Source organism: Rhinoderma darwinii, chromosome 4, assembly GCF_050947455.1.
Source record: "Rhinoderma darwinii isolate aRhiDar2 chromosome 4, aRhiDar2.hap1, whole genome shotgun sequence".
Taxonomy (NCBI): domain Eukaryota; kingdom Metazoa; phylum Chordata; class Amphibia; order Anura; family Rhinodermatidae; genus Rhinoderma; species Rhinoderma darwinii.
Genome location: NC_134690.1, coordinates 103,212,504 through 103,356,682, shown reverse-complemented (window position 1 = coordinate 103,356,682; position 144,179 = coordinate 103,212,504). Strand labels below are relative to the sequence as shown.

At 42.7% G+C, this 144,179-nt stretch overlaps 1 protein-coding gene and 1 long non-coding RNA gene across 2 annotated transcripts; one reads left to right on the top strand and one right to left on the bottom strand.

The window, feature by feature from the left end:
- Nucleotides 1-23,365: 23,365 nt before the first annotated feature.
- Nucleotides 23,366-112,391, bottom strand: WWTR1 (WW domain containing transcription regulator 1). The gene is made up of 6 exons (XM_075861437.1): nucleotides 111,642-112,391; nucleotides 58,030-58,166; nucleotides 43,392-43,597; nucleotides 35,234-35,367; nucleotides 35,013-35,125; nucleotides 23,366-29,875 (listed from the first exon to the last, which is right to left on the bottom strand). The coding sequence occupies exons 1-6, from the start codon at nucleotides 112,049-112,051 to the stop codon at nucleotides 29,694-29,696; spliced, it is 1,182 nt and encodes a 393-aa protein (XP_075717552.1). The 5' UTR covers nucleotides 112,052-112,391; the 3' UTR covers nucleotides 23,366-29,693.
- On the top strand, nucleotides 112,236-129,836 carry LOC142759351 (uncharacterized). The gene is made up of 4 exons (XR_012883125.1): nucleotides 112,236-112,391; nucleotides 128,626-128,859; nucleotides 129,033-129,419; nucleotides 129,546-129,836. It is a non-coding gene; the product is annotated as an uncharacterized LOC142759351 (long non-coding RNA).
- Nucleotides 129,837-144,179: the final 14,343 nt, after the last annotated feature.

Below are 144,179 nucleotides of genomic sequence, written 5' to 3'. Positions count from 1 at the left end.
CCTTTAACTTGCTGCTCCAAACCATATATCTATTGTCCTCGATCTAATTTTCTGTGATTCCAGACTCTGTATCTTATATCATCTTGCGCATTATTTTGTCATGTTGTTCACTTACCTTATGCATTACATCGGGTTCCCTGTGTCGCTCTCCCATTGGTGGTTCGGGTCCGGCCCCCGTCTCTGTCATCCACGGCGAGCCTCTGCTTGATCCACGTGACCGAGCCTCCCTGACTCGGTCGCGTGTTTCCGGTCCGGGTTCTCCGTCGCTGGCACTGACGCGGGTGCTTCACCGCGACCACAGTGAGACAGCGACCTGTAATTACACAGGGTCAAATAAAACATGAGATGCAATCATGCTGCAGCTGCGTACCTTCCAGCCTATTGGCCCAAATTCAAATAAAGGACTTCTGACCTCAACCCTACACCACCCCCAGACGAAGGCATTTGCGCCGAAACGCGTGTTGGGGTGGACTTTGGCTGCATTCACTGTGCTCAATTACCATGGGTATGTGAGATTTTATTGATTTTTGTGAAACTTTCATGTATTTTGGTTTGCATGTTTTCGATCTTTCATATGTCATTATGTCATTATGTCAATTGGTGTGCTGTTATATCTGTTGTCTGAGAACAACCATACTATTTTCACATAGTTATATAGTCTGAAACACTTCATGATATTATTGTACTATTTTCTGTACAGACTACCATTTACTGGATGGTGGCACATATTACTTTAGGGACGTACATGCTCTCTATTTATTCATTTTCTTGCCTCTCACATAGTTGCATGGTCTGACTCCATTCACCAGCCAATGATCCCTGTTTTTACTGTGGTTTTTTTGGATTCTCTTTTATATTGTGTTATTATTGTCAATAAAGTTTTTGTACCTTTACTACTTCTTAGTTTTCCAGTGTCAATCCTTCTTTTTTGGTTCTCAACCACACCCAACGGGGAGACAACAAGATCCAGCACCGGTGGTTCCACAAAAGGTCCCGCCATGCGGCCCAAAGTCAACTCCTTACGCAGCTTATCCGACACCACCACAGAGTGTTGATAAGCAGACCGAAGATTCCGACGAGTGACCGGAACAACATAAGGGGGGGGGGGGAATCACAAAACCCACACTAAAACCATCCGCAAAGCAACTGCGCCCCAGCCCTATCCGGATACCTACTTAGAAAGGGGGCCATCTTTTCCAACTTCACCGGCGTCACCCCCTTGACCAGCTGTACCCCCTGTTCCACTTCCCTTTTTGCCTTTTCGCATACATTTTGACGCGCCATGCGACGACCCGCTGCAATGGGAACACACGTGTTTAAACTTGCACGTTGCCCCAAATTTACATTGGCCGTCGATGAACTGCCAGCAAAACCCGAGCTTAGAACCAGCCCCTTGACCTGACTGGCCGACCTGCCCTGCAGACCCCCCACTCCCTGGAAAGTACTGTCCCATCTTAACTGGAGCCGTCACCCTTAACCACAACGCAATGTCTTTTTGATCCCATCTAATGCTGGGCCGCACCGCCTTCCTCTGCCGAAATTGCTCATCATACCGCAGCCAAGCCACCCCGCCGTACACCCGATGCGCCTCACCGATGGCATCCATATAGCAAAAAAGAGCAGAACAATGCTCCGGAGCCTTCTCCCCCACGACGCTAGCCAATATCGCAAAAGCTTGCAACCAGTTCACAAACGTTTGCGGAATGAGCCGATATCGCCGCCGTTCCTCCTCCTCTTTCTTACTCTCATCCCTTTTTCCTTTATCCAAATTAAATTTTGCCAAAGGAAGAGAAAATATCTCCACATACTCATCCTTCCATATACGCTCGCGCACCTCCTGTTTCAAATGCGCCCCCAACGGGCCCTCAAAACATACATAAACCTCCCCCCTTGCTCTATCATCCAACCGCACCCTGTCACCCTCCTGCGCCCCATCCGTCTGCACCGACACCGCCACAGCCCCCCCGGAATTTCCTACCGGCACCCTATCTTGGGGCTGTCCGACCACCGCCGGTGCCGCCACCCCCCCCAAACCGCAACCGGAGCCACTCCCGCCGACCCCGTGGCCCGCGACCCGTCCAATTTGTTGACCAGCTCGTGCAAGCAACCCACTAGATCCCCGAAACAACTACCACTTACCCCGGACAACCCGCCGCCATCCGTATTGCCCGACGCAACCCCCGCCATGTAAGTATTAGCGAAAGAGACAGAAGAGAAACACCCACCTGGCTGCTCAGGCACTGTGATCCCGCCAGCCGGATGAACTTGAACACGCTGAGGCTCCTCCACCGCTCCTTCTTCAAACGCAACCCCCGTCTGTGACCGCTGCCCACATCCACAATGCAAGCACGGAGATCCTTGCACCGATTGTCCTGAAGAGCCGTCCTACCTAGAGGCCCTGTTGCTGAAAGGGCCAGCCGCCTGCTGCCCGGTCCGCGGTATCCAGACTTCGGACTGCACGCCACGGCCCACGGGACTCACCGTCCCCCTTGAAGAAGACCCAGCAGCAGCCAGCCCCCTGATTGGCGCATCACCAGGCGGGGCTGCCGACATCCCAGTTTCCTGCACTACACCAGACGGCAGGGGGGTATTTGGGAAGCCAGGAGCCAACCCCCCCTTACCGCCAAGCACCACCACGGCTGGGGATTTCTGCCAGACCGGGGGCCCCCGAGGGGATGCAGCTCTCCCTGGAGACCGGCCTGCAGCGACCCTGGAGGGGCTTCCCCTGCGGCGCCGTGCCCGCGGGATTTCCTCACGGCTTAGTCTAGCTGGAGGGCGGGCACGCTGTGACCTGCGAGCAGGCACGGCATCAGACTGACCTGCATCAGGGATAATCCCCCCACTAGCCAGGGGGCTGAGCAGCAGAGGGCTGCCTAGTGCTAAATCGATCACAGCAGGGGACGACAGTGCAGAAGCCACCCCTCCCCCTCCCTGGACACTGCGCGATGTAAGCGCCGGGGCCCCGATGTCGGCGGCACAGCCATCCCTACCAAGCTCATCACTGCCGCTTCAAACCACCCTGCCTCCTGACCCTCAGCCGCCGCCCGGAGCCGCTCCACAAGTACTTCAAAGGAAGACATCAGAACGGTAAGATGCAGCCGACTTCTGATGCTGTTACTTCCTACGCTGTCTCCCTCGATCTGAGGAAAACAGCGGGAAGCCATGCTACTCACTCCCCCCTCCCCTCCCAGTCACTCCCCTTCACTCCCCTAACAACCGCTTACCAACCACTATTAACTCCTTCCTAACACTCCCTCCTATCCGGTCATGGCGGCCTCCTCTTATTCTTTCAGGGCGGCAGTGCGGCCGCTCCTGGACAACTGATCCACATATCCACAGGATAGGTCATCAGTATATAATCGGTGGGGTCCGACACCACTGCTCCAGCTGCCTCCGTGCGCCAGATGTTTTAAAGGGTAGGCAGTAGTTGGAGCTAGAAGAAGATGGCTCCAGTCACGGACTAGCGGCCGAGCTGCAGTACTGCAACTCTTCTCCTATTCAAGTGAATAGAAGCAGTGCTGCAGTTCCGCAGAACGGCCGTTATGCAGTGGTCGGAGCCATGTGCTTTGGCGCCTGGAGGAAGCCGGAGCAGCTGATCGGTGCGGGGTCCGGTGGACAGGTCATCAGTTGTCCGATCGTGAACAACCCCTTTACGTCTAGGATCACACACACAGTTTTGATGCAATTTTTGTGGCAGTTTTTGGCTGTTTTTTGAGCCCAACACAGAAATGCATCCAAAAAAAAGGAGTTGCATCAGTCTTTTATATATACTTTTTTCCCTTTTGGATTCACTTCTGGCTTTGGTTAAAAAAACTGAGCCACAAACGGCCACAAAAACTGCATCAAAACTGTGTGTGATCCTGGCCTAAGTGTTTTGAAACAGTGGAAGCTTTGTTAGTAGTTTGACATTTATTTTGCTTTTCTCTGATTGAAACTATACAAGAGCAATATACTAACAATCTGAACATGTTTGCAACAACAAAGAATTTAAGAATTGTTCACGTATTATTGTCCTCCATCTAAGGGCCTGTTCACTTCAGCTTCTGGTTCCGTTTAGGGTTTCCGTTCATTTATTCCGTCAGAGGAACAGATGAACGGAAAGCCGAACGAAAACTATAGCTCCTGTTTGCATTACCATTGATTTCAATGGTAATTCTTCCATTTCAGTTGGTTTCCGTTTGTTGGCGTTCCTTAAATTCTCAATTTTTTTTCACAGAGACAATAGCGTAGTCGACTACACTATTGTTTCTGTTTAAAAAACTGAAACTTTATGGAACGGAAACAAACAGAAACCAACTGAAACAGAAGCATTATCATTGAAATCAGTGGTAATTCAAACAGGAGCTATAGTTTCCATTCGGATTTCCATTCATCTGTTCCTCTGATGGAAAGGTTGAACCGAAACCCCAAACGGAACCTGACGCTGATGTGAACAGGCCCTTAAAAAAACTATACATATTTAGTATCACTATAATCTACACTTCACTTCAGAAGTTTTAGGAAACCGGATGTACATTTTAAGAAAGCATTCACAAAGGTTTGCGGTGCCCCCTTCTGTTTGCAGTACAAATGGCAATTCAAATAGGGCTATTGACGATGTTTAATGGTTACCCAAAATTAATTTAGACCCCCAAAATGTATTTAGACTCTAGAATCAGACCAGTAAAATTATTCTCAGACCCCAGATTCAGATTCCAGATGGACCATCACCTTGCTGTACAGTACATAGCCTGGAAAGGAAGAGGAGAGCATAGACAGGAAGCTCGGCAGCGCCAGCTGTGAAGTGAGAGGCAGTCAGACTATGTCTCCCCGGGCAAAAGTGACAGGGCCTGAGACGAGTAGATGTAGTCTGTCTGTAGGTCTGTCCTTTTAATAGGAGACTCCCGGGCCGATGGCATAGATAAAGGAGATGGGCCCCATAGCAAAGATCAAGATGGCCACTTTTTTTGTCAGACTTGGGTACATTGGGCTTACCAGATGAATTATTATGAGGGCCCACTTTCCAACTATAGAAAAAACAGAGCACGTTGAGTTCCATATATATATATATATATATATATATATATATATATATATATATATATATATATATATATATATATATATATATATATATAAATATATTGCTCACAGCTCTTATATGTGTGTCCTGTTAACTGTTATAAAATGTTTGTGCAGCTGAAAGGCAGCAGGAAGAGAATGGGGACCTGCTGGAGATAAGACATTGATGTAGATACCCGGAATTTATATAGTTCATAGTTCAATTTCTAATATAAAAGAAAATATTGCACAAATATTCTAAATGTATGTGTACAATAGAGTATCATATTCCACCATGATAACACATATTCCACCATGATAACACATATTCCACTGTGAAGCGTCCTAATTAGTTTGTTTAGTAGGAATTAATGGGATATTGGAATGGATGAAAATAATATTTCAGTAATCCTTTTTGCCCAAATTCATCATATAATTTATAATATTGCGTTATCCTATACACATAAACAAAGCTGGCATGTACTGTATACAATAATGCTGCCATATAACGTGCAAATCATTAACCCCTAAGCGCTCAGCGACGTACTATTCTGTCGCGCTAAGTACATCGTTCACGCTCAGTGCCGGAATAGTACGTCCAGGGGAAAATGCATCGCCATTTTCCCCCGGCGTTTCATCCAGCTGTGATGCCTGCTGTTTCCGACAGCAGGCTATCACAGCTCAGTGTGCAGGGACCAATCATAGTGGTCCCACCTTCGCGATCGCTGCTATTGGTTAGTTAGTGACAACCGACCAATAGCAGCGATCGCATACGTAATTTCCTGCTCTGACCTCAGATCCTGCAGCACCCGCTCTCTGTTGGAGTTAGTTAGTTGAAGAGAGCGGTTGTGGAGAGTCAGAGCAGAGCAGTTAAAAAATAACAAATATATCATTTCTTTTTTTGCTTTTACCAACTTGTATCCACTTCCCACTCCTGTCCTTGTGTTCCCCTTGTCACCCACATTTTTGGTCAGTGATCTATATCACTGACCACTTTTGAGTCATCAGTGCCACATTTCCCTGGTAACAGAGTATTATTATTTTTTTCTTTCTTTATAAAATATAATAAAAACAAAAAAAAAGTCAGTTTAGAAAGTCAGCAGATAGTTTAGTATTAGGGTTAGTTAGTGTCAGGGAACCGTCAGGTATAGCGTCATGGAATTTAGCATCAGGAATCAGTCACAGTTAGTTAGGTTTAGCGTCAGGAATCTGTCACCGTAGTCAGGTTTAGCGTTAGGGATCCATCACTGTAGTTAGGTTTAGCGTCAGGGAAGTTCACATAAAATCAGTTGTTAGCGCCAGGAAAGCTCGGAATAATCTAGATAGGTTTAGTGTCAGGCACCCATCGCCGTAGTTAGGTTTAGCGTCAGGAAAGCTCAGAATAATCTAGGTAGGTTTAGTGTCAGTGAATCGTCGCCGTAGTTAGGTTTAGTATTAGGGATCCATCACTGTAGTTAGGTTTAGCGTCAGGAAAGCTCAGAATAATCTACGTAGGTTTAGTGTCAGGGAAGTTCACATAAAATCTAGTTAGGCTTAGTGTCAGGGAAATCCACTCGTTCTATAAAATATATATATATATATATATATATATATATATATATATATATATATATATATATATATATATATATATATATATATATATATATATATATATATATAAAAGTTCTCAGCCACTATTAGGGTTTGTTAGTGTCAGGGAATCGTTCTATAAATATAAAAAAAATGTTTTAGGTAGCAGTCTATTGCTTCTACTAGTGCTAATAAAAGTACTGTTCAAGAGAATACATTGCTGTATACACGTGTCTAAGCACACAATTTACACGTGTGACACATAAATAATGAAATATGTCCCAAAGGTAATTTTCTCTTGAAGAGGCCTATGCGTTTCTTGCCTCTGACACGGACTCGTCAGATGGCGAGACTCTCTTTTATTTATCAACCTCCTCAGCCAGTGATGAAGAGGAGGGACCCCCTAGGAGACGCCCCAGGACTTCCACCACAGTTGAAACCCCTGAGAGAAGTGACCCCGCAACAGTTGAAACCTCCAAGCGAAGTGACCCCATTTCGACCACCACACCAGACAATTACGAGCCCCAAATCTCTGAGTACACGGGCAGCCCAGGGATAAAATTTAATACGGCAGGGCTCAGTAAGATGGAGTTTTTCAAGTTCTTTTTCACGGCTGAATTTATAGAGCTTATGGTGTCCCAGACAAATTTATATGGCCAACAGTATATAACAAAGAACCCCACATAATTTTATGCCCAATCCCACAGGTGGACAAGTTGGGCAAGTTCTACGGACTGCTCTTGAACATGGAGCTTCTGAAAAAGCCGTCCATTAGGACCTACTGGAGTACAGACATGTTATACCACACCCGATGTACTGCATGGCCATGTCCAGGATGCGTTATGAGGCAATACTTCGCTTCTTACATTATGCTGATAATGAGCAGTGCCCACCCCAAGATGACCCCAGGTTTGACCGTTTTATAACCCCTATTAGACCATTTCAGTGCCCGGTTTGCCCAAGCATACACCCCCAAGAAGTGTAGTTCTGTTGACGAGTCGCTGGTACATTTTAAAGGGAGGATTCAATTCCGCCAGTACCTGCCGAGTAAGAGCAAGGTATGGCGTGAAAATGTATAATCTGTGCGAGAGTGCATCAGGGTATACGTACAAATTTCGAATATATGAAGGGAAGGACACCAGTATTCAGCCCCCAGAATGCCCCCCCCCCTACTGGGAATTACAGCAAAAATTGTGTGGGATTTGGTGCACCCACTGCTGGACCAGGGTTACCACCTCTACCTGGATAATTTTTATACTAGCGTCCCACTCTTCAAGTGCCTTGCTTCCAGAAGTACTGCGGCATGCGGCACTGCTAGAAAAAACCTGAGAGGCCTCCCTAAGACTCTGCTTGGGCAAACACTCAGAAGGGGTGAGAGCAGGGCACAATCTAGCAGCAACATATTGTATGTCAAGTACAAGGACAAGAGAGAAGTCCTTGTATTGACAACAATACATGGCCACGCCAGTACCCATGTACCTGTACAAGGTACCAGTACAGAGACCCCATACCAGATTGCATCCTGGACTACAATAGGTACATGGGAGGGGTCGACTTGTCAGATCAAGTCCTGAAGCCCTACAGTGCCATACGGAAATCGAGGGTGTGGTATAAGAAGCTGGCCATGCACATCATACAGATGGCATTGTACAATGTGTACGTGCTACGGTCGATGTACAGGCCAGAGGGGAACGTTCCTGGAATTTCAAGAGGTGGTTATCAAGAACCTAATCTTTAGCGACCAGGAAGGGGGGGCACCCAGTACTTCTGGAAGCGAGCCCACACGCATAGTACCAGGGCAACATTTTTCAGGAGAAGTTCCCCAAACTGGCAAGAAGAGAAAAAGTCAAAAGAGGTGCAGAGTCTGCTCAAAGAGGGGGATAGGGAAGGACAGAATATACCAATGCGACACGTGTCCCGAAAAACCAGGGCTCTGTATGAAAGATTGTTTTAGAGTTTATCATACATCCCTTGATTTTTTCATTTACCCTGATGCACTCCGCACAGCTTATCCCCCTCATCTTTTCCTTTCTGAGCCCTGCCGTGGGCCCAGGCAGCAGATAACAGCCACATGTAGGGTATTGCCGTACCCGGGAGAACCCACATTACAGTTTATGGGGTGTATATCTCTGGTGGCACATGCTGGGCACAATATATCGGACACTGACATGGCATATATATATATATATATATATATATAAAATTGCAAATCTCACTCTGCACCATCTGCTGCGCATTATCTTTTACACAGTACCTGTGGGGTCAAAATGCTCACTACACCTCTAGATGAATGTCTTAAGGGGTGTAGTTTTTAAAATGGGGTCACTTCTCGGGGGTTTCAACTGTACTGGTACCTCAGGGGCTTCTGCATACATGACTTAGCACCAGAAAAGCTCCAGTAGGCCAAATTGTGGTCCTTTCCTTCTGAGCCCTCCCATGGGCCAAAACAGCAGGTTATCACCACAAATGGAGTATTGCCACACTCAGGACAAATTGGGCAACAAAATGGGGTATTTTATTTTTTGTGAAAATAAGACATTTTGACCCAAAACTACATCTTATTGAAAAAAAATATATATTTTTTAATTCACAGCCCAATTCAAATAAATTCTGTGAATAAACTGTGGGGTCTAAATGGTCACAAAACCCATAAATTAATTCGTTGAGGGGTGTAGTTTCCAAAATGGGGTCACTTTTGGGGGATTCCTACTGTTTTGGCACTTCAAGACCTCTTCAAACCTGGCATGCTGCCTAAAATATATTCTAATAAAAAAAGAGGCCCCAAAATGCACTAGGTGCTTCTTTGCTTCTGGGGCTTGTGTTTTAGTCCACGAGCGCACTAGAGACACATGTGGGACATTTCTTAAAACAGCAGAATCTGGACAATACATATTTAGTAGTGTTTCTCTGGTAAAACCTTCTGTGTTACAGAAAAAAAATTAATAAATTTGAAATTCATCAAGAAAAATGAAATTTGCAAATTTCACCTCCACTTTGCTTTAATTCCTATGAAATGCCTAAAGGGTTAAAAAAAACTTTCTAAATGCTGTTCTGAATACTTTGAGGGGTCTAGTTTTTAAAATGGGTTGTTTTATGAGGGTTTCTAATACATAGGCCCCTCAAAGCCACTTCAGAACTGAACAGGTACCTTAAAAAAAAGGCTTTTGAAATTTTCTTAAAAATATGAGAAATTGCTGTTTATGTTCTAAGCCTTGTAACGTCCAAGAAAAATAAAAGAATGTTCAAAAAACAATGCAAATCTAAAGTAGACATATGGGAAATGCTAATTTGTAACTATTTTGTGTGGTATAACCATCTGCCTTACAAGCAGATGCATTTAAATTCAGAAAAATGCTATTTTTTCTACATTTTCTCAAAATTTTGCCATTTTTGACAAATAAACACTGAATATATCGACCAAATTTTACCACTAACATATGTCTCACGAGAAAACAATCCCAGAATTGCTTGGATAGGTTTAAGCATTCCGAAGTTATTACCACATAAAGTGAAATATGTCAGATTTAAAAAATGGGCTCTGAGCCTTAAGGCCAAAACAAGGCTGCATCCTTAAGGGGTTAGGCCTCATTCACATGACAGGGTTTCCCGGCCAGGTGCCGGCCGTTCATAAATCGGCCGGCACCCGGCTGCATTAGGGATAATAGACCCCTAATGGGGCTATTCACACGACCGATTTTTTGACGCCCGGCAAAACCGGCCGTCAAAAAATAGGACATGCTCTATTTTCGGCAGGGTACCCGGCCACCCGCCTCCCATAGAAGTCTATGGGGCCGGGTAATACACGGCCATCACCGGAATGTGTCTCGAGTGATGGCCGGGTTTTCCGTGGCTTGCGCTCTATCTCCTCCTCCTCACAGCGCAGAGTGCATGTGAGGAGGAGGAGTTGATGCTATTCGGACAAATGGCTGTGCGCTGTACACTGTGTGGCAGGGCCGGGGTGTACAGCAGGCGGAAGGGAGCGCTGCGCTGGCTCCCTTCCCCTACTTGTTAAAAGTGCCCTGGCCCGGCGACACATTCCATGGCGCCGCTAGCAGCTGCTGCTGCTGCGGCTGCTGTAGCGACGCCACTATAGCAGAGCAGGGAGGTATCTCCCCGCTCTGCTATGTGCTAGCTCCATTTTAGCTCCCTGAAGGAGCGGAATCCTCGTGTGTTCGGGGATTCCGCTCCTGGATAGAGCGCTTGATGTCTCTGTCCATATCTGGGCAGTGACATCAGGGGAAACTCCTGAAACGGAATCCCCGAACACATGGGGATTCCCCTTCAGGAGTTGCTGCTGATGTCACTGTCCAGATCTGCCCGGCCCGGAACGGATGCAAAACTTTATGCAAACCGGCCGGGCAAAATGGCCGATTTTACCGGCCGACACTCGGGCTCGGGCGGGACCCGGTCGTGTGAATCCCGCCTAAAGGATGTCATAACACTGTACCCTTTATGTGCCACAACCTGATGTGGTATCCTGGTGGGGTGCATGAGGGTATCTGGAGAGAAGCCGATTGTTCAGGTGAGTACATTCTTAAAAGGCTTGCATAATTTAATCTAAGAATATATATATATATATATATATATATATATATATATATATATATATATATATATACATGTCAAAGTATGATTTATTTATTGTGCACTGTGCATTTAAGTGCTATGATAACTGTATGCTGTTATGCTGTTTTACCCACTAGGTGGCGTACCACATGAGTGGCTCATTGGGCCTGTGTATTTACGTTATTGCACTATAATGTTTTTTCTCTTTTGTTATTAGGGTAAATGATGGTTGGCTCGCTGCCATTTTAAATTGAATTAACCCCTTAATGACCAGGCCATTTTGCACATTAATGACCAAGGATTATTTTTAGTTTTTTCACGGTCGCATTCCAAGAGTCGTAACTTTTTTTTTATTTCGTCAACATAGCCGTATAAGGGCTTGTTTTTTGCGGGACGAGTTGTATTTTGTAATTGTACCATTTTTAGATGCTTATAATATATTGATTAACTTTTATTAACTTTAATCTAAAAGAGAATTGAAAATAAGCAGCTATTCCAGCATTAATTTTCACGTTATAAATTTACGCCGTTTACTATGAAGCGTAAATAACATTTTAACTTTATTCTATGGGTTGGCACGATTACGGGGATACCAAATATGTAAAGGTTTTATATGTTTTCCTATGTTTGCACAATAAAAAGCCTTTTAAATTAAAAATTAAAAATTACTTGTTTTTGCATCGCCGCATTCCAAGAGACGTCATTTTTTTATTTTTCCGTCGATGTAGCTGTATGTGGGCTTGATTTTTGCGGGCCAATGTGTAGTTTTCATTAGTACTATTTTGGGGTACATAGGACTTATAGATTCAATTTTATTTAATTTTTTATGGGGGGAATGGGAGAAAAGAGAGAAATTTGCCGTTGTTTTTTTTGGATGCCGTTCATCCGGCGGTTTAATTAATGTGTTCATGTTATTGTTCAAGTTGTTACGATTGCGGGGATACCATATATGTGTATGTGTTATTTGTTTTGACACTTTTACTAAATAAAACCACTTTTTGGGCAAAAAAAGTAGTTTTATTTGATTTTCACTGTCATTTTTTATATTTTTTTCACCAACTTTATTTAACTGATTTACATTTTTTTTTTTTTGTCCCACCAGGGGACTTCACTATGCAATCTGCTGATCGCATATATAATGCTTTGGTATACTTAGAATACCAAAGCATTATTGCCTGTCAGTGTAAAACTGACAGGCAATCTATTAGGCCATGCTGAAGACAGACCTGGGGGTCTTTGTTAGGCCCCCAGCTGCCATGGAAACCCGACGGCGACCCGCGATTTCTTTGCGGGGGCGACGATGGGGTGACAGAGGGAGCTCCCTCCCTCTGTCAAACACATTAGATGCCGCTGTCACTATTGACAGCGGCATTTAATGGGTTAAACTGCTGGAATCAGAGCGCGCTTCGATTCCGGCAGTTGAAGCAGGAGGCAGGCTGTGTATAACAGCCGTGCTCCTGCCGCTGATCGCGTGGGTACAGTGGCAGTACCCGCGCCATCACAGGACGGATATATCCGTCCTCCTGCGCGAACTAGCAGCTGCAGAGGACGGATATATCCGTTCTTCGGCGTTAACAGGTTAAACGAACAGCCCAGGCACTATCTTGGCTGATTTTCTGCTGTTCTATAAGGGTATGTTCACACGCAAACTCAAAAACGTCTGAAAATATGGAGCGGTTTTCAAGGGAAAACAGCTCCTGATTTTCAGACGTTCTTTAAGCCACTCGCGATTTTTGCTACGTTTTTCGCTGCGTTTTTTACGGATGTTTTTGGAGCTGTTTTCTATAGAGTCTATGAAAAACAGCTCCAAAAACGTCCCAAAAAGTGACCTGCACTTCTTTTTTGCGGCCGTTCTTTTACGCGCCCGTTTTTCTAAACGGCCGCGCAAAAAAACGGCCTGTCGGAACAGAACGCCGTTGTTCCCATTGCAATCAATGGGCAGATGTTTGGAGGCATTCTGTTTCCAATTTTTCTGCCGTTTGCGGCCCGAAAAAACGGCCAAAAATAGGCCGTGTGAACATACCCTAACAGTAAAGGAATGTGCAGCATGGCTACGCCATAACCTTATACTGGGGGTGGTGCTTGGATTATTTGAGAAGGCTTTTCCCACCCAATGGGTTTCTATGTGTGGGCTACGGCCCATGGAAAGGTGGTGCTGCTGTAGCGCCAGTGTGGCGCAAGTAGTGCATAGTTCCTGAAGAGCATGTGTTAGCTGTGGAAGCCATGGAGAGTCCATGGAGATTGACGATTGACAGGCCTGGAGGATTTGTCATGGACAGAGGGTCCACTACACGTGTTGTGCTGGAGGGAGCACAAGATGTGTCCAGTATTCAGGTGCAAGTGGAGGAACCGGGGCAGTGTCACTGTTGAAAGAAAGAGCTGCAGGAGCGGGGGAACTGCTGTGAGAAAAAGCTATTGAGAGAGAGCTGCTGAGGAAGAATCGGCTCTGATGCTGGGCCTGAGAGTGTGGTCCTAGAATGTTCTGCAGGAGTCTCCCTCTGGTTGTGTGTGGAGTCGTGTGAGTGTGGTGGGTGGGGGCAGGAGTCTTCCCACAAGACAGAATGCAGCCAGCTGCAGCCTACTAGGCCTGAATTAATGCCAGAACAATTCCTGCCTCAGGGAGGAGCGTTTTGGCTCTTGTCCATGACAGTAAGTAGCCAGCCACCTGCCTTAGTCGTGTAACAAGAACTCTGCCTCTACATGAAGGGAAAGAATGGTGTTTCAAGTTGAGGTCTAGTAATGTTGTTGCCATTCAAAACCTCTTAGTCTTCTTACCGTCTTTACCGCAACAACCCTGCGGGGTTATCCACCATCTTGCCCCTTTTCTGACCCTCTTACAAGCTACCACCCCACACAAAACCTCTGCTCTTTAAATGACCTTCTCTCCATTGACATATAAACGATTGTATATAATCTTTTCACCATCCTACCTTCTGTCTCTTTCTCTTTTACCTTGTAGGTTGTAGCTTTTATCGTCAGGGCCCGCTATATTTCTGTATCGGATTTTGTTATTCAGCAAGTTTTGACATCTATCTTATATGCTTGCATGACCGTTTGTATGTGTTTGTATACTCTATGTAGTAAGCCCCTTGTATTTTAAAACAGAAGACATACATATACACGCATACATATATACAGTGGAGGAAATAAGTATTTGATCCCTTGCTGATTTTGTAAGTTTGCCCACTGTCAAAGTCATGAACAGTCTAGAATTTTTAGGCTAGGTTAATTTTACCAGTGAGAGATAGATTATATTTAAAAAAAAATAAGAAAATCACATTGTCAAAATTATATATATTTATTTGCATTGTGCACAGAGAAATAAGTATTTGATCCCCTACCAACCATTAAGAGTTCAGCCTCCTCCAGACCAGTTACACGCTCCAAATCAACTTGGTGCCTGCATTAAAGACAGCTGTCTTACATGGTCACCTGTATAAAAGACTCCTGTCCACAGACTCAATTAATCAGTCTGACTCTAACCTCTACAACATGGGTAAGACCAAAGAGCTTTCTAAGGATGTCAGGGACAAGATCATAGACCTGCACAAGGCTGGAATGGGCTACAAAACCATAAGTAAGACGCTGGGTGAGAAGGAGACAACTGTTGGTGCAATAGTAAGAAAATGGAAGACATACAAAATGACTGTCAATCGACATCGATCTGGGGCTCCATGCAAAATCTCACCTCGTGGGGTATCCTTAATCCTGAGGAAGGTGAGAGCTCAGCCGAAAACTACACGGGGGGAACTTGTTAATGATCTCAAGGCAGCTGGGACCACAGTCACCAAGAAAACCATTGGTAACACATTACGCCGTAATGGATTAAAATCCTGCAGTGCCCGCAAGTCCCCCTGCTCAAGAAGGCACATGTACAGGCCCGTCTGAAGTTTGCAAATGAACATCTGGATGATTCTGAGAGTGATTGGGACAAGGTGCTGTGTTCAGATGAGACTAAAATTGAGCTCTTTGGCATTAACTCAACTCGCCGTTTTTGGAGGAAGAGAAATGCTGCCTATGACCCAAAGAACACCGTACCCACTGTCAAGCATGGAGGTGGAAACATTATGTTTTGGGGGTGTTTCCTCTGCTAAGGGCACAGGACTACTTCACCGCATCAATGGGAGAATGGATGGAGCCATGTACTGTCAAATCCTGAGTGACAACCTCCTTCCCTCCACCAGGACATTAAAAATGGCTCGTGGCTGGGTCTTCCAGCACGACAATTACCCGAAACATATAGCCAAGGCAACAAAGGAGTGGCTCAAAAAGAAGCACATTAAGGTCATGGAGTGGCCTAGCCAGTCTCCAGACCTTAATCCCATCGAAAACTTATGGAGGGAGCTGAAGATCCGAGTTGCTAAGCGACAGCCTCGAAATCTTAAAGGGAATGTGTTACCAGCAAAACATGTTGTTTTTTTTTAGTTAAACAATTAGTGTGTAGGTGATTAAACATTGTTCTAATTTTTTTTATTTTTTTCACGAGTCAGGAAATATTATAAATTGGATTCAATTTATAATATTTCCCAGCACTGGTCACTAGATGGAGCAATTCCCAAAATTGCAGCATTGCATGTGGTAAAGCAACCACATTGCTTTATGCTGCAAAATTGGGAAAAAATCCCTCGCTCTAGTGAGCTCTCAGAATCCCCCCCTCCTTTATCCTGGCTAGTGCCGGGAGAAACGAGGGGTTTGAACGGTCTAACCTCCTACACTGTGTGTCGCCATTTTTTGAGCTAACCCACAGTGTAGAAGGTTTACATACACTAGTAAAACACACTGAAACACGAACATACATAGAAATCACTTACCTGCTCCAGTCGCCGCCGCTCCCTCCGGTCCGTTCGCTCCGTCTGCTGCCGCTGCTCCATGTGCACAAGTCCGGAAGCCGCGACCGGAAGTAGTAATCTTACTGCCCGGCCGCGACTTCCGGTCCACAGGAAAATGGCGCCGGACGGCGCGCATTTCAAATCAGACTGTGTGGGAGCGGCGCATGCGCCGTTCCCACACACACGGCGTACACCATAGTGGATGGAATGGGCCCCGTTCGCAGTCCCTATGGGACTGGAGCTGCCGTATTCCATGTCTGTATGTGTCGTTAATCGACACGTACAGAAATGGAAAAAAAAATGGCAGCCCCCATAGGGAAGAAAAAGTGTAAAAATAGAAAAAAGTAACACACAAACACACAAATAAATATAAACGTTTTTAATAAAACCCTAACATAAAACTGATATTAAAAAAAAAATGTTGGTGACACTGTTCCTTTAATGATTTACAGATGATCTGCAAAGAGGAGTGGGCCAAAATTCCATCTAACATGTGTGCAAACCTCATCATCAACTACTAAAAATGTCTGACTGCTGTGCGTGCCAACAAGGGTTTTGCCACCAAGTATTAAGTCTTGTTTGCCAAAGGGATCAAATACTTATTTCTCTGTGCACAATGCAAATAAATATATATAATTTTGACAATGTTATTTTTTTTATTTTTTTTTATATAATCTATCTCTCACTGGTAAAATTAACCTAGCCTAAAAATTCTAGACTGTTCATGTCTTTGACAGTGGGCAAACTTACAAAATCAGCAAGGGATCAAATACTTATTTCCTCCACTGTATATACACACCTATATATCAACTTATATAACATTTATGGAGTTAATATCCATTTAAGAAATTGTGCGCAAACATGCAAATTATTCATAAACTCAGACAAGAATTTATTTAGAATATATTTTCCTGTTTTTCCATGAATGTCCTGTCTGTGACTTTAGGTTTGGTCTTTGGCTTCTTTAGATTTACAGTTTATAGAAGTCCATCCTGTCCTGTGGTTTCTGTGGATGTAACATATTCCAGGACTGTAAATGACAATTTTTGTTTGTCTGGGATCAAAATATTCATTTCTAAGAAACTTGTCTGGGTCTACTGGGTTGTGGTAAAGGGATGTCTGCAATGAATTACCGAAGGTAGACTCCACTGTTCAGAAGTTACTGTATATACATTTGTGAAGAGCGGACACTGCAGTTGACAGTAGTCGTATTAAATTAACTGCATGATTACCAATGCCATCACTTTATGATAACATATGTCATGTTATGTCCATGTAGTGCATCCACTGTGGGGTATGACTATAGACCTATGTATGCTTATGTCATCCATGGATGCACTGGATCTAAACAAACAGTGTTGTCCTGCCATGGTCCCTGAGATCTGCTATCAGAAACTGAATTGCCACAGCACAAACATTACAAAGTTTGAGCACATTGCCTGCTAAGGTCAATTCATTATCTTGAAGAATAGTCACCTTCACACTGTGGTGAAAACTCTTTTTGTGGTTTGAATTACTGTTTATAAGATTGTATCTAATCTGTTCATTTGGAGACAGCACATATTAAAAATTAGGACATACTGTATAGTGCGCTATGAATATCAGTATAAGCTCACACAGTGTTAAAATGTGTAGGGTACTGTCTAAGAACCTGTTCACATACCATACAATACGTTAACCCCTTAACCCCTTCCATCTTTGGCCACTTTTGAACTTTAGCAGCAATTTCTCACATTTTCAAGAAAATTTCAAAAGGCTATTTTTACAGGGGGCAGTTCAGTTGTGAAGTGGCTTTGAGGGCCTTATATATTAGAAACCCCCAAAAAGTCTCCTCATTTTAAAAACTTCACCCCTCAAAGTATTCAAAACAGCATTTAGAAAATGTATTAACCCTTTAGACGTTTCACAGGAATTAAAGCAAAGTAGAGGTGAAATTGACAAATTTCATATTTTATTGCAGAAATTAATTTTTAATCCATTTTGTTTTATAACACAGAAAGTTTTACAGAGTAATGCAACTCAATATTTATTGCCCAGGTTCTGCAGTTTTAGGAAATATCCCACATGTGGCCCTAGCGAGCTACTGGACTGAAGCACCGGCCTCAGAAGCAAAGGAGCACCTAGTGGATATTGGGGCCTTATTTTTATTAGAATATATTTTAGGCACCATGTCAGGTTTGAAGGGTTCTTGCGGTGCCAAAACAGTGGAAACCCCCCAAAATTGACCCTATTTGGGAAACTACACACCTCAAGGAAATTATCTAGGGGCATAGTGAGAATTTTGACCGCACAGGTTTTTTACAGAAATTATTGGAAGTAGGCCATGAAAATGAAAATCTACATTTTTTTCAAAGAAAATGTAGGTTTAGCGATTTTTTTTTTCTAAAGGAGAAAAAGCACTGCACAATTTGTAAAGCTATTTCTCTCGAATAAAACAATACTCCACATGTGGTCATAAACGGCTGTTTGGATACACGGCAGGGCTCAGAAGGGAAAGAGCGCTATTTGGCTTTGGACATCACATTTAGCAGGAATGATTTGCGGAGGCCATGTCGCATTTGCAAAGCCCCTGAGGGGACAAAACAATGAAAACGCCCAAAAAGTGACTCCATTTAGGAAACTACACCCCTTGAGGAATTCATCTAGGGGTGTAGTAAGCATTTTGACCCCACAGATGTTTTATAGAATTTATTAGAATTGGGCACTAAAAATAAAAACAATCCTTTTTCTTCAATAAGACGTAGCTTTAGTGCAAAATTTTTCATTTTCTCAACAAATAAAGGAAAAAAAGAACCCAACATTTGTAAAGTAATTTCTCCCGAGTACTGCAATACCCCATATGTGGTCATAAACTGCTGTTTGGGCACACGGCAGAGCTCAGAAGGGAAGGAGCGCCATTTGGAGTGCAGATTTTGCTGGATTGGTTTCTGGGCGCCTGTGGGACCAAAAGAGTGGAAACCCCCCAGTAGTGACCCCATTTTGGAAACTACACCCCTCAATGCATTTACCTAGGGCTGTAGTAAGCATGTTAACCCTGCAGGTGTTTTGTAGAAATTAGTGTGCACTCAATGTTGCAGAGTGAAAATGGGATTTTTTTCCATAGATATGCCAATATGTGGTGCCCAGCTTGTGTCACCATAACAAGACAGCTCTCTAATTATTATGCAGTGTTTCCGGGTTTTAGAAATAACCTACATGTGGCCCTAATCTTTTGCCCGGACATTCGACCAGGCTCAGGAGTGAAAGAGTACCATGTAAAATTGAGGCCTAATTTGGCGATTTACAAAGTATTGGTTCACAATTGCAGAGGCTCAGATGTGAAATAATAAAAAAAAAGTGACCCAATAGGAAACTACACCCCTCAAGGCATTTATTAAGGGGTGTAGTGAGCATTCTCACCCCACAGGTCTAAATGAATGCGCTGCGCATGGTGCAAATTAAAAAATAATATTTTTCCCTAGATATGCCATTTCAGTGGCAAATATGTCATGCCCAGCTTATGCCACTGGAGACACACACCCCAAAAATTGTTGAAGGGGTTCTCCCGGGTATGGCGATGCCATATGTGGAAGGAAACTGCTGTTTGGACACGCTCTAGGGTTCAGAGCGGAGGGAGCGCCATTTGGCTTTTGGAGAGCGGATTTTGCTTGGTAGTAGATTTGTTTGAATATTGCTGGTGTTTCCATTTATAATGTGGGGGTACATGTAAGCTGGGCAGAGTACATCAGGGGCATAGTCAGGTGGTATAATAATGGGGTAAAAAAACAATAAAATGATCCATAGATGTGTGTTACGCTGTGATACATATTTTATAGCACTTTTTTATGTTTTACAACATTTTGCACAATAAAATTACTTTTGTAAAAAGAATGTATTTTTTCTGTTGCCAAGTTGTGAGAACCATAACTTTTTAACTTTTTTGTCGACAGAGCTGTATGAGGGCTTGTTTTTTGCGAGACGAGCTATAGTTTTTGTACCATTTTTGGATACGTGCGACTTTTTGATCACTTTTTATTCCAATATTTGTAGGGCATAGTGACCAAAAAACAGAAACTCTGGTATAGTTTTTTACGTTTTTTTTACGCTGTTCACCGCGTGCAATAAATAATATTATATTTTTTATACCTCAAGTCGTTACGGTAGCGGCAATACCAAATACGTATGGTTTATTATTTTTTTTCAGTAGTAAAGGACTTGATAAAGGAACAGGGCGATTGTGTTTTATTTTATTACTTGAAACTTTTATTATGTTTCCAAACTTTTATTTTTTTCACTTTTTTGTACACATTTTTTATACTTTTTTTCAAGTTCCACGAGAGGACTTGAAGGTCCACCTGTCAGATTTTAATTTTTTTTCTAATACATTGCACTACCTACGTACAGTAGTGCAATGTATTAGATCTGTCAGTTATTCACTGACAGCAAGCCGATTAGGCTTCGCCTCCTGGCGGGGCTTAATCTGCTTCCGTAATGGCAGAGCAGGAGGCCATTGTGTCTCCTTTTGCCATAGCAGCAGTCGCCAGTCCTGATTGCCTGTCAGGGCTGGCGATCTGCTAGCAACTGCTAAGATGTAGCGATTGCTTTCGATCGCTGCAACGAAGGGGTTAATGGCAGGGATCGGAGCTAGCTCCGGTTCCTGCCGTTACAGGTGGATGTCAGCTGTAACATACAGCTGACTTCCACCGCTGATGACGCCGGATCAGCTCCCGAGCCGGCGCCATCTTGCCGGCGACTTCGGATGCCGATCAGGCTCCGCCGCCGGGCGGGTCTTGACCGGCTTCCATGCTAGGCAGACTGGGAGGCCAGTATTAGGCCTCCGGTTGCCATTGCAGCCACCGGAACCCCGGAAATTTCATTGTTGGGGTTCCGATGATATGCAAACACCTTAATGACAGCGATCGCGTTTGAGTGCTGTATTTAAGTGGTTAATGGCGGGGATCGACGATAATTTCGGTCCCCGCCATTACAGCCGGATGTCAGCTGTAAGATACCGCTGAGATTCGGCGATGATGGCACTGGCTCAGCTTCTGAGCCGGTGCCAAGTATTTGGAAGTATTTGACGTCTGGATACGGCAAAATGCGGGAAGCACTGGCTTTCCATGACGTATCCATACGGCAAATGTCGGGAAGGGGTTAAGGACGTGGCCAATTTCAGTTTTTTCATTTTTGTTTTTTCCTCCCCACCTTCCAAAAGCCATAACTTTTTTATTTCCACGTCGACATAGCCATATGAGAGCTTGTTTTTTGCGGGACAAGTTGTTGTTTTTCATGGCATCATTTATTGTACTGCATAATGTACTGGGAAGCTGAAAAATATATATTTGTGGCGTGATATCGGCAAAAAACAGCGATTTTGTTTTTACGGCGATAAAAATGACATATTCACCTTATTCTAGAGGTTGATAATATTACGGCGATACCAAATTTGTATGTTTTGTTTTATGTTTTACCACTTTTAAAGAAATAAAACTATTTGCTGAAAAAAAATAAATGTTTTGTGTCGCCATATTCTGAGAGCCATAACTATTTTAATCTTCCATCATTTTACAGGGCGAGCTGTAGTTTTCACCGATACCATTTTGGGGTACATGTGACTCTTTGATCACTTTTTATTCCATTTTTTTGGAGCGCTAAGGTGACCAAAAAACAGCAATTAGCATTTTTTTATTTTTTTTTACGGCGCTCACCGAGCGGGTTAAACAACACTATATTGTGATAGTTTACACTTTAACTGTTTTCTACTTTTTTTATTAGTCCCCCTAGGGGACCTGAAGCAGCAATCTTTGGATCGCTTGCATGATATAGTGAAATACTAATGTAATTGCAGTATATCGTGATTCTAACAGTCTTCTTTGAAGCCCTGCCTTCATTAGGCCCCCTGGTTCTAACAATTTAAATTCTGCAATCGCAATTGACCGCGGCATATAACACAGCCGTCACCCGCTGAGTATGGAGCGAGCTCAGCTCTTGAGCACGCTCCATACTTCCCCTTAACGGCTGTCACGTACCAGTATGTGACTAGACGTTAAGGGGATAAAGGTCATTTTGCATGGACATATTTCCTGGCTCATAACGAGTACCAATCGATGATAACAACATGCCGATCGCGCTTGTTTGCTCCATTTATATCGAGCAATGATTGTGAGTATGGGGACGAACGATTGTTAATATGAATGTTCATCTCCATAAAGGTTGTATCCTGTATACACGGGGAGATGTGCTGCCGACAAACGATTATTTTTTCTATTATGCAGCGTTTACTCATTTGAATGATGCCCGATTTACACAGAGCAATGATCGGTAACGGTTCGGCCAATCATCTGCCTGAGTAAAAGGGCATTAACTCAAGTTAATGACTTAAGTGGTGTACTCCTCATTGCAGTGAGCTGTTAAAATGCAGAAAACGGTCATTTAAACAGAGAAGAGTAGTGCAGCATGCTATGCTATTCTTCTAAGTCAAGATGGTGGAACCATCGTTAGCTTTTCTGGTATTTTAGCAGCTCGCTAAAATAGTGGTTGCAAAGCATAATTGATGCACAAAATTATACCCTTAAAGGAATTCACCCTTGAAAAGCATTTATGGTATATTGATTGGATAGGCCATAAAAGTTCAACAGGTGGGGATCTGACCACTATTAATATTCCTGAGAAGTTATTGCACATGAACGGTCCATGGACGTCTATGGAAGACACAGAAACAGTTTAGCACCTTCATACTTTAATGGTGATTACCTCTGCACCAACTTATTAACCAAGAACGTGGAGATTCTTGAGATTGTGGGGGTGCCAATGGTCAGTCCCCCATCGATCAGACATTTTTGGTATATTCAACTGATGTGCCATAAAAGTTTATCATGTGAAAACCTCTTAACCTTAGAAGGTGATACAAGATTTCTCCAATAATAAAATAATTGGCTACACCGGTGATGCTACATTATGGGGGCCTTCAAATGTGTCCCTTTATTCCAACACAGGTTGCTAAACACGTTCAGCCAGATATAGGAGAAGTGGCAGGTATACACATACTCACACAAATATATAGGGCTGGTGTACATGGTCATTTTTATGGTTGGTGAGTTTTCCAAAATAAGGTTGGAATAGAGGGAAAATTAAATATGCTGACCCCTTGCCTTGTCCTGGTCTTGGACAAGACATTGTAAACAAGGCCAGCCACTGTGCATCCAAAATTCTGCGGCTTTGCACATGGTAAATCATTTTTCTGCCTATCATTGAAAAACACTACAGCCACTCTCCTGCCTGAAATCACTACAATACGTTTTATTGAATAGATAACTTGGACTTTGGTGTTTGTGCCCCTTTTTTGTTTTATTAAATAATGACTCAAAGGAAACATAAAATACTTTTTGGAGGGTTTATTGCATAGTTGCCCAAACAAAGAAGCAGATCTGGATATGAATTTAAATAAAATGGTATAATAAGAGGAAAAAAAATACAATGAGTATTTGCAGTTTGTTTCATCCATGCGGCCCTTAGCTTCATAGGCAGCATACGTTCATATGCAGACGAAAAACAAAACCACTCAATTGAGTATAAAGTAGATAAGAAGAATGCACATATTACAAAACAACTCTGCTTAATTGTAGTGTCTAAAAATTACATGTTACAGAATAAAAAAATAATTTCATGCAATTAAACCTTAACATAACACTGCACTGATGTAGTGCCAGTCAGCACAGGGCTACACAATAGTGACAATAGTGTTTGTAACGTGCAACTTCACATTCAATCACTTAAAGCTTAACTCCACATTTAAAACCACTTTTTTTGTAATCCAATAATAATAAAATATATTGCCCTCTGCGGATGTGCATTAACCCCCTCGTATTCCCTTTCTGCCTATTTTGAGGCCGTCTTCTCTCCAGCTGTCTAGAACTTCCTGTACCAGTGACCACACTGTCTAAATATGCAACAGACTCATTGGGTCTCATGAATAAAATCTGTTCTAAGAAAAAGTGTTAGTGTTGCCCATAGGAACCAGTAAATTCACATTTTCACACTCAACCAGGAAATTCTAATTTGTTGCAATATTTCTTATACATACTACTAGGTTTGGCCTAGAGGAAAGTAGAAGATCCTTGGAACACCAACATTCAGGTAATACAAAACCTTGGGGGCAAGTAGAGCTCCATAAATCTGGTTAAACACTGAATTTATAGTTTTTGATCTGTGTTAGACTTTGGCACCATAATGCTATGTGTTTAGATATACTGTAACCTGCAAGAACCAGATCGATAATATCATCATGATCTAGCTTGGATTATAGCTAATACCTTATCAGTTCTCATCTTTATTGTACATTCAAGTTGTAGTTGGTTTAGGGGGAAGACACAGACAGCGGGGGCCTCTTAGGGTATGTGAGCCCCTAGTTTATAAAGAGCCGATCTGCGATCCAAGAGTTTGGTGGTTGTCAGAGACTGCCTCCATCATGGCTCCCTAGTATAACTTACATGTGCCCTAATCCCTGGTGTCTAGTGGTTTATTAGCCCAGTTTGTTCTTGCGATGATTTATTGCAGTGATCTTAGAGATCAGCAGAAGAAGGTGATGACCACTTTGTTCTCTATGATCAGATGAAGCAACTCCTTATAGTAATGTGTCAGACTGGACCCACCAGAGGATCCCATGCAGGATAAATAGGAAGGTGTCTATGAGCACCCTAACCCTCAGGGTGCAGTATGTCCTCCCCAGTATTAATCCCCAGAATCTCATCAACTTCAAAGTCTATCTGAAAGTTTGATCACTAGGTCTTGTCTAGTATTTATCAGTAACATCAAAGTATATGGAAAGAATACAACACTGTTTTACAGAAACAGGAGATAAGAATGCTTCCCGAAGAGTGGATAACAACTGTATTTCTGTATTTTTACAACTATTGGGGTATTAAACAATTACCTTCAACTTGTTAGTAGTAATATATATATATATATATATATATATATATATATATGTATGTATGTATATATATATATACACATACTATTTCTTTACAAAACAGATACTTGTACAGCTCCAATAAATGTCATGCAGATAAAGAATTGGCAAGGCATGATGTCTTTCCTTCCCTCTAGGGATGCACTGTATTTTTCAAAATGCACTTAAAATGTGTGAAAGACTGTTAATACCTTGAATCAATCTGCAACTTTGTTTCTACTATGCACTCAGTATATGGAAAAGGAAGGAGCTCATAGATTAAAAAATTTTTTTTTTTAGAAGCTACAGAATGATATTGGATAGACATACGTTGTATATGTTGCTACATGTTGATGAAGAATAAGTTATACTGTAGCCCGGGCGTCCTGCTTGCTGTAGTCCAAGTACAAGCAATACTGCTGAGACCCAATAGTAACAGGTACTGCTGCATGACAAAGCTGCATTTATCCACACGCAATTGTAAATGAATGGGACGCAGCTACGCAAATACCTGCAACAGAATTTGCAAAAGAAAATACAGACTCACTATCCTGTACTGTTCTTATACGTCTATACAGATGACTTATCTGTACCCCTGCAACAGCCCATATGTAAGACATTCAATGATTTTGGTCAAGTAGTTTAGAAATACTGTAAATGAATGGCCATTTGACACTGCCTAGATATTGAATCCCAGCAGTACATATGAAAAAGGGGTTGATCTTGCCTTCCTTTCAGCCAGCACAGCAAGAAATAATAAAGCTTAATCATGATGAATTTACAAAGCATTATTATATGACATAAGAGTGCAAAGGAAACCTAGTCTTAACCCCCTCCCCCACTGCGATTTATGTGAAATTAGATCAGCCATGCTTCATTTTACTACCCAATTCATAACAAGGATTACCAGAGGTGGCAGCCAGATGTCTCTCCCATATGAATGAACATGCGTGGTTGGCCATGTTAATAGCCCGCTGAAACATTTTTCGGCTCACCATATGGCCAAATGTAGATAGGCTGAGGTGAAAGATGAATATCTGCCATCTTCCACATGCATTTTATACCATCCTCAATAATGATCTTCTCTGTTTCAAAAAATATGTGGATGGTGTTCAGTCTATAACCACCACTATATCTGTTAACCTGCTTGACACCTGCTATAACACTATATAATATCTGACTGATTGAAAAGGCCCTATAAACATCGATGTTCATATGAAACAAGCTAAATTTGATATTGAACCCATGTATCCTTCAACGGTTACATGAGAACCGTTTTCAATGTCCACACAAAGAACGTTTTATTAGGCCTCATGCCCACTTCAGTTTTTTCTTCAGGGTGCTATCCATTTTTTTAACTGATAGCACCCTGACACATTCATTTCAATGGGGCCATGCATACTTTCGTTGTTTTAACTGAACCGTGCGGCCGTTCCGTCAAAAATAGGACAGGTCCTACTCCTGTCCGTTTTTGACGGAACAGTCTCAGCCTTTTTATTGATTTGGTTCGTGAAACAACGGACTGCACACGGAAGCCATCCGTGTGTGGTCCGTGTTTCACGGATCTGTCATTAGCGGCCATACAACGGCCGACGGATCTGTTCATGAGGCCTTAGTGATTGGTGCATTTTACAAGGTACGTATGGCAATGCTGGTTAGATACTGTAAGATCTAGCATGTACGTTGTAGAAAATAGCCCAATATTACAAATAATACGTATAGTAACTGCAGAGTTACAATAGCAGTGAGTTTGTGCTAATTGAAGGCATAAGGGCACATTGAGAAGTGGTGGAAATTTTCTGCTGCAGATTTTGCCGCAACAAATCTGCTGCAAAATTTGCGTATTTCAGGGATCATCCAGACGTGGTGGATTTTTCAGCGGACTTGCCGCAGGTTTTAGCCTTTGCATTGCAAAGGCTGAAATCGACAGTGAAAATCTGCTGCTTCTCTGCAACCAACTGAGCATGCTGTAAAATGTCAATTCCACACCACAAGCTATTTTCATCACCATTATTTTCCACAAAAACTACACATAGTGAACTAAAAAGCTATAGAAACCAAAGAAAAATGTCTGCTGCAGATTTCCACTGCGGCATGTCTGCAGAAGAATTCCGCAGCAAATCTGCCATGTCTGAACGGGCCCTGAATGTCATGTTTTCCTATTATGTTCACTCCTTTAATGCAATGTGGCATTTACTTGGTTGCTGTTTAATTTGTGTGTTGTTCTGTTTGTTGTCAAGGTAGAGCTGTCCCTGTTGGTGTAAAGTAGGAAACATATCAAACCGCATTTAAACTTGAGCCAAGCGTACTGTAAATGATCTCAGATTTATTTTTGGACCTCTCATATTGCATGACTATAAATGCTTCAGCTCCCTTGTAATTCAGTGGTACGGACATCAGTAAATGTCCTTAGTATTTAAACCTCCAAAAACTGTACTGCTTGAAATCCATGCAACATGCTGTAAAACACTAACTCCTTAATAAAAAATAAAGTAATAAAGTTAGAAAATGTAGTATCAAATGTTTCATTACAAAATGTTTATTTCATAAATGACTGATGCAATCTCAATGGACAGGATTTTATTTCACAAGTCACAATGACATTCCTTTCTCTAGTCTATAAGTACTATCCACTTTCCATAAGCAACCTACAGAATATCAATACTCAATGTAACTCTTTATTGCTACTTAGTACTTAAATCTGCATTCTACCTCTGATATCATAAGTTATTCACCTTCAAATCACGACCAGCATTGATAGAAACACAGCTTTGACTCTAACTCATGCAATGCATTTATAACTTTTTTCACTGTGATATTTTCTGATGTAGAAATTAAAATGTACCCATTGCCCCTTGACTCAAGAACCATCAAGAAAGTCACTTTTCAAACAACGAACACTTCACAATGGAGATATCTTCATACTCTTGAACCATAAACTCCAAAATTCATGGCTCATAAAAGTAGCCATTCACTGGATGAACCAATGTAGCCTATGAACTCAAAATGGGAAGTCACAAAGGCATATGCTTCCTCTTGTCACTAGTTCCTAGTCAATTGGCTGTATTTAAATGACCACCCCGGGAAAGCAAAACTGATACACTGTATTATTCCATGTACATGGCCTAAGGGCTTGTTTATACTTGGTCTACTTCATCTTGATTCTCTGAAGATGGTGACATTAAAGTTAGTTGCAATGCAATGTTGCACAAAATTATGAATACGGTAAGGTAGATTATTTCACACAAATCTACAGTACCAGAAAGTGTTAATATTAGATATATTTATAAAAATTTCTTCACCCTAGTTACCAAACCCCTCTGCAGGCCACTAGATTCCAGTAACTGCACTTTCAAAATGTGAATCATTCTTCATCTACCCAAAGTAAAACAGGTCTGCAAATGAGCATGCGTACTGCAAGACCCTTTAGAGGGAGTAAGCCCATATACCCGCTGTAAGTGCAAAGAGTGTCTCTTGTGGATGCAAGAGACTTTGATCAATAATGCCTTTAAAATAGGTTTATTCAAAAAGTTAAAAATAAAGTTTAGTCTTTCGATATAAATATTATAATGATTCAAAAATTATTATGGATTTTTAGGACTTCATCTGCACTTGTGACTGTGCTGTATAACTGGTACTTTCAATGCTTAATCAGTCCCACATCTCCAATGTAATATACAATATATTGCAGATAGTCCCTGCTCTCCAACTGTAGCTAATGAATAATATTTCACTGTTGGAAGGTCAGGATAGAAAAATAGTATATTTTTTGTCATAACATTATAAGTAACAACAATGCATAAAGTGGGTTTCAGTATATATAATATATAAACGGATTCCTTAATTACCCTCCAATTTTGTGTTATTTTCAGTAACCCACTTGAGACAACACCTCATTTTGTATTTAAAATACTCCCTTTGATAGTCTCAGAGATATGTTACATTGTATTATAAAAAGAGCCTGAATTTATCAGTTACAATTAGTTAAAAAAAAATAGTGCTTAATACAATAAACAATAAAATCTAATATGCATTAAAAATAATAGTAAAAAAAAAAGATTGTAGTCACATTGTTAAAAAACAAAAACAACTTATAGTAATGGCGGTAGTTAGTACCAAACTGGTCAACTTTGTAGTGTCTTACGATTATTGAACATAATGCTACTTGGAAGAATTTTTTCCCATCTAAAAGCTATACAGTAATATACTGAAGAACAACTCTAAACATAATGTTTGTGCTTCTGCAAAAAAAATAAAATCACACACACACAAAGAGGACATCCTAGGTAGCTTGGCATAAAAAATATCTACTTGTTACTCTATTTCCAGCACATTTTTGTAATATTACAATGATTTGTAAAGCTTATATTAAAAATGTTAAATGCATAAGGTTCTACAGTTATAAATAAAGTATACTGCCCACGTTGTGTATGATTATCTGCTTGTAACTTATAACCTAGTCTCCTAAACAAGTAAAACCATGTACGGGTCTGACTCTAGAACTTTAAGGATGGCCTCATATAGATATGCCCCCGTTTGTTGTAGATAATCTCACAGCCTTTGCATAGTGGTGATACAATAAGAAAAAATTCTATACAGAAACAAGTATATATCTTTCTGACCATAATTACAGCTGGAGGCAATATGGCAGCACAACATTTCATGAGGCTCATCATATATTTCCACAAGAGAAAAACATAAAGCTAGGTTATTGGAAAGGGAAGACTACAGGAACAGGTCAGCCTGAGCACCCGCATCTACAGCCAGGTGAGGTAGGTGTCATTTTTGTTCAGCACGCATTCCACATCATTCAGACTCGGAATCAAATCTTCAGACTCAAGTGTTCCAAGGTCGACATTTGTCCCAGGAAGAGCATCAAGAAAGTCTGGAAAACGTGTCTGTGGATTTAGGTTCAAGGTCGGCTGTCCCAGAATTTCACCTGTAGATAGAAATTTGTGTTAAATTACAAAAAGAACTGTGGGCATGAATGAATGAATGACAGAATTAATGAAAATGTTCTCCTTATGTGGTGTCTTGTATGTGTAGGTCCTTGACTTAAGGGGGCTATCTACGTTTTATTTTAATTTGGTGGCCTTTCCATTGAATAAGCCATCAATGTATGATTGATAGGGCTCTGACCCTCAGGAACCACGTCGATCAGCAGCTCGTTCACTTGAATAGACTGAGCTGCGGTACCAAGCACAGACAAACTCATATGTAGCTTGTGTAAATTGCCTGAGGTGGAGTCCGGTATGGTTCTGAAACGCGTAGCCTGTTACATTACTGATCGCCAAATAAAAGCAAACTACCATTTCGTGACTCCAGAGACTTTACTTTCAAAGACTAACCAAAAAGGCAAACAAACAGCGCCAGCAAAGTATTGTTTTTTGCAATATACATCTTTTTGCATTGTTTTCCACATTGCACACTCTTCACTTTGCACAATTATCTGCTGGGACAGATTATTATCTGGACAGATCCGCTAGCAGCTCCATGTATTGTACTAAAAGTACAAGGAATTCTTAGATGTCATACTACTTGCACAGCACCACCAGGTGAGCATAACCATATGATTTTTCTAACTGCATTTATCGTGGGATGATGCCCTATGCACGTCACTGTGTGTATTTTTCTGTCTCTAAGTAATGAGGGGACATTGCGCTTGCTGGCCCTTGTGGTTTGCTATTCAGTAGGGTTTCATTGGGCGGACATTCACCGATCATATATTGATGCTTTAAAATACCAGAAAACCCCTTTAAGTGGGTAAAAAGATGCCAAAGAGGAAGGGTAAGAAACAAGTGAAACAGGCACGGATAACAGGTGAAAAACTGCAGAGAAAACTAGAAGAAATCTAGTGTAGGACTCCATGCATACTCGCCAATCTCCACTCTACTTTAGTTTGACATCGGGCAATGAGAGACACTAGTGCACGTTGAGCGGTACAGTTGCTGAGACTACTGTACAATGTCAAGAGAGAATTTTGCAGGGGTCCGTTAAATTAGAACCCCCCCAGCAGGCACTAGCATCTCTCCACACCCGATGTCAGATCGGGCAGGAGATTGAAATTGAAGGGACACTTTAACCCAATGTTAGTGTAGTATAATTATAGTTGTGTAGTGTAAAATTATTTTGATTATACTTATTTTAATTATATGACGAAATCTTGCAAGGTTCCAACCAAGCAAAGTGCCAGGAAAAACAAGAGAAACCTGGGAGGCATTTGCTTCTGACAGTCCTCCATTGTTACCATTTGAATGATTCTTACAAGCAGAATATTACATAAAAGCCTTGTATAAGAGTGGAAAACACTCAACTTAGACAATGCCAGGGAAATTAAATACTTTAATGCTAGGCAGTAGGCAGGGGCATAGTTATCGGGGGTGCACAGGTAACAGTCACACCCATACCCTGGTACCTGAGGAGACCCAAAGGCTCCTCTGCCACATGAGAAGACACCAGTTTTATAAATGGCTTATGATAGGTTGGAGTTCTGTTACAGATTTTGCATTGGGGCCCACAAGTTTAAGTTCATACTCTGGCAGCAGGCTTGACTATCTTATGCTCTACTGCTGGTCCTGTCAGGTATCTAAATTTTTTTAGGAAGAACAAATCACTTATGCACATGAGAGTAGTCAAGATCTTTACCAGTTTCTTCTGGTATGGATCCTGAATACAGTATTAATAATTAAACTATGGAACCATGTATATTTATTTATCCTATTTGGCAACATGCTCCATATTGGACTATAGTCTTGTTTTTGGGTCACAATGTGAACAATGTTAAGGAAAGCTCAGCGTTCAAAAGATCCTAAAGATGACCACACAGGATGTACTGCAAGTGGTTAAAATTGAAATTATAGGATTATTATGTACTATACAACTACCTAGATACAGTTAGGTCCAGAATTATTTCGACAGTGACACAAGTTTTGGCATTTTAGCTGTTTACCAAAACATATTGAATATATGGTTATATGATCAATATGGTCTTCAAGTGTAGACTCTCAGCTTTAATTTGAGGGTATTCACATCCTAATTTGAGGAAGGGTTTATGAATTACAGCTCTTTAATATGTAGCTGCCTCTTTTTCAAGGGACCAAAGATAATTGGACAATTATCTCACAAGCTATTTAATGGGCTGCATGGCCTATTCCCTCATTAATCCATCATCAATTAAACAAGTAAAAGGTCTGGAGATATTTCCAGGTGTGGCATTTGAATTTGGAAGCTGTTGCAGTGAACCCACAACATGAGGTCAATGGAGCTCTCAATGCAAGTGAAGCAGACCATCGGTGGGCTTAAAAAAAATATGAAGAATTCCATCAGAGAGATAGCACAAATGTTAGGAGTGGCCAAATCAACAGTTTGGTACATTCTTGAAAAAAAAAAAAAAAGAGCGCACTGGTGGTCTCATGAACTCCAGAAAGCCTGGACGTTCACGGAAGACAACAGTGGTGGATGATAGCAGAATCCTTTCCATGGTGAAGAAAACCCCCTTCACAACATCTACCCAAGTGAAGAACACTCTCCCGGAAGTAGGCGTATCAGTATCTAAGTCTACCATAAAGGGAAGACTTCATGAGAGCAAATACAGAGGGTTCACCACAAGGTGCAAACTATTAATCAGCCTCAAAAATAGAAAGGCCAGATTGGACTTTGCCAAACAACATGTAAAGAAGCCAGTCCAGTTCTGGAACAGCATTCTATGTACAGATGAAACTAAGAAAGGAAGAAAGTATGGAGAAGGCTTGGAACAGCTCATGATCCGGAGCCACCACATCCTATGTAAAACATGGTAGAGGCAGTATGATGGCATGGGCATGCATGGCTGCCAAAGGCACTGGGTCACTAGTGTTTATTGATGATGTGACTGAAGTCAGAAGCAGCCGGATGAATTCTGAAGTGTTCAGGGATTTACTTTCTGCTCAGATTCAACCAAATGCAGCAAGGTTGATTGGATGTCGCTTCACAGTACAGATGGAGAATGACCCAAATCATACTGCAAAAGCAACCCAGGAGTTTTTAAGGCAAAGAAGTGGAATATTCTGCAATAGCCAAGTCAATCACCAGATCTCAACCTGATCGAGCTGCATTTCACTTGCTTAAGACAAAACTTAAGGCAGAAAGACCCACAAACAAGCAACAACTGAAGACAGCTGCAGTAAAGGCTTGGCAAAGCATCACAAAGGAGGAAACCCAGCGTTTGGTGATGTCCATGGGTTCCAGACTTCAGCCAATCATTGCCTGCAAAGGATTCTCTACAAAGTATTAACACATTTTATTTATGGTAATGTTAATTTGTCCAATTACTTTTGAGCCCCAGAAATGAAGAGGCTGTGTAGAAATATGGTTGCAATTCCTAAACTTTTCACAGGATATTTTTGTTCAACCTGAAAGTCTACACTTCAATTGCATCTCAGTTGTTTCATTTCAAATCCAATGTGGTGGCATGCAGAGCCCAAATCATGAAGATTGTGCCACTGTCCAAATAATTCTGGACGTAACTGTATAGTGGGTCACCAAGAGGAAGATGGTTAGCCAAAATTCAGCATTTTAGTCCACTATCTTTCTTCAGATTCCCTCATGAATATATTTTGTGTGTGTTTGTTAGGAAGTGGCCCATATGTATGTTTGCAGAAGCGCTTATTCACAAGCACCAGAGAATGAAGCTGACATCCTTCTTGTGGAAGATTGTAAATTTATTTGGTTTTCAGATGAAGGGCTGCTGACATGTATTGATGAAGCACCAACAGTATTTCTACAGTCAAAGGAAGCAGGTAGTCACCAGCCCCTAGTTTGATATACTAGCCCTTCTCAATGAATTAGAATATTATCAAAAAGTTTATTTATTTCAGTAATTCAATTCAAAAAGTGAAACTCATTTATTATATAGATTCATTACATGCAGAGTGATCTATTTCCAGCATTTTTTTTCTTTTAATGTTGATGATTATGGCTAACAGTTAATGAAAACCTAAAATTTAGTGTTTCAGAAAATTAGAATGTTATATAAGCCCAATTTCAAAAACTATTTTTAAGACCGAAATGTTGGCCTATTGAAAAGTATGTCCAGTATATGCACTCAATACTTGGTCGGGGCACCGTTTGCATGAACTACTGCATCAATGTGGCGTGGCATGGAGGCGATCAGTCTGTGGCACTGCTGAAGAAGCCCAGGTTGCTTTGATGGTGGCCTTCAGCTCGTCTGCATTGTTGGGTCTGGTGTGTCTCATTTTCCTCCTGACAATACCCCATAGATTCTTTATGGGGTTTAGGTCAGGCGAGTTTGCTGGCCAATCAATCACAGTGATACTGTGGTTATTAAACCAGGTATTGGTACTTTTGGCAGTATGGGCAGGTGCCAAGTCATGCAGGAAAATGAAATCAGCATTTCCATAAAGCTTGTCAGCAGAGGGAAGCATGAAGTGCTCTAAAATTTCCTGCTAGATGGCTGTGCTGACTCTGGACTTGATATAACACAGTGGACCAACACGGTTGCTCAGTGGTCAAAAGTCCTGTTTTCAGATAACAGTAAATTTTGCAATTCATTTGGAAATCAACGTGCCAGAGTCTGGAGGAAGAGTGGAGAGGCATCAATCCAAGTTGCTTTCGGTCCAGTGTGAAGTTTCCACAGTCAGTGATGGTTTGGGGAGCCATGTCATCTGCTGGTGTTGGTCCACTGTGTTATATCAAGTCCAGAGTCAGCGCAGCCGTCTACCAGGAAATTTTCGAGCACTTCATGCTTCCCTCTGCTGACAAGCTTTATGGAGATGCTGATTTCATTTTCCAGCAGGACTTGTAATGAATCTATATAATATATGAGTTTCACTTTTTGAATTGAATTACTGAAATAAATTAACTTTTTGATGATATTCTAATTCATTGAGAAGGACTAGTATACAGTAGCTCACACTGTAATTGTGTATTATGCTTTTGAATATGCTGGGGAACTTTTTGCTTCACTGTTACGGTTCTTTTGTGACTAGGATGCTTAGTTGAACCCATTGATAATATACTGAAAATATCAATTAAACATATAATTAAAATCAAACAAATAAAATAGGTGTCATTTATACCTGTATCCATTTCCTCCATATTACTAAGGAAATCGTCAGGTGTTGTTGGTATGCTATAACATCCAAGGCCAAGTCCGCTATCTGTGCTTTGTTCTCTTGAGTGGTATGGCCCACTATGGAGGAAAGCAGATTAAATGGAGGTTAGAAAATATATGACAGGTAGGTAAACTATATTTTACATCTTGGTTATATCTAGTTTGTGAAGATAATTATCAACTTACCTGCTAAGGAAAGGGTCTGAACCGTTGTTTGTTATCGTTCTTATGTCCTGGTTCATGGTAGGGGGGCTAACTGTGTTCTGAACAGGGGCAATATTTTCAGACTCCATTGGAAGTTGTCGGCACAAAGCAGCTTCCTGGATAAAAAAAAAAAGTATATATATATAAATGAATGCACAAAAATAGGACATGTGTGCACCAGATATAGACTTCTCATATCAAAAAATTTCAATAAGTGATTAAATAATCACAAGTTTAGATTAAACTGTCTTTAGCCTGTTGAGTAATACACATATTTTAATTAGGTTGCCAATTTCGGAAAAGGTAACTGATGTGCTGACTGGATTGCTTTAAGCCACATTATTTTAGTCAGCATTCATCTTTCAGACAAAATCTGAATTCACTAATTAAACTGTACACAAGTAAAGTGATATTATTAGTTTCCACTCGTCCTAATAACCGGGAGTCAATGGGTGGGTAAAGCAAACGTGTATCATCATCTCTTTGGTTTTGGAAGACATATGACTCATGGAGAGGGAGTCACGAACTGAAGCACAAGAATATCATTGCACGTGTTCTACACCTGAATCTTACTTCATTATGCTCCATTCATTAACATCATTATTCCACCTTGTTTTCTAGGCAGTACAACCAGTTTTATTACAAGGGAGAAGATTTACTATTGGGCTACACCAGAATTCTGGCCTAAGTTGCACCTTCTTTTTGGCGCAAATAATTTTAGACAAATTTATTAATAGACAGAACAGATATTTGTGACTCGTCCGATAAGGGGCATGGTTTAACTGAAAATGAGGCATAACTTAACATGCACCAAATTGCTCCAAAATTATGGTGCAAAAAAGTAAAGTAAAATAAGCCAACCAATAGGTGGTAAAAGTTAGACAGAAGTGTCTAAAGGTGCACCAAATTTATTATCCAGCATAAGCCACTGTGATAAATTTGGTGCATCTAGTCTAATTCTAAGTTGTCTGAATTTAAGACAGTATTAGTAAATCTGCTCCATTGGTTCTAGACTTTAATAATTTACTTTCGCTTGTTTGAGCATCTTCCCAGTACAAATATAATATTTTATTTCAAAGAAAGTCACTATAGTAAATAGGATCTATGGTGTGACATCAGTAGGCCTCAAATAAGAGAACACATGAAGTGCTCACACTAGCTGCTAAATTTGAGGGCTGATCCTATGGACTGTAGGTGTTTGAGTGGGTAATGTTAATTTACAAACTGTTCTTCTGTAATGGTGGCTTTCAAAAACATAGATCTCCATATTTCTATATGGAAGTATCCAATGTATCTCAACCACCAGCACCTATGTAGACGTCATTACGTAAGTAAACCTGCTGTCCCCCCAAGGTCAACTATCAGGGACTGAACTTTTAGGTTATGTCCCGCGTCACAAACCGCGGCAAAAAAAACTATGTGTGAACAGGGCCTAAAACTGTTATTTAAGCCATATCCATACAAGTCTAACCAGCCTCAGGACTTACTGGGCAAATACTTCTTTAGAGGGGGTCAAATGTACCATACAAAATACAAGTAGAAAAAATTGGTTGGTTTATCACATTATTGCTAGGATGAAGGAAATAGTAAAAAAAAGTTATCAGGCTCTTATACAGTTATTATGATTTTAAATGATTTTTATAACAACCTCATTTACTCTTTCAACTTCAGTAAACACAAAAGAAAAGCTATTATATCCAAGTAACCCTACCCACCTGATGACAATCTATAGAAGGGAGCTCTGCTGGAGGGCTTTGTAAAAGTCTAATGCAAACTGCTATCTAACTGGAGGGGATTTATTCGGGTATCTGACTTTCCATCATGGTATGTAAGAGTACTCAAGACATATCCAGAGGCTCTTTTTGGCTATCAATTTCTAACAAAGGCTTATACTACACTCAGTTTGTAAGAGACCCATTTAGGCTAAAATGCAAACTCCTAGCTTGTGTACTGGGAGGTGTTGAGCTCAGCTCAACAGATGAAGATAAGGTTTGTATTTCTTGGGGATATGCTGTCTACATGGATTCTTCAGCTACATAGGCTCCGTGACTGTTTACTTGATTGTGGTGCAGTAAATTTACTGCACTGTAAATATGGCATAAACAGATCCTTTATTCATGAATCCTAATGAAGGTCAACAAGCCAATACCCATGCCAACTCAATGAGAACACAATGTTAAAACACAATAAAAACATCAAAGGGGTTTTGAGTGTCCTTTTTCATATGTTTAAGCTTCAGCATAAACATAATTGGCTATAATACGCAACTGGAAATGGCTTGAGAGACCAGAACTGGGAAGATGATTTCACTTTTGACCATAAAACATGCTGTAAATAAAAGGTCCCCAAACTTTTTAGCTCAAGAGGCATATTCCCATATGAAAGCTGGTGTTGAGCCACGTGAATAAGAGTAAAATTATTTATATAATATTAATAAAACTAAATACATTTTACATTATTAATAATAATAATAATAATAATAATAATTTGCAACTAGTTACTAATAGGAAAAAATGAAACAAACAAAAAACAATAAAATATAAAATGTAAAAATGCCAAGTAGCAGCGATGATGCCGGTTCAAACTTTAGGTTGACATTTCTGTGTGAGGCTGGGTTCACACGACCTATTTTCAAGCGTAAACGAGACGTATTATGCCTCGATTTACGCCTGAAAATACGGCTCCAATACGTCGGCAAACATCTGCCCATTCATTTGAATGGGTTTGCCGACGTACTGTGCAGACAACCTGTCATTTACGCGTCGTCGTTTGACAGCTGTCAAAAGACGACGCGTAAAATTAAAGACTCGTCAAAAGAAGTGCAGGACACTTCTTGGGATGTTTTTGGAGCCGTTTTCTCATAGACTCTATTGAAAACAGCTCCAAAAACGGCCCAAAAAACGGCGCGAAAACGCAGCGAAAACGGCGCAAAAAACGCCACGAAAAACGTGAGTTGCTCAAAAAACTTCTGAAAATCAGGTGCTGTTTTCCCTTGAAAACAGCTCCGTATTTTCAGACGTTTTTGTCTCAGCGTGTGAACATACCCTAAGTGCCCATTCTGTGGGAATGTGTCGCTAGAAATGTAAAAAAAAATGTTTCAGTTAAAGAGGCTCTGTCACCAGATTTTGCAACCCCTATCTGCTATTGCAGCAGATAGGCGCTGCAATGTAGATTACAGTAACGTTTTTATTTTTTAAAAACGAGCATTTTTGGCCAAGTTATGACCATTTTTGTAGTTATGCAAATGAGGCTTGCAAAAGTCCTAGTGGGTGTGTTTAAAAGTAAAAGTCCAAGTGGGCGTGTATTATGTGCGTACATCGGGGCGTTTTTAATACTTTTGGACATGTGTCTTTTTTCAACCGTACAAACTATGTAACTATGTAACTATGTAACTAGCTGGCCGTTCTGATGAGAAGTATCATCCACTTCTCTTCAGAATGCCCAGCTTCTGCCAGATCACGCTGTGACGTCACTCACAGGTCCTGCATCGTGTAAGTCGATGTAGCTACTTACCTGCAAACGCCGATGCTGCTGCAGAATCAACTGTAGCCTCTGGTGCCGATGTGTCCTCGCTCGTCTGACACGATGCAGGACCTGTGAGTGACGTCACAGCGTGATCTGGCAGAAGCTGGGCGTTCTGAAGAGAAGTGGATGATACTTCTCATCAGAATGCCCAGCTAGTAAAAGTATTAAAAACGCCCCGATGTACGCACATAATACACGCCCAGTTGTACTTTTACTTTAAACACACCCACTTGGACTTTTGCAAGCCTCATTTGCATAAATACAAAAATGGTCATAACTTGGCCAAAAATGCTCGTTTTTTAAAAATAAAAACGTTACTGTAATCTACATTGCAGCGCCTATCTGCTGCAATAGCAGATAGGGGTTGCAAAATCTGGTGACAGAGCCTCTTTAAACAGTTAGCATATAAGTGATTACACATTGTTTTTATTTTTTTCACAAGTCAGGAAATATTATAAATTAGATTCTAATTTAGAACATTTCCATGTGCTGGTCACTAGAGGGAGCAATTCCCAAAATTGCAGCATTGGCAATGTGGTAAAGCAACCTCATTGCTTTATGTTGCAAATTTGGGGTAGACACACTCACTCTAGTGTCCTCACACAATCCCCCTCCCTTATTCTGGCTAATGCCAGGAGAAGGAGGGGGTTGAATATTTAAACCTCCTACACTGTGTGCTGCCATTTTCTAAGCGAATGCACAGCGAAGGAGGATTAGATACAGTGGTAATCAGACAGTATAATACAAACAGACAAACGTAAAACACACATCACAAACACAAACATAACTTACCTGCTCCTGCCGCCGCTGCCGCCTCCACTCCTTTTCCTTGCGGTCCACATGAAAATGGCGCCGGATTTTGCTCTGCCAAAGACCTTACTTTTGGTCTGTGTGGGAGCGGAGCATACGCCGTTCCCACACAGACGGTGTACGCTATAGTGAATGGAACGGCTCCCATTCGCATTCTCTATGGGGATGTATGTGCCGTATTCCATCTCTGTATGTGTCGTTAATCGACACATACAGAGATGAAAAAAAATGGCAGCCCCCATAAAGAAGTAAAAGTAAAAATAAAGTAAAAATGATTTCATTCTGAACCTGGTGTCATCTCCCAGTCATATAGTCATATGGTTCTGACTTTGGTTTTGGCAACTCTGTGACATCCCTACTATTGGTGCACAACAGAATCTATAGTTGTCAACAGATAATGAACCACATGTAAGGTGCCAAGGAGCCAAATGTAAAGGGCCAAAGAGTCACATATGGCTCCAAGCCATGGATTAGGGGATACTGCTGGCTATGAAGACCTGAGTTTGTCTGCACATTTAGGGTAGTCATAGATCAGTAAACTTTATTATTTGTATTAAGATCAAATAATTAACCAAATACAAAAAAAAGTACTATTCCAATGTATTCAATAGGACTATTATCTAGAACAATCCTGCCTTAACTTTCAAGCAGAAACCTATGCATAATTTATAATACAAATATCCAAATTATGTAATCACATTTGTTTTATTTTTTTATTAAGATCAAAATTTTAGATGTTACCTAAAAAAAAACCTTGTGTGCCCTACATAGTGTTCAAGGGTATGCTGGTTTCCTGAGAGATGGAATTTCTTAAAGGAACACAGTTTTACTTTGAATTGACTTCAGTGAAATAACACACCTCTAATCCAAATAATTAAGGTATTAAGCAGTAAATAAACTGTGAAAACGTAGAATCGTTCATACACACGCTAGCTCTTTCTGACTGTTCCTAGCATGGCAGCTTTAAGTCAATAATAACTGTGCCGGCTCAGGGTACATCTCTTGGTGTCATTGAATTGCACTGTAAATTTGCCTCATGAATGTGTTAGATAAAAATGCACCAGAGGTCTTAACAAGTTCAAACAAGTTTTTCTCCCTCTATTTTAGGCACTGAAGCAGCTGCTATTCCATTTTTTAATCGTGTGCTCCTTTCAGCATTTGCTTGCTGCCTTAGAGCACTAAAAGGGTCACCAACTTAATAATTCAATTCGTTTTCCCGAAACATTTCCGCCTGGGATGCCACCATTTTTATTTACCGGTCTGGTTGTGGTATGTAAAACTGTTGTTTCCTGATGTACAAATGGTAGTTATCTTTAGCCTTGGCAAACTGACACATTTATAAGAAATATATTAAATGATACGGACACGTGTAATATAATTTAAAAGAGACTGCAATGTAAGTAATAATAGAACGTCCAAAAAGGTTAGCTCAAAGATATCTTAATGTCCCTGTAGGCACCCCATGTGCTGCTGTATAGTGCTCTGTATGGTACCGTATTTCTCAGATATTCTGCCCTAGAAGCATATGTCAAACCCCCTGTAGGAAATCGGAGGTACAGTAGGGCACCATACACGCCTATAAGTGCAGTATTACTGCTCCATACATCTTGTAGTTTGTAAGGAACGGTAATGCGTCAATGTACATGAGCCCTAGTGCAGTGGTCTCCCACCTGTGGCTCTCCCGGTATTGCAAAATTACAACTCCCAGCATGCTGTGTCTGTAGGAGTTTTAGATTTTAAGCAGCTGGAGATCGACAGGTTGGAGATCTCTGCTTTAAGGTATAAACAGGGTTCACTTTGTCTAATTAACTTCCAGTAGGAGTCCTGAGATTTCACCTAGCAAAATACAAATCTCAAGCTGAACTCCCTGAAACTAGTATTTTCTCTCAGCTGGGTGTGTCGGCTCCTTGCACAGCAGCTGTCACGTCTGGAGTGGTTGGCCAGTAGCTGCTGTCAGGTTAAAAAGAGACCGGAGAGACCTGCCAAAGGAATCCCACACCCTTTCACCCAAACCCTTCCGCCTCTTTCCAGTAACTTAGCAACCACTCCAAGTACTAACTCAGCATTTTTCCGCACAGGTTGCATTAAGGATAATAAAGTATCAGTGTGGGATTAGCTTGGGGATAGCATGCGGGTGAGTATTGCAGTAGTCCTTGATAAAGGCTGACTGCTATCGTGTATACTTGTAGTAACTGGGGTCTTTTATACATTTTCAGATGTTTTCTATCTGTAGCTATTATCATTCTGAATGGTGGATTGTTTGTAGAGTACCATACCAGTGAATTGCAGATCAGGGGGATCTAAGTGTAAATCATATTTCTCTTTCTAATGACAATGTAGCTAAGGAAATCTGTAGCCACGATATATATCCATTTATATTAGGACATCACTTATATGACCTAATAGTATGAAGTGGTTACAAGTTCCCCACAGTTCCCTCGAAGAGCCAATCAGGAGCCCAGAATAAAGGGTGTCACATGCTAATGAGTGAATCTGGTTGTTAACCTTCCCTCAGTGAACCATATTGGCCAGATAGCAGCTTCTTCTCAGTGCCTTCACTGAATCCTTGTAGACAGCCATCACACAACACACTCCAGGGTTCTTTATAGCCGGCAGTAGCAAGAGCATGTCACATGAGGCCGCTCATTAGATTATGTGGTCCACTTTATTCCAGCCAAAAGACCAGCATTATGGGTGGACGTTAAATGTGTTCAACTGCAACCACATAGTTAGCCTTATTAGGATATCTTACCGATCCTAATTTAAAGAGATCAGTCCTTGTGACGTTTTTTTTGCTATAGTTATGTTGTTTTTAAAGTGGTGTACTCAGCTTCTCTACTCTGGGCCCTACCATTTTTGCCCCCGTTTGCAAAAATGTTTCCAAGTGAGAATTACAGATATAACATACAAACAAACAAAAAAGTCTAGCACGTATTTATAGCTGCTATTTGATGTGTAAATGGTACAGTGTAAAATCAAGAGCTCCATTGGTACATACCCTGACCTACTAGATGTTATTTGATGACATCATAGGACAGGCCACCAAGCCATAATTTAATGCCTTCTACAGTCACAAATAAACTGTTCATTCTTTCAAGTAGATAAAATTATCTGTGGTACAAACACTATCATAACCATAATCTGCCTCTCCACCCTGTTATTACTTGATAATAATTGGTATCTCCTGCATTTAAGTTGCCCACAGAAAATCTACGTCATGCACACAGTTATACATTGAGTTAAGGACCTATGTATGAGGACGAGCGATCGTTGCTAAGATCGATCGTCCCCATACATTTCCATCATGTTGGCAGCACATCTCTCTGATTACACAGGGAGATGTGAAGCCGACAATGATAATATTTTATGCTGCATAAATGATACGATCAGCAGATGAACGAGCGTTTGCTCCTTCATCGACTGATCATTGCTGTGATTATAGAGGGTTGCCCGATAATTTACCCATGTAATAGGGCCTTTATGCTTCATATTATCACTTTAAAGTAAGCTTTTGTTTTGCTACAGAAGTTATGGGTAGGGTGTCAAGCGTTAAAGATTTACAGTCTTTTACTGCATGTTTTTGTTTTTTAAAATCAGTATAGTTTTTACATTCATAGGGTTTGGACTACCTGGAGCCCACCAAAGAAGATTAGACTGAGGGCCCACTATCCAGTCGTACAAAACATTGCATTGTAAACTTGGCTGGACCTCATGGGCCCTGTTCTGGCAATGGCCCAAGAGAGAAACATCCTGTAATCTTATGGGCCGGTCCAACCCTGGTTGTAAGGACACAGTATGTATTCACCTGTCTCATCAGCTCTTCTTGCCGCATTCTGATTCGTTCTCTTTCCATCTGGATTCTCTGGAGTCTGAGCTTCTGTTGCTGCTGTTGTTGGGTGGTGAGCGCATTGGGTAAATTGATTAAGGCAGCTTGATGGCTCTGGGAGGGGTGAGTCTGTTGGGATATGGCTGGGTTGGAAGTCATCTGTTGCTGATGCTGATGATTCAGTACTAGAATAGAAGGAAGACGGGTCAATCCAAGATGACTAAACAGTTGCGTGTGATAATAATTATGGAAACTGCGATTGCAAAAACTAGTACTATAAATCATGGGGTGTATTCAAAAGTGAGAGTAAAGGCCACAAAGTGAATCATGCTGCGTGTTACTGGGAAGGAGGATCAAAGAGTCTACATATCGAAATACTTAAATTATATTCTCTTCCATTACACCTATTTTAGGTTTAAAACTAGAAAGACTATTTTTTCTAACAGTAGTTACATGGTGATCAATGTCACATGTACTATAGACATCTTCACTTTTGATCTATCTATAGGTAAAAGGCAAATAATCAGAAGTCTTGATCACAAATACAATGGAAATTTTAGATATTTCAGACCCTGAATGACCAACAATTAAGAACCAAGTCTGAAAGCCAGACAAGCAAAGCTCTCAGGAAAATATCCAATAAAGGGATCACATGATGAATACCTCGAAACAAATATGCAGCTAACATCTGTGTGTGCTAATAATGTTTTATATCTAAGAAAAGCTGGAGCACATTATATGGGTTCTTACATGATGCTACTAAAAGGGGCATTCCCATCTTAGAGTGTTATGGCATATTGTAAGGATATATCATAACATTCTGATCGGCAGAGGTCTGACTTCTGGGACCCCACCGATCCGGCTGTGTTGTAGTCCCTTGCCAGGAGCATTGTTGTTGAGGGAAAATAAATGAAGTAGCTTCATTCTAAGCAGTGGTGGGGGTCCCAACAGTCGAACCCTCACCAATGAGGAAACCATGGCATATCCTAGCGATATGCCAGTACTTCCTTTAGTGAGAGCCCCTTTAAACACTGCGTTATGCCTAATGCAGGACCTGAGGGGATGTTACATGATTCAAAGAACACCAAATAGACAATCCCTGTATCAAGCAAAACCCCCATTAAGCCCTATACATAACACAATGAATACGTTTTGCCTGGAGAGTCCCTTTAAAATGTAACTACTGTCATGATCTACCACAAATAAATACTCTTTTGCTACCCAGATGACACGGCAGACCTGGACTCCACCAAGATTACCAAAATCTTTAAAACAAGAAAACCCCTTAAGGTTCTTTTACACGGCCAATGATCAGGCAAATGCTTGTTCATCGGCTGATCGCATTGTTTATGTAGGACTAAATATTATCATTGTCGGCAGCACATTTGCTGCCGACATGATGAAAATGTATGGGACGAACTAACGAAGTAACGATTGATTGTCCTCAGACATAACCAATCATTGCTCCTTGTGAAAAGAGCATACGAGCGCTGATCAATGAGCTGCCTCTTTAATTGGCGCTCATTTTCATGGCCTATGTTGGGCCATGTAAAAGGACCCTTAGATCAACATATATGTACCCCCTCAATCAGTAATATTTTGTAGGAAAGGGTAATAGAGCCTAGTTCAGGCAAATGTTAAGCTGTTTCGGTTTTTGGCTGGAGTATTACAGTATTCAGCACTAGTCACATAAACGTTTCATTTTCCAGTCAGTACACGTGTTTTATTGTGTAAACAGTGGGAAGTAGCCGTATAATTGTTTACTAATCAAAATTTATGCGCAACTTTGCAGTTTGATGTCATCAGATTTAATCAATTTAATTGAGAGATAATTCACTGTTCTATTTTTATCTAGGGAAATAATGGAAAGGATAATGTGCTATCAAATCAGATGACCGAACTTATTCTGTTCCTCAAAGAAGTCCACAACGACAAAGAACGGATCTGCTCTGAGTATAATTGCAATCTATTGCTTTAAAAGCACGTCTGAAGAAATTAGGCAAGACTAAAATGTGTAGGGTCAGTTAGAAAAGCAGTGTTTTTAAAGTAGGGAGAGACCGCTTGTTGCTACGATCGCTCGTTCTCATACATTTCTATCCTTACGGCAGCACGTCTCCATGTTTACACAGGGAGGTGTGCTGCCGACAAAGATAATATTTTTGGCATTTAAAAGGATACAATCAGCCGATGAACGAGTGTTTGCTTGTTCATGGGCTGATCCTAACCTGTTACTTACGGCACTGATCGGGAACGAGTTCTGTGAACGCTCGTTTACACCAGAAAATTGTTCCATGCAAAAGGGCCTTAAAGAGACTCTGTCACCACATTATAAGTGCCTTATCTCCTTTATAAGGAGATGGGCGCTATAATGTAGGTGACAGTAATGCTTTTTATTTAGAAAAACGATCTATTTTAAACCACTTTATGAGCGATTTTTCGCTTTATGCTAATGAGTTTCTTAATGCCCAAGTGGGCGTTGTTTTACTTTAGACCAACTGGGTGTTGTACAGAGGAGTGTATGACGCTGACCAATCAGTGACCAATCAGCGTCATGCACTTCTCTCCATTCATTTACACTGCACTAGCGATATACTTATATCGTTATGTGCAGCCACATACACAAACACTAACATTACTGCAGTGTCCTGATAATGAATATACATCACTACCAGCCTGGACGTGAATGTTTATTCAGAATCCTGACACTTCTGAATCTTTTCTGTGAGATTCCAGCAAGACAAGCGTAATCTCGTTTGAAATGACAGGTTACATTGTAATCTCTCGCGATTACGCTTGCCTTGCTGGAATCTCACAGAAAAGATTCAGACGTGTCAGGATTCTGAATAAACATCACGTCCAGGCTGGTAGTGATGTATATTCATTATCAGGACACTACAGTAATGTTAGTGTTTGTGTAAGTGACTGCACTAGCGATATAACTATATCGCTAGTGCAGTGTAAATGAATGTAGAGGAGTGCATGACGCTGATTGGTCAGCGTCATATACTCCTCTGTACAATGCCCACTTGGTCTAAAGTAAAACACGCCCACTTGGGCATTAAGAAACTCATTAGCATAAAGCTAAAAATCACTCATAAAGTGTTTTAAAATAGATCGTTTTTCGAAATAAAAAGCATTACTGTCACCTACATTACAGCGCCGATCTTCTTATATAGGGGATAGGGCACTTATAATGTGGTGACAGAGTCTCTTTAAGTGTAAAAGTGAGACCACAGTGTATTATATAGGACAATTGCCCACAACAGGGCTACGTCCTCTCACAGAGATTCACTTAAGTGCAGGTGTGTCAACTTGCGCATTTACCATAGCTATCTGTTAATAATAAGCAGCCATACATACAGCTGTTTTCCAGTGTGGAGTGCAATAAACAAACCCAATATCTGGGAACCTGTTTTAATATCTTTAAGGTTAAGGCCCCATGCACACGACCGTGTTCGGTCCGTGATATACGGTCCGCATGTCGGCTGCATGTCCCGGACCGAACACAGTGCAGGGAGTCGGGCTCCTAGCATCACACTTATCTATGACGATAGGGGTCACTGCCTGTCCGCGGAACTACTGTCCCGTACTGTAATCATGTTTTAGTGTGTGACAGTAGTTACGTGGATAGGCAGTGACACCTAGCGTCATAGATAAGTATGATGCTAGGAGCCCGGCTCCCTGTACTTTGTACGGTCCGGGACAAGCGGCCGACATGCGGACCGTATATCACGGACCGAACACGGTCGTGTGCATGAGGCCTTACACTGGTGCGACATTTGAAAGCATATTAAAAAAATTGTATTGACTTTAAGTTCTGCAATTAAATCAGTGAAAATGAATTGACCATAATATGTGATAGAAGCTTCCTTATATACACGTATAATGTTTCCGTGTAAACAAGGCTACCCAGTGGAAATTGGATTTGCAAATATATTCAAGAGGCATGCACTGACAAGTAAAGCAATGTTAAACAAACATTTTGTTGATTAATAAAGTTTTGGCAGGCATAAAACAGAGGACGCGTTGTGATATTACGTATAATAATAATAATAATAATAATAATAATAATTATGTACTCAAGCTAGAATAGCGCTTAATGCATTCATTAACATAACCTGATGGGCTAGAATTACCTCTTGGTACAGTCAACAAGGAAACACTTTGCGTATCCCCAGGACACCCACCCAAGTTGCATACAATCCGATCCTCAGCTAATCCCAGCCACATATTTTTCTTGTATTTGAAACTATATCTATGGGAGTGACCAGATATTAAAATTGCAGCCTGGAAAGCTGGAGAAAAAAATCCTAGTAAAAATAACAACACATGGAAAGTTCACAGAAAGGACTTCCTTAGTGGTGCATTGGTTGTTACTCCTGTTCCAACACACTCAGCTATTTCCGTATTCCCACAGACTATAGTGTCGAGGGCAGTGCGCATGTCCGGTCTGCTCTCTCCTCCTTCCTCAACACGCTTTCTTACCCGCCACTGGCCATTAATCTCGGCGCAAAGGGAGTAACAGAACCCTCGTTCTTCAGATAGGCCAAGATGTTGAGAATATACCATACATGTCGGTGGTCGGATTAACCCCTTATTGTATCCCATAAACAAACTGTATCAGAATATATTTACACATATTCATAATTTATTTATTTATTTCGTTTTTGTTAGGATGAGACGACAAATGAGTACAAACCTTCCATCCGTTATTCCATTGACTTCAATAAATGAAGAAACGTCTGTTTTTCACTGGTGAAGTTTTCCATTTGTGTTTTTTACATTGAAATAAATGCAACCAATAATGGAAAAAATGTATGCCATCCATGACATCCATTGGTTCGATCCATCACATCCATTTATGCAGTGACTTGTAGGAATGGAATGATAGACAATGGACTTTAAATGTGACAGACAGGAAAATAATTTATTCTGTATTATCTGGCCTATTATAAACAATGATGGTCGCCATGATGGTCAATGACGTCATGCCATTTAAATAGAATTTTAAACAAAACAAAATCTGCTTGAAATTAATAGAATCCACTTTGATGTCCGTTTTCCATCATCTATTGATGTCAAAAGATGACAAAAACAGTCTAAACTGATGGACAATTGAGAAACAGACCTTTAGGGAGTATTCACACGTTGTAGTCATATCGTGGTTCTTTACCATGATTTTTGCAAATTTGCAGCAAAACCTTGCTGTCTGTCCGAAATGTTGCAAAAACCGCAGCAAAAACGTATTTTACCTGTACAAGTAACACGGGCAAAAACTGCCTTGCAAAGCCATGATAATTTGTGGTACCCTACTGGTACACTACCACTTAAATAGTGAAATATATTGTAGTGTAATCATTTACAGCTGCCCATCATTTACAGTTCGGTCTTAACAATTGAAAGAGGTTCATAAACCCTCAGGTACCACACAGTTAACAGGAAAATGAAACGTGTCAATTCTGAAGCATACTCTGTAAAAGATGAATACAAGTAGTAATTTATATAAACAGGCAGCAGAAGTGAGGAGATGACCTGACGGATTGCCTTCAACTGAGGACTCATTCTGCTTGTGTCAGCATATTCAGCGGAGAGTCATTTTACTCCCCCCAACCCATCATTTGTTTGTCTTCACATTAACGTATAAGGACTGTCCAATGTCAGGTGTCAGACAGTAGAGATCCTGATGGAAAACATCTGTCTGTGGTTTTATGGACAGAAAACTCACTTTATTTTTCACAACCCTTATTTCACTGCAGATGAGAGAAACAAGAGCTTGGCCTCTATTCTCCTTCTTTTGACTCTGCCAACAAAGAGAGACGTATGTTGCACAGATTTCCGAGAAGCAGCATTAGCTTTCCAAAGGAAGACAAGTAAATGCAGTTTTTGTTGTTTTTTTTTTCTTCTTTGGAATGAACTTTGTTCTGGTAGCTTCAGTATTACACAAAATGCAATCCTAAATAGTCATATACTGAAATCTACGTGATTGGTAAGCTAAAATAGTATCTCACATCACAATGTATGTTTTAGATCAAAGTCAAAAAGATCTTAGGTCTCAGGAGAAACAATCGAACCAGACATTAAAAATCTAACCTGGCCATTCGATTTTTCCGCAACATAAAGAAAACGGGGGATGATTCATCCGGACAAAATCTACTAACAATTGAAAATAAATCTGTTCTAAGTTTTCTTATAATGTCTACCAATATAGTCGAGTTTTTATGGTCAGATGAGTTTATACAGATGAATCCTTCCTTACCTTTCCTCTTATCTCAAAGTATAAGAGGAAAGGTAAGGCATGGAATGACCAGCTTTGAAAAAAACATGATTTCTCTATACTCTGTCATAAGATGTCTATGCCATAGTGACACGTCATAAGTTTTGATTGGTGGGGGTCCGAGCACTGAGACCCCCACCAAAGCGGCAGAAGTGCTCGTGTGTGCGCTGAGCCACTTCGTTTTAGCGATTGGTGGGGTCTCAGTGACCCACCAATCAAAACTTCTGACATGTCACTATGACATGTCAGAAGTTTGTTGAACGGTTAGTTATCCTTTAACCAAATTCAAGCAAAGGTTAGGGGGACACATCTGTATATAGTTTCACAGTATGATGTTTTTTTTTATAATATCTAAGAATATAGTTGCGTTTCCATGGTCAGATGAGTATCTATATGTTTTGTTTTTTTTAAATAAAATGATGTGCAAAACCAGAGCCATAGACGTAACTATAGCCGTAGCAGTCACAGCAGCTGCTATGGGGCCAGGAGGTTCTGGGGTTTCTGTGGACAATAACAAGTTGGCAACATTTTACTATCCAGCTCTATTATAAGGATTCTCTGATATATGACTCTATTATCCATAACTTTAATTATTGCTACTTATGCTGCTGTTTCAGATTTCTGTCACTAGGTGACAATTTGCTTTAGGACCCTATGAATTCTAGTTACGCCCCTGACCAGAGCATGTCTTGTGCTTACACATTCTTATACTGTATGAGATTCTGGTCTCCGAGGTCTGATCTTGGGGATGCCCATAGAAGGTGGGCTAGCTTATTTATATGCCACGCGTCCATATAGGCTGGTTCTATAGACTGGATGTTCTGCATATGTAAACAGCGATCTATGCGTGTATGTCATCCATACCTGCAGCTCAGTAAATAAATAGTGCTTTTTGTGTTGCAGTGGTCTCAAAGACGCATAGCGTAAAAAGCACAGCTCAGTTAGTGGGTGCTGGTACAGGTTGATCATACGCTCTTCTGTAAGGTAACCATCTATTTTGATGGGTCAAGACACCCGTACATGACCAGGGTAGTGTTACTCATTCAATTTTGTTGACAGTATTCATGTGTCAAAATAAATCTTTGATGAGCCCTTACAGATGGAGCAGGCTTTAATAATTGTGATAGAATTTGGACTACAGTCGAGATGGGGGTGAACCATTTCGCTGTCAATACTCTACTTCTTAAATGGGACTCAAGTTGCACAGAAAATTACCATTGTAAAATAAATGTAATAATTTGTACATGTCTGGAAACAAATTGCCCAGATTACTATAGCAGGAATTTATGTATGGACAGATACTGAATATACCTGATTATACATATGGCTACATCATAAATAATACAGTCGTATCCAGTAGAGTGGTTATATCACTATGTGGAGAGTTGATTTAGTCAATAGCTAGTGGCTGGGCTCAAACCCACAGATCACATGGATTTGCCTGAAAATGGTCTGATAATTGATATGGATAGGTTCATCCACAACATCATGTTTGTTTCTGAGCCACATATGCTATGAAATCAGGGCAAGTAGCGAGTGTTACAGTGTTGATGGCAACATTCAGAGTTTTTTTCAACTCCAGTCATAGAATCTCAAGTAAAAGATGACATTGCGGTATTGAGTATATATTACTTACCAAGAATGGAAGCATGGAAGCATTTGGAAACAAGAAACAACCAGTTAGTTATAATAACATAATTCTCTTTATGACATATTTTCACATTCACGTATATAATTTAATGGGCACATATTGGGCACTAGTGCAATGGAAAGATTTGATGCCATTTGTGGCTTAGTTTTTTGAGCCAAAGCCAGGGATGGATCCTAAAGGAAGGAAAGATAAAAAGAAAAGACTGATGCATCTCCTTTCGGCTTCATGCACACGGCCGTGCCCGTAATCCAAAACCCCGCAATTGCAGGCACGGCCAGCCGCGGGTCCATTTTGGGCCGTGCTCCCATAAAAAGTATGGGCGCACGGTCCGTAAAACGCCCAAAATAGAACACTTTCTATCTTTTGCGGTACAGTTCTACGGCACAGACCCCTATCCGTAGTGATACAGAAAGGTGTCCGCGGCCTGTAGAACTGAACGGGTTTGTAATTGTGGACTGTATTACGGTCCGCAATTACGGAGATTTTTTACGGTCGTGTGCATGGGGCCTTCTTTTGTATCTGTATCCACTCCTGTGTTTGACTGAAAAACCTGAGCCTAAAACTGCTTTGGGGTGTGTGTGTGTGTGTGTGTGTGTGTGTGTGTGTGTGTGTGTGTGTGTGTGTGTGTGTGTGGTGTGTGTGGTGTGTGTGTGTGTGTGTGTGTGTGTTTTCCTGGCCTTGAAGCTGTTTGCTAGTTTTTAAAGAGATTCAAGTTAAGATTTGGAAGGTCATGAACCATGAATTAGGGCAATACTAGAATATAGGACATTTCAAGAAAGTTAAATACAAGCTTCTTTGCCCCCTCTTGCAAATGTGTAGGTCAATCATGAATTAGGGCATATAAGAATACATGACATCTCAAGAAAGTAATACCCGGTCTACTTTGGCCCGTTATAACCAGAACAGTTTTTGTAATTTTCTTGCGTATACTGGTCAACGGCTATAACTTTACATTTTTTAGGTTATTAAAGTGATTTTTGTGGTTTTTTTTTTGTGACAAATAGAGCTTTCCTTTTATTTACCATTTTTTGCCAAATACCAGTTGCTTTTTCAAATATTGTTCTTTTAATGTGTAAAATGTTCTAAAATATCACTTTTTTCAAGTTAAAAATGTTTTTAATCACATAAAAAGAAAAAATACATATCATTCTTTACCATTGTTTGAAGGTCATTTTCATATATACCATATATTTGTATGTTTTTTTTATTATTTATTACAATAATAATTTTTTATATATATATATGTATGGTCATGTGACTAATCTCCCAGCAAACACATAATTGAGGGGACCAATGCAGACAGCAGCAGTGCCATTACCTCCATTATATGTACAATGCTGTTTGTTTAGCGATCATTAAAAAGTGAAATTGGCGCTATACCTTGATTCCTATTTTCCCCGATTCCAGAGCCTTTTTTTATGTCTCTATGTGCCTCCATTCCCACGCAATCAGCCCTGTTAGTTTCTGCAGCTAATGCGCTAATAGATGAATAAATTGACAACTGGCGGTCCCCGCCACCTAGCATCGATGGGGCGTAAACCTAAGCTGCATGACAGAAACTTGTAGAGACATAAAAATATTCTTCTGGAATACTGTTTTTAAGGATGCCTGGCTGTCTCTGATAGCCGGACACCTGACCCACGGCTGCACAATATTCCGTATAGCTGTTAGTCTATTTTCAACTTTCTGACACAATTTATGATTAATTTTCTCACCATTTTCAATATATTTAGCTGTCAATGAATGGAAACATTCTTGTTTAGGCTGGGTTCACGCATTTCGGTTGTGTCGCGCACTGTGGTAAAATGCATGCAGTATCGCAATGTGTAAACTCAGCCTTATATTCAGAGGCTGCAAAACTTGTCCTGATCAAGTCCAACTGGCACAGGTACATGACTCATTTCAACAGAGAGCTGTCCTAATGTGCTGTTCACCTGTGTCACCTGGACACCATTAGTATGGTTTTCCAGCCTCTGGATCTAAATAAGAATGGGGGCATGTGTCGAAAAATTGGTAACATTTTTGCGAATTTTATTTTAGACTAATTTAAGAAAAGATGTTTATTCCTCAATAGACATATTTAAAAATTGTCTAGATAAGAGGCGTGGTTTATGAGAATGGGGGTGTGGCTTAAAGGTGGCAAAATGCCTCAATGTATGCCAAATAAAGACTATGCCAACCAAGAGTTGGTACAAGGAAGAGAAAAGTGTAAAACATGTCTAGCAAGATGCACCAAATTTATTATACAGCTTGCACCACTATGATAAATTTGGCGCATGTTCAGACTGCTGCTAAGTTAATGCTGTCTAAATCTTAGGCTACATTCACACGAGCGCAGCTAACCTCGGACTTGAAAAACTGCAGTTTTTCATGTCCGAGGTGCACCCGTGCGGGGCGGGTTTTCACATATCCCCCATAGACTAGAGTCCGTGTGACGTCCATTGTTTTAAAAGCCGTCACACGGATAGACTGATAGTAACGGTAGTGTGAACTTAGCCTAACTTATTTACATAAAACTGGCCGCAATCCGAGTTTCCTTTACAGCAGTATTGTTTTCATCTTCTCTTAAGGGGTGGGGGTGTTTGGGTGCCTCTGTTGGTGACAAGCCAAGCAGTACCCTGTAGACTTAGCAAGCAGACACAAAATAAATATATCAGATAGGAATCTGGCAACTGGTGGTGGAAATGATAGGTTAAAAGGTGCAAAAATAAAAATGAGATTTTCCATTTTCATCTAGCAGTCTATAAAGCCAACATAACCATTATTTCATGATATCCTCTTTAAACAATAGGACATTCTCCTCCTCCTAGCAGCAGGATATGGAAAAGTCAGTTGCATGTGTTTATAGATCTCAAGACCGCTTACTGAAACCGCTCATTGTTTTGGGGTTTCCTGACCATTTTGTTTCCAATAAAATATAGCAGGTGCATTACCTGACTTCTTGCACAGTTCAAATGCATTAATAAATCTGAACTTCTCGATATCTCCAATTCGATTTTTAATACGTTGCAAATCTTCACCATTTTAAAATAACATTCACATAATTTTATAGCCTTTCCATTTAGTAAATAGGAAGGAGCCAGTTACCTGACACTAGAAGTCACATACTGTAATAGTACTAGTACCATGGTGACATTAGACAGTCACTTAATGAAGTCCAAAAAATAAAACTGGCAGCGGAAAAATAAATAAAATAGAAAATATATATAACTCACCTAAAATCCCCCACGCTCCAGCACACGAGCTCCTATATGTTTGTTAAAATTATTTTAATACTTTTTCTGCTGCCAGTTTTATTTTACTCTTGGACAACCCCTTTACTCCAAGCCATCTGGACGTAAGTCTGTCCATACACATTAGGTAAATGCTGGCCGCTCCTGCAGTTTTAGTGCGATCTGCTGACAATCTAAAGGGTATCCCCAATGGCAGCTGTCAGGCAAAACAATGAAGCAGATTTACTATTCAAAATCTACCACATTTAGTAACTGTTTTCGACACATTTTTCGACACGGTCAACCATGAGGCATGGGTTAGCTGGGAAGGGGTGTAGTCTAACAAAAGGGGTGTGGTTTAAAATGGCACACCGTGCGCCAAAAATGTGGCAACATTTTGGCACAAAAAACTGGCGTAAACGAAGCCAACTAATACGTATAGCTTGTATAACAAGATGCACTAAATTCATAATACAGCATGCACCACTGTGATCAATTTGGTGCATCTTCTAACTGCCTTGTCTAACTCTGTCTAAACATAGTATTGGTAAATCTGCCCCATTGAGTGGGTATGTTGGATTTCAATATGCCCCATACTTTGTTCTAAGCAGGGTGTGCATGTTTTTGGGGACTAACGTACTCTGTGCACGCAGTTAGCCATGTGCATGAGCCGTAAAGAACTTCACTACTATCTCCAATACAACAATAAAACTTGTAACATGTTGTAATGATGCCACCGGCCAGAAACATTTCTTAATATGTCTGTCCATAGATCATCAACACACAGACCATTCCGAGTTGAAGCATGGTATTACTCACTTTTATAATGTTCCAGAGCGGAATGTGTAATGAGATCACCCACCAATGTCAGGACCAAGTGATATAAACAACTGCTAAGAAGTACACTAAACTATGACTTCTGTAACCTGCTGCTCCTCAGACCTCACACTACTACAGTTTAACGTGGACTCGTTTCCTCATGTACCGACAAGTACGATTTCTATATCTTCAACTTCTACTCCGCAGGTCCACTTCAAAGGAAATGACACTTGACCTGTTTTTTTTACCATCCGAACATAACAAAGCCAATGTACAGTCACATTGAGTCATTATTGTTATCCAGAATTAACATCACCTAATTTCTACCAGATGGGGTTTGGAATAAACAGTCCGTGTTTTCGAAAAGTCGTTGCGAACAGCTTGCAGTAAAAAGAAGCAAACAAATTGGAAGAAAGCAGGCTTCGCGGCTATGGGTAAACTCTCTGAAGATTACGTGACCTCTCCCCTGAGGTTTGTATTTGCTCACAGTCATGTTAGGATGTGGTATTGCTTAGTCACATTCATATTATTGTGATAAAATGTTTAGAAGTGCTTTTGTATATTCAAACAATGCCAAGATCTAGTGCAAGCCAGAGGAGCAGACTGTAGAAAGCACACTACATTTTCCATGTTATAAATAAGTACTTCAGCTACAGACACACATGTTCCCGATTAAATGTAGAAAACCAGGATCAATCTCTGGATGCTTAAAGATCTGAGCCAGGAGATGGCAGACCATCAAAAGAAAGAAACGTTTCAATTCCAAGACTAGGAAGAGAATCGGGAGGATAAAGACATAGGTGTAGACTGCCATTTCTTTCAAAATGGAACAGTTCAAAGTGGGTTCTGGGGTCCCGGCCAAGAAATTAGTTTAACTCGCTCTGCATTTTTCATTATTTTCTTGAAAAGTCTACTAGGATGTTGGCAAAGGCCTTCTTTGGCTATAATGCAGTTGGAAATTGATGTATGGTAAAGTATGTGATATTTGACTGGAAACCTATAAACAAATGCAGACCATGGACTTATTAAAGTACTCAGGCCAAAGCCAGAAGACACATCAACCAGCTCATGAATTATGAGTTACTTTTAATGATTGTAACAGTTGCATATTGGATTATAACAATATACAGGAGAGCAGTGAGTTATCGAGTAGTCAAGTGATGGGTTTACCAGTGTTACTGGTAAATTCATTGCATCTACAGTTGTAGGGGAGATATTATGTATTTCTGATGATCTGCTCTGTATTACACACAAGAATTATAACATGCTCCCTGTGGAAATAATTCCGGATTTGAGAATAGAACATGTAGGCGTCCATGAGATATCTCTCCATGTATAGATCACTCTACGCGGAAGTTATAACAGAACAGCTATTATTATTATTATTATTATTTTAACTTATTTCTCTATTATTAAAAAACCGGCTTATAATAAATCTCAAGTCTAGGGACAGCTTAACGGACTTAGAAAGTTCCCCAAAAGAAACCTAACCAACCCTGTTGGAAAGTACAGGGGTATAATTACCTATTCAGAGGTCCAAGTCAAGTTTTACTTGTCATTACTTTAATTAGTATTTATGTTGCAGTGATACACTCTTGTCACCAAGACAAAAGTCTAAAGACAGCTATATCTTAAGATCTTTTTACACCGGCAGATTTCCTGGCTGGTAATGAACGCCGATAGTCGGTAATAAAATGTCGATTGATGCTCGTTTGTTCCATTTACATGTAGCAATGATCATGAGCATGGGGACGAAAAATCGTTTATACAATCGTTCCTCCCCGTACAGTTTGCATCTTGTCGGCAGCACATACCCTGTTTACACGGAGCTGCCAACAAACAATCATTTTTTTGGTCGTGTAAAAAAATCTCATCATTGCTACCATGTTTTAAGGGACAATGATCGGGAATGAGCGTTTGTACAACTGCTCAGTCGACTGATCATTTTCCCATGTAAAGGGGACATTATCTAAACTTATGGTTCATAGAACTTATTTCTGCCCTCAGAAACCCTCAATGACAAACACCAGCACAGCATAACCCAATTCTTATCTTTTTCAATATGGTGGAAAACCTGGTTTGCACAAAGATTAGTATTTCAAATTATCAGAAGTGCTAAATATTTTCCAGCAAATGGCTTCATTCTTGGTCGGATCATTGCATTCAAGGCTATGTAAAGCTTTGAAAGGGATTTTTTTTTTTTTAAATAAAAATGTCAGTGAGTGTGATTAGTGCAACTTTATAATTCGTTTTTATAAAAAAATATTTTTACTTTTTGAGATACAGCTGCTCTGTATTTTTCTATACAGAGCAGCTGTATCGTTCTCTAAATACTGTTCCCATCTGATCCCCGGGACTTACGGGTTCAGTGAAAGCAGGACCTGCTGACACTGAACCCCTCATGTCCGCAGGACCGACGGATTCAGGTCTTAGCGAACTATACAACTGCTCTGTATGCATAATACAGAGCAGTTGTATCTTAAAAAGTAAAAATCATTTTTAATAAAAAGTAATAATAAAGTTTCACCAAACACACTGATTGACCTTTTTATTAAAAAAAATAATAATTATTTACAAAGCTGTACATAGCCTTTAAGCCCAAAAATACACTCTGTAAGGCTGAGACAAGATGTCTACATGGACTATTTAAGAAAAACATACCAAGGTTGGGTTGGGACATTGCCAGTGATCTTTGACTTATTGGGGTAGAAGTCGTAACAGGATGAAGGTTCATATGAGTCATTTGCTGGGGCATTGTCTTTCGGGGGTCTTGCCATGTTGTAATTTTTTCCACGTGACTGTAATATAATAGAAAGAAGGTTATGATGATAAAACGGAATAAATAAATGATTGAAAGACACAAAGAATAATCCTAACAATATATTCAGATGAAAAAATTTATAACAAAGCTGGAAAAGTTCTAGTACATACAATCTTTTTCAAAGTGTGCAACTAGCTCCAAAGAATAGCAATAATAATACAGGACATGGCTATGTATGTATCTGCATATACATGTTTTTTTTTTTAATAAGCTTTCTACTAAGGTGTGAATATTCAATTACATGAATTAATGATGGGTGTCATCTGGTTACAAAGCTACCAGTGATATAAAACAAAATTAATGTATTACTTACTGTGAAATTATAAATGTGACTGTAAGAATAAATTTTCCTGTCAAAAGTAACAATCATATGTAGACAAACGTATATGTAGTCCGTGTGACGGACGTTTTTTTTTTAACGGCGTTACACTCTGCATGTATTTCTATGTGGCGGTTCACACGGCCGTTGTTTTAACAGACCGTGTGAAGGGCCCGTGAAAAAATAGGACAAGTCCTATTTTTGTCGGTTTTCACAGATCCCTCAGTAGACTCAAATCTATGAGGGATCCGTGAAAACGGGTACTGCACGGGTGCAACTCGGACGTGAAAAACTAATGGGGAGGACCCTCTGGCAGCGGCTTATGTCCCACCGGAACAAAGGATTGGGCATGTTGAAATCTAACACGCCCGTTCCTTTTTTCCAGTCAACAGACCCCATACACATGAGATAATTGGCCGATCCCATGGATAACACTGGGTTCAGTAGACTTTTTAGTTTATGTGTATGGTTAGCTTTAGCCGTAGCAAGATTACGCTACTGAAATCGCCAGGATTTCAGTTACTGCAAATTTTAACCCATGTGGTCTGACCCTTTAGATAACAAAAGTAAGTTAAAATTTATAATACGAGACAAAAGCCATGAGTGGCTAGATAATTTTTAATATAAAAAAAAACCAACACATTGGTAGGAACACAAATGTATATCAACTGCAATCCTCTAAAAAGCATGATATTCTGAGTAATTAAAATTATCGTAAGTGAATTTAATAGAAATACAGTGCCTTGTGAAAGTTTTCATCACCTTGGCGCTTTTCCTGTTTTTTTTGCATTACAACCTTGAAATAAAATGGATTCTTGGGGGTTTATACCATTTCATTTACACAACATGCCTTCTTTGAAAGTGCAAAATCGTTTTTTACTGTGAGAAAAACAATAATTAAGACAAAAAACAGAGAACTTTGATGTGCATAAGCTTTCAACCCCTGAAAGTCAATACTTTGTGGGGCTATCTTTTGTTGGAATTACAGATGAAAGTTTCTTGGCGTATGTCTCTACTAGCTTAGCACATCCAGACACTAGGATTTTGTCCATTGCACCAGGCAAAACTGCTCCAACTCCTTCAAGTTAGATGGGTTGCGTTGGTGTGAAGCATCTTTAAGTAATGTCACAGATTCTCATTTGGACTGAGGTCTGGGCTTTGACAAGGCCATTCCAAGACATTTTAATGTTTCCGCTTAAACCACTCTAGTGTATCTTTAGCAGTATGTTTAAAGGGGTTGTCCACTACCGGACAACTGATGAATTATCCACCTGATAGGTCATCAGTATATGATCTGTGGGGGTCGGACCCCGCACAGTTAAGCCATCCCGGCTGCCTCCGGGCCCCAGATGTCCATGCCGGAAGCAGATAGCTCCGGTCATGGAATAGCGGCCGAGCTGCAGTACTGCAGGTTCGGCAGTAATTCACGTGTCGGCAGGATGGCCGCTATGCAATGTACGGAGCCAACTGCTTCCGGCTCTGTACATTGCATAATGTGCAATAACATCCGCCCGCAGGCAACCGGAGAAGCTGATGGGTGTGGGGTTCGGGTGTCAGACCAGCACTGATTATATACTTATGACCTATCTGGTAGATATGTCATCAGTTGTCCGGTAGTGGACAACCCCTTTGAAGTCATTGTCCTGCTGGAAGGTGAACCTTCGTCCCAGTCTCAAATCTCTGTCAGACTGAAAACAGGTTTTCCAGTCCCTGCCGATAAAAAGAATCCTCACATTATGATGCTGCGACCACCATGCTTCACTGTAAGAATGGTGTTCTTGAGGTGATGTAAAGTTGTCTGTGCCACACATAGCATTTCCCATGATGGCCAGAAGTCAAATTTTAGTGTCATCTGACCAGAGAACCTTCTTCCATGTGTTTGAGGAGTCTGCCATATGCTGTTTGGCGAACTCAAAACGTGTTTTCTTATGTTTTTCTTTTCGCAATGGCTTTTTTTCTGGCCACACTTCCATACAGCCCCACTCTGTCGAGAGTACTGTATATAGTGGTCCTAATGACAAATACTTCCATCTCCGCTGTGGATCTTTGGAGCTCCTTCAGTGTTATCATTGGTGTTTTTGTTGAATCTCTGATTAATGCTCTTCCTGCCCGGCCTGTGAGTTTTGGTGGTCACGCTTCTCTTGTCAGGTTTGTAGTTGTGCTATATTCTTTCCATTCTATTACAATGAATTTAATGGTGCTTCATTGGAAGTTTAATGTTTAGGATATCTTTTTATAACCCTACTCTGATCTGTTTTATAACCCTACTACTCCACAACTTTGTCTCTGACCTGTTTGGAGAGCCTTGGTCTTCATGTTGCTTGACTAGTGGTGTTGCAAACTCACAGAACCAGTGCCTTTTATACTAACATTATGTGACAGATCATATGACACTTTTCACCAGAGGGACCTTATTCAACTAATTATATGACTTCTGGCTTGATGAGACCTTGAGTTATTTACAAGTTATGGGTGACATTATGGGTGTCAGGTCCGAGCATTCCTAGATGAACAGTTTCCTGGAAGGTGGATTGGTCGTCGTGGGCCAGTTGAATGGCCCCCTAGGTCTCCCGATCTGACCCCCTTAGACTTTTATCTTTGGGGTCATCTGAAGGCAATTGTCTATGCTGTGGAGATACGAGATGTGCAGCAACTGAAACTACGGATACTGGAAGCCTGTGCTCGCATTTCTTCTGCGGTGTTGCTATCAGTGTGTGAAGAGTGGGAGAAGAGGGTTGCATTGACAATCCAACACAATGGGCAGCACTTTGAACACATTTTATAAGTGGTTAGAAACTTGTAAATAACTCATGAAAGAATAAAGTAACGTTAAAACCAAGCACACCATTGTTTTTCTTGTGAAATTCTCGATAAGTTTGATGTGTCACATGACCCTCTTCCCATTGAAAAAACTAAAGTTGGATACAAAATGGCCGACTTCAAAATGGCCGCCATGGTCAACACCCAGCTTGAAAAGTTTCCCCCCTCCCATATACTAATGTGCCACAAACAGGAAGTTAATATCACCAACCATTGCCATTTTATTTAGGTGCATCCATATAGATGGCCCACCCTGTATATATATATATATATATATATATATATATATATATATATATATATATATATATATATATATATTAAATCAAGGTGTTTTTATCATTCCATTGTAACAATGTGGACTATTTTGTTAGGTCCCTTACATAAAATTACATTTAACAACCATTTTAATTCCAGGTTGTAATGCAACAAAACAGGAAGAACGCCAAGGGAGTGAATACTTTCGCAAGGCGCTATATATTCAGATTTCTCAATTATAGTTTAAGGACGGTCTCTAGGCATTAATTCAATTTATTTAAATATTTACCAATACAATACGTTGGAGCGAACTCTCATCATTCGCAAAGCTGCAGCTTTTATTTGATGATAAATCACTATTTCTCTGTATAGACAGCCCCAGGAAACAGAAAGCAATGCAGACACGAAAATTCTGAGGCTTTTGTTATGCAAACATGTTGCAATTACAGATAACAGTAGCTTAGAGTCAGACACCCAAAGTAATGGCCACTGGTGCCAAGATAGGGGCTTTGTCACTTGGAGAATAGAGACGATCTTATGACTCAGTCACTTCAAAGCATGACCACCCTCTGGTTAAGTCAGGAAAGGGTATGTCACAAAACTCAAACTTGTGAAGGTTTGACTCATTTATTGCACTTTACGGACTGACAGCTTGCAATGTGCCAGAATCCTGCTGAGACACCCACTCTATCCAGCAGAAGCTCAGGACGAGTTGAGAAATCTATTGGCATTGCTGTTGAGTAAGCGATGTGTCACTCTGGAACACCAGAAATAATGATAGGATTATAAACCGTGCCATTTCCCTTTCTGAGATGTATACTATCATACGGCTTTAAAACAAAACCATTTCAGCCAACGATATTTGTGTTAGTTAAACTTTACACAGGTGGATTCCGTAACGTAACACCTATCACTAACTCCTGCGCACCTTGTACAGATTGCATTTACACTGTTATTAAGACTGACTGTAAAATTTATTAGAGGTTCTCCTAAATTAAATTTTAGAATGATTAATATGAAAGGAAGAGACAGAGAACATTGTGGTGTGAGAAGCCTCCTGGTCCTTTCTCTGGCCTCAACTCAATGCTATTTTGAACATGATGTACAGCGTATAGTAACCTGAGACAGACTGTTTTTTTTGGGAGGCCTGACAACCCCAAATACAAGTTTCCAGGGGGCACTGTCTGACAACCCCATATAAAAGGCAGCTGCTGTTAGGTTATGTAATCATAAGTGTACACTGTATACCCATGTAATCATGGGTGTAACATAAATATGGGGTTCCTCCTAGTGTGTGCCTTCTTCTATGTGCTCAGACAAGCCCCCCTCTATATTCACTCCCCCAGCTCCCGTCACCGGGTGAAAACTGGAACTTTGACCCACTCTTCTGTCACTGCCCAAAATCATTGGGATGCTATCTGTTACACATCATGCACAGTACAGGAGATCCTGCAACAAGTAGAAGGGGCCTTGAACCAAAACACCTCACTTAGGGTATGTTGCCATAGGCAAATCTGACACATATTTACTAGAGGATCCGCGGCTGAAATCCGAGACTGACACTCAGATTCCTAATGCGGATGTGTATTTTACAATTCTGTGGATCTGTACGAGGATTAGCCCCATTCAATGGGGCTATCCACCATCTTTTCCGTGAATAATCTGCCAGAATAAGTAGCATGCTACTTATTTTCATATATTTTTTTATGCATTGCGCACTAAAGTCAGTGCAGATTTTTTTTCCGCTGCATGCAAACCGGGTTAGCTTCCGGCAAAACGACGGGTCCGGTGCACAACAGACACAAACGGAAACCATGGGCACCGGATCCGTCACCATTGAAATCAAAGGTGATGGAAACGTAAACCTCTGGTTTCCGTCGGTGTCAGTTTGTGTTCTGACGGAAACCTCAGACGGAACGTCAGAACGGGACCCCAACGCAGATGTCAACGAAGACTTATCAATGTCTCTGAAGCAATAGATCAGTTGTGACTGTGGGAGATGCTGTTGAGGTGACAGGTCATGTTAAAGCCTGTTCCTCTTGTGCTGAGCTTCACAGGCCTATACCTAACAGGTGCTAGAACAGACTGACTGCATATGTTCACCTGATGAAAAGACGGAAACTCTACCCAGCCTGCCCGCACCTCTAACACATGGGAGAAAAACCGGCTATTCTGTCAGTGAGACGAAAAGATAATGAATCAGGCAGGGGGAAGTATAATAACAATACTGGATAAACCAAGTATACAATTAAAAGAAAAACTGAGATTGCACTATGAGATCAAGTCTTCAATACTATTGTCATTAAAGGATAGGTTCAACTTTGGTGAACCTAAGGCTCATCTTACAGGGCCCGACATGGGCTGTGTAAACGAGCGCCGATCAACGAAACAGCTCGTTGATCGGCGCTAGTTTAGTCCTTTCACGAGGAGCTATGTATGGGGACGAGCGATGGTTACTCCGATCGTTCGTCCTCATACATTTTTATAATGTCGGCAGCATGTCTCCCTGTTTATACAGGGAGATGTGCTGCCGACAACGATAATATTTTCTGCTGCATGAACGATGCAATCAGCCGATGAACGAGCGCTTGCTCATTCCTCGACTGATCGTTGCCCTGTTTACCCAGGTTAATGATCGGGAACGAGCGTTCGCATGAATGATCATTTGCTCGATAATTGGCTGGTGTTAAAGGGACTTAAGTCTGTATATTAGAAAACTGTTTATATAAAAATCTGCAAGTATACTGTACTTCTCTCACTAGAATTTCTTAATGTATCTGATAATACAGCAGAAAATCTGCACGGTTCACCGTAGTCTGTTAGCAGACACAGGTTGTTTTATGCAGCCCCATAGGCAGAATATAGGCTGTAAAAAAACACTCATATAGAGAGAAATTCTGAAAAAAAGATGCAAATTAGAAAATTCTGTCTTTTCCTGTGCTACCCACATAAACAGCACGTCAAAGACATAACATAACAAACGACACACAAAGAAAGCAGGAAAAAGAAGACCATAAGATTTCTCCACATACAGAGATACGAGCTGTAGAAATAATTGTGCATGGATGTACTAGGCACTCCAACTGGAGTCAGAGGGGTTTTTCTGTTTATTTTCTGTGGAAATGCTTAACGCAGGCCGGGCTACAAAGACCACCAAGCACAAGGACATTAAATTATTTTTTTCTCTTATATGGCAATTCATTTCTACTCTATATAAATTATACTCATAGTAGCAATATTATGTACAGGTGTTTATTAAAACTGCTTGCAGAATTTATCATTGTGTAACTTCTTTTAATTGCTGTCATTTTCACCTAGCCCTAATTCTCGTGGGCATACATAGCATAGAGGCAGGCCATGCAGCTACTATGGGGACCCTGGAGAGAGGAGGCCAAGACGAAGTTGTCTGCTAGGATGGCTAGAACTTGGCAGGAATCTCCTCTTCACAGGCCTTACTCACCATGTTTTTAAATAATTGTGTGGGGAACAAACCCAAGGATCATGGAAAGGAGATGGGGCAGACAAGCACCAAGTCATTCTTTCCCAGGTGGTTTGGCAGTGTTAATCAGCACCATAATCTTTGGCATGTGGCCTCATCACCTCTACGTACACCCATGTTCTCACCCCAACACAACCCACTTAGATGGCTGGTTGCTTTTATAGATAGAGTTAATTTATGATGTATTTTACTATGAGCCCCTATCAAGTCTAGTTAGACCCCTCAAAAATATCACAGATGCAATGAAAGCAGATGAGTAAAGACAAAGGCCCCATGCACACGACCGTAGATTGTGTCCGTAATTGTGGACTGTAATCTGTGTCTGGGCCATAGAAAGCCTCCGCAAAAAATAGGACATGTCCTATCTTTTGCTTTTTACAGACCGTGCTCCCGTACTTTATATGGGAGCACGGGCCGAAAATGCGGATGACTGTCCGCGGCCGGCCGTGGCTGTAATCACGGACCGTGATTACAGGCACGGTCGTGGGCACGGGGCCTAAGGAGATACAATCAAATACCTTGCAACGATTCTCCCTGCACCTTATATGCAGTCATAATTATATGGCATGGCCTCCTGCAAGAACAAGCCCTTATTTTGTTATTCTTATGCTCTATTCTATATTTGTATATCTGGGACGTAATTTATCTTTCAACAATTCAAGGCGCATTAACACAATCGTGAGAGGCTCAACTGTTCCCAGCTGGAGTGTCAAGAAGAACCAGTAACTCTTCACCGGTGACCTAGTTATACTGTTGTAAATAGAATAATAAAGCCGATTACGCTACACTACGCAAAACCTACAATCTAGTTTGTGGAATATTAGACACAAGGGACAGAGAAGCAGACAGACGGAATGTGAAGTGTCTCTACCATGGAATATTTACAGCTTAGGATGCATAGCACTAGGTTTTACCTATCCAATACCAAATTTCCGTTGCTGGAGTGAATCGTGAAATGATAGAAAAATATGGTTGAGTTCTAAATATATAATAAAATCAGCATAAGTGGTTATAATCCTTTGGACCCATTTAGAGCTCACAAACATGGGCCGGGTCCTCCACATCACAGATATCCATCTCAAGTCTACGTAGAGGAACTGCGGAGAAAGTTATAATTCAGATATTTGAGGAGGTTAAATGTTCCAGAGTCTAAGGTGTCTTACATAATAGGCTCCATGTGTATTTTTAACAAGTATTATTTCTATTTTTATAATGTGTGTATGTATTATTAATGCTATGTATCTACAGCTATCCTAATAAAAAAAACATTATTTGCCTAAGGCCTTATTCACACGACAGTGAAAAACGTCACACGGCCGTTTTCAGAACAATGATGTTCTATGGGTGTATTCACACGTCCGTTTTTTTAACGGCCCATGAATAACGGGCGTCAAATAATAGGACATTTCACGGCCTGGCGGCCCCCATAGAAGTCAATAGATCAGTTTTTAACGGTTGTCAATACATGTAACAACCGTTAAAAACGGATCTGCGACATGGGGATTGGCAAGGGAACTACTAGTTTACTAGTTCGCTTGCTGGCTATCGGCGGCTCAATGACACTCACCGATGGAGCACCGTCTTCTGCTGTGGTCACTAGTCTTCATGGGTTCTGTGAAGGCGACGTGATGACGTCATCGCGCCACCTTCGCAGATCCCGTGAAGACGAGAGACCACACGTGAAGACGTGCTGCATCGGTGAGTGTCCTCGCGTCGCCTTCACAGATCCCGTGAAGACGAGAGACCTTACCTGAAGAAGACAGCGCTGCATTGGTGAGTATGTAGGGATTCATGTCGGGCTGTGCGGCTTCATCTACATCGTGGGCTGTGTGGCATCATATACAGGAGGGCTGTGTGTTATCTACAGGGGGCTGGGTGGCATCTACAGGGGGGCTGTGTGGCATATACAGGGAAGTGTGTGACATCATCTACAGGGAGGCGTGTGGCATCATATACAGGGACGCTGTGCGGCATATACAGGGACGCTGTGTGGCATATACAGGGAGGTGTGTGGCATCATATACAGGGAGATGTGTGGCATCATATACAGGAGGTGTGTGGCATCATATACAGGGAGTTGTGTGGCATCATCTACAGGGAGATGTGTGGCATCATATACAGGAAGATGTGTGGCATCATATACAGGAGGTGTCTGGCATCATATACAGGGAGATGTGTGGCATCATATACAGGGAGGTGTGTGACATCATATACAGGGAGGTGTGTGACATCATATACAGGGAGGTGTGTGACATCATATACAGGGAGGTGTGTGACATCATATACAGGGAGGCTGTAAACAGTGTCTAGGTGAACATGTGACCTTCCTTTGGGTGTTTTCAGGGGGCTGAGACAAAAAAAACCCGACCAATGAATGAAATTCATCAGTTTTTTTAACGGCCATGAAAAACTGATGCAAAACGGATGTCAAACGGACATTAGAAACGGACAGACGGACTGGAAATGGGTGAAAATTTAGAGACACACTGATGCAAAATGGCCATGAAAAACTGACAGTTGATCAGTTTTTAATGGACATTTTTTTTCACGGTCGTGTGCACTTCACTTCTAGGAAATTTTTCACCAAAGTTTAACTAGTTGGCCGCTTCATAGTCCAAAAGCGACAACTGAAGGTCAGAAGAAGAGATCTGACTACCCCCAACTCCTTTGAAACAGGGCTCTTCTTGTTTGTAAGGTGTAAGAGTTGTAGGTAACTGTGTTAAATAACCATTCTGAGTGCTCAGGGATTATTGTAAAAATGGGTAAAGAGGACATAAGTTGCACACTATTTTCCAGCACCCTGGTAGGTAAATGGGGAGGGGTGGGCATTTAATAAACGGAAATCCATGCAATTGATCAGTTTTTTCAATATTGGTAATATGCACTAATATAAAATGAAGTTTTCCTTAAAAATTTTTGAAGGTTAAAAATGTTGCAGTTGCTCACGTAACCTCATAAGTCAATTACTCTTTAAAATACTCTCTTCTTGACATTATAATGTCAGAACAATGGTGGTGGCCCATCTGAAAGCCCAAGTCACAAGCAAATGCTATAAAATGTCAGTAATTTGAATTGTTGCCAACAAGCATGTAAATTAGATGATTTTAAATAGAGTTGTTGATCACAGCCTGTATACTGTAGGCAGGTGCTGCTCCACCCTCTGTTGTTTTCTATCCACCCAGGTCTCCTGCTGTATTGATCTACACAATTACAGATATCACAAGATCAAGAATCCCAGGTTGTAAAAAAAAAAATGCATAAATCAGCACTTGCAAAATAAAAGACATTAAGCAATTAATTCCCTAGAATTAATTCTAAAAGGGACCAATAACGATAAACTGACCACCATATGTCCAGCAGCTGGGACTCCCAAGTTATCTGTGAACTGTGGGAGAATCTGACAGCAAGTGTTAAATTTCCCTGTAGCACCACCGCAGGGGAAATGATGAATTACACTGTCCTCATTTAAATAAATGCATCATTAGTGTAGTAGTACATGGAAAAGCGGGGTCCTCCAGAGCAAGAGGCACTCTTTGTAGCTGCTCTCCACTCTGGCTAATAGATGAGGGTCCTGAACAGACCCCACCATCATTAACAGAAATATTTAATAGGGGTACTTAAAAGTGTTTTTTCCTTTTTTTTAACCAGACAGACCCTTTTAAAGAGGCTCTGTCACCAGATTTTGCAACCCCTATCTCCTATTGCAGCAGATCGGCGCTGCAATGTAGAGAAGAGTAAAGTTTTTTGTTTTTTAAAACGAGCATTTTTGGCCAAGTTATGACCATTTTTATATTTATGCAAATGAGGCTTTCTAAAGTACAACTGGGCGTGTATTGAGTATGTACATCTGGGCATTTTTACTTCTTTTACTAGCTGGGCGTTGTGAATAGAAGTGTATGATGCTCCAGGCGACAGAGGCTAAATCGACTTACCTGCAACAGTTGATTCTGCAGCAGCATCGGCGTTTGCAGGTAAGTCGATGTAGCCTCTGTCGCCTGGTGCCGATGTGTCCTCGCTCTTCCGACACGATGCAGGACCTGGGGCAGGAAGTGATGTCACAGCGTGATCTCTCGAGAACACGCTGTGTGTCTGTGCACTGCCAGAAGCTGGGTGGTAACGAAGAGAAGTGGATGATGCTGATTCGTCAGCATCATACACTTCTATTCACAACGCCCAGCTAGTAAAACAAGTAAAAACGCCCAGATGTACACACACATAATACACGCCCAGTTGTACTTTAAACACGCCCAGTTGTACTTTAGAAAGCCTCATTTGCATAAATATAAAAATGGTCATAACTTGGCCAAAAATGCTCATTTAAAAAAAAATAAAAATAAAAATGTTACTCTTATCTACATTGCAGCGCCGATCTGCTGCAATAGGAGATAGGGGTTGCAAAATCTGGTGACAGATCCTCTTTAAGCTTCTTAACACCATAACTATATCAAAACTAAAATATACTAGAACTATATCAAAGCTAAATTTCATCACGGCATCAGCCGCAAAAAAATATGTAATTAGAGTGAGAACATATCTTGAAACTGTAACAAAAAGTGACTCTCTGATGTAAACGTGTAAACGTACCCATGAGCCGTACAGTACATTATTTCATATCTATCCATGTTTAATAACAAATCTAGAGCCTCCAAAGAAACACTAGTCCATCAGAGGTGTACTTTGTGCCAATGGTAAATACATGTGTATTCCGTGCTTCATTGGGAATTGAACTTTCTGACTTCCTGCTCACACAACACTTCCCTTCATCCAGCACGGCTTCAAATGGAATGGAATCAATAACACGTCTGTTTTAAAGCATGCCATCTAGTTTAAGGTGGCCTTTGAAGAAAATTGGTAACAAGTTGAAATTACTGGTTGAGTAAAAGCATAATAATCTTACCAGTGTAGGGTGATTCAAAGATCAGTCAGTAAGTTAACAGAAAATTGCTGATTTAAGCATGATAAAGCTGCTGCACGCGAGAGCTATTCAAGGCTCGTTTTTGCCTTTTGAGACTGAGCCGATATTCATGTTAATGTAGACCACAATTTGTCAAAAACTAGTGAGCAGAGACTATATTCTCATAAATATTGCCTCCTAATAATGGCCATACGAATACGAAAATGGTCAGGACGATGGTTTTCTATCCCGTCATTCTCATTCTCATCAATGGTGGTTTGTCATTGGCTACAATGCATAAGAACAACCAATATTGAATGATTGACCCTAGCTGTCACGAACATTTTTCATCAGGTATCCTTGGTACTTACACTCTGGAGCACTTAATGCTGTAAAAATTTGCCAGTTGACCAAAATTGTCAAAACTGATTTTTACTGCTAACTTCTATCTATTGCCAGCTTTAGATATGTCGCTATAAAGGCTAACTCATCATTCAACCTAGTTGTAGGTCTTTTTTGGTGATATGTGACTGTGGGCATTTCTTTGTTGGCTACAAGCTATGCTTGTTCCCAGATACGGCTCGTTTGCCTTTGAGCTTGTCCAATGACCTAGCAATTTTGAAGTGTCTGGACTCTTGGTTATGATGTGGCCTATCCAGCTATTTTCTTAACCTACTGACCACTATAGAAATTAAATACAGTCTACAACTTTCCAATGATAGCATTTTCTATCTAGGACCCTACCCTATCATTGAATTCACTGTGTTATTGAATCCAGAAGGTTGGAGAGCATGCAGAAGCTTATCCTAGGGGGGAAACAAGTTGTTACAAACAAGTGACTCATTCAAAGTTATGTAAAAATGTACCAGGAATTTTTGGTTTTAACATCTAGTTAACGCTATAACATAACATTTCTAGAGAACGATGGCTCAGGGCTGTAGCACAGGGGCCATTAGTTTAAATCTGACTAGGGCAACATTCCATGTTTTCCATGTGTTCAGTTCTGACACAGAATATGCTTTTAACCCCTGGTCACAACCCATCGTATTTTTATCAACATACTGTATTGCCCTTGTTTTTCTCCAACATCATATATCCAAATAGTACTGAATTTAAAAAAAGTTTAGATTAGTGGATTTTTAGATTAGTGGATGTACATGGGGAAGAATGAAAAGGGTAGCTTAAAGCTCCTCAGCTCCAATGCAAAATCTGTATGAGGCCTCCAAATATGATTCGTCATTTATAGTACTGGTCCTCCTAAGGGCCATTTGGACCCACTCAGGCTCCAGGGCCCAGGCATGACCGCGAACGCTGCACCGTTTAGAGTCTAGTGCTTTTATTACCAGAGGCTGTTTTAATAAGATAGTGTTTACGTTAGTCGTCCTTTAATCAAATACAATAAATGTAGTAAATGTAGTTTATGTATTTATACAGAAGGATATGTTTATATTTTGAATGCACTGTTCACATCAGATATGCTCATGTCACAATTACTCAGTCTGTTTTGCAACAATTGTCTGTGTTCTTTCTAAAGCTACATTCACACGAGTGTATCAGATTCATGCACGTGAAAAACGAGTGTGAATCTGGTCCATGTGTGTTGCGTTATGCATCAGTGTGCTTTGCGAGTGGCATGCGTTATTCATGCGCTCGCAAAGCACATCTTTTTTTTTTATTATTTTCAATCGAATTAATGTGCAAATCACAAACTGCACACGGATGTGCATTCGTGTGCCGTGCGTGGTTTTCATGCACCCATTGACTTCAATGGGCTAGTAGCACCAATATAGGACATGCAGTGAGTTTCACGCAGCGGACTCTCGCTGCGTGAACTCACGCATGTGTGAACGGCCCCATTGAAATCAATGGGTCCGTGTGCTGCGCTTGATTTCCATGTGCGGCACACGTACGTTATTCACGTTTGCATGAATGGGCCCTAAGTAGGACACTAAATGCTACCACGAGTGAAATGTGATTTTAAGATAAGAAACCCCAGAGTAACTTCCATACAGTGCGGCCTGTCCCAGCACCGAGGTGAAGATTCCAGCAGGGCTGCTTGTTTGTGTCTATTCTTAGACTGCTCTTAAAATACTTTGTTGGCACACTTTATAAACTTCCTTCGTCCCACATTTACAGCTGTTGCAAAGCACTCTGGGTGGCTCCTCACTCTACCCTTGAAAACAACTGGAGGGAACCTTGCACCAGTCTCTAAGTGTAGCTGTCAGATTTTCCTTTCCAACTTTGGAAATGGATTTATCCTCTCCAAAGTAATTATTAACTACTAGTGGAGAACCATCATCATGCACATTTTAATACACTGGAGGAACAGTGGGATCGGACCATAAATGATTTTTTTTTAGAAATAAGTTTTTTGTTTTTTTTAAATATATTGTGTTTAAAGGGAAGTGTCCGGCATCTAGCACTTCAACCCATCCCTTCCCCTAGCTAGTTGATCGACGACGCTGCTTATATGACAATGAAGACAAGCAGAGCTGTCAATCAACAGCAGAGGGGAGGGGTTGAAGTTCAAGTTGCCTAACATTTCCTGGTTCGGCGGACCGCAGAATAAAACTTATTTTTTAAACTGATGCAAGCAGTAACATCTTCAACAATGATACGTTCTAAATCTGTTACCCAACAACTACCAGCCATTTGGTAGCGTAAAATCTCTTGACAGACTCCTGTTACGATAAGTAATGCTTTTTTTGTTTGCCTACTGGAAACAGAAGCAGGAACATATCCAGAGGAAAAACATGGATGGACATATCCAGCCTGTCAGTTTCCAGTTGGATGGCCCTCGTAAATTTTGCACTGAATATCTGCAATTCGTCACAACTCGGCACAGTGGATTTTACCATACAAGTTCACTTTTTGGAGCAATTGCTTCCAGATCAGTCTACACAGAGAAGAGAATGGTGTGGGCTGTAAATAACAGGCTTCTTGAAGAGAGCTAGTTAAAGAACCAAGCTATTGACTGAGTTCATTGTTAATATACAGAATGCTCCAGACTTAACACTGTAACCAATGACACATTTGGAAACAAAACCCCTTTTGATTTCTATTGGTAATTTAACATTTAAGATCTGGACAGTGCCCAAGGAGTAAGAACAAAGGGCCAGAAACTGAAATAGACAATTCATATTGTGTTCCTTCTGTCAAACAGACTGCTAATGTCTGTACCTTATTAGCAGAGATGCATTTATCGAGTTAATAATGTTGCCATTGAAGAACCCAACCTGTTGCGTTACCTCCGTAGAGTAGGGTGCAGCGTTAATTGTCGGACCCCGAGTTACATTGATTTAGTGATAAACAGAAACTAAATCACAAAGAGCCCTTTATAAGATACTCAAATTTATTTGTAAACCTTTTGTGGTCAGCAAATACTAAAAAGGGGGGCATGGCCAAGCGGGATGGGAACTGGGGAGATCCAAAAACACAGGAATATAGCCTCAGTAACTTCCAGGCACGATAAGTGGCCCACTTAAGCAGGCAGCCAGATTAAGCGCTTCCTCTGAATTCATCTATAGCTCCACACGGCCTACAATGAGTTTGTCTTCTTCAGTGTTGACCACTCAACATGAGACAGGTGGCCTGACCTCCAAGTTCTATGTGGGTTAAATATATAACAACACAGTTGCTGTACTCTGAGGACATAGGGCCTAGACCGGCATCAGACCTTCCTGAACCACAGTGAGTAGCATAATACATCAGCAATACAGCGTCAGCCCCAACGTTATCATTCCTTATTGTGGTACATAAAGAATTTATATATATATATATATATATATATATATATTCCACATCTTCATAGTTATCTGTTCCCTATAGATAGGACATCTATACTGTTAGGGTATGTTCACACGCACTGTTTTCAGACGCAATATGGGCATTTTAAACCTCGAATTACGCCTGAAAAAACGGCTCCATTACGCCTACAAACATCTGCCCATTGCTTTCAATTATTTTTTACTGTGTTCTGTTCCTCCGAGGTGTTGTTTCACGCGTCGCTGTCAAAATACGGCGCGTAAAAAGACGCCCGTGAAAAAGAAGTGCATGTCACTTCTTGGGACGTTTTTGGAGATGTTTTTCTTTGACTCCTTTGAAAAACAGCTCCAATAACATCCGTAAAATACGCCGTTAAAAACGCGAGGTGCTACAAAAACGTCAGAAAATCAGGAGCTGTTTTCGCATAAAAACAGCTCCGTATTTTCAGACGTATTTTGCTAAGCCGTGTGAACATACCGTTATCCTTAAATTGTTAGACGTTACCCATAGCAGAAACACAATAAAAAAACAGTGTTATATTAATTAGACAGCATTTACACATATAATAAGAAATCACCAGTGAATATATGTCTGTAAGTTGTTCTCTATCTGTTACAGGAAAAGCTGGGTGACAACAAATAAGACTGTTATGATAAATCTGCCCAGTTACAAAGTTACATAGCGGTACGTCCTCTTCTCCGGTTTTAAATCCTAACTGAGCAGGTCAATTCAATCCGTAAATGCTGGTGTCCAACCTCGGAGTAAGGTAGACATAGTGGTTGTAACCAGAAAGAGATGTATTTAAAGGAGAAGTCCACATTGGTGACTTTTGAGGCCTTGGACCAGAATCGGATTTCCAGAGTGTAATGCCACAGTTTTGGAAAAACAGCAGAATTTTACGGCACTCGCAGAAGAAAAAATGCGACTTGACCGCTTCATCTGAATAAAGCTTTAGTAAACTGCTATGCAAATCAGATACAGAGATCTCTAAGCAGTGCCAAAAAGGTGTAAATGCACTATACAGTCCTTTGAGACGTTATCAATATGATCTTGATTTAACTGACATATCAGATCACTTTCACTGGATTTCCATGTGTTTTTAATTGTGTTTTTCACTTGCAGTTTCTTTATTGTTCGATGGTAAAGCAGTGCAGAATTCGTTGGTGCTTCATGACAAATCATCATTATTTTTGTCAAAAAGTACAGTATGCTATATAAAAAATAAAAAAAGCAGCTGTAAAAATGACATAGTGCACTTTGCAAAAGAGGAAAATCAAACTTTTCTATTCAGTCAGAATTTACATTTGGACCCTGCTTTGTTTCACACTGCACAGAAAGAGGAAGACAATATCATGTCCTATGTGAACCGGGCCTGATAGGGTTAACTGCGAGCCCTCTGCTGTTCAGTTTAAGGTGTTTGGCAGGTTGGATTCCTGACACTTGTGAAAGGGGCTTTTTCCAAGTCAGTGACAAACTCAGTTCTCCCTCTGCTCAGAGTTTCCAGCAGATAATACAAGAGGTCTTGGAGAGTTCAGCTGTCTGACAGAGCGAGTCCCCTTCTGTGGAAAATTAGCACCAGCACTCCAAATGCATTTGTGCAAAGCAGGTCCTGGCACAGCAGTAACACTAATCATTCTCAAAGCCCAAACCTTAGACTTCGGAAAGAGTTAACCACTTCATTGCCGAATCCCATTTTGCCTCAAGGCCGCAGTACAGTTTTCAATCCAATACGATCAGTTACATCTCAGGATCCTGTAGACAGAGATCCGGTGCCTTGGACTCCACCCATTAAGTAGGCCACACCTAAAGAAATGCATGTATAAACCGGGGTTGTACGAAACCCAGTAGGCAGTAAAATTTGACGCTGCCGCCTAACTTTCTGGGAAGTTGCAGTTTTGTAAGAGAGTTTCCCTTTAAAATGATGCAGTAGGTTTACCCAGGGCCTCACCATCCATGAGACGAGATGAGCTTCTCGCCTCAGGCGGCCTGCTGCCTCTCTGAGGGGGCGGTGGCGCCACTAAAACCAGCCCCTGCCACCCCCCGCCTGCACTGTAATTGTACCTGCGTCTATAGGACGCAGATACAATTACATGCATAAGCACTGAATTGCACCTGAAAAAACCATACATACTCACCTAATCCCGTTCCCGTTCCCGCGCCGTCCTGTGGCAATGCAGGCCTGTTCTCTTCTGAGCAGGTCTGCTGAGGCTGAACGACACAAGCGGCGCGATGACGTCATCACGTCGTTGCAAGGCTCTGAATGACAGGACATTTTTTTTTGTGAAACAGCAACTCCTAGCATATCCTTACCATTGTTTAGGTCATGCTGGGAGCTGTAGTTTTACGCCGTACAAACCTATACGGCAGGGGTTGCACTAAATTGAGCTGTATTTGTGCTGGTCTTGTATTTATGTACTGAGCTTGGTTCTGGTGCTGTATATATGTAGTTAGCTTTGTTCTGGAGCTGTATTTATGTACTGAGCTTCTCTTTGGTGCTGTATATGTGTACTGAGCTTGGTTCTGGGGATGTATATATGTACTGAGCTTTGTTCTGGTGCTGTATTTATGTACTGGGCTTTGTTCTGGTACTGTATATATGTACTGAGCTTGGTTCTGGCACTGTATATATGTATGAGCTTGGTTCTGGTGTTGTATTTATGTACTGAGCTTTTACGCTGGTGCTCTATATATGTATTGAGCTTTGTTCTGATGCTGTATATATGTATTGAGCTTGGTTTTGGTACTGTATATATGTATGAGCTTGGCTCCGGAGCTGTAATTATATAGGATATATTTATAATAACAATTGTAGGGTAGGTGGAGTTGTTTTCAATTCATTGTATGTTTAATGGGAACCTGTCAGGTAGGTTTTAACACCTTGAACCGCCACCATGCAGTAATACATGACAATGCAATATTTCCAAACATTCCCCTGTATGTTTATTTCAGATGCCGCAAAATCTATAAAATAAAAAACACGGTGCACACTATATGCCAATTACTCATTAAAGGGTCATGGGTCGGTGCCGCTATCCAGAAAAGTTACATCGTCCTGCCTCCAAACCCTCCTTTCCATGCTTGATTGACATCCCCCTGGCTGTTATACATCGCTACCAGTCTCCTCCAACTTTCTCAGATGCGGCATTGCCTTGTACTACTTGGGCACACACCGTGCAGCGAGGTGTACTCTGCCCGGCTTCATCGCTGCACCGCGCATGCCAGAGAAGTACAAGGCAGCGGCGCATCCGAAAGAGTTGGAGGAGGCTGCTAGTGATGTAGAACAGCCAAAGGGATGTCAATCAAGATCTGGGGGGCGCCATTTCAATTTTCGCCTCAGGCAGCAGAAAAGCTGGAATCGGCCCTGGGTTTACCTACAGTCCTATGTAAAACCACAAATAACATATCATGATGTGTTGTGACAAATAACAAACTTGCCTCTACCCCAGCTGTACAGTAGTTGATATTGTTAGTACTAAGAGCATTCTTGAAGTATATAATCTATAATCCTAGGCCACTACTTACTACTACAATTGTACACCAGAAAAAATGTTTCTGTAAATTAATAAATAACAAGTATTTGTCTTTTGCATTAAATGATCCCTTTAAATAAATAAAAAAAAGTGCTGCTCCGCTGCTATATACCAGCATAACTTAGATGTCCCTAGTGTTTTACTGTTCCTTTCCTGAACAGCACTTTATCCCTGTAATAAGCTGGTTATAACCCATAAAAAAAAGCAAAGCAGCCTCTATAACCAGGCAAATAACGAGAAGCTCAAAACGTTGGCCCTCAGCGATTCCACTGTCTGCTGTATCCAGGAAATCCTGCCAGACAGACACTATTTGCAAATGGCTGGGAAAAATGGTCCAATGCCATTAAAAACACATGAAAAAGCAGTCTACTTTAAAGAACCTGTCTTTGCCCCAGCTGCGTCTAGTCCAAGATAAAGATGTGTCTAGATTAGGTTTTTGATAAATCTGTTAACTCCAAGGAGAAAGTGCACTCATATATATCCTTGTAAAAGAAAGAAAAAAAAAGAAAGAAAAAAATGAGGGTTCATGCACACAGCCATAATCCGGTGCCCATAGCATGTTATGGGTCTCTACTGTATGTCTATGTGCCTTTTATACCGTACGTTTTATCACATGTTGTTTTACAGAATTATCCTGAATTACTTCTAGGGGAGAATACAGTGCCTCACAGAGGCACCATACACTGGCACATGTTGTGCCTACGGGTTGCTAAGCCTTCGTTCACATCTGCGTCAGGGCTCCTTTCAGGCGTTCCCTCTGAGCTTTCTGTCAGAACAGAACCCGGAATGAAACAAACGGAAACCATAGGCTTCGTTTGCATCACTATTAATTTCAATGGTGATGGATCCGGTGCAAATGGTTTCCATTTGTCTCCGTTATGCAAGTGTTCCGTCGTTTTGACCGAATCGATACCATAGTCGACTAGCCTAATACCGACTTTTTCTGTCAAGTTCAACGTTGTATTCAGCCATTCCTTAGTTATATCTTTTCTGCTTGCTACAAGTCATCACATCAATAACCCTCATTAAAGTCTCATGTCTCCCCAGACTCCTGAATGTATAATATACGGGATTATAAGAAGAAACATCCTTTACCCCATAGTGTAGCACAACTAGATTTCTTGATTAGGATAGACACATATTGTTGAAGCAATAATATTGGACATATATTTTACTCTAAAATAGGAGAAATATTACTATAAATTTTGCTCACCACGCTTTGGTTGCGTTTCCAATGCGTTTTCATTGCGTTTAGTTGATGCAAGTTGGTATGGAGTAAATCCGAATGCTGTAGGTGCTCGCAGATGCTCCCAAACTGGTCCTGTGTCGACCGCAGGTAATCAAGGCAATAGTAGTTTGTAGTAAAGGTGAATCCAGCACTCAAAAATAAAAGTTGTAGGTTTATTTAGGTCATGTTAAAACAAAGAAGTTTAAAACAGAAAATCCCGGGACCACGCTTACGCGTTTCAGACCGATGAGGTCCTTAATCATAGCTTACTTATTCAAAAATGAGTTCACATATATATAGTATGACCAATGCTATTCACTATATATATATGTGAACTCATTTTTGAATAAGTAAGCTATGATTAAGGACCTCATAGCTTACTTATTCAAAAATGAGTTCACATATATATAGTGAATAGCATTGGTCATACTATATATATATGTGAACTCATTTTTGAATAAGTAAGCTATGATTAAGGACCTCATCGATCTGAAACGCGTAAGCGTGGTCCCGGGATTTTCTGTTTTAAACTTCTTTGTTTTAACATGACCTAAATAAACCTACAACTTTTATTTTTGAGTGCTGGATTCACCTTTACTACAAACTACTATATATTTTACTCTCTTTAACAGGGATGGACAAAATACAGTAGACTTTAGAAGCTAGCTACAAGAATTTGGGAAGTTGAAGCAATGCCACCTATATGGTTTGTTTAAGGGACAGATGGACAGTTTAGCCACCTATGGCCACACATGGATTTCACCGTCAGTAAATTCCCACCTGTCAGATTTGACAGTTTGGCTGACGAAAGTGACCAGCACCATTACCTATCATGAGTTCATATGAAAATGTGACAAATCTTTATACTATTGGAGCGAGACATGAACATTTGGATGTTTACACGTAAGCAGTCATTTTATGCAGCAGAGAGGCTGAGCGTAAATGTCAGCAAATCCAGAAAAATGTCTGACCCTATGACTAATTTACATGGTTACATGGTTAGTACGGTCAAAAAAATACATATGTCCATCAAGTTTAGCCAAGAGATGGGAAAAGGGAAGGGATGAAACAAAAATTCTACACATTCACATAGGAGCTGATATTTTTTCGTTCTAGGAAATTATCTAACCCTTTTTTCTTTTTTAAAGCCATCTACTGTCCCTCCTGTGACCAGCTCCTGTGGTCGGCTATTCCACAGATTCACAGTTCTCACAGTAAAGAAGGCTTGTCGCCTCTGCAGGTTGAACCTTTTTTTCTCCAGACGGAGGGAGTGCCCCCTTGTTTTTTGAGGGGGTTTTACATGGAACAGGATTTCACCATATTTTTTGTATGTGTCATTAATATATTTATAGAAATTAATCATGTCCCCGCTTAGTCGTCTCTTTTCAAGGCTAAATAGGTTGAATTCTTTTAATTTTCCTCATAACTTAGATTCTCCATAACCCCTTATTAGTTTAGTTGTTCTTCTTTGTATTTTTTCTAACTCCAGGGAATCCTTTCTATGAACTGGAGCCCAGAACTGAACTGCATATTCTAGATGAGGCCTCACTAATGCTTTGTACAGTGGTAATATTATATCCCTGTCCCGCGAGTCCATGCCTCTTTTAATACACAACAATATCTTGCTGGCCTTAGAAGGAGCTGATTGACATTACAGGCTGTTATTTAGTCTATGATCTACAAGTACACCCAGATCCTTCTCAACAAGTGATTCCCCCAGTATAGCTCCCTCTAAGACATATGATGCATGCAGGTTGTTGGTACCCAGATGCATAACTTTACATATATCTACATTAAACCTCATTTGCCAAGTAACCGCCCAAACACTTAGTGTGTCCAAATCAGCTTGCAATTTATGAACATCTTCCATAGACTGAGCAATACTACATAGCTTGGTGTCATCTGCAAAAATAGAAATAGTGCTATTAATCTCATCCTCTATATAATTAATAAATATGTTGAATAATAGTGGTCCCAGCACTGAACCTTGTGGTACACCACTTATAACCGGGGACCGCTCAGAGTAGGAATCATTGACCACAACTCTCTGGATACGGTCCTTGAGCCAATTTGCAATACAATTACAAACTATATTTTCTAAATCTATAGTCCTTAATTTACCCATTAGACGTCTATGGGGGACAGTGTCAAATGTCTTTGCAAAGTCCAAAAAGACTATATCCACAGCGGCCCCTCTGTCTAGGCTTCTGCTCACCTCTTCATAAAAACAAAATCAGGTTAGTTTGAAAACTTCTGTCCTTAGTAAAACCATGCTGGCTGTCACTTATAATACTATGTTTTGTCACATATTCCTGTATATAGTCCCCCAATAGCCCCTCAAACATTTTTCCTATGATGGATGTTAAAGAGGCTCTGTCACCACATTATAACTGCCCTATCTTGTACATAATTTAATCGGCCCTGTTATGTAGATTATTGCAGTGTTTCTTTTTTAGAAAAACTATAATTTTTCACGGAGTTATGACCTATTTTAGCTTTATGCTAATGAGTTTCTTAATGGACAACTGGGCGTTTTACTTTTTGACCAAGTGGGCGTTGTGGAGAGAAGTGTATGACGCTGACCAATCAGTGACCAATCAGCATCATACACTTCTCCCCATTCATTTACACTGCATATAGTGATCTTATTACATCACTATGTGAAGCCACATACACCCACATTAACGTTACTGAAGTGTCCTGACAGTGAATATACATTACCTCCAGCCAGGACGTGATGTCTATTCAGAATCCTGATACTTCTGTAGCGTCTGTGTGATATTTACAGCAAGGCAAGCGTAATCTCGCGAGATTACGATGTAACCTGTCATTTAAAACGAGATTACGCTTGCCTTGCTGTAAATATCACACAGACGCTACAGAAGTGTCAGGATTCTGAATAGACATCACGTCCTGGCTGGAGGTAATGTATATTCACTGTCAGGACACTGCAGTGTGTTTATGTGGCTGCACATAGCGATATAGCTATAACACTATGTCCTGTGTAAATGAATGGGGAGAAGTGTATGACGCTGATTGGTTACTGATTGGTCAGCGTCATACACTTCTCTCCACAACGCCCACTTGGTCAAAAAGTAAAACACGCCCAGCCCATTACGAAACTCCACTAAGCTTACTGGTCTATAATTACCTGTGGAAGACCTAGAGCCCTTTTTGAAAATAGGCACCACATTTGCCCTGCGCCAGTCCCTTGGCACTATACCAGTCACTAGAGAATCTCTGAACATTATGAAAAGAGGGCAGAAATAATTGAACTAAGAACTCTAGGGTGTAATCCATCTGGTCCCGGGGCCTTGTGCACTTTTATTTTATTTAACTTAGCTTGGACCATATCTACATTCAGCCAATTAACTATATTAATTGATGTATTAACAGCACTGGCACCGGCTACATCAGCTGCTCTTTCTTCTGTTGTATACACAGAGCTAAAAAAAAACATTTAGTAACTCTGCCTTCTTTTGATCCCCTGTGACCAACTCCCCATTACCACAATTTAGGGGTCCTACATGTTCAGACTTTGGCTTTTTTGCATTTATATACGTGAAGATTTTTTGGAGATTTGTTTTACTATCATTGGCCACCTGCCTTTCATTTTGTATTTTTGCTGATTTTATTACTTTTGTACAGATTTTATTAAGCTCTTTATAATTTACAAAGGCTACAGATGTACCCTCAGATTTGTGTTTTTTGAAATGCCCTTTTTTTGTCATGTATTGCCATTTTTAAAGAAGATGTAAGCCATGTGGGGCTTCATTTTAGTCGTTTATACTTATAGGAATACATTTTGCACTATAATTACCCAAAGTAGATTTGAAAATCTCCCATTTATCATTTTTACCATTATTTAACATTAGTTCTTCCCAGTCTATGTCCTGAATTGCAGCCCTCATCCTGGGGAAATTGGCCGTCTTAAAATTAAGTGGTTTTGCCCTCCCAGTCTGTGTTTGTTTTTTACAGTATATGTAAAATATAACTATATTATGATAACTGTTACCGAGGTTTTCACGAACATTGACGTTCCGAACAAGCTCTGCATTATTGGAAATGACCAGATCCAACAGAGCTTCACCGCTAGTCGGGTTTTCCACAAACTGGCCCATAAAATTTTCCTGCAACAGGTTCAGGAAATGTCTCCCCTTTGTAGTTGAAGCCGAACCATGACGCCAATTAATATCCCGGTAATTAAAATCTCCCATTATCACTACTGTACCCGCCTGTGCAGCCCGCTCTGTTTCTATAGCTGAACTTCCATCTCCTCAGTTATATTCAGGTCTATAGATTACACCAAAAGTCATTTTTTCAGCGTTTACCTCCCTTTGTAATTCCACCCATTACATATCTCCAGTTGAGCTGCCCTAAAACCATTTAAGCACATACACGTGGATAATGCTAGCATTAAATATATAAACGTTACATTTAGTGGCCCTATATCAGAGAAACAAATTTAAAGGGCACTGCCCTTAAAATAAAATAAAAACACTAGTCTAGCTAGGCTTACACTACATTCGGGCATTACATTCTGCAAAATGTAGCTATTCCTCCCGACTTCCCTATTAACATTTATGTTTTGTTTTGCATGTTTATTTCAATGGGAATAGGGGAAAAAGCTGCAGCAGGACACCTCAGTGGCTTATCTCCCGTGGGAACAAAGCATTGGGAATGAAATACCACATAGATTTGGGAATGTTCAACATGCTCCAACATGCCGAGCCTTCTTTCCCCCAACATCTGCCATTGGGGAAGAGTCGGTACGACCCCATATACATTAGACAGCTGGTCCCGTGAAAATCAGCGGGAACAGTGGACTTTCATCTAATAAGTATAAGCACCTTAAGGTATGTTCACATGAGGGACATTTGTTGCAGACATGCATCTGAATGCAGATGTTTCGGCAGCATGTGCACAGATTTTTACAAACCCCATACTTCTGCGACAAATCTGCCACGTGTGCTCAAACTATGAAAGCTGGGTGACCACCATTGTGTGAGCTGCATTAAGCTGTATTAAGAACATATCACAAGTGGATAACTCAACCACTTTACATTTAAATTTATATTTTATATTTACCGGTCCCCATTTTTTAACATTTTCGGTGCAAATTGGTTTTAAATAAGACCAAAATACATTAACCTTATGTATTTTGAGTTTTTTTTTTTTTACTAGAAGTGTTCTGTTCTATAGACAGCCTTCTCTGTCGCTCGGACTATATTGAACTCCATAAGGGTAATATTTTTAGATGAAGCGTTCTTTCTTAACAGGTGCGGGGCTTCTGGTAATCTTAAAAGATCCCATTGAAAGTTCAAAAATATATCCCAGCAGCATGAATCAGTTAGGTCGTCTTTATTAGTTGATCTTAATCCATGTCTCGGTGTGACATAAAAAGTACCAGATGCTCTTGTGAAATGGTCTGATCTCTCCCAGGTTTTCAGCCTCAGTTTCTAAATAAGGGCTCCTCTTTCAGAAAATCTGTTTTTCCATTTTGGATCTTTGATGTATTTTTAGCAAGGAGAAAACCTGTGAAGACACACACAGCAATACACATCTTCTTACTAATCCCACTACTTGTAATAATATCTGAAAGTCTTCACTGGCTCATATAAAAAGGGGAAAATGTCACCATGTAATCTCTCCACTATTATTCGTCGTTTTCGATTATTATATCCATGTAGGACATGTGCCTCTTCTAATGCTCAGGAAAAAGAAGGGTCCAAAGTGGAAAAAAAAGTAAAGATCCTCCTTAATAATGATTTCTCAGCCACTTGTTGGGAGTTGAAGTATATAATGCAATGATTAAAATGAATCGGTCATCAGGACAGGGTGTTTTAAGATGATTATAGACAGCAAGATGTCTCACTGAGACCAACTGTTGGTGAGACATCTGACTACCCTCCAAACCCCTGCTGCACTGGGGGCATAGAAGAAAGCGCGGAGGAGGGATCCTTCTTTTTTCTATGAAATAAGGGAAGGATCATTTATTAAAGCACTTGTTAACATTTGTTAACTCCACTACATGGCCTAGTTATTAGCCTGATTGTCGAATATTCCAGAAGTATTAGGTAGTCTTGAATAGACCCCGGTTAAACATGAGGTGTTTTTGGAATATCTAATGCCAAACACCGACATCTACAATCCTTATGATCACTTTATATTTGATAATACACTCCCTACAAAATAATATAGGAAAACCAAGACTAATGACCTCCTACTGCTATGCCACAAAGTGAAAAAATGTTAACTCAGAACTGGCTGTTACACATGGCAACAAAACTCAGTCAATATTATTTTTGGGAATGCTATAGATTTTCATTGTACTTTGCAGTTTCCTGTTTTCAGTAGGAAAATTATTCAGTCCTTTGCTTGTTTAAGATAAAACTGGAAAAAAAGCTAGGAGTTATATTGTTCTTTCATAAGTCAATTTGCCAGGAGATGGAAAGGCTTATGAGTCAATATCCTGCACTAGTGATGTCCCCCCCAGTCCCCAAACTGGTAAATTACTACCAAGTATCAAAACTCACAAGTATCAAAACTTTTACACAGAATTTCGCCATCTTTGTAGGAGATTCAATAACATTCTTAAAGGGGTTGTCAAGTTTAGAAAACCCATTTTCATACACCCTATTAAGGAACTCTGAATTAATATAGGGGATTCTCTGTTCAGCATCCTCATCTCCTGGTCCGAATGTAAAGCAGTTACAAAGAGCATTTCTTACTCTGGAGGATCTGTACTACATTACATAGATAACAAATTGATTTAAATGGGCACTGTGTAATGCTTATTTTCCCTTTCGGTGGCGCTGCAGGGATAATGAACACTTAATAGTGATACAAATGTTAAAAGGAAGTGCTTAAAGTGGCTCTGTCACCACATTATAAATGCCCTATCTCCTACATAATGTGATCGGCACTGTAATGTAGATAACAACAGCGTTTTTTATTTTGAAAAACAATCATTTTTGAGCTAGTTATGAGCAATTTTAGATTTATGCTAATTACTTTCTTAATAGACAACTGGGCGTTTTTTACCTTTTAACCAAGTGGGCGTTGTACAGAGAAGTGTATGACGCTGACCAATCAGTGACCAATCAGCGTCATACACTTCTCTCCATTCATGTCCATTTGTATTCACTGCACAGTGTGATCTCGCAAGATCACGCTGTGCTGTCACATACACCCACATTAACTTTACTGAAGTGTCTTAAGAGTGAATAAATATTGCCTCCAGCCAGGACGTGATGTCTATTCACACTCCCGACACTTCGGTAAAGTTTGTGTGGGACTTACGGCACAGCACATCGAGATCACGCTGTGCTGCAATTCACAGGAACAATACCGAAGTGTCGGGATTGTGAATACACATCGTGTCCTGGCTGGAGGTGATGTCTATTCACTCTCAAGACACTTCAGTAAAGTTAATGTGGGTGTATGTGACAGCATAGCAAGATCTCGCGAGATCACGCTGTGCAGTGAATACAAATGGACATGAATGAAGAGAAGTGTATGACGCTGATTGGTCACTGATAGGTCAGCGTCATACACTTCTCTTTACAACGCCCACTTGGTCAAAAGGTAAAAAACACCCAGTTGTCTATTAAGAAACTAATTAGCATAAATCTAAAATTGCTCATAACTTTTCAAAAATTATCATTTTTCAAAATAAAAAACACTGTTATTTACATTATAGCGCCAATCACATTATGTAGGAGATAGGGCACTTATAATGTAGTGACAGAGCCTCTTTAAAATCTACTTTAGGTAATTATACTGCAAAATTCAGTCCTTTAGGTAACAAGTATAAAGAACTAATATTAAAACTCACATGGCTTTTTTTTACTACTGTAAAAAGGGCAATAAATGACAACAAAAAGGCCATTTGAAAATATAAATCTGAGTGTTCAGCTATAGCCTTTGAAAATTATGGAGAGTTTAATAAAATCTGTAAAAAGACAAAATGAAAAGCAGGTGGACAAAGATAGCTAAACAAATCTCCAAATATTATTTAAATGTATAGATATAAAAAACCAATGTAAGAACATGTAGGAACTCTAAATATTGGTAACGGAGAGTTGATCACGGAGGATCAAGAGAAAGAAGAGTTACTAAATGGGTCCTTTAACTCTGTATATACAACAGAAGAAATAGCAGCTGATGTAGCCGCTGCCAGTGCTGTTAAATTAATATAATGAATTGGCTGAATGTAGATTTGGTCCAAGCTAAGTTAAATAAAATAAATGTGCACAAGGCTCCGAGACCAGATGGGTTAAACCAAGAGTTCTTATAGAACTTAGATCAGTTATTTGTGTCGACCTGTTCATAACATCCAGAGATTCTCTAGAGACTAGTATAGTGCCAAGGGACTTGCACAGGGCAAATGTAGTGCCCATTGGTTTTCCCCAGGCAGTTAAAGACCAGTAAGCTTAAAGAGGCTCTGTCACCAGATTTTGCAACCCCTATCTGCTATTGCAGCAGATAGGCGCTGCAATGTAGATTACAGTAACGTTTTTATTTTTAAAAAACGAGCATTTTTGGCCAAGTTATGACCATTTTTGTAGTTATGCAAATGAGGCTTGCAAAAGTCCAAGTGGGTGTGTTTAAAAGTAAAAGTCCAAGTGGGCGTGTATTATTAGCAGGTAAGTCGATGTAGCTACTTACCTGCAAACGCTGATGCTGCTGCAGAATCAACTGTAGCCTCTGGTGCCGATGTGTCCTCGCTCGTCTGACACGATGCAGGACCTGTGAGTGACGTCACAGCGTGATCTGGCAGAAGCTGGGCGTTCTGAAGAGAAGTGGATGATACTTCTCATCAGAACGCCCAGCTAGTAAAAGTATTAAAAACGCCCCGATGTACGCACCTAATACACGCCCACTTGGACTTTTACTTTTAAACACACCCACTTGGACTTTTACAAGCCTCATTTGCATAACTACAAAAATGGTCATAACTTGGCCAAAAATGCTCGTTTTTTAAAAATAAAAACGTTACTGTAATCTACATTGCAGCGCCTATCTGCTGCAATAGCAGATAGGGGTTGCAAAATCTGGTGACAGAGCCTTTTTAATATCCATCATATGAAGAATATTGTTGTGCCTCTTAATGGACTATATACAGGAGTATAGGACAGAAAATATTATTGTAAGTGATAGCAAGCGTGATTTTACTAAGGACAGAAGTTGTCAAACCAACCTGATATGTTTTTATGAAGAGGTGAGCAGAAGCCTAGACAGAGGGGCCGCTGTGGATATAGTGTTTCTGAACTTTGCAAAGGCATTTGACACTGTCCCTCATAGACGTCTAATGGGTAAATTAAGGGCTCTAGGTTTAGATAGTATAGTTTGTAATTGGATTGAGAATTGGCTCAAGGACTGTATCCAGAGAGTTGTGGTCAATGATTCCTACTCTGGTCCCTGGTTATAAGTGGTGTACCCCAGGGTTCAGTGCTGGGACCACTATTATTCAACTTATTTATTAATGATATAGAGGATGGGATTAATAGCACTATTTCTATTTTGGCAGATGACACCAAACAATGTAGTATTGTTCAGTCTATGGAAGATGTTCGTAAATTGCAAGCTGATTTGGACACACTAAGTGTTTGGGCGTCCACTTGGCCAATGAGGTTCAATGTGGATAAATGTACAATTATACATCTAGGTACTAATAATCTGTATGCAACATATGTCCTAGGGGGAGTTAAACTGGGGGAGTCACTTGTTAAGAAGGATCTGGGTGTACTTGTAGATCATAAACTAAATAACAGCCTGTAATGTCAATCAGCTGCTTCAAGGGCCAGCAAGATATTGTCATATATGACTCGTGGGATAAGGGTCTAATATTAAAAAAGCATTAGTGCGGACTCTTGAATATGCAGTTCAGTTCTGGGCTCCAGTTCATAGAAAGGATGCCCTGGAGTTGGAAAAAATTACAAAGAAGAGCAACTAAACTAATAAGGGGCATGGAGAATCTTAGTTATGAGGAAATATTAAAATAATTTAAATGTATTTAGTCTTGAAAATAGACGTCTAAAGAGAGGAAATTATTAACTTGTATACGTATATGAATGGCCTATCAAGAATTATAGCAAAATATGGTTCTATGTAAAATCCCCTCAAAAGACAAGGGGCACTCCCTTTTATCTGGAGAAAAAAGGTTTCATTTTCAGGTGCAACAAGCCTTTAAAATAAGAACTGCGAATCAAAAACAGTAGATGGCTTAAAAAAACATAGATAATTTCTTAGAAAAAAATAATAGCACCTATGTCTATGTGTAGAATTCTTGTTTGAATGATGATCCAGTCTGATCATCACTGGGGATCAGGAGGAATATTTTTCTTTTTAAGGGCAGATTGGTTCATGCCATATGTTTTATTTTTTACCTTCTTCTGGGTCAATAGGAGTAAAACAAAGTTTGAAAGTTTACCCATATCCCTTCCCTTTCTGTCAGCCCTTTCTTGCACTTGATGGGCATCTGTCTTTTTTCAACCGTACTATGTAACACTTATATGCAGGTTTCCCCACAGATTACAGCTGATTGCTGGGGTCCCAAGGGGAAAGTGTAATGTCCATGGCCGCGGGCCCCCAGGTTTACTTACCTCCTGACAGCTGCAGCCATGGATCAGTGAGCGCTGGTCCCCATCTCCTCCTCAGGAGACGCCAGCGCTCACTTGCGCTTCCCTTGGCCAGGTCCCGTAGGGTGCGCGCACACGCTCGTGCCCGCTCTTAAAGGCCCAGCGCACGCACCTGTGTTAAAATACCAAATTAGCCCATGAGCACCCTGGACTATAAGAAGGGCCCAGCCCCTTCCTGCATTGCCTGAGCGTTGTTGTCGTTTACCTAGGTTTGTCTCTACAAATGGTCCCTTAGTGCTTCCTAGTTCCCAGTGTTCCCGTTCCTGCTACCTGTATCCCGTGCTATCCAGAACCAAGTGCCATATGGAGTTGGAGTCGAGCTGCGCTAAGTGCTACGGCTGTCCTGTCACACCACGCCTGGTGTCTGCCTGCTGCCAAAGTCTCATCCAAGCCTGTCTTGCTGCAGGTCCGAAGTTGCCACAGGTACAACTATTTGAACTATAGATTTTGACCTGTGTCCTGTTGGCCAGCTGCCATACCGTTAAGGCGGTATGGCCCAGTGTGTCCACGCACCCAACGTGACAGAAGGCTTGTGATCAGCTTATTGTCAAGGGTCTCTTATAACAACAAAGCATAGAACCTTAAACATGATTACAAAACATAATAAATCATCCATATGATAGCTTAGTGATTGGGACTTGCCACCACAAGTTTCTCATCATGACTTCCTGTGGTTTCCTAAAAAGTCTTAATAAAAAAAGTCATATTGCAGGAAGGGGAAGTTTTCTATAATTTCAACAAAATTATAAAGGAATATATGTCCTCGGAACATCCAACCTCAAATAATGTCCTGTCTGGGGGATTCGGTGTGTTTTACAAATTAGGTGTGTCGTTATAAATTATACATGTAATAGGATATTAGAAAACAGAAAACGTGAGGTCAGTGGCAAGACCACTAGAATCCTAAATACAACAGATAGCTTAGAAAAAGGACACTATGACTATCAGACTGGCAAAACGGACAGGCTTTTCACAAATATTGATCCATGCAAAATAATATTAAAGGAGAAAAATCGATTTTTTAGTGCCCCCAACAAAACATATTTTAGTCAAATTATATTTCATATTAAAAAATTTCTTTTTTTCGCTGTCGTTTTCTTTAAACACACACCATGGGAGACAGCCAGGATGAAAATTCCTTGGCAGTAACTGTGTTTTGCTCTGTAAACCCAATTTCAAACAGGAAAATCAGAATATGGAACATGTTTTCTGATGAAAGACGACTAAGAGTATCTGATGGGTAGAAATATCTAAACTTATTCAATCAATATCCCAATCAGGTCTCATGACCACCTAAACACTACAAAAGAGTCTTAATAAAGAAATAAAAACAGTAGAGATCTGGAAGATAAAATGCATTGTTCCAGTCACTATCTTCTTGTAGCTTAGTCCAATGAGAAGGACGTGGTTCTCCGTTCATGTCTTGTATGGGTAGATCCCAAGAAAGATCATCGACATCTGCAAGTGATACATTGGTACTTATGCCACAGGATATGCCATAAATGTCAGATAGATGTGGATCCCCCTTCTGGGACCTGCACCTATCTCTAGAACCGGGTCCCCTAAACCCCGTTCTAGTTTACTCTGTTCCCGCTGTCTCCCGGACCACTTCCTGACTACATTGTTGGATATTATAAAAACAGCGTAGCTCGCGAGCAGCGCTGTTTCCGTAACTGACATTTCTTTCTATGAGGGTTACGGAAACAGCATAGCCCAGTGAGCTATGCTGTTTTCGTGATTACATGGTAGGAAATTTTGAAGTGGCCGGGGAGGCAGCAGGAACCGAGAAAGGTAGAACAGGATTTAGGGGGCCCTGTTCCAGAGATAGGTGCGGGTTCCAGAGTGGGACCCACAACTATCTAATATTTATGGCATATCCTGTGGATATGCCATAAATGTCCCTGATGGGCAAAACCCTTTAATAGTTTAGATGTAAAAATCTACACAAAACCATAATAATAGCACCATCAAAATTCTTCATGATTATGTCAAAAATAACTGGGCTTATACTTTATATGGATATTATTACTATTATTATTATTATTATTATTAATAATAATGAAAATTGTATCACTTAAGACAAAAGTCACACTAAATAATAACAATCCACTATATCACGCTGTGTTCCTATATCTGGCAATTACCATTAGACTTTCTAAATTACTCCCTTCTTCTAAAACTAGAAGAGGGGAAAAAACATTATTCAGATCTATGGGTTTGTAGATTTAAATTTGGCCGGCATGACATTTCCTTCTAGTTTAATTGCTTCCATACAATTTATATCTGCTAGTCACACCAGGGCTCCCACTTCTAACACATGGTGTTTCAAAGCAGCTCTTGTCCTTTTATAACCTCCAGAAAGTCAGTCCAGTGAACTATGGGCAAGACCTCGGAGTTCTGAGTGAAGCAAACAGGTTTTTTCACTTCATCTAGGACATATTGGCGCAGGAAGTGAGTCAGGTCTAACCACGAAATTGTCCGCAGGCAATAAATGGAAAAAGCGGCCCAAAGCAGCTTGCTAAGAGATGCAGCATTACAACACTGACCTACAGTAATAAGGCGTGCAGCAGCTTTCCGCTGGCAGGCCAGAATCAGAATACGAGACACTAAAACAATACACAGCCATATGGAGAGGACGTGCTGGCCTGTTTCTCTTTTTATGAAGAGAGAGTTACACAACATTTTGCTTCCACTGCCAGTCTTGGTTCAGACACATTTCATAGCTCCTTAGTAAAGCTGAAGACAGGCCTCACAGTTGGGGGGATATCAAAGGGCAAGTGTCGCATTAATTCAAAACCCATATTGCACTTGGAAATGAGGCCCACCAAGGCAGCTTACTTAGGAGCTTGATGAGTTCACAAAAATGTGGAAAGTTTGAGGAACAAAGTAAAAAGCTAGACATTAGAAGAAGCCAACCCATACTTATAATGGAAGTCTGGAGCATTTTCACAGCATGTATCTGAACCAACAATAGGTGGAACAGGAAATCTAGTGTGGTTGGATGATGAAGTGAATATTTGCGATGTTACATGGACACTTGTAACTAGTATATGGCCCTAGTTTTGGGTTGTAAATAAAATGAAATATTATGCTGCCAGTGGTAATGTACTTTGTCCACCCACATAGACCTCTGTATAGCTCCACCTGCCCAGTAGTAAATTATCCCTGGCAAAGCTTGTTTCACACACATCACCTGAGTACAATTCTCATATATTCAGGTGCGCATGCAGGGCGGGTTTCCAGGTGCCTGGAAACCTCTCTGCAGGGGGTTACACGGTTTTTATGCCCCGTCACCTATGCCGTTCACCAGGTCTGTGACCGGTGCACCCGGCGTGGACACATCTAAAATGAAATTGTTGTCTTTTTTTAAGATCCCTGCACCGCAACAGAAGCAGGCAGCGGCAGGATCAAGTGCAGTGCCGCGACCCCCTCAAGTTCCCAGTGCTGGCTCCTCCACTTGGCACAAAAAAAGAAGGAAAAGGGAGCCTGTAGAGCAGCCATCGACTCGGACTTACAAGAGGGACGCTAGCCAGGAGGTCTGGAGCTCAAGAGAACTGGTCAGGAGTAGGGGGAGCTTAACTCTTTGTGTAAGGAGCCCATGGCAACAGCAAGTGAAGGGGGTGGTACAGAGAGATGACTCAGACTGACTATTCAGACTGCACCTATAAAGAGACTGATTTATAGAGAGACTGTACCTATATGAAGAAACTGATAGAGAGACTGCACCTATTATAGGTGCAGTCTTTCTCTCTCTATCTGTAATGTATTAACTAAATCTGATGTGTACAACTTTTATAGCTGTTTCTATTTTTTACATTAAAGTCACCTTAAATACTACTACTGTATCCTATAGTACTTCTCCTGCTTTAGGATAGCCATTCCCTTTTATATAAGCCACGTCCCTTAAAAGCCCACTCCCATTTCTGCTGCGACCCGCTGCTTGAGTTGGTATCTCTGTGAGTTAAGCTGTGAGGCTGAAAAGCTTCTAAACACACACTGCTGAGTCAGGCAGTACGCGGCACAGCCGCACTTTTCACTGCCGTGTAAATGAGCGCCGATCAACGAGACAGCTCGTTGATCGGCGCTCGTTTGCTCCTTTCACAAGGAGCTAGTATGAGGACGAGCGCTTGTTACTATGATCACTCATCCCCACACATTTCTGTCATGGTAGTAGCACGTCTCCCTGTTTACACAGGGAGATGTGCTGCCGACAACGATAATAGTTTCGCCATTTAAAACAGTACGGTCCGTGGATGAACGAGCATTTGCTCATTCATTGGCTGATCATTGCCCTGTTTACATAGGGCAATTATAGGGAACGAGCATTCTGTGAAAGCTCGTTTGTCCGATGAGTGGCCGGTGCAAAAGGGCCTTAACACGATCCCTAACTAATATCCCTGTTTATGCACTTTGTACCTCTCCTGCCATAAGAGAAGCAGAAGGGGCATGAACGCAACATAATTACTGTCCTGTTGTTGTGTGCCCTTACACTCCATACTGAATTGCGCCTCCATCGTGAGCACGCAAAGCAAAATACCCAATCAGAAGCCACCATAGGTTAAGCCCGCCTCCTGTCAGTGCATTACTAAACTAGCACCGATCTCCTTCTATTCATTTTTACTTAGTTCTTCCTATAACCGCACACCTCTAACGATTACACACTCTCCCTCAATATATCTAGCCCCAAGGGGAATGAGATACAGTGCATGTGTACAGATAGCATGTAGTTTTACTTGCACTGTGCACACAGCTCCAAGACTGGTGGACGCGCTCTAACTAATGACACCGCCAATACACACCTCCGTTTCGTCTTCAGCGTCCCTGGTGCTGAAGACGGAATAGCCATACCAACAGACGGTGGAGAACGAATTTGAGTGGCCATGAAATGGATGAAACAGGTAACTTCAAATAGATTTGTAACAATAAAAACAAATAAAACGGCTGATAACGTTTATTGCTTTTGAAATACAATGCATATCTGACATTAAAAAAAAGTGACGTTAATCGTTAAGATGGGAATACCCCTTTAACAGAATTTAAGAACCTAGTATTAATAGAAATTGGAAGGGTAAGAAAATGCTATGTCATTCATGTGTAGTTTATATCATGTGAGGTTTATTATTGCTGTAGGACTCCAGCATGACTGTGATGAGAGATTGTTTCATGATTTTCGTCTTTGACAATAACCATTTAGTTCCTGCTATGCAAATAATAACAGTATAAATCTTGATGTACTATTTCTGAATAACACATGAATAAAATAACTAAGAAATCACATTCAGAAGTCTATAAGGAAACCATTCGGCATGTAAAATCATATTGAATAACTCCGAACTCAAACAATAAAGTAAATTAATTAAAAATACAATGAATGTATATAAGAAAACTAACAAGTAGATCTGCTATGAAGGCACCTGGGCTTAAAGGGCTTGTTTCAACTGAACCACCCATTGCAAAATGAGTCACCCTGACAGACTAAAATGTATATGTCTGGGATTTTTCCTTATAAAAGCTGGAGGGGATTCTGTAGATCCACATATTCTGGGCAGGTTTTGGAGGGAATTATATGGTGTCTGGTCACTGTGCTGTTTTTCATGTGATAAAAGGTTGTTTTCAATACAGGGAGAGCGATAAGTAGTATTATTCCATTGTCACTATGCGATAATTTTAAGGACTCAATCAGACGAGCGTGTTTCGCGTCCCAGTGCTGTCCGTTGAAATAATGGACAGCACGCAGGCCAATAGGGCTATTCAGACATGCGTGATTTTTAACGGAGCAAGTGTCTGTTGTGTGAAACTAACTGCATGTCCTATATTGGTCCGTTTTTGCGGACCTTGTTGCCCATTGAAGTCTATGGGTGTGTGAAAAACACGGGCAGCACACGGATGACAAGTGTGTGCTGTCCGTGTTTCACGCATCAGTTGCTAAAGAAATGCAGGAGAAAAAAAATTGTAAGTGCTTACAGAGGAGAATCACGGACGTGAAAAACGGATGCCACACGCAAAGCACACTGATGCGGAACGGAAAACACACTGATTCAGAACCGAAAGCACACTGATGCGGAACCGAAAGCACACTGATGCGGAACCGAAAGCACACTGATGAGGAACGGAAAGCACACTGATGCGGAACGGAAAGCACACTGATGAGGAACGGAAAGCACACTGATGAGGAACGGAATGGATACTGATGCAGAACGGAAAGCACACTATTGCGGAACGGAAAGCACACTGATGGCACACGGATATGAAATGCAGGAAATATGGTCCGTTTTTTTGCACACACAAATCAGACACGCTTGTGTGAATGAAGCCTAGAGAGATACTTTGATATAGACCAGCAGGGGCTTTGTGTGATGTTGTTTGGGGTCCATGCAAAGAAAAAGCCCAAGGCCCCATTCACACGAACGTGTTTTTGCGGCCGCAATTCCCCCGGGAGAATTGCAGCCCCATTCATTTCTATGGGGCCATGCACACGGCCGTAGTTTTTACGGTCCGTGCATGGCCCGGGAGCCCGCACCGAAGAAAGAACGGACCTGTCTTATTACGGCCGTGTTCTGCGGTCCGGTCTCATTGAAAATAATGGTGCATGTCCCGCGATTTGCGGGCGGCTTGCGGCTGACAGTCCGCAGCCGGCCAACCCGAAAATCACGGCCGTGCACATGGCTACGGTCATGTGCATGAGCCCTAAAATAAACAGTATAGTGTGTGTGACTGAAATAAGAAAATATAGATAGTGAGCTCCAGTGAGTACATTCTCTGTATAGTGTTGCGGAATATGTTGCTGCTATATTTATAGTGTCAAATATATTTATTATGTAAAATGAAACAGAATGTAGTGACCAATACCTAATATTACACACCATGACCATCCCAGTAGTTTCTGAAAAATTGGAGAAAAGAGAATTTCATGCTTTAGTATACTTGTACATTGTTAGTGCGCCGCCAAAACATAACAGGTTGGAGCTAAAATGTCAAAAGTTTAAGACTTGAAGTCACCCTAAAGACTGAACTTGCAGGTTATAACACATAGATATAGGTGTTTAAGAACTTTCTAAGTAAAAGAAACCAAACGGGAAAAGAAAAATATAAAATCTCAGCTTTGTGTGTCATATCCTAAAAAAGCAGGCTCTGTGCGTCTCCAAAACTTGTTTTTCCAACACAAAGCTAACTTTGTTAAGCAGGCATTTCTAGGCAGCATCAGTAAACCCAATCCGTGACTTTAAGTTCAGCAGCTAGAGTCAAGTTACAGCATGTTAACAGAGAGCGCTCATGGCCCCTCTTTATACAGCAAGCTTACAGTCACGACCAAAATAGATCCCCAGCAGTGGTGAACAAGATATACACGTTCTGCAAAATGGCCGCACGTTCCTTCAGGCAACGCTAAGATCAGACACTGCAGTTGCTTCAGAATACCTCTGTAAAACACTTCCTAAATACAAGACAGAGAGTAATACTATAAAGTACAGTGTTGTGAAAAAGTATTTGCCCCTCACACAACTTCTTCTATTTTTGCTAATTTGTCACATTTAAATGTTTCAGATTATCCAACTAACTTTATCTTATATTAAAGACAACAGGAGTAAACAAAAAACGCCCCTTTCAAATGATCATCCCATTTATTGATGATAAATATTCATCCAAAACCTCTATCACCCATGTGAAAGAGTAATTGCCCCTAAGGCTAATAACTTGTTGGGTCACCCTTGGCAGTAACAACTGCTATCAAACGTTTGCGATAACTTACGATGAGTTTTTTTACATCGCTGTGGAGGAATTTTGGCCCACTCTTCTTTGCAGAATTGTTTTAATTCAGCTACATTTGAGGGTTTTCGAGCATGAACTGCCCGTTTAAGATATTTCCACAGTATCTCAATGTGATTCAAGTCAGGACTTTGACTCGGCCACTCCAAAACCCTAATTTTGTTTCTTTTGAGTCATTCAGAGGTGGACTTGCTTGTGTGCCTCAGATCATTGTCCTGCTGCATAACCCAACTGCGCTTAAAGAGGCTCTGTTACCAGATTTTGCAACCCCTATCTCCTATTGCAGCAGATCGGCGCTGCAATGGAGATAAGAGTAACGTTTTGTTTTTTTTTTAAACGAGCATTTTTGGCCAAGTTATGACCATTTTTATATTTATGTAAATGAGGCTTTCTAAAGTACAACTGGGCGTGTTTAAAGTAAAAGTACAACTGGGCGTGTATTGTGTTCGTTACATCGGGGCGTTTTTACTACTTTTACTAGCTGGGCGTTGTGTATAGAAGTATCAGCCACTTCTCTACACAACGCCCAGCTTCTGGCAGTGCAGACACAGCGTGTTCTCGAGAGATCACGCTGTGACGTCACTCACATCAGCGTTTGCAGGTAAGTAGCTACATCGACTTACCTGCAAACGCCGATGCTGCTGCAGAATCAAATGTAGCCTCTGGTGCCGATGTGTCCTCGCTGGTCCGACACGATGCAGGACCTGGGGCAGGAAGTGAGTGACGTCACAGCGTGATCTCTCGAGAACACGCTGTGTCTGCACTGCCAGAAGCTGGGCGTTGTGTAGAGAAGTGGCTGATACTTCTATACACAACTAGCTAGTAAAAGAAGTAAAGAAGTAAAAACGCCCCGATGTAACGAACACAATACACGCCCAGTTGTACTTTAACTTTAAACACGCCCAGTTGTACTTTAGAAAGCCTCATTTACATAAATATAAAAATGGTCATAAGTATAAAAATGGTCATAACTTGGCCAAAAATGCTCGTTTTTTTAAAAAAAAAGTTACTCTTATCTCCATTGCAGCGCCGATCTGCTGCAATAGGAGATAGGGGTTGCAAAATCTGGTGACAGAGCCTCTTTAAGATTTAGGTCACAAACTGACGGGTGGACATTCAGAATTTTCTGACAGAGAGCAGAATTCATGGTTGCATCAATTATTATGAGTTGTCCATTTCCTGCAAAGCAGCCCCAGACCATCACGCTACCACCACCATGTTTGACTGTTGTTATGATGTTCTTATGGTGGAATGCATTATGCTAGATGTAACGAGACCCATGTCTTACAATAAGTTCCACATTTGACTCATCAGTCTACAGAATATTATGCCAAAAGTCTTGGGGGTTACCTAGATGTTTTTTGGCCAATACAAGACAAGCCTTTGTGTTCTTTTTTGGTCATCATTTGATTGCGCCTTGCCACCCTCCCATGGATGCCATTTATGCCCAATATCTTTCTTTACATGTTCGTCTGGGTTCTTTTGTGACCTCCTGGATGAGTTGTCAATGCACTCTCTGTGAAATTTTGGTAGGCCGGCCACTCCTGGGAAGATTCATCACTGTTCCATGATTTACCAATATGTGGATACTTGCTCTCACTGTGGTTCGCTGGAGTCCCCGAACCATAGCAATGGCATTGTAACTCTTTCCAGACTGGTAGATTTGAATGACTTTGTTTAGCATCTGTATTTGAATCTCTTACAACATGAAATCTTGTAATGCTTTTTGAGACCTACCGGCCGGCTTCAGATTGCAAGACAGGTTCTATTTAAGTGATGTTTAGATTCAGCAGGTCCGGCGGTAATCATGGCTGGTTGTGGCTACTGAAATTGAACCCAATTGTCAATTGTATTTGGCCAACTGGTCAATTTAGTAGCTAAGAGGGAAATAACTTTTTCACATAGGGCCAGGTAGAGCTGAACAGCATGTTTCTTTCAATAAATAAAATCATAATTTATAAACAGCCCTGTATGTATCAATATACTCTGAGGTTTTTTTTTCTAGCATTTTATATAAGTTCTACCAAATATATAAAACACCTGTTTCTCTCAGAAAACCTACCAGTTTGACAGTATGTACTCAAGGTTCAACTCAAACTCCTGCCCTTGTTCTTTAGTAAAAAGACAGCTACAAGTAAACGTAATAGAAACTCATGTTCGCTTTGGCTAGGTTTGTGTAAATAAACTGCTTTTCAACATATTACTTTAATAAAGAATGCCTTGTTTTCCAGGGTACAGCAAGATTGTACATAGTTTGGAGGCTGCCCATGTGGTTTGTGTAGGGATTGTTGAAAGACAAGGTCTCAGCTGAGGTTAGGCCTATCTCCCTTCCACGAGGGTTGTATGAGGCTACTCTACACAGGCAGCACAACATTAAAGGGGTTATCCAGCACTAGAAAATGTTCTGCCAATCACCTAATAACATAAAATTAGGTGACTTACTAATATAGTTGTTATAACTGTTGTGCGCCGATTCCCTGTCTGAGAACACAATCACATGTTCTCGAAAGTCCAATAGTTTTTTCCATTTTGATGACGTGCCGACACAGGCCCACGTGACCGAGATTGCTCTCCTCCTCTCTTATTTTGGCGTGTCATCAAAGCATGTGACCGAAAGAGAGCTGGCAGTTGGACGATGCCGAAGAAATAAGCCAGCCCCTTTCTTCCACGGTGCTGTCTTGGGGTCTCATTTCCCATGCGCATTGTAACAGGGGAGCGGAGATAAAGGAGCTGAGGAGATAGAAGGGGATGATGGGACTTGTAGTATTTTGAGTGCGCTGAAACTGCAAGCACTGCCTAATATCCGTAAGTTTGAGGACAGTAATAGTGTTACACCGGAGTGCAGTTAGTAACGCGAAAATATGTTTTTGTACAAGCGGCCTGCATTTAGCAATGTATTAGGGTAATTAAACGTATTCGTGTGTTTTTTTTTACTTTTTATGCTCCCCGGATAACCCCTTTAACAAACAAGGGTAGGAGGAACCTGCCTTAGGTCTTGCCACTTTTCTCTTCTACAAGTGGTAGGAAGTGGGCTCAAGCTAACAGCTGGCCCTCCTGTGCAGAATCGGAAGCACGGGTGTATAAATCAGCATTTAACTTGATATAAAATACCCTTTATATATACCCTTGCACAGTAGCCTTCAGTTCATAGAATAAACATACTAGGACTCTTTATGAATCATCTTTGACGACTGATAGAGGTAACAGGCTCAAGTATTAAGTGATTTATATTCTGACAAATAATGTTATTCAACATATCAAGATTTCATTACCTTTCCCATACAACACTTCAGTCCCAATAACAACCTGTTTTCATGGAGACAATCATAAGACTTTACTAAATAAGCCTGAATTACTGCTCTCTCTAAACAAAACCGAAGTAGATGCTAAGTATGCCAAGCAAACAACCTCCCCAAACTACCTGTAAATGTCCTGCCAACTTATGACAACTGGTGCCAGCATCATGTTGTCCTCTATAACCCAGGAATGTAGCTCTAGTCTCAATGTTAAATATAATCTCAGTTAATAATCACCAGCAACTCAATAATTATTAAAATTTAAGCAAGAGACAAATAGGAAGAACAATGAGGGCTCTATGCACACGGCTGGTTATGTCCTCCAGTCATGAGCTGTAAATTCCAACTTTTTCAGCACTTCATGTACAAGTTTATTATTGTTCTGTAACCCCTTCTCCGCCAAAATGTTTTCAAAAAATTGCAGTTAAAAAGAATGTTACTAGGATAATGGGAATAATGCAAATATTAACACTGTATGTGCATTAACAAGACATGCCACCGCTTTACCCCTATATGAACTGATGGTCACATAATTAGAACTGTAGGGGCAGTAAGGCATCCTAGACATAAAAAGTGTCGCTCCTACTTGTCATATCTGACTTATTAGCCAATGCCTTGACAAGTAAGCATCTTATTACACAGTTGTAGGATTTCAGTACCAGGAAAATAATGATAAAAATAAATTTAATGTGAATGGTACAATTAATAATAATGGCAGGTTAAAGGGGTTTTCCCATGAGGGACATTTATGACATATCCATAGGATATGTCACAAATGTCAGATAGATGCGGTTCCCACCTCTGGGACCCACACTTATCTTTAGAATGGGGTCCCCTAAAGCCCATTCTAGCTTTTTGTGCTCATGAAGCCTCCCGGCAACTTCCTGATTACATGGTCGGGACATGGTCGGGATTTACGGAAACAGCACAACTCGCTGAGCTATGCTGTTTCCGTAACTCCCATAGTAGTGAATGGCAGTTACTGAGGAAACGTAGCATGCGAACTACGCTATTTCCGTAACTACTATACAGTTCTATGGGAGTTACAGAAACAGATAGGCAGGACCCGCACTATCTGACGTTTATGACATATCCTGTGGATATGTCATAAATGTCTCTGATGGTAAAACCCCTTTAACACCTGCGTTGGCGTTTCCATTTTTCTGCTATGTCAGAGGAGCAGAACAATGAAAATACTAGAAGCGGTGTTTCCGTTGTACGACATACACCACTGGCGACTGACGGAACCCGTTGACTTAATGGGTTTCGTCTGGTTATCGTCAGGGTGGCCGTGGTTTTACCGGGAACAATAGTGCAGCATTCTGAGCTATTGTTTCCCATATTTTCGGGTGGATCTGCGACGGAAGCCCCTAACAGAGCCTCCAACACAGATGTTTACAGGCCCAAATTGTAGTAAGGTTGACTCTCGGGTTAGGCCCAAGTCTAAATTTTAATTCTATGAAAGCATAGAATATTTAATATAGAAAAGGTTGAAAAATATAACAGCTATCTGGTTCTTTAAGTCCTAATAACCTAAGTATAATGTCTGTGGCATTAGTGTATTGTGACCCTGTGTGTTGTCATATTCTGACATTTTTGTTAAAGGCACCCTAGGACTTAGGTTCTCAACCTAGTACTTATACTGTCCTCAAGCTTTGTCTGATCATGTACCAAGCTTAGAAACATTAAGAAACACTGTCCTGGAATATCTAGTTCACACTATATAAAATTATAATGCATAAGATCACAATGCAAAAATGTAACAAGACAAAGCTACAGTCACTGTTTACAACCTTAATTTGGCATTTGCGCATAAGAAGAAGACTGAAGGAGGCCTAGATGTTCAGTGGCAATGAATCGATACATGTGACAAGTGACAAATAACACAATGGGAATAACTAACCTTAGTTTGACTTTTTTTGACCATCTGATGGCTCATTTTGGAGTGAAGTATTTTCTTTAATACAGATATTTTGATTCATTTTCATTGAGATGTTCTTCACCATAGCTCCCAACAGTTTGATGTACATTTATAGCGTTGAATCAGTGCTTTTTGAGGCAAGCAGAATCCATCACTGTCCAAAATAATAATGAAGCAGTGACTCACTTGGAGCTTTATTGAAATCACAACATTCCCCAGATAGTTTAAAGGAAAGAGTCATTGAGACTCCCTAGGGAACATTAATATACTACAGAGTATATCAGAGGAATAAAGTGCTGAGATATTTCTCCTTTAATCCTAAGGATTTGAGCTACTTGCACTGAGGAACTCACTCATTTTCTACAATGCCTTGGCTGTCACTCCCGTACGTGGCATTCACATCCCTATATGTTGAAATATACATTACAAAGAAATCAAAAGCAATTGACTTAATGAATGAGACAGCTATTTATATAACTCTATACTGCGTTATTTCCCTGTAATGCACATTAATGATAGCTTTCCTCACAGTGGATGCTACTGTTCCAGATAAACGTACCCATAAGTAATTCCATACATTATTTTCCTTGTGTATAACAAAGACATAGACCTCTGTATTAAAGAGAGACATCAGTCCATTTAGGCGAGCCCTAAAGCTGGCCATATTTTTGTTGGCGGATCTCATGTCTATGCTTACTGACAGATCGTCCCCCAGATACTCCCATGATAAGCAAAGATAGTGTCTGACAGTCGCTTAATCCAACAACCTGCCAACCCAAACAGGTTTGTTTTTGGTGGAGTCAAAGAAGACAGCTGTGACAATTATTAAAGTTAGTAATACTATAATATAAAACTGTTGCCTGCATTAGTTATGGGCCTAAAATTGAAGCTGGGATTGGGTGAAAACCACTCTCATGCCAGATAACTCCCTCAAAATCAATAGGGTTCTAGCCAGGCAAGCTGTAGAACTAGAGTTAAAATGGGCGTAATTACTAGGTAGAGCAGCTGCTATGGTGCCCAGCAGCTGAGGGGGGCTTATATCCAGAGCCTCGGGGTGAGGGGTGTTTACTGATCACTGTGGATAATGGAGCATGTAGGTCAATGCGGGTAGAGGACTGAGATGCTAATGAAGGAAAGAAAAAGAAACGGTACGGTAAAGACCATGATAATTGTGACCCATCTAGCTGCTTTTTATGGTGCTATTGCCAATGGAGCCCCAATACAAGCGCCCTATGGTTATGTGTTACGCTCTTCAATATGAAGTTGACAAAAAACCCTATCATGCTGTGTATGCAGTCAGCTTCCAATTCATAAAGATCTGCATTTTAAGCGAAAATTATCACTATCAGGTTGTTAATCAAACCAAAGACCTGCAAGGCAGTGCCAAATACTGTGCCTCCAGTTGCCGCCATGCTAGATCAATAGATCATTTCAGTGTCTTCTGATCAATCAAAAGATGCCAGACTGTGCTAGAAGGACTTGATGTATGCAGATAATATATACTAGTGATTCTACAGATTCTATGAGGACTTCATACAGGCCTTATTCAGTACAAATATTCTATGCATGAGCTCTATGGCAGCTACGGCTGACAAAAAAATGTATCATGAAAATTTGGATGGACCACTGCCCCTATTTGTCTCTCCTGTTGCTTGGAGAGGCAGCATCTGCTATGGGATGAGCAGCTTCATCACATTCCACTGATCTCCACTTCAAACATAAAACTGTGAATCAGAGAAGCTTCAGCAACTGTGCATTGCAGTTGTTTCTTAACCTCTAATGTTAGTTTTAGTGTAATTATAGAAAGACAAGTCTGGGGATTTGGATTTCCCCTCCATGCAATTCGCTTTAATGACATTCATCTGGCAATATTACCAATAAAAAATAAAAGACAAATCTCTTTAATGTGCAATAATCCATTATATTGACTACAATAAAATTGTAGATTCGGTTTAGTGATACAGTAGTCAAATCACACTTCTGTAGAGAGGTAGGGCCAGCACAGCTTCCTAACACTGTTTATTAGAATATGACTTCTTCTTTTTACAGTTGGACATTGTGCTATATAAAACCATTCCTACCACTTGGCTTTTTGGGTTTTCATTTAGGTGGTAATTATAGGTGATAATTATCTGATCGCTGGGACCCCAACCGATCGTGAGTACCGTGGTCCCAAACCTCCTCACTGTACCCCCCACAGTGAAGATGAGCTTAAAAGAAGCAGCGGTGGTGCATGCGTCTACCGCTCAATTCAATGTCTATGAGAATGACGGAAACAGCTGAGTGCTGTACTCATGCTCGATCGCTGCTCCATTTAAGCTCCTCCTCACAGTGGTTGAGAAGTGAGGACGAACGGGAGACTCGGGACCCCCGTTCTCGCGATTTGTGGGGGTCCCAGAAGTGGGATCCACATGATAGGTGATAATTGTCGATTTTGGTACAACCCCTTTAAGGACAACATGATATGCTTTTATACCTTAGTTAAAAGAGTACTCAGCTTTGGACAATCTTTACTTGTTAGGCTTCGTTTACATCTGCGTCACGGCTCCGTTCAGGCGTTCCATCAGAGCTTGCCATCAGAATGGAACCATGACTGAAACAAACGGAAACCATAGGTTTCCGTATGCATCACCATTGACTTCAATGGTCATGGATCCGGTGCAAATGATTTCCGTTTGTCTCAGTTGTGCAAGGGTTCTGTCGTTTTCATGGAAGCAATACCGTAGTCGACTGCGCTATTCATTCTGTCAAAACGACGGAACCCTTTCACCGCTGAGACAAACGGAAACCATTTGCACCAGATCCGTCACCATTAAAATCAATGGTGATTTCAGTCAGGGTTCCGTTCATGGGCTCCCCTGACGGAAAGCTCAGACGGAACCCCTGAATGGAGCCCTGACGCAGATGTGAACGAAGCCTTAGAAGGGTTTCTTGACAATAAACCGATTACAAAGTGTACCCCTGCTGGGACCCCAGTGATCAGCTGTAATCTGTGAGGAAATCTGACAATAGGTGTTCAATTTTCGTGGAGCACCACCACAGGGCTTAGCCGAGTGTGAATATTTAGTTAGGACAGTGGGATAAGCGTCTGTCAGACACATCTGACACCACTTATCTAATAGGGAAACAAAGGCCGACACCCTGACCCCGCACCGATAAGCCGCTCCGGTGGCCTACGGGCACCGGATGTAGTGGCACATAATGCTATGTACGGAGCCCAGAAGTAGTTGCCTCTGTACATTGCATAGCGGCCATGTGGCAGAAATGCAGCTCTGCTCCTATTCACTTTAATTCAAGAGCGGAGCTACAGTATTGCAGCTCGGCTGCTATTCCGAGACCGGAGCCATCTGATTCCGGCATGATCGTCCGTTGTCCGGAGGCAGCCAGAGCAGCTGATCGGTGCGGGGTCCAGGTATTGGACACGCACCGATCATATACTGAGGACAGGTGGATAGGTCATCAGTTGTCCGGTAGTGGAAAACCCCTTTAATGAGATGATTAAGAAGGCAAAACAAAACGGTGAAAGACCCCTACATATAGCAACAATATTATTTCAATTGATCATTTGTCAGTCAATAGCTATTGTTAAAGTTATATATCGGGATGCATTCCTACCCAAGGAGTTCATGTGTTCCTGAAAGCAATTTACTACCGGCAATACAATGTTCATGGCAGCAATGGGCAGCAGGATCAGTTTATCTGTCGAAGGACCAACCCGATTTATGCTGGGGGTAGAGTAATCAATAAAGAATAATTATTTTGTGAGAGTTATACTTTGCCGCTTTTATGTGTCAAGCAAATTCAATGAAAACTTTACATCTCCATCTGCCTTTATTCTATAAATCCATGTTTGAAAATAGTCCTTAGACTTCCTCAGATGGAGAAATCCAGTACAATATGTGTTAAAATAACTTTAAATAATGAGAATGTAACCCTGTTCTAAAAATATTCCCACTTTTATTTCATAACTAGTCCCTTCCTGCAGCAGATATGTGGGCTGAATGTAGTTTATTTGCTTCTTATCTCTGTACAAGTGATAAATGAATTACCAGTCTGCTCACAGTGCAATGCCCCTACATCACCAATTTCTACCACCCAGATGCCATGGTTGAGGACATACTGTTTATAGCGTAAATTATTAGACAGTTACTAGGATGTTTCCAAGGATACAAGATACATATTTCCGTTGGGAGGATAACACAACCTGATAACATTTAGATCTATATAGATCATCTGACTGATAAGTACAGTTTATCCATGATCTCATATTCTCCAATTGGCATACCCCTCTCCATCCTGACTTCTGATTGGCTAGTCAAATGTCCAAATTCTCGCTTGACATTTCCCCATACATGTCCAGAATTAGACTGTGTATGCCCACGTGAAGTCATTTGGCTTGAACCCCAATTAATTAAATTGTACCCATTAATGAAACTGTACCGTATTACAGACCTATATTTTACAAATCCCTCATACAGTGCCAATATATGAATCTGTGGGCCTATACTGTACATCTGTGTTCCCCTGAGTTGTTTTTTTTCCCACTGATTCACATGGGGTATGTCCCATTACATGCCATATAATGGAGAGTATACATTGTCATGCACACGGCCGCAGGCCGTCAGGCTCACTCACCTCCTGACGGCCGCAGCCATGGGTCTGCGAGCGCTGGCCCCAGTCTCCTCCTCAGGAGACGCCAGCGCTCACTTCCGCTCACCTTTGACGGGTCCCGTAGGCTGCGCACATACAATCGTGCCCGCTCTTAAAGGGGCAGCGCGTGCATCGGACTTTAATGTAAAATTGGCCCATGAGCACCCTTGACTATAAGAGGGGCCCAGCCTCTTCCTTCCTTGCCTGAGCGTTGTTGTCATACCCAAAGTTTGTCTATGCAAATGGTCTCCTAGTGTTTTCCAGTTCCCAGTGTTCCCTGTTCCTGTATCCGGTTTCCTGTATCCCGTGCTATCCTGGACAAGTGCAGTGCTGTGCTGTAGTCGTGCTGTGCTGTATTCTACGCCTGTCATGCTACTCCACACCTGACCTGACGTCTACCTGCTGCCTAGTCCCAGCCTGCCTTGCTACTGTCCGAGCTGCTACAGGTACCCTATACAAACTATAGACTGTGACCTGCGCCCTGTTGGCCAGCTGCCATACCGTCAAGACGGTACGGCCCAGTGTGTCCACGTACCCAACGTGACGTACATATTACTAAAGTACTCTCTTCCATAACATTTTCTATGGTGCTAGTAACAGATTCAGATGGTAGGCAATCTTAAGTTCCCTGGGACTTTAATATTTGAGACCTATCCTTATTATAGTTCATCATTATCAGATTGTGGGGGTCCGACTCCTGACTTCACTTGAATGGGACCTGAATTGAAATCCCAGGCACAGCAGCTACGGAAGTATGTGGTGCAGTGCCTCGTAAACTATGAAGAAGCCCCTTCATACAGCTGATCTGTGGAGGTGCTGGGAGTCAGACCTCCACGATCTGATATTTATGACCTTTCCTAAGGATAGGCCATCAATAAAAAAAAGTCCCGGAGAAACCCTTTAAGTATGGAGCTTCTGCAAGAGAGAGAGATCTCCTGTGTGGACTTCAACTTATAAATAACATTTGGTCTTTTAAGTCATTTGACTTTAATCTTTTAGGGTGGAATCAGCTTTTAAACACTTGCTGATATTTTTTCTTAGCTATTTTACCCCCAGACAAGACATCAAATACTTTCTAGGTTGTCCTTATTCTGAGTGTAGCTCTAACAGAAATCTCAACGATATCAAATACAACAACACTAAGCCCAGGGGATGTAGTTTGGAACACTTGCATTTCACTGTCTCCTATGAAATACTTGTCAGATTATTCATTAAGCCTTGTTGTTGCTGGACTGGGCACTATGGCATGGAAACTCCCTTTGAAGTCAATGTGGTTTTCCATTCATTACACCTCTGACTGGCGCCTCCAAAGCTTAAAGGGACAGAAACTGAATAAATCTAAATAGCTTGTATCCAACCCAACCTGTGCTTGGACTAAACGTCGCTGTGTACTTTGCCATAAAAAATCAGCTGACTGATGTAGTATGATAAAGGATGACATTCAGCAGCGAACTATCTACCCTCATAGATGTGAGGCTACAAAAATGTCTTCTATTTAATGAAAAATAAATCAAAGATTTTAAGTTTATCTGAACTTTTTTAAAGGACTCTAGAAAACTTGGGTGACAACCAGGATGGTAATATTGATGGTCACCAAGCTTTCTTTGAAACAGATATTACTTGGAAATGGCTGAATATGGTGACCATAAGGGTATGTTCACACGGCGGGGGTCCGTAACGGCTGAAATTACGGGGATGTTTCAGCCTGAAAGCATCCCCGTAATTTCAGCCGTACCGGCATGTGCAGGCGCTTGAACGCCGCGTCAATTACGGCCGTAATTAGCGCTGCTATTCATTGGAGTCAATGAATAGCGGCTCCAATTACGGCCAAAGAAGTGACAGGTCACTTCTTCTACGCGGGCGTCTATTTACGCGCCGTCATTTGACAGCGGCGCGTAAATATACGCCTCGTGTGAACAGACAAACGTCTGCCCATTGCTTTCAATGGGCAGATGTTTGTCAGCGCTATTGAGGCGCTATTTTCAGACGTAATTCGGGGCAAAAACGCCCGAATTACGTCCGTAAATAGGCCGTGTGAACATACCCTTACAACTCAGATCTACTTGGGTTTGTGAGCTTGGGATAAATCACTGAATAACTAGACAACTTTGCCAGCCTAGAAAATCTGGGTGGCAACTGGCATGGTGACCATATTGATTCTTACCAAGCTTTCGCGAACTCTAGGAAATGGCTGAATAAGATTTCACATTAGTAAGTAACTCAAGGGCTTGTACTTACAGGTGATTGTTTTGATGAGCAAACGATGGTCGTATGAGGAAGAAACATGTACAGCAGTTCCCCAATAAGCTTGAGCAGTTGCTCTGTCAAACTGTCAGCAGAATACCAGATGGCCATGTCTTCTGCATTACATTTAATTTCCCCACTACTATTAGGGAATTACAGTATATGCAATTCATAGCAGTTTCCCAAATCTAGATTTTAAATCTCTGTTCCTGAGATGACGTTCTTTGGCACTACTTGCACTGCGAAATCTTACATAGGCTTGGGGTTCAAAAACACCCCACACCTTACATGTGTGATCTATATGAGCTGCATGTTTTGTATATAGGGCACCAAAATAACAAGAGATTATATTTCTACATCAGCGTTTGCACCGGGGGCAGAGCTTGGGTTGTGTCAAGGGAGTGCAGACTTTCTATTAAAAAAAAACAACAACAAACCAACATAAAAACGTGCAAGTCTAAACATAGTGGTTTCTTAAATCCATGGAGTGTATGAAAACCACCAGAGAACACCAGTTGTTACTCATGACATACTGTACTTTTACTGCAGGTGGTGAGGTAGGAAGGAATGTGTGAAGAGTCAGAGGTTAAAGAAGCCATCACAAATCTACTGCATTGTGAAGTTTTTGCTGTTGTAAAGCTCCAGAAAAGACAGATCTGGTGCAGTATCTGCCAGTTATGGGCCACCTCACCTCCCTACAAGTTCACTTTGTCAGCTGTTTCATGTAAACATTGACAGACAGAAAACCAGAAAATCCTTTACATACAACAGTGTAGGCTGTGCAGGCCTCATATACACTAGAAACATTATTTATTTACAGATGTAGCAGAGCTGAATATGTCAGTTAACTATATTGTTTCTTTATCTTATTATCGCTGAACTAAGATAATGTTGTAGCTTTACCTGCAAATTATACATAACAAATAGGAATTGTGCAAAGTGACAAACTCAGCTCTGCTACACCAGCAGATCAGATTCATAGTCGTAAATGGAGACTAATCATGGTTTTCTAAACTCAGACAACTTCCCTTTCTTATCATGTAGAATAACATAGGCAGTGGTAGTTTCTCAGTTGTCGTTTGAAGTTCTACAACTCCTAGGTGCTAAACAACAAGTACAGGCTAAGAGATACAAGAGAACAACAGCTGACACGTCATAGTATTCTGAGATTAAACCTGGTTACTTCAGGGAATCTTCAAAACATGACATGACACTGCTACATCTGATATTTCAAGTCACATATAAGTATGCAAAGAAGGCCTGACAATCTGGGAATGACCCAATTGTCAAATTTGCTCTTCAGGCATCTTATTTTGGGGCAAAAAAGGCAGCACAATGACACTTGGGAAAAGTTTGAGCTTCTTTGGTATAGAGGACGTGAACATTCATGGTAATACTTGGTCTCCAAGAGAAGGCAATGATGTTACATCTGTATATCATTCTAGACATAAGTCTAGACTTGGATCTGGCTGATACGATTTCCACTTCCAGTAATCTGTTGGAAGAAGGTACAGCACAACTTCTCCAAAGGAGGCAGGGGCTGCCCTACAATACCACAGTGTGACCAAATAAACATCTGCAGCACCCCCTCCCACTACTTAATGGACTGTGATCACTACATTATTATTATAATTATTCCCTATAGAGTACAAACATAAAAGTGAGAAGTCCTGTAGAAACAAATCAAGCACCTTATCATGAACCTGTTAAAAACATACATTATCAATGGTGGCATTTATTTCATTTTATACTGACTTTTGGCTTTATGTGCACCAAATGCTTCCAAATAGATGGCTGATAAACATATCTGGCATACATGAAAATGTCAGAGGTATGAAAAGTTTACATTCCCAAGTCCTAAGGCCACATAGGAATAAAAAAGGACACACTCACACAGAACCCCTCATTATATGCTGGAACATTGTATATGGGGCATTTGTAAGAATATAGTAATAGAACCTTACAATGCACTAAAAGAAAAAACATCACTACACACCATAACATGGGAGAACTACATACAGTATACAGAACAATACAAACAACAACATAATTTGATGAAAATGTTATTTTTCTCTGTATTATATTTACTTATTGGGGTCCTGTTTACAAACTCTTGATAAACATAAATATTAGCAACATTTAAGAACTTGGACACTCTTCACATTCTTGGTGTGGGACACGGGAAATGCTATGGCTTGGGTAAGGTTTTGGCAGAATGTAGCCAGAACAATGTCTGGCACATTAACCCTTTGTTGTAACACATAAGTAGCCATGATTGGAACTTGTTGCACTATGTACACAGTTTAGTACAACCCTGTCCAATGCGTTATATAAAATCATTTCATTGTATCTATCAGATCTATGGTGATTAACTCTATACTGGACTTCAGTTGTGTCCATCAGCTAAGGAGTTAAAACACAGACACCCCTGGTTTATGGGATTGCATAATCCACTGTCAGGAAAGGAAATAGCAACATTCCTTAGCAGAGCCCTGTGGGTGGAAAGGGGTTAATGCAATTCCCTCTTATCCTTAAGCCTACATAGGTTTAACTGGAAAAGGTTTATCATGCATGGATCTTACACAATGATGTAACCCCCCAAATTCTGAATACCCACTTACTTCAAAAAATATCTCTGGCCCGTGTGGGTGAATGCCATCTCCCAGCCGGGTGGCAAGGGCAGCTCATCTGTCACATCATAGGACTGCTGGCGGAGGTGGGCATGCTGCTGTGCTGGGCTGGGGACGGTACCGGTACCAGCACCTAGTTGTAAGGAAGCAGGAGAAGAATGGGATCGGACATGAAGGATCCCGAGCCTGGGGGGGTGACTTCCAGAATCCGTGCTAGATTGCCTGGAGTGGGAGCCTGAGTCTGGTTCCTTGAAGAAGGACTCTGGTAGGATTTTCTTCCTCCAAGAATTGGGTTTGGGGTTCATGACAGAGTTAAACAAGTTCTCCAAGTCCGTGTCCAGATCCTGGGTGACATGGATCACTTGCTGCCCTGGAGGGGGGAGACCTGGATTCTGGTTCATCCTTGTAGAACCAAAAACAACAGAGTACTAAAAACCTGGGGAAGTTCACAGATTGTCCCGGTTCACACCAAGAGCTGGCCTGGATTTTAAGAAGACGACGAAGGGGGTGGAAAAAAAAAAAAAGAAAACAGCGAGCAGAGCTGAGATTGCTGGAGAAGTCTTAGAATGTTGAGAGTGTGAACGTTCCCCAGAAGTTGAGGAGCATTGTAACGTCACGCCTAAAAGTTCTCTCCCCTCTCTGACCTGGAGCAGCCTCTGAGAACCAAAGGTCCAAACCCGGGTGTGTGGGTGGCCCCGCTCCCAGATCTTCACCCGCTGTCTTCACAGTGTCCCAAGCAAAGTAAGAAAATGTCAACTCACAGGACAGAGAGAGGCGTCTCTAGCCCTGAATAATGTATGAGCTGTGCCCTGCCCTGCTCACCCTCCTCCTCCTCTAGACCGGGACTTTACCTTACAGGGCAAGAGCCCGAGGCTTTCACTCCCACGTACAGTTCGGGTTACAAGTGTGGGTGAAAACATGCAGGAGTTTGCCTGGAAATCACTTTCTGCACAGATTCACCAGCCATTGCCCTCTCTCTTGCTACAGTTGTATAACATGGAACCCGAACAAAACAAGCTGGGATTTTCCTAAACATGCTCTTTTAGAGGCAGAATAACAATTCTATCTATCTATCTATCTATCTATCTATCTATCTATCTATCTATCTATCTATCTATCTATCTATCTATCTATCTATCTATCTATTCTATCTATCTATCTATCTATCTATCTATCTATCTATCTATCTATCTATCTATCTATCTATCTATCTATCTATCTATCGAAAAAATGAGCAGCAACTCCAAGGATTCAGGTGAAAAAAATGGGTACTTTATTGCCCGTGCAACGTTTCTGCTCCGTCCACTAGAGCCTTTCTCAAGCAAATGACAATATGTAGGTTCACACAATATAACAGGGTATCAATCAAAGGTGGTATGAACAGTAATCAGTGATAATGTAAAGGATTGTACATAGGAGACAATACATAATACAGAGTATAGAAATTCATAAGAAAACTTGATCCATCAATAAAAAGCCGTATTGGTACATACAGACAAGTACAACATTAATAACTGTATAAACAAGGTGGTGATCACAAGTGTTGTGGTGAATTAAAATCAGTACATCACCTCTGAGTATATCGCAGGTGTAAGCCGAAAGCGGCGTCCGTGCAGCGCAACTGCGCATTTCCGGAAGTGTAGTGTAATTAGGGGTAACAGGACATGAACGGCGCATGCGCCGTGAGGGAATGAAGCCAAAGCGGTCATATTGGTATATGAAGATCATGCATTAGATCAGGGGTCTCAAGCACGTGGCCCATGGACCGCATGCGGCCCCTGAGGCTGTCATCTGCGGCCCGCGGGACACAGAGCCGCTAGTACAGGCTCTGCTCCGGGACTCTGTGGAATTCCCTGACATCGCTGTCCATATATGGACAGTGTTGTCAGGGTCTTCCCCAGAGCGGAGTCCCGGGCAGAGCGCTAGTACAGGCTCTGCTCCGGGACTCTGTGGAAGTCCCTGACATCGATGTCCATATATGGACAGTGATGTCTAGGGCTTCCCCAGAGCCGGAGTCCCAGGCAGAGCGCTAGTATAGGCTCTGCTCTGGGACTCTGTGGAATCCCCTGCCATCACTGTCCACATATGGACAACGATGTCTAAGGCTTCCCAGAGCTGGACAGTGATCTCAGGAGCACAGCTGGAGTCCCAGGCAGGGTGCTAGAAGCCGCTCTGCTCTGGGACTCCAGCTCTGGGCAAGCCCCTGACATCACTGTCCATATATGGCACTGTGGCAGCATCTACAGAGGGCACTGTGGCAGCATCTACACAGAGGACACTGTGGCAGCATCTACAGAGGTGGCAGCATCTACAGAGGGAACTGTGGCAGTATCTACAGAGGGCACTGTGGCAGCATCTACAGAGGGCACTGTAGCAGCATCTACAGAGGGCACTGTGGCAGCATCTACAGAGGGCACTGTGGCAGTATCTACAGAGGACACTGTGGCAATATCTAGGGGTGTGTGGCATTATCTACAAATGGCACTGTGGCATTATCTACCGAGGGCACTGCGGCAGTATCTACAGAGGGCACTGTGTCACTAACTTAAAAGGGGCTGCCCAATCTTGACATTTGTGTGTCTGCCAAACGCTGCCAACTGAGCCGCATGACTGCATTTAGCGACACTTAAACTGGAAAACTGTATTGTTGAAATGTGGCCCGTCAACTTCTAAATTTTCCATATGTGGCTCACTTACCTGGCCGAGTTTGAGACCCCTTGTCACGGAGCGGGTTAGTGGACCCACTAGGCCGTACCGCCGCAGCGGGGAGGCAGCTGGCCAAACTACAGGACACCCCAGAAATACAATGTCCCGCACAAGGGTACCTGAATAGTCCAGATGGTGGCCGCAGCTCTGACACAGATGAGATGGGTGCAGCAGATGGCGCCAAACGTGGTGGATGACACAGGAGCCGCAAGTTGCGCCAGACGTGGCGGATTCCTCCGGACGTGGCAGATAACACAGGACGTGGCAGATTCCTCCGGACGTGGCAGATGACACAGGACGTGGCGCATTCCTCCAGATGTGGCAGATGACACAGGACGTGGCGGATTCCTCCGGACGTGGCAGATGACACAGGACGTGGCGGATTCCTCTGGACGTGGAAGATGACACAGGACGTGGCGGATTCCTCCAGACGTGGCAGATGACACAGGACGTGGCACGACTTGATACTAGGGCAAAGCACGGGAACCAGGAACGGGGAACAAGGTACGGGTAACAATAGGAACGGGAAACACTAAGGGACCATTTGCAAGACAGACTGGGAAAACTAACAACGCTCAGGCATCAAACTAGGGGGCTGGACCCCTCTTATAGCCCAGGGTACTCACGGGTCAAAGGTCGTTCAAGATGTCCGGTGTGCGCGCTGCCCCTTTAAGAGCGGGGACGAGCGTGCGCGCGCACCCTGCGGGTTCCGGCGGAGGTGAGTAGATGCAAGTGCTGGCGTCTCCTGAGGAGGAGGCTGGGGCCAGCGCATGTCGACTCGTGGCTGCGGCTGTCAGCAGTAGGGTTGGAGCTGACAGCCCGCAGCCACGGACATTACAGTATCCCCCCTCTTACGCCCCCTCTTCTTGGGACCGGAGCGAGAGAGAAACTTCTTTAGAAGAGATGGGGCATTGAGGTTCTCCTCTGGCTCCCAGGACCTCTCTTCGGGACGAAACCCCCTCCAATCCACCAAATTAAAGGTCTTTCCTCTCACTCTCTTGGTGTCCAAGATCTCCTTGACCTCAAAGATGTCCGAGGAGCCGCTGGGAGCAACCGCAGGGCTGGGAGTCTTGGCAACAGGATTGATCTGCTGCAGGACCTCGAATGGTCCAAGGAACCTGGGAGCGAACTTGTATGAGGGCACCTTCAAGCGAATGTTCCCAGAGGACAGCCAGACTTTAGTCCCCGGAAGATACTGAGGCGGCTCTCTTCTCTTGGTATCTGCCTTTCGCTTCATGCGATCTACTGCCAGCAAAATAGAGGACCGGGTCTGTTGCCAGATTTGCAGGAAGTCCCCATATGCTGAGTCAACAGCGGGAACCTGAGATGAAGTCGACACAGGAAGAGGGACTCTGGGATGTTGACTGTACACGATGTGAAACGGAGTGGAAGTGGTGGACTCACTTGTGTGGTTGTTGTAAGAAAATTCGGCCCATGGTAGAAGCTGTACCCAGTTATCGTGCTGTGAAGAGGTGAAGTGGCGGAGATAATTCTCCATGATCTGGTTGATCCTCTCAACTTGCCCATTGGACTGGGGGTGATAGGCAGAGGAAAAGTCCAATCTCACATCCAGGAGTTTACAGAGGGCTCTCCAGAACCTAGAGGTAAACTGAACCTACCGGTCGGACACAATGTGAAGAGGCAAGCCATGCAAGCGGAAGATGTGCTGAATGAAGAGACTTGCCAGACGAGGAGCAGAAGGTAGGCCGGTCAGCGGGATAAAATGAGCCATCTTAGAGAACCGGTCCACCACCACCCAGACAGTGTTACAACCTGCTGAGGGGGGGAGGTCTGTGACGAAGTCCATCGCAATGTGCTGCCAGGGGGCATTGGGTACAGGCAGATGTTGAAGCAGGCCGCCAGGCTTGGAGTGAGTCACTTTGTTAGAGGCACACACCATGCAAGAAGATACAAAGTCCAGAACATCCTTAGGTAGCTTGGACCACCAAAAGTGACGAGCAATCAGGTCTCGGGTTTTACGGAGACCGGCGTGCCCAGCAAGTTTAGAACTATGTCCCCAGCGGAGAATTCTTCTCCTGTCTGCCAACCGAACAAAAGTCCTCCCAGGAGGGATGTCTCTAACCTGCAGAGGATTAGCAGTGATAATGCAGGACAGGTCTATGATGGTCTGAAGGGACTCCACCGTGTCTTCCGTCTCAAACGATCTGGACAAGGTATCGGCCCTCACATTCTTGTCCGGGGGACGGTAGTGGAGCACAAACAGAAAACGGGTGAAGAACAGCGACCACCTGGCTTGACGAGGTGTAAAGGATCTGCCAGGCACAGCTTCGGGGTTAACACCCATAATTAATCAGTCAGCACCTGAATCTACATCCCTGAGACTGACTCCAGCTTCCACCACTCAGGCTGGCAGGCTTAGGAGTGGGAGAGCCTATCGCAACCTGGCCAGACTCAGCTAGCTCCCGCCCTCGGTCTATTTAAGCCTGCCCTTCCTGTCCCTCGGTGCTTGTGATTCTTTTCGTGTGGTTTCCTGGCCCAGCTACAGCTCCTTCTATTTTGATCCTGCTCCATACAGACCCTGGCTTACTGACTACTCTTCTGCTCTTCGTTTGGTACCTCGCACACTCCTGGCTTGACTCGGCTCGTTCACCACTCTGGTTGCTCACGGTGTTGCTGTGGGCAACTGCCCCTTTCCCTTGCTTGTATTCCCTTGTATGTTTGTCGTGCACTTACTGAGCGCAGGGACCGCCGCCCAGTTGTACCCCGTCGCCTAGGGCGGGTCAATGCAAGTAGGCAGGGACAGAGTGGCGGGTAGACTAGGGCTCACTTGTCCGTTTCCCTACCCCCCGTCATTACATAATCACAAGCCCATACCTAGTCTACCCTGGTCCCTGACACCACTATTGACCCCCGTGAGACCCTGGCTCAGCAAATGCAGGGTCTCTCCCTACAGGTCCAGGCCCTGGCTCAGAGGGTCAACCAGCCTGATGCTACCTTGGTAGTTCCCCTCACCTCACCTCTTGAACCCCACCTCAAGTTGCCCGACCGGTTCTCAGGGGACCGGAGGGCTTTTCTCTCCTTTCGGGAGAGTTGTAGGCTTTACTTTAGTTTAAAGCCTCATTCCTCAGGTTCTGAGAGCCAGCGGGTGGGTATAATTATGTCCCGGCTCCAGGAAGGGCCCCAAGAGTGGGCCTTCTCCTTGGCTCCTGACGCCGCTGAACTTTCCTCCGTTGATTGTTTCTTTTCTGCTCTCGGACTTATGTATGACGAGACTGACAGGACTGCCTTTGCCGAGAGTCAGCTGGTGACCTTACGTCAGGGTAAGAGACCTGTTGAGGAGTATTGTTCTGACTTTAGGAAGTGGTGCGTAGCTTCTCGGTGGAATGACCCTGCCTTAAGGTGCCAGTTTAGGTTGGGTTTGTCGAATGCCCTGAAAGACCTGCTAGTTAGCTATCCCTCTTCTGACTCCCTAGACCAGGTTATGGCTTTAGCGGTACGACTTGACCGACGTCTCAGGGAACGGCAACGTGAACGTTTATGTGTTTTCTCCTCCGACTCCCCCATGATGCCTCCCGAAGTTCCGTTGCTTCGTTCCTCCCCAAAAGACTCAGAGATACCTATGCAACTCGGGGCCTCCGTGTCCCCCCAACAACGTAGAGAATTCCGCAGGAAGAATGGTCTCTGCTTCTACTGTGCGGATGACAAGCATCAAGTGAACAACTGTCCTAAGCGTAAGAATGCAGCCAGAGAACTTCCGCGCCTAAGTGATCATCGGGGAGGTCACTTGGGCGCACAGGTATTTCCCGTAAATAGGAAACGTACTAAGATCTTGCTTCCCTTTCAGGTCTCTTTTGGTGGTAGGTCTGCTACCGGCAGTGCCTTCGGGGATTCAGGGTCCTCTACTAATATCATGTCTGTGGAATTTGCTATGTCTCTTGCTATGCCTCTGATTGATTTGCCTAAACCTGTCCCGGTAGTGGGTATCGACTCCACTCCTCTTGCTAATGGTTATTTTACACAGCATACCCCTGTGTTTGAACTCCTTGTTGGCTCCATGCATTTGGAGCAGTGCTCTGTACTGTTGATGCAGGGATTATCGTACGATTTGGTTCTAGGCCTTCCCTGGTTGCAGTTGCATAATCCCACGTTTGACTGGAATACTGGGGAGCTAACCAAATGGGGTAATGAATGTTTTACGTCATGTTTCTCTGTTAATTCTATTTCTCCCCCTGAGGAGGCGAACACGCTACCCGAGTTTGTTCAGGACTTCGCTGATGTTTTCTCTAAGGAGGCCTCCGAAGTGTTACCTCCTCATAGAGAATACGATTGCGCTATCGAATTGGTACCAGGAGCTAAGCTTCCTAAGGGTAGGATATTTAATCTTTCTTGTCCCGAACGTGAAGCCATGAGAGAGTATATCCAGGAATGCCTGGCCAAGGTTTACATTCGTCCCTCTACTTCTCCGGTAGGTGCTGGCTTCTTCTTCGTAGGGAAGAAGGATGGTGGTCTTAGGCCATGCATTGACTACCGTAGCCTGAATAAGGTCACGGTAAGGAACCAGTATCCCCTTCCTTTGATTCCTGATCTCTCAATCAGGTTCAGGGGGCCCAATGGTTCTCTAAGTTGGATCTACGGGGGGCGTATAACCTTATCCGCATCAAAGAGGGGGATGAGTGGAAGACTGCGTTTAACATGCCCGAAGGCCATTTCGAATACCTCGTCATGCCCTTTGGGTTGTGTAATGCCCCTGCGGTCTTCCAGAATTTCATAAATGAGATTTTGAGAAATTACCTGGGGATATTTCTTGTAGTGTACCTTGATGACATACTGGTGTTTTCCAAGGACTGGTCCTCCCACATTCAGCATGTCAGGAAGGTGCTCCAGGTCCTTCGGGAAAACAAACTGTTTGCCAAAACCGAAAAATGTGTGTTTGGGGTACAGGAAATACAATTTTTGGGTCAAATCCTCACTCCTCATGAATTCCGCATGGACCCCGCCAAGGTTCAGGCTGTGGCGGAATGGGTCCAACCTGCCTCCCTGAAGGCGTTACAGTGTTTTTTGGGGTTCGCTAATTATTACAGGAGATTTATTGCTAACTTCTCGGTCATCGCTAAGCCTCTTACGGACCTCACTCGCAAAGGAGCTGATCTCCTCCACTGGCCTCCTGAGGCTGTCCAGGCTTTTGAGGTCCTTAAGAAGTGCTTTATCTCGGCCCCGGTGCTGGTTCAGCCCAACCAAATGGAGCCATTTATCGTGGAAGTTGACGCATCTGAGGTGGGAGTGGGGGCTGTCTTGTCCCAGGGTACCAGGTCCCTCACCCATCTCCGCCCCTGTGCCTACTTCTCCAGGAAGTTTTCGCCAACTGAGAGTAACTATGATATTGGCAACCGCGAACTCTTAGCCATTAAATGGGCATTTGAAGAGTGGCGCCACTTCCTGGAGGGGGCTAGGCACCAGGTAACGGTCCTTACCGACCACAAGAATCTGGTTTTCCTAGAATCTGCCCTGATGCTAAACCCGAGACAAGCTCGATGGGCGTTATTTTTTACCAGATTAAATTTTTGGGTTACCTATAGGGCTGGGTCTAAAAATATTAAGGCTGATGCACTGTCGCGTAGCTTCATGGCCAGCCCTCCTTCGGAGGAAGATCCTGCTTGTATTTTGCCTCCAGGTATAATTATTTCCTCGATCGATTCTGATTTAGTCTCTGAAATTGCTGCTGATCAAGGTTTAGCTCCCGGGAACCTTCCTGAGAACAAGCTGTTTGTTCCCCTGCAATTCCGGCTAAGGGTACTTAGGGAAAATCATGACTCTGCACTATCTGGTCATCCAGGCATCCTGGGTACCAAACACCTAATTACTAGAAACTATTGGTGGCCTGGGTTGCCTAAAGATGTTAAGGCCTACGTCGTCGCTTGTGAGGTTTGTGCTAGGTCCAAGACTCCCAGGTCCCGACCAGCGGGCTTACTGCGTTCGTTGCCCATTCCCCAGAGACCTTGGACACATATCTCCATGGATTTTATCACCGATTTGCCTCCATCCCAAGGCAAGTCGGTGGTGTGGGTGGTAGTAGACCGCTTCAGTAAGATGTGCCACTTTGTGCCCCTCAAGAAACTACCCAACGCCAAGCCGTTGGCTACCTTGTTTGTCAAACACATCCTGCGTCTCCATGGGGTCCCTGTCAATATTGTTTCGGACAGAGGGGTACAATTTGTTTCATTGTTTTGGAGAGCCTTCTGTATGAAGTTGGAGATTGATCTGTCCTTCTCCTCTGCCTTCCATCCTGAAACCAATGGCCAAACTGAGAGGACTAATCAATCTCTAGAACAATATTTAAGGTGTTTTGTCTCTGACTGTCAATATGATTGGGTCTCATTCATTCCCCTCGCCGAATTTTCCCTTAATAACCGGGTCAGTAACTCGTCAGGGGTCTCCCCCTTTTTCTGTAATTTTGGGTTTAATCCACGGTTCTCCTCCGTTTAACCTGGTAGTTCCAACAATCCCGAGGTAGAGGACGTTCAGCGGGAACTGTGCACAGTCTGGGCCCAGGTTCAGAAGAACCTAGAGGCGTCCCAGAGCGTACAAAAAACTCAGGCTGATAGAAAACGTTCTGCTAACCCCCTGTTTATGGTCGGGGATCTGTTGTGGTTGTCGTCTAGGAACTTGCGTCTCAAGGTTCCGTCCAAGAAGTTTGCTCCCCGGTTTATTGGGCCGTATAAGGTCATTGAGGTCCTCAATCCTGTCTCCTTCCGGCTGGAGTTACCTCCGTCTTTTCGTCTACATGACGTGTTTCATGCCTCCCTCCTTAAACGCTGCTCCCCGTCCTTGGCTCCCTCGAGGAGACCTCCTGTTCCCGTCCTCACCCCTGAGGGGGTGGAATTCGAGGTGGCGAAGATTGTGGACAGCAAGATGGTCCAAGGCTCCCTCCAGTACCTGGTCCATTGGAGAGGATACGGGCCCGAGGAGAGGACTTGGGTACCCGCCCGGGATGTTCACGCTGGGGTATTGGTCAGGAGGTTCCACCTGCGTTTCCCCAGTAAGCCAGGTCCACTTAGAAAGGGTCCGGTGGCCCCTCATAAAAGGGGGGTTACTGTAAAGGATCTGCCAGGCACAGCTTCGGGGTTAACACCCATAATTAATCAGTCAGCACCTGAATCTACATCCCTGAGACTGACTCCAGCTTCCACCACTCAGGCTGGCAGGCTTAGGAGTGGGAGAGCCTATCGCAACCTGGCCAGACTCAGCTAGCTCCCGCCCTCGGTCTATTTAAGCCTGCCCTTCATGTCCCTCGGTGCTTGTGATTCTTTTCGTGTGGTTTCCTGGCCCAGCTACAGCTCCTTCTATTTTGATCCTGCTCCATACAGACCCTGGCTTACTGACTACTCTTCTGCTCTTCGTTTGGTACCTCGCACACTCCTGGCTGGACTCGGCTCGTTCACCACTCTGGTTGCTCACGGTGTTGCTGTGGGCAACTGCCCCTTTCCCTTGCTTGTATTCCCTTGTATGTTTGTCGTGTTTGTCGTGCACTTACTGAGCGCAGGGACCGCCGCCCAGTTGTACCCCGTCGCCTAGGGCGGGTCGTTGCAAGTAGGCAGGGACAGAGTGGCGGGTAGACTAGGGCTCACTTGTCCGTTTCCCTACCCCCCGTCATTACACGAGGATTAAGTCTTTGAGCGAACAGAAGGTAAGTGAGGTTCTTGTGGTCGGTGAAGATCAGGATGGGGTGAGCAGCGCCCTCCAGAAGATGTCTCCACTCCTCCAGAGCCAATTTGATAGCCAGCAGCTCCCGATCTCCAATGGAGTAATTGCGCTCAGCAGAAGAAAACAGTCTAGAGTAGTAGCCACATACTACTGCCTTTCCTTTGGAGCTCCTCTGGAACAGAAGTACACCTGCACCAACAGAGGAAGCGTCCACTTCCAGTGAGAACTGCCGAGATACGTCAGGATGATGGAGGATCGAGGCTGAAGTGAACGCTTTCTTGAGGCTAATAAATGCGGACTCTGCCTCTGGAGTCCACACTTTGGCGTTCACACCCTTCTTGGTAAGGGTCGAGATGGGAGACGTCAGAGAAGAGAAGTTAGGAATAAACTGCTGGTAGAAATTGGCGAATCCCAGGAACCGCTGTATGGCCCTTAAGCCTTGGGGACGTGGCCACTCCAGGACAGCCTTCACTTTCTCAGGATCCATCTTGAGGCCTTGATCCGAGATGATGTAGCCCAGGAAGGGCAGAGAATTCTTCTCAAAGACGCACTTCTCCAGCTTGGCGTATACATGATTCTCCCTCAATCGTAGTAGAACCTGACAGACATGCCTTCGATGAGTCATCGGATCTGGGGAGAAAATCAAAATATCATCGAGATAAACAACAACACAGACATAGAGTAGATCTCGGAAGATGTCGTTAACGAACTCCTGAAACACTGCGGGAGCGTTACACAGTCCGAAGGGCATCACCAGGTATTCGTAGTGCCCACCCCGGGTGTTAAATGCCGTCTTCCATTCGTCACCCCGGCGAATCCGGACTAGATTGTAAGCCCCACGCAGGTCTAGCTTAGAAAAAATTTTGGCCCCTCGTATGCGATCAAATAGCTCAGAGAATAGTGGCAACGGGTATTTGTTCTTGACTGTGATCAGGTTGAGGCCCCTGTAGTCAATGCAGGGACGAAGGGATCCATCCTTCTTTTTAACGAAGAAGAATCCAGCCCCGGCCGGGGAGGAAGATTTTCGTATAAAACCCCTCTCCAGATTCTCCTTGATATAGGCCGACATGGATAGAGACTCAGGCAAGGAGAGAGGATATACCCGTCCACGGGGAAGAGAGGCATTAGGAACCAGTTCAATGGGGCAGTCATAGGTGCGATGTGGAGGCAGCGTCTCAGCCTCCTCTTTGCTGAAAACATCTGCATATTGAGCAAAATGGGGAGGCAGTCCCGACAGCGACTGAGGCAGAGAAGGCTTGACAGGATGGATCTGCAACAGACAACGACCATGGCACCTGGAGCCCCATTGGAGAACCTCTCCAGAATTCCAGTCCAGGACTGGGGCATGTAGTCGAAGCCAAGGCAGGCCCAGCAGAACAGGATTGATGGCCTTGGGCAAAACAAGGAACAAAATAAATTCAGAATGAAGTACTCCAACCTGGAGCTTCAACGGCTTGGTTTTAGAGATAATGTGATCAGGCGGAGGCAGTCCATTAACTGAGGCAACAGCTAAAGATGTCTCCAGGGGAACTGTGGGCAGCTGAAGATGATCCACAAGCTCTTTCTGGATGAAATTTGCAGCCGAGCCAGAGTCAAGATAGGCAGAGACTTGATGCGTCCTGTCGCCGGATACCAGGGTCACAGGAAAAGTCAATTTGGAAGCGAATCCTCTGTTAGATTCCGTTCCACCTAGGGTTGTCTCTCCAACCAATCCTAGGCAATGGGGTCTCTCCGGCCTCTGGGGGCACAGACGCACAATATGGCCTCCATGGCCGCAATACAAACAAAGTCCAGAAGTGCGTCTGCGTTGTTTCTCCTGGGTAGACAACTTAACATTGTTACTCTGCATCGGGTCCTCTGGTGGGACGACTGAGGAGGATTGCGGGACAGCAGAATCCAGCCTGGGAAGTTCTCTCCCCCGGAGAACCTCTTGGGAACGTTCCCGGATCCTCATGTCGACACGGGAGGCGAGTAGGATAAGATCGTCCAGGGTAGATGGCAGATCGCGAGCAGCCAGCTCGTCCTTGATCCCTGAAGACAGTCCCTGCCAGAATGTAGCCACTAAAGCCTCGTTGTTACAGGTCAATTCAGCAGCCAGGATACGGAACTGAATGGCATACTCGCCCACGGAGAGGTCTCCCTGGTGTAGGGTCAGCAAGGATGCAGCAGACGAAGAAACTCTCTCAGGTTCCTCAAAGATCGAGCGGAAGGTCTGTAAGAAGCACTGCAAGTCCTGGGTCTCTGGTCCCTGATGTTCCCACAGAGGATTGGCCCATGCCAGGGCTTTTCCGGTAAGGAGAGATGATGAAGGTGATCCTGACGTCATCCGAACAGAAGGACCTGGCATGTAGTCTAAAATGGATCAGGCACTGATTCAAAAATCCCCTGCAGGACCTCGGATCTCCGTCATAGCGTGGAGGTAGCGGCAAGAAACACAGGGGGTTGGTACCTGCACAGACAGGAAGTGTAGCAGGCGGAACCGCAGGAACGGGTGCGGTGATGACTGTGGTTAGAGCAATCAGCCGATGGGCTATGGCGTTCACCGACAGGAGGAGCTGGTCTTGTTGTGACTGGAGATCCTCCATCTCAGCCAGCATGGCTTGTGTAGTCAACGTCTCAGGTTGACCAGCGGGGTCCATGGCCTGAGCTTACTGTCACGGAGCGGGTTAGTGGACCCACTAGGCCGTACCGCCGCAGCGGGGAGGCAGCTGGCCAAACTACAGGACACCCCAGAAATACAATGTCCCGCACAAGGGTACCTGAATAGTCCAGATGGTGGCCTCAGCTCTGGCACAGATGAGATGGGTGCAGCAGATGGTGCCAAACGTGGCAGATGACACAGGAGCCGCAAGTTGTGCCAGACTTGGCGGATTCCTCCGGACGTGGCAGATAACACAGGACGTGGCAGATTCCTCCGGACGTGACAGATGACACAGGACGTGGCAGATTCCTCCAGACGTGGCAGATGACACAGGACGTGGCGGATTCCTCCGGACGTGGCAGATGACACAGGACGTGGCGGATTCCTTCGGACGTGGCAGATGACACAGGATGTGGCGGATTCCTCCAGACGTGGCAGATGACACAGGACGTGGCACGACTTGATACTAGGGCAAAGCACGGGAACCAGGAACGGGGAACAAGGTACGGGTAACAATAGGAATGGGAAACACTAAGGCACCATTTGCAAGACAGACTGGGAAAACTAACAACGCTCAGGCATCCAACTAGGGGGCTGGACCCCTCTTATAGCCCAGGGTACTCACGGGTCAAAGGTCGTTCAAGATGTCCGGTGCGCGCGCTGCCTTTTTAAGAGCGGGGACGAGCATGCGCGCGCACCCTGCGGGTTCCGGCGGAGGTGAGTGGATACAAGCGCTGGCGTCTCCTGAGGAGGAGGCTGGGGCCAGCGCTTGCCGACTCGTGGCTGCGGCTGTCAGCGAGAGGCTGGAGCTGACAGACCGCAGCCACGGACATTACACCCCTGCATTAGATGCTAGTAAGCGCATGCGTAAAGTGTACGACTCGGTCATCGTGATTATAAAGAATAATTATATAGCAGTAATATAACATGGGATCATAAATGGTAGTGAGAAACAAAAAGGAAACCATATACATCGATGTATCCATATTTATGCTCACGTACAATAGCGCAACTAGAGTGTGTCAGTACACTCATAGATGTCAGATAGCCTGGTAACCTCATACACCGAGTGGGTATGGGAGAGGGGAGAGAATACAGAGACCATCACAGATGGTCACGATCCAAGCCCCAAAACACGGTGTAAAGGATCTGCCAGACACAGCTTCTGTGTCGACGCCCGTGGGTAATCAGTCTGCACCTGCTCCTAAGTCTGAGAGAGTGACACGATCTTCTACCAGTCAGGCTGGGAGGCTGAGGAGTGGGAGAGCCTATCACAGCCTGGCCAGACTGAGCTAGCTCCCGCCCTCTGTCTATTTATACCTGCATTTCCTGCTCCTCCTTTGCCTGTGATTCTTTTCTGTTTACTGGCTCTGCTGCTCCTGCTATGATTATTGACCTTGCTTCATTTTTGACCCTGGCTTTACTGACTATGCTCCTGCTCTGCGATTTGTACCTCGTGCACTCCTGGTTTGACTCGGCTCGTTCACTACTCTTGTTGCTCGCTGTGTTGCCGTGGGCAGCTGCCCCATTTCTCTTAGATTCTGTGTACCCTTGTCTGTTTGTATGTCGTGCACTTATTGAGCGTAGGGACCATCGCCCAGTTGTGCGCCGTCGTCTAGGATGGGCCGTTGCAAGTAGGCAGGGACTGAGTGGCGGGTAGATTAAGGCTCACCTGTGTCTCCCTACCCCGTCATTACACACGGAGTACCAGCAACCAGAGCGTGCGTTGGCTTGCTCATCGGCTCGAGGGACATGCACATAACTCCCTATGGAAAGTGTGGTGGGGGAAACCACACAAATGTGTATATCGAGGAAACCAAGGGTGGCATATGACAGCATATAACGTGACATGGGATGGGCATCAGGTATAGGTTCCTATCAGTAGACCAATTATACGAGAGGTACAAATAAGCTTAATACAGTGAAGGAAATAAGTATTTGATCCCTTGCTGATTTTGTAAGTTTGCCCACTGTCAAAGACATGAACAGTCTAAAATTTTTAGGCTAGGTTAATTTTACCAGTGAGAGATAGATTATATATAAAAAAAAAAAAACACAGAAAATGACAGTCAAAATGATATATATTTATTTGCATTGTGCACAGAGAAATAAGTTTTTGATCCCCTAACAACCATTAAGAGTTCAGCCTCCTCCAGACCAGTTACATGCTCCAAATCAACTTGGTGCCTTGCATTAAAGACAGCTGTCTTAAATGGTCACCTGTATAAAAGACTCCTGCCCACAGACTCAATTAATCAGTCTGACTCTAACCTCTACAACATGGGCAAGACCAAAGAGCTTTCTAAGGATGTCAGGGACAAAATCATAGACCTGCACAAGGCTGGAATGGGCTACAAAACCATAAGTAAGACTCTGGATGAGAAGGAGACAACTGTTGGTGCAATAGTAAGAAAATGGAAGACATACAAAATGACTGTCAATCGACATCGATCTGGGGCTCCATGCAAAATCTCACCTCGTGGGGTATCCTTGATCCTGAGGAAGGTGAGAGCTCAGCCGAAAACTACACGGGGGAACTTGTTAATGATCTCAAGGCAGCTGGGACCACAGTCACCAAGAAAACCATTGGTAACACATTACGCCGTAATGCAGTGCCCGCAAGGTCCCCCTGCTCAAGAAGGCACATGTACAGGCCCGTCTGAAGTTTGCAAATGAACATCTGGATGATTCTGAGAGTGATTGTGAGAAGGTGATGTGGTCAGATGAGACTAAAATTGAGCTCTTTGGCATTAACTCAACTCGCCGTGTTTGGAGGAAGAGAAATGCTGCCTATGACCCAAAGAACACCGTCCCCACTGTCAAGCATGGAGGTGGAAACATTATGTTTTGGGGGTGTTTCTCTGCTAAGGGCACAGGACTACTTCACCGCATCAATGGGAGAATGGATGGAGCCATGTACCGTCAAATCCTGAGTGACAACCTCCTTCCCTCCACCAGGATATAAAAAATGGCTCGTGGCTGGGTCTTACAGCGCGACAATGACCCGAAACATACAGCCAAGGCAACAAAGGAGTGGCTCAAAAAGAAGCACATTATGGTCATGGAGTGGCCTAGCCATTCACCAGACCTTAATCCCATGGAAAACTTATGGAGGTAGCTGAAGATCCGAGTTGCCAAGCGACAGCCTCGAAATCTTAATGATTTACAGATGATCTGCAAAGAGGAGTGGGCCAAAATTCCATCTAACATGTGTGCAAACCTCATCATCAACTACAAAAAAACGTCTGACTGCTGTGCTTGCCAACAAGGGTTTTGCCACCAAGTATTAAGTCTTGTTTACCAAAGGGATCAAATACTTATTTCTCTGTGCACAATGCATATAAATATATATAATTTTCACAATGTGATTTTCAGTTTTTTTTTTTTTAATATAATCTATCTCTCACTGGTAAAATTAACCTAGCCTAAAAATTCTAGACTGTTCATGTCTTTGACAGTGGGCAAGCTTACAAAATCAGCAAGGGATCAAATACTTATTTCCTTCACTGTATATCAAATTACCCAGAAGAAGATATAAAGAAATAACAATAGAAGCAAACAAGGATAATTGGTCTCCTGATAGGAACCTGTACCTGATGCCCATCCCATGTCACGTTATGTGCTGTCATATGCCACCCTTGGTTTCCTTGATATACACATTTGTGTGGTTTCCCCCCCCCCCCGCCACACTTTCCATAGGTAGTATGTGGATGTCCCTCAAGTCGATGAGCAAGCCAACGCACGCTCTGGACGGAGCAGAAACGTTGCACAGGCAATAAAGTTCCCCTTTTTTTTTTACCTGAATCCTTGGAGTTGCTGCTCATTTTTTCGATTTCTGTGTAATTGGAACTTTGGTCTGTTCCTCAGAGCTTGCACCCACACGCTGCCAGTTCTGCTGGGCTTTGTATATATCTGTATATTGATGTACTGGCTTGCATGGACTTTTTTCCTCTTTTCTTTTTCTAGATATGTCTCTATCAACAGACACTGCAGGTACTCTAACCCCCGATGGTTTTTCATATTCTGAAGGCGATGTCGAGCGGATCCTGCTGGGACTCCAGGGTGATATGGGATTTTTGACCACAACGTTCACCACAGACCTCAAACACAAACTTGAAAACGAATCCAAGAGAGCTACTACATTACAGCTTCACCTGGCTACCCTTGGAGAGTACTACAAACAGAAGCAGATACCAAGAGGTATGCGTTCCAACCTAAGACCTAACCTTTTTTCGCAACCGATACAATCAACTGTCTAATAAATATGCTCTAGACGTTATCCTATTAAACCTGGAATTTTTGCAACAGGAGATTGTTACAGTTGAGACTAACATACAGAATACTGACACAGCTTTAAAATCCGCTATCTCTAGTGATGAATATGATAGATTCTCTAGCAATTTGACATCTATGACCCTTTGGATTAAAAATGAACAAGAAGAAATTAAGAGGAGGAAATGGAACAGAGATACTAACGTTTACCTTAAAGGTCAAGTTTACAGCTGCAGAACACTTATGACTACAGAGACAGCACTGGCAACAGAGATAACAGAAGGAAGAAGAAATCGTGTCCATCCACTAGGACCATGTTGGGTGATATGTCCTCTTTTTTAGGGGTAACCCAGGGCCCTTCTACAACAACAAGAAGCGCACCAGAAGAGGGGGAAGACGCCACCATTGGCACTCAGATTCACAGAACGAACAGATCGAAACCCTCAACAGCGAGAGCTCTGAGCGATGTCCCTGAGAAAACGATAGTGGTAAACATTTCTTCCAAAATACTAATTAATATCTCAACTTTCTCTTTTGAACAAAGGCTTATCCTTTTGTCCTTCATCTCATGTTGACTGGTTCAAAATTGAGACTGACATGTTTCATTTTTATAGGTCTATCAAATTGAAGTGGTGGTTCTCTGGACAATCTACAAGTAAGATACAATCTAACTCTGAATTGAGTCTCAAAAAATAGCTCATTCTGAGAATGTATGCACTTGAGGCTAGTTCATATATTAGAGATATGTCCGATTTTCTTTGTAAATTACGTGATGTCATTTTACCACCAGATACCCATGTGACACTGGTGTCATTCGATGTTACCAGTCTTTATATGGTCATCGACCACACCAAGGGTATTTCAACAGTTAAAAATTTCCTTGAAACCTCTGATTACACCTCTGATTGTCATAAATTCCTGATATAACTACTAAATGTCATTCTAAGACGTAATTACTTTTTATTTGGTGATAATATATTCTTTCAACTACAGGGGACCGCAATGGGTTCAAATAAGGCACCAACCTATACTAACATGTACATGCGCACACTTGAGGAAACATTGATCTATACATCCCCACATTTCACACATGTCCTTAGGTGGTGGCGCTATATTGACGATGTCTTTTTACTTTGGACAGGTGACCTGACAGATCTACAAGATTTCCATACGTACCTCAATATGGTTGATGAGACAGTCAAATTCACCATTGTACACTCTGATACTAAAATACAATTCCTTGACGTACTGGTCATATTGGAAGGGTAGAGCTTTACTACCGAACTCTATATCAAGCCCACTGATTGCAACAATATTCTTGAGTTCCATAGTAACGGTCCTAGAAAAATGGTAAGGAGTTTACCCACTAGGCAAATCATGCGTGTTAAAAGAATAGTGAGTCACACTGACACGTTTAAACAGTCAATCGACACTATGATCAACAAATTTAAAACACGTGGTTACCCTCGACATCTACTCAATGAACATTGCCACAAAATCCTTCAAGTTGAGAGAGACACACTCCTTACACAAAAAACACCTAAGATTAGACAGGAACGCATACCGTTCATTTCCACATATACTGATGATAGTGAACAAATAGCTAATGTTATCCGCCGCCACTGGCCCATGCTGGGCAACTGCCTTCAACATATACCCGAATTCTCTAAACCTCCTCTATTCTCGTATTGTAGGTCTGCCAATCTGAGGGACAAGCTTGTGAAGGCTGATATGGGCCCCCAGAGAGTGAGTAGACAGACATACCTCAAACTGCCAAAATTGGGATGTTTCCTTGTCTCAAATGTGTCAATTGTAGACTCATAAACAAAGGCTCAATTTTGACACATCCTACTACCAACAAGATTTATTATTTTCTACACTTTCTCACCTGTGACAGCGACTTTGTAATTTATGTCCCTGTAAACTACTCTATGTCGGTGAAACTACACTCGACCTTAAAACCAGACTCAATCAACACAGATACACTATCCAGAAAAAGAGGTTGGACTTACCCGTGCCTAAACACTTTACTGATATGGGGCATAAATTAAACAAGTTGAGGTTTTGGGTGCTTGACCACATTCCTCCTCTAAGAAGAGGGGGTAATAGGTCCAAATTACTTAAAATCTGTGAACTCCAATGGATTAACAGACTTAATTAACTTAAACCCAACGGCCTAAATGTAGATTTTGCTTTAGGTGGACTGGTCTAGGTTTCCTCCCCTGTGGCCCCTGTGGTTCCAACCTTGACTTTGCCTTCATTTTTATGATTTTATGACTCCTCTTCCCCCTTTTTCCTTTTTTTCCCTCTCCCTCAATATCTGATATTATTATTATGATATATAGCAATACCATTTTCTTCGTTTTTCAGATGATGCACACCTCGTATTCGTCACCTCTATGATATCTCATTGGTGTCCTTGTTTGCTTCTATTGTTATTTATTTATATCTACTTCTGGGTAATTTGATATATTTAGCATATTTGTACCTCTCGTATAATTGGTCTCCTGATAGGAACCTGTACCTGATGCCCATCTCATGTCACGTTATGTGCTGTCATATGCCACCCTTGGTTTCCTCGACATACACATTCGTGGTTCATGGTTTCCCCCGCCACACTTTCCATAGGTAGTTATGTGGATGTCCCTCAAGTCGATGAGCAAGCCAATGCACGCTCTGGTTGCTGGTACTCCGTGTTTTGGGGCTTGGATTGTGACCATCTGTGATGGCCTCTGTATTCTCTCTCCTCTCCCATACCCACTAGGTGTTTGAGGTTACCTAGCTACCTGACTTCTATGAGTGTACTGACACACTCTAATTGCGCTATTGTACGTGAGCATAAATATGGATACATCGATGTATATGGTTTCCTTTTTGTTTCTCACTACCATTTATTATCCCATGTTATATTACTGCTATATAATTATTCTTTATAATCAGGATGACCGAGTCGTACACTTTACGCATGCGCTTACTAGCATCTAATGCATGATCTTCATATACCAATATGGCCGCTTTGGCTTCATTCCCTCATGGCGCATGCGCCGTTCATGTCCTGTTACCCCTAATTAGACTACACTTCCGGAAATGCGCAGTTGCGCTGCACGGACGCCGTTTTCGGCTTACACTTGCGATATACTCAGAGGTGATGTACTGATTTTAATTCACCACAACACTTGTGATCACCACCTTGTTTATACAGTTGTTAATGTTGTACTTGTCTGTATGTACCAATACGGCTTTTTATTGATGGATCAAGTTTTCTTATGAATGCTTATGTCTATACTCTGTATTATGTATTGTCTCCTATGTACAATCCTTTACATTATCACTGATTACTGTTCATACCACCTTTGATTGATACCCTGTTATATTGTGTGAACCTACATTTTGTCATTTGCCTGAGAAAGGCTCTAGTGGACGGAGCAGAAACATTGCACAGGCAATAAATTACCCATTTTTTTCACCGGAATCCTTGGAGTTGCTGCTCATTTGTGTATTTGGAAGTTTGGTCTGTTCCTCAGAGCTTGCACCCACACGCTGCCAGTGCTGCTGGGCTTTGTATCTATCTATCTATCTATCTATCTATCTATCTATCTATCTATCTATCTATCTATCTATCTATCTATCTATCTATCTATCTATCTATCTATCTATCTATCTATCTATCTATCTATCTGTGGCTATTGATGGTTTCTAGACGAACCTAGCTGCCTGCCCTGACCTTTTCCCATACCAGACCACGCTATACCTGTTAGTTTGGCTGTCACCAAGGGAGACTACTCTGGGGGTATCGACCTGGGGTTCCTCTACAGTGAAGTCCAGACCTCTGTACAGAGGTTAAAGGGTGCAGACCAGGGGTTCCATTACACTCTGCTCCCCGGATTAGCCCATAGTCAAATCCCTTGGTGACAAGGTGGGTTCACACCGCCCTCTGTTGGCCCCGTGACAGACAATGTCACGGGCTCAGGACAATTTTCTCTGGCACTAACATGACTCTGCCTGAAGTATCAGACTGGACTCAGGAGCTTTCCAGGCCACTTGTTCACCAAGTCCAGCTGTATCAACTTTTACAGAATGTCTCTTCCCGTCTGAATCCCTTATCATCTCCTGCATCACCCGTGGAGCCTATGCAACCACCTCTAGCTGCTGCATGTAGTCCAGGGCTACATCTACCCATTTCCCCATGCTATGAGGTTGACTACACAACCTGTAGGGGGTTCTTGAATCAATGCACTATCCATTTTTGAGGTGATGGCGCATTCATTTTCTATAGACCGAGCTAAGGTTGCCTATTTCCTGTCTCTGCTGCCTGCTGGCCTGGGCATCTCCATAATGGGCATGGACCGATCCTATCATCAACAATATTTAAGGCTTCGTTCACATCTGCGTTGGGGTCCCGTTCTGACGTTCCGTCTGAGCTTTTCGTCAGAACGGGACCCTGAACAGACACAAACTAACACAAAGGGAAACCAGAGGTTTCCGTTTCCATCACCAATGATTTCAATGGTGACGGATATGGTGCCCATGGTATCCGTTTGTCTCTGTTGTGCACCGGATCCGTAGTTTTGCGGGAAGCAAAGGCATCTCAGCTGTTGGGTAATATGCCATCCAGTTTCGCACATTAGATCCAAAATAGATCTGCTGCTACATTCTGTGAGGGTCTGGCAGGTCATATCAAGGATGAATTAGGCAGGCCAGGATGTTCCTACTACTTACTATTTACTTGGTTACTCGCTTTGATATACGCCACCGTGAGAGACAATGTGAGACGGACTGTGCCCATCGGGTGTCTCGATTTGTACCTACTTTTCAGAGACCTCTTCTTGCCTCCACTTCAGCTCCTCCAGATGAACCCATGCAGTTAGAGAGAATTAAAGAGGCTCTGTCACCACATTATAAGTCGCCTATATTGTACATGATGTGTTCGGCGCTGTAATGTAGATTACAGCAGTGTTTTTTTTATTTAGAAAAACGATCATTTTTGATGGAGTTGTGACCTATATTAGCTTTATGCTAATGAATTTCTGAATGGACAACTGGCCGTGTTTTACTATATGGCCAAGTGGGCGTTGTGGAGAGAAGTGTATGACACTGACCAATCAGCGTCATACACTTCTCTCCATTCATTTATACAGCACATAGCGATATAGCTATATCGCTATGTGCAGCCACATAAACAGACTGTAACGTTACTGCAGTATCCTGACAATGAATATACATTACCTCCAGCCAGGACGTCATGTCTATTCAGAATCCTGACCACTTCTCTGCACTTCTCTGTGATTTACAGCATAGCAGGCGTAGTCTCGCGAGATTACGCTGTAAACTGTCATTCACAGTGAGATCTCGCTGTGCTGTGCTGTAGTCTCACAGAGACGCTACAGAAGTGGTCAGGATTCTGAATAGACATCACGTCCTGGCTGGAGGTAATGTATATTCATTCTCAGGACACTGCAGTAATGTTATAGTGTGTTTATGTGGCTGCACATAGCGATATAGTTATATCGCTATCTGCAGTGTAAATGAATGGAGAGAAGTGTATGACGCTGATTGGTCAGCGTCATACACTCCTCTGTACAACGCCCACTTGGCCAAATAGTAAAACACGTCCAGTTGTCCATTGAGAAACTCATTAGCATAAAGCTAATAAAGGTCATAACTCTGTCAAAAATGATCGTTTTTCTAAATAAAAAACACTGCTGTGATCTACATTACAGCGCCAATCACATCATGTACAATGTAGGGCACTTATAATGTGGTGACAGAGCCTCTTTAAGCTTTTTGCTGAAGAACGTCTAAGAAGATGCACCAATAACCTGTGTTTGTACTGTGACATAAAGATGCACTTTTTAAATAATTGTTTAGTGAGTGTGGGAAACTCCAACGCCTAGGGCAAGTAGGAGAGGCTACCCTAGGCAGTAAGTCTGCCTCTTAAAAGATAACTTATACCGGTCAGTTTGTCTATAGCTGGACTTTGCTTCACTGTACAAGCATTTCTGGATTCTGGTTGTGCAGGGAATTTTCCCTGGTTACTCATTTTCAAAGTCCAGTACTCCAATTGAACAGGCTGCTTTAAATTTCTTCTGTGGATGGGAAATTATTATCTGAGATGGTCCACCAAGTCACCAAACCTATCTGCATTCAAGTGGGAGCACTTCACCATGAAATTATTTTATTCTACGTGAGAAATTCCATCAGTCCTTTTCTCCTGGGTCGGCCTTGGCTTCAAAAACATTCTCCTGTGACATCTGCTCAGATTACCCGATGGGGTTGACACCTGTCATCTACAATGTCTGCCTGTCATTCATCCACCTAGCCCTCAAGTCAGAGGCGTAGCTAGGTTCTCCTGCACCCGGGGCAAAGATTCAGATTAGCGCCCCCCCCCCAATTTATTTCCCGACATCTCCTTCCCCCTCACCATGTTTGCTTTCTCTACCAATCAATGAGATGTCATTTTTTTTTCACAAAATTTTTAATGTAACTCGAGCATAAAAGCATTTCTTCATTTTACAAGCGATATAGTTATATAACGTGGTTAACATAAAAATGAATTAAAAGCGAATACGATAAAGAGGCCACACACAGCCCCCTGTACATAGCGCCACACACAGCCAGGGCCGGCCTTAGAGTAGATGGCGCCCCATGCAAAATTATCTTTTGGCGCCCCATGCCATTATAAAAAATGCCCTATAAAAAAAGCATAATTCCTCCCCACAGTATAATGCCCTATATAGTGCCCCCACACAGTGTAATGCTCCTTTAGTGCCCCACACACAGTATAATAATATTTAATAATGTACTATGTTATAACGCCTTCAAGGACACAGTATTTTGTCCTCTAATTGTGCCCACACAGTGTTATGCCCCCTAAGTGCCACACGTATTATATTGCCCCCTGTAGTGCCCCTACACAGTATGATGTCCGCTTAGTGGCCTCCACAGTGTATAATGCCTCCACAGCCCCCCTTGTAGAAAGTGCCCCCTGTAGATTGTGCCGTACAGCCTCCCTGTAGACAGTGCCATAATCCCCCACCTCCTCCTTGTAGACAGTGCCATACAGCCCCCACCTGCCCCTTGTAGAGTGTCATACAGCCCCACCACCCTCTTGTACACAGTGCCCCCCACCAGGGCCGCCATCAGGAATTTCAGGGCCCCCTACAGCTAAATTTTCTGGGCCCCGCTACCGTGGCACCGCCTGTTAACGGTACTCCGTCCAGCACTATATCATGGTACCCAGGGCCGCCATCAGGGGGGGTATTAGGGGTACTGATGTGAGAGGCCCGGCCAAACCTAATTGAAAGGGGGGCCCGGCAAACTGCCGCGACTTGCCTTTGGTAGAAAAAAAACAGGCCTCTGCAATGGGGCCCGTTTTTTTCACCAAAAGAATGTCGTGAGCTGCGGGCCCCCCTTTCAATTAGGTTTGGCCGGGCCTCTCACATCAGTACCCCTAATACCCCCCCTGATGGATGGCCCTGGGTAGCATGGGGGTCAACATGGGGGCCGTCAAACACCGCCGCTCCCGTGCGACCGATCGCGCACAACCGCAAACTCCCGCGCATGCGCACCCGCCTGGAACCGCGCACCGAATTTTGAGGCAGATTTTGACCTGCCCACACTATCTTGCCGCGTTTTTTGCCCGCGGCGATTGAGGACAGCAGACAAAAAACGCAGGGAAAAATGCATTTTCTGCCTCCCAGTGATTTAGATGGGAGGTCAGAGGCAGAACCGCGGCAAGAAAGGACATGCTGCTTTTTCTTTTTTCCGCGACTGGCTCCCATTGATTTCAGATTAAATCAATGGAAGGCGGTTTTGGAAGTTGTTTGGTGCTGATTCTGACGCAGTGTCCGAGTCAATATCAAGGCCCAAAAACTCTGTGAACTGGGCCTTATTGTTCGGGCTTATTCAGACGAACGTGTAATACATCCGTGCAACGTGCGTCATTTTCACACGCCTCGCACGGACCTATGTTACTCTATGGGGCCGTGCAGACTGTCAGTGATTTTCATGCAGCGTGTGTCCGCTGCGTAAAACTCACGACATGTCCGATATTTGTGCATTGTTCGAGCATCACGCACCCATTGAAGTCAATGGGTGCGTGAAAATCACGCCCAGCACTTCCGCAGCAGTATAAACTATGAATGAAAACAGAAAAGCACCACGTGCTACAAACAGAGTGTCATAATGATGGCGGCTGCGCGAAAATCACTCAGCCGCGCATCATACGCTGCTGACACACGGAGCTGTTATGGACCTTTTGCATGCACAAAACGCCACGTTTTTGCGCGCGCAAAAAGCACACGCTCGTGTAAATCCGGCCTTAGGGTAGGAACACACTAGGCATGAACACTGCGGATTTTATGCAACACATTTTATTTTGGAAAATCCGCAGCGTATTACAGTCGCAGCAGAGAGGATGAGATTTAAACAAATCTCATCCACACGCTGCAAAAAAAATGGACCTGCAGTGTGGCTTTTTAAGTCGCAGCATGTCAATTTATTCTGTGGAATCGCTGCTCCTCTGTTGCGGAAATGCTGCGGTTCTGCCGCAAAAATCACACATGAGAAAAAAAAAGGCACTTTTTTAAATTTATAAAAAAGTTTAGACTTGCCCCGGCCGTAGTCCTGGTGACGAGATCCTCTATTCTTAGCGCAGCTCGGCCTCCTGTCATGACGTTTCATCCCATGTGACCGCTGCAGCAGTCACATGGTCTACAGCGTCATCCCAGGAGGCGGGGCTACGTTCAGAAGAGAGAGATGCGTCACCAGGACTACGGCCGGGGCAAGTCTAAACTTTTTTTTTCCCTGCAGGATTCCCGCAGCGGACATGCGTCACGAAACCTGCGCCACTATTTGGTGCGGTTTTGCTGTCGGAATTCCCTGCGGCTACTGGGGCGGATAAGCTGTGTAGTTTTACTCCGCATATCCACCTAGTGTGTCCCTTATGATGTCGCTCCTGGAGCTGCTGCCGGTCTCTAAATAGGCAGTTGGTCCAGTAGAATTTGGAATTATTTTTTTTTGTGAACCAGCTTAAAAAAATACAAAACTTTTGTGTTAGGGCCTGTTCACATCACCGTTCGCTTCCGCTCCGGGGTTCCCTCTGAGGTTTCCGTTGGGTGAAGCCCACAACGGAAAGTGAAAGTGACAGCACAGCTTCCGTTTCCGTCACCATTAGCGCAGTCGACTGCGCTATTGATTCCGTCCGAAAACCAGCCGGAATGGTGACGAACGGAAACCATTAGCGATGTTTCCGTCACCATTGAGATCAATGGTGACTGAAACGGAAGCTGTGCTGTCACTTTCCGTTGCGGGGTTCACCCGACAGAAACCTCAGACGGAACCCGGGAGCGGAAGCGAACTTTAATGTGAACAGGCCCTAACACAAAAGTTTTGTATTTTTTTAAGCTGGTTCACAAAAAAAAAAAAAATTTCAAATTCTACTGGACCAACTGCCTATTTAGAGAGCGGCAGCAGCTCCAGGAGCGACATCATAAGGGACACACTAGGCGGATATGCTGAGTAAAACTACACAGCTTATCCGCCCCGGTAGCCGCAGGGAATTCCGACAGCAAAACCGCACCAAATAGTGGCGCAGGTTTCGTGAGGCATGTCCGCTGCGGGAATCCTGCAGGGAAAAAAAAGTTTAGACTTGCCCTGGCCGTAGTTTAGGTGACGCGTCTCTCTCTTCTGAACGTAGCCCCGCCTCCTGGGATGACGCTGTCGACCATGTGACCGCTGCAGCAGTCACATGGGATGAAACGTCATGACAGGAGGCCGGGCTGCGCTAAGAATAGAGGATCGCGTCACCAGGACTACGGCCGGGGCAAGTCTAAACTTTTTTATTAATTTAAAAAAGCACCTTTTTTTTTCTCATTTCTGATTTTTGCGGCAGAACCGCAGCATTTCCGCAACAAAGGAGCGGCGATTCCATAGCATAAATTAAAAAGCCACACTGCAGGTCACTTTTTTTTGCAGCGTGTGGATGAGATTTGTTCAAATCTCATCCACTCTGCTGCGACTGTAATACGCTGCGGATTTTCCACAATAAAATGTGTTGCATAAAATCCGCAGTGTTCATGCCTAGTGTGTTCCTACCCTAAGGCCGGAGTCACACGAGCGTGTGCTTTTTGCGCGCGCAAAAAACGTGGCGTTTTGTGCATGCAAAAGGTCCATAACAGCTCCGTGTGTTAGCAGCGTATGATGCGCGGCTGTGTGATTTTCGCGCAGCCGCCATCATTATGACACTCTGTTTGTAGCACGTGGTGCTTTTCTATTTTCATTCATAGTTTATACTGCTGCGGAAGTGCTGGGCGTGATTTTCATGCACCCATTGACTTCAATGGGTGCGTGATGCGTGAACAATGCACAAATATCAGACATGTCGTGAGTTTTACGCAGCGGACACACGCTGCATGAAACTCACTGACAGTCTGCACGGCCCCGTAGAGTAACATAGGTCCGTGCGAGGTGCGTGAAAATCACGGACAGTCTGCATGGCCCCATAGAGTAACATAGGTCAGTGCGAGGCGAGTGAAAATCACGCGCGTTGCACGGACGTATTACACGTTCGTCTGAATAAGCCCTAACAATAAGGCCCAGTTCACAGAGTTTTTGGGCCTTGATATTGACTCGGACACTGCGTCAGAATCAGCACCAAAAAACTTCCAAAACCGCCTCCCATTGATTTCATCTGAAATCAATGGGAGCCAGTCACGGAAAAAAGAAAAAGCAGCACGTCCTTTCTTGCCGCGGTTCTGCCTCTGACCTCCCATCGAAATCAATGGGAGGCAGAAAATGCATTTTTCGCTGCGTTTTTTGTCTGCTGTCCTCAATCGCCGCAGGCAAAAAACACAGCAAAAAAACGCGGCAAGATAGTGTGGGCAGGTCAAAATCTGCCTCAAAATTCTTTAAGGAATTTTGAGGCAGATTTTTTTTCTGCCTGCAAAATACTCTGTGTGAACAGGGCCATACATAATCAGCACTTTGAGACAGGCGATGTCTTCGGTCCAGATGTCGTCGTTCACCTCCAGGCTCCAGAAAATTGATCGACGAACTCCTGCCGCCGCGCAACAACTGGACTCCTCCCCCTCTCCTTACGTAGCTATGCTCTTGAGGGAGGCGGAGGTGGAGAAGGAGGAGAAGGAGGAGGAGGAGGCGGAGGCGGGCCAGCAGGTAAGTAGTCTGTGCGCCGGGGATGTTCGGGGATGTTCTTGTGGTGCGGGCACGAGTAGGTTGCGCGCCGGCACGCCCGGTGGTTCGCGCGCGGGCGCGCGCCTGCGGACCTTCGTGCGCACGCGCTTGTGCGGTTGAGCACGCGCGATTGTGCGGTCGAGCGCGCGCGATTGTGCGGTCGAGCGCGCGCGATTGTGCGGTCGAGCGGGTGCGCGTTTGTGGTCCAGCGCGCGCGCGCAAACGGGCGGTGTTTTACGAGAGGGGGGCCCGCAGCTCACGACATTGTTTTGGTGAAAAGAACAGGCCCCATTGCAGGGGCCTGTTTTTTTCTACCAAAGGCAAGCCGCGGCAGTTGCCGGGCCCCCCTTTCAATTAAGTTTGGCCGGGCCCCCTACAGTAGTACCCCTAATACCCCCCTGATGGCGGCCCTGCCCCCCACCTCCCCCTTGTAGACCATGTCATACAGCCCCCACCGCCCCTTTGTAGACAGTGTCATACAGCACCCACCTCACCCTTGTAGAGAGTGACATACAGCCCCCACATCCCCCTTGTAGACAGTGCCATACTGCCCCCACCTCATTGTAGACAGTGCCATACAGCCCCCCACCTCCCCATTGTAGACAGTGCCATACAGCCCCACCTCCTTGTAGACGGTGCCATACAGCCCCACCTCCTTGTAGACGGTGCCATACAGCCCCCACCTCTCCTTTGTAGACAGTGCCTCCCAAACAAATTTTTTTTTTACTCATCTAGGCCCCGTTCCCACGATGAATGGAGCTGCTCCACAATGCTGATGACAGGATCCTTGCGTAGGCCGGCTTGATCCAGAGATGTCATCACGCCGACTGCGCAGGGATCCTGTCCCTGCGCCTCATAGGCTGCTGGCGCCTCTGTAGCCTGGTACAGAGTTTCCCAACCTTTTCGGACTTGAGGCACCCCTGGAAAAAAAAAATTCATCAGGGCCCCCCTACCAAAAATTGTTTAGAGAAAGACAGAAAATAGCTAAAAATAAGCACTACATTCTTAGGGTATGTTCACACAGCATTTTTTGTAAGGCAGAAAAAAATCTTTTGAACTGACAGCTTTATTTGATGGGGGTTTTTTTTGCGTTTTTTTTTAAGCCGTTGAAGCGAATGCAAAAGACGCAGCAAAAAAAGCTCCAATCAATGACCAGTCAGCGTCATACACTCATCTCCATTGATTTACACAGCAGCGATGTGCAGCCGCATAAACAGAGATTAACGTTAATCAAGTTTCCTGATAATGAATACACATGACCATCCAGCCTGGACGTCATGTGTATTCAGAATCCTGACACTTCTGACTCTTTTCTTTGAGATTTCCAGCAAGGGAAACGAAATCTCGTTTACCTCCGTAATCTCGCGAGATTACGTGTGGCTTGCGGGAATCTCACAGAAAAAATTCAGAAGTGTCAGGATTCTGAATACACATGACGTCCAGGCTGTATTTCATGTGTATTCATTATCAGGACACTCGATTAACGTTAATCTCTGTGTATGCGGCTGCACATCGCTGCTGTGTAAATCAATGGAGATGAGTGTATGACGCTGACTGGTCATTGATTGGTCAGCGTCATACACGTAAACACGCCCAGTTAAAAACACAATACACGCCCAGTTGGACATAACAAAAAAAAAACGCCCAATAGTCTATTTCAAAGCTCATTTGCATATATATGAAATAGCTCATAACTTGGCCAAAAATGATCGTTTAAAAAAAAAAAAAGTTACTGTTATCTACATTGCAGCGCCGATCACATGCAATAGGAGATAGGGATTTGAGAATGTGGTGACAGAGCCTCTTTAAAGCTCCCTCTTTCCTCCTCCCTCACACAGCACATAAATAAACATGGATTAACCTAAAGCTGCTGCTCTTACCTGATACCGGAGCTCCGTGGAGGAGTCTTCACTGTGGCAGCAGCACAGCAGGAAGGAGGCGCGGGAGGCTCTGAGTCTGTGTGACTGTGCAGTACAGGCTGTGCTGATTGGTGGAGCAGACAGAGGTCCCTGCTGCTCCACCAGTCAGCGCTCACTTCACACAGCAGTGGAGAGGAAGGAACATTTCTCCTCTCTGATGTGCGGCTCGTACCTGCTGGCGCCCCCCTTACAGCATGGCGGCCGGTGCCCTGTGCGACCGCACGTGTCGCACATAGCTAAGGCCGGCCATGTTGTATATAGCGCCACACAGTCCCCCTTGTTAGCACCACACACATCCACCTTGTAAATAGCGTCACACACACCCCCTTGTAGATAGTGCCACACACAGCCCCTCTCTTGTAGATAGCGCCACACATCCCCCTGGTGTAGATCGCGCCACACAAAGCCCCCTGTTGTAGATACTGCCACACAGCCCCCCTTGTATACAGCGCCACACAGCCCCCATTGTAAATAGTGCCACACTGCTCCCCCTTGTAAATAGCACCACACTGCCCCCCCTTGTAAATAGCGCCACACACAGTCCGATTCCACCTTGTAGATAGCGGCACACTCCACCCCTTGTAAATAGCGGCACACTCCCCCCTTGTAGATAGTGCCACACACAGCTCGCTGCCCCTTTGTAAACAGCGCCACACAGCCCCTCCTTGTACACAGCGCCACATAGTCCCCCCTTGTAAACAGCACCAGAGATCCCCCTTGTAAACACCATTACACAGTCCCCTTTGTAGATAGAGCCACACACAGCCCCCCTTGTAAATAGCGCCACACAGCCCCCTTGTAGATAGTGCCACACACAGCCCGATTCCCCCTTGTAGATAGTGGCACATGCCACCCGTTGTAAATAGCGGTACACTTCCCCCCTTGTAGATAGTGCCACACACAGCTCGCTGCCCCTTGTAAATAGCGTCACATTCCCTCCTTTTAAATAGCGCCACACTCCCCCTTGTACTTAGTGCCACACTGTAAACAGAGCAGCGAGTGGTAGCCTCCCGCTACCACTCTCCGCTCTGCCTGACGTGACTTACCGCAGGAGTCGAGGAGGTCATGCGGCGCAAACAGCGGCGGAGTTCCTTCTGACTAGGGTCGGTGACAGCCCGAGAGTGGACCAGTCCAGTCACATGACCTGAGTCATCTGACCTCATGTCACTGACGTGAGGTCAGGTGACTGGAGTGGTCCACTCCTTGGCCGTCACAGACCCCAGTAAGAATGGTGCCGCATGAACTACTGGCTCTTCCTAAAGCTGATCGCTGCTGCAGGTGTCCGATATACAGGGCGCCTATCAGCAGCGATCAGCTGCTCTGCGGCACCCCTTTCCCTACCGCCTAGTTGCGCCTGGGGCACATGCCCCGCCTACCCCTCCCTCAAGTTATGGAAACTGTCCTGACCGGATTACCAAAAGCCTATGCCCATTATGCAGATGTATTCTGCAAAAGTCAAGCAGAGCACTTCCACCTCATAGATTGTACGATTGTGCCATTAACTTGTTACCTAATTCTACTCCTCCTCGGGGTAGGATATACCCCTTGTCTGTCTCTGCGATAGAAGCTATGTCACAATTCATCAATGAAAACCTGGAGAAGGGATTTAGTTTCAAATGTTCTCATGCTGGAGCAGGTTTTTTTTTTTTTACAAGAAAAAAAGACGGTACTCTAAGGCCTTGTATTGATTATCGGAGCCTAAATAAAATCACTGTAAAAAACAACCCTCTGCCATTAATTTCTGAGCTTTTTGACCGTTTACAAGGGACCAAGATAATCACCAAGTTAGATTTACAGGGTGCTTACAACTTAATCCGTATCCGCGAAGGAGATGAGTAGGATACTGCATTTAACATGAGAGATGGACACTGAATATCTGGTTATGCCCTTTGGCATCAGTAATTCTCCAGTAGTTTTTAAAGAACTAGTTGATTATATTTTTCGGGACCTGTTATTCAGCTATATTGAGGTTTCTTTGGATGATATTCTTATCTCGCTCTTTTGACCCAGATGATCAAGTTCCTGAACCTCAATTTTTTTTATTGATCCCAGTCCTGTTGTGTCACTGGCACAATTCTCAAAATTTCTCCCGGAAAGACTTTTGTTCCCCCAAGTCTACGAAAACAAATTCTTCATTGG

What these genes read in the sequence shown, in the direction of transcription:
- WWTR1 (XM_075861437.1), bottom strand. Translation starts at nt 112,051, where the DNA reads ATGAACCAGAATCCAGGTCTCCCCCCTCCAGGGCAGCAAGTGATCCAT. An exon ending in GGCCAGAGATATTTTTTGAA is followed by an intron (nt 58,167 to 111,641) that starts GTAAGTGGGTAT and finishes ATTATATTACAG; the next exon opens with TCACGTGGAAAAAATTACAA. An exon ending in TATGGAGGAAATGGATACAG is followed by an intron (nt 29,876 to 35,012) that starts GTATAAATGACA and finishes TTCTATCTACAG; the next exon opens with GTGAAATTCTGGGACAGCCG.